The 144,179-nt window shown below is 45.9% G+C and overlaps 5 protein-coding genes and 1 pseudogene across 8 annotated transcripts in view; 4 read left to right on the forward strand and 2 right to left on the reverse strand.

Moving 5' to 3' along the window:
• LOC135908458 (CD151 antigen-like) overlaps positions 1-5,417 on the forward strand; it is a 138,361-nt gene extending 132,944 nt beyond the window's left edge. For both annotated transcript variants that reach the window (XM_065440225.2, XM_065440224.2), the window contains 3 exons: positions 1,945-2,100; positions 2,915-2,998; positions 4,774-5,417. In XM_065440225.2, the coding sequence (XP_065296297.1) occupies positions 1,945-2,100; positions 2,915-2,998; positions 4,774-4,848 (315 nt within the window). In that variant the 3' untranslated portion in view covers positions 4,849-5,417. The remainder of the gene's footprint in view (positions 1-1,944; positions 2,101-2,914; positions 2,999-4,773) is intronic.
• A 3,078-nt stretch (positions 5,418-8,495) lies between these two features.
• LOC135908499 (thymocyte nuclear protein 1-like) lies at positions 8,496-29,613 on the reverse strand. Of its 3 annotated transcripts, none has more exons than XM_065440308.2 (7): positions 29,385-29,613; positions 20,681-20,790; positions 19,186-19,254; positions 17,228-17,323; positions 15,224-15,285; positions 14,341-14,531; positions 8,496-8,695 (listed from the first exon to the last, which is right to left on the reverse strand). In XM_065440308.2, the coding sequence occupies exons 1-7, from the start codon at positions 29,431-29,433 to the stop codon at positions 8,649-8,651; spliced, it is 624 nt and encodes a 207-aa protein (XP_065296380.2). In that variant the 5' UTR covers positions 29,434-29,613; the 3' UTR covers positions 8,496-8,648. The 3 variants fall into 3 exon arrangements, with proteins under 3 accessions (XP_065296380.2, XP_065296379.2, XP_065296381.2); XM_065440307.2 differs by lacking the exon at positions 29,385-29,613 and adding an exon at positions 28,854-28,955; XM_065440309.2 differs by lacking the exon at positions 29,385-29,613 and adding an exon at positions 28,284-28,432.
• A 7,173-nt stretch (positions 29,614-36,786) lies between these two features.
• On the forward strand, positions 36,787-105,727 carry LOC135908501 (uncharacterized). Its single transcript, XM_065440311.2, has 5 exons — positions 36,787-36,811; positions 93,451-93,551; positions 95,844-95,934; positions 102,803-102,964; positions 105,557-105,727. Exons 2-5 carry the CDS (start codon positions 93,451-93,453, stop codon positions 105,725-105,727), a joined length of 525 nt encoding a protein of 174 aa, XP_065296383.2. The 5' UTR covers positions 36,787-36,811.
• Positions 41,845-42,015, reverse strand: LOC135908516 (U2 spliceosomal RNA; annotated as a pseudogene).
• Positions 105,728-110,922: 5,195 nt separating the features above from the next.
• LOC135908500 (uncharacterized) lies at positions 110,923-122,408 on the forward strand. The gene is made up of 3 exons (XM_065440310.2): positions 110,923-111,129; positions 112,873-113,162; positions 122,065-122,408. The coding sequence occupies exons 1-3, from the start codon at positions 110,950-110,952 to the stop codon at positions 122,336-122,338; spliced, it is 744 nt and encodes a 247-aa protein (XP_065296382.2). The 5' UTR covers positions 110,923-110,949; the 3' UTR covers positions 122,339-122,408.
• Positions 122,409-141,839: 19,431 nt separating this feature from the next.
• LOC139057740 (glutamate receptor ionotropic, kainate 5-like) overlaps positions 141,840-144,179 on the forward strand; it is an 8,178-nt gene continuing 5,838 nt past the window's right edge. The window contains exons 1-2 of the mRNA XM_070536491.1: positions 141,840-141,980; positions 142,596-142,734. Coding sequence (XP_070392592.1) covers positions 141,840-141,980; positions 142,596-142,734 — 280 coding nt within the window. The remainder of the gene's footprint in view (positions 141,981-142,595; positions 142,735-144,179) is intronic.

A 144,179-nucleotide genomic window follows, 5' to 3' on the forward strand; every position in this document is an offset into this window, starting at 1 on the left:
GAAGAAAATGCTGCCGGTTTGGAAGTGGCATAGATGGTGGCAAAAATGACGGCGGTCGATGCATAGGGAGCGGAAGAGCGTTCGTGGATGAGATCGGAAAACTGCTTCAATGTACGTGAGAGGTGCAGTGACTGGTGTCCGTTCACGGGCTGGAGGAACTGCTTGAGCAACTTGCTCTTGAATGAAGTCGCGGACCGTAGGTGGCAAAGGTGGTGGTGGTTCCGGGACACAAGACATCAAAGATAGCAGGCGAGATACCCCAGCGCGAATGAACTCCTAAATTTTTAGGAACAGAGTAGCATGGTTGTCGCCAACTCCAAGGCTTCACAGAGAGTTGGCGGGCGTATACTGGGACATCGTGTGGGAAGCTGTCCCCTGCACAACTCGTCACAATTCTGGCACAATTCTGTCTATTCGACGACAGCATGAGGACTCTTTGGTAATATAATTTGGGACGCGTCGTCCTCAATACCCTTCATTATATGTTTGATCTTCTCCTCCTCTGACATCGAGACGTTCACCCGTTTGCAAAGTCCTCAACATAGCTCGTGAAATTCTCTCCGATCTCTTGGGATCATGTACACAAACGTTGTTCTGCACGAAGCTTTCGTACTGCTGGCCGACCGAAAACTTGGGTAAAGCTGGTCTTGCAGACCAACCACAAAGTGAGGTTGGCTTCATGGTTTAGAAAGCATAGTTTCACAATGTCTGAGAAGTAGAATGAGACATTTTTCAACTTGGTAACATCGTCCCACTGGTTATGGCCGCTTACTCGCTCGTAAGAGGAGATTCAATCTTCAATGTCTTTGTCATGTGTGCCAAAGAAGATAGGGGGATCTCGCTGATGCATGGCACTGGCACTAAAGAGGGGGGGGGGATACATAACAAGGAATAGGTGGAAGTGCCAGTCGTGCTCTCATACCACTTAGTTACCACAGCATGATAGATTTTTACAGTGTCTGCCTGAAATTTGTTAATAGTTCATTCACGAAGAAGGTTTGCATTACATTAGAAGGTATGCAAAGGTGGAGCCTGTTAGCTTTCAAAAGCTTTTTCTGCACTACAATGGCTGAAATACCTGAAATTAAAGCAACATTTGTGACATCACATTGATGTTGTTACCTTCAAGGTTTGGGCATGAAGTGTAAGGATGAAAGGTCTGACACCTTTAATGACCCATTTCCCACTAAATAACATAGGAGTACAATATTGAAAGAAGACTCTATCTTCCTAATTTAATTCACCGTCAATCTGCAGTGTCTGTGTCAAGATTCCCACTAACTGAAATAGCAGGGTGCATAAAAAAATGCCAAGGGGCAAAAAGAAATAACTGAATTAAAATACAGTGTGCTCCCAAAACCACAGATGTTGCTGTGAGACAGTACTGTCTGATTACAAAAAAAATGTTATAAGTGCTTGCATAAAATAAGAAAATTTAGAACTTTGGCATATAATAATAGTTATTCCTCCTACGCATGGCCTTCTAAAATGTTTGGTTCTTATACTGTCATCTTACTATGTCAATCTAACTATGGCTCAATTTTTAACATCATGTATTACGTGTTGCAAGAAATATTGGCAGAAAATATAGGGAATGATAACCTGGTTTTGATCAAGGTCACCATGAAATCCTCATGAGGCAATCGCTCCTTAGCTGCAGGATACATGAGTGAAATTATTTTAAATTTTCTGTTCTCAAGACAGTCTTCTATACTGCGATATGCATGTTTCCATTAACCTGCGAGTTAGAACTGCCCTGCAAGGTAGACTTCCAGCATTGTTAAGAGTCTCATGCCCAGTGGCAGCTAGCAGTAAAAAAAAAGTGCAACGCAAATGGCTCTGTGCACATTAGATGCACCAGGTTTCTCAAGGAAAGTATCAGCCATTGAATTTCACATGAGGTGGATTTAAATTGGACCGTGCATTCTCATTCTCTACTTTCAGTTCAAGTGCTGTGGAGCCAATGGCTACGACGACTGGAAACTCAGCATGTGGCTTCGCAAGCACTCGCGTACCAACAACAAGGTTCCGGACTCCTGCTGCAAGACCATAGGCCCGGGCTGTGGCAAGTTGGCCCACCCATCAAACATCTACTATGACGTAAGCGCAAAAGTGAAATATGATCCTAGCATGACAAAAGCAGCTAATCACAATATCTCATGGCATTGTTAGTTCATTTCGTTGACTTAACCTAGTGTATGCAAGTTGCATCCTTACTTGAAATAATGTGATGCCTAAGTCTCTAAATTTAATGAAAAGTAAAACTTGCTGCTACTGCACGTGCATAGAAATGATTTGCAAAGCTAAAACTTTAGGCACAACAAGACCCAGTATAAGATGACCTTAGCAGAAATTGTGCCATTAAAGATTAACTCATGCCATGCAATTACTGTGTGCCTCAAGGTTCAACCAGCTAGGAGATGCGGTGAATATTAAAAAACATGGTTGACTTGTGTTCATTTAACACCAGCAACTTGTCCTGCTTTTTAACTTGACCACATTCAAAAGTTTCAAAAGTGCCGAAAGAGTAATGCCACAAAGCTGAGAAAAGGAAAAAAGACGGCAAGGCACACAAGTGCCAATTTTTACGAAATGCTTATTTGAAAAAGGACAGAGAATAGTTGTGGTCGCTATGATTAGGCATAAGTAGTGATGATGGTGATCGTTTGTTCAATGAGAAAATAACTTCCAATTGCTTTCTAAGCAATAGTGTATTACGCGTTGCAGAACTGATCTATAAGCTTGAGAATTTACAGATAACCATATGGTGTCGGCATGTCACTTGGTGCAACCTGATAGAACTGCATGTTTACTGCCAATGCTTTAGAGTCATTGCAATTTTATTCTGTTACATTAAAGAAAGAGCAGTGTTTCATTCTACAACAAAGACGATTTTATTTGATGTCTTTTACAGGGATGCATCAACGCACTTGATGAGCAGATTCGAGAGCATTTAATCATCATAGGTGCTGTCGGCCTCGGAATATGCCTTGTTCAGGTAATTATTATCTGCCTTCGGTCACTGCAGCCATCACAATAAACAGATCATTTCACAACATTCGGTCGCAGAACTGCTGTAAGGGGTAGATTAGCAGATTAAGCCTTTCTTTACCGCTAACAGGTATAGTGGAACTAGTATAGGTGATGACAAGTAATGTTGTCATGAGCAGAAATACCTTGCACTGTGAACCAATGACAAGTAGTATATCCATCAGCTTGCTTCTACTTGCATTTTTCTAGACTTGATGATGGTGCTTGTCAATGTTAGTGGCATCATGTGTAGTTTCTTTCTTTATTTATTGTGGGCTGCTTCATGCTTGCATTGGAATTATGGGTGCCCATGCATAGGATTTCTGGGAAATTGCTGGGAAAGTTGGTACAATTTCTGTCATTTCTTGTGGTAGGGAAAGTGTTAAGGCCACAGTGGTTGCTTATTTAAATAAAGTTTTTACTGCTCGGGCTAAAAGAAAATTCCAGCTAAAAGAAATCAACTGTACCAGATTATGTCAAGTTGTACGAAGAATTGGTTCACCTTGATAAAAAGTTAACGACATTTCAAGGTTATGTTATTATTATTTTGCCATATATGAAGCTATTATTATGGATTTTTATTTTCATTGAGGAAACCAGAAGTGAGCCACACGTAGTTGTGTGTACTAAGTGACAAAATATTCTTTGGACTTCTAAGTTTCGAGTATTTCAAAAGCCTGCAGACAGAGCCTGACAGAGGGAACATCTGAGATGCTTCTAAATGACTCAAGCATAGACCAGTACAAGAAAAAAGAAAGTATGCATACCTTCTAAGCATCAAGTTACATAGGAGAGGATCCTTGTTATTAGTGATGTCAGACATTCATAGCTCTAAAGCAAACAAATTCTTATACTCTTAACCCTTTGCGGTCTAATGACTCTTTGCAAGAAATACATGCAGAAGAATGAACATTAAAACTAATCTTAGGAATCTGAGTAACATGATTTGTCGGCTTGGTGCACTGATAAACACGGTTCTTCCCAGTACATATGTCACGAGCTCCCATGCATCGCATCATGCTGAGTTTAGGCCTCTGTGACATATTTTTGGAGCCTGCTGCCCCCGCCTTGGTGGGCAGAAAAACTTCAAACAATTTGTATTCATATTTGATGGGGTTAGGATCATGAATTAAGAAGTCTGAAAAGCGACACAGTCTCCAATTCCTTGAGTTGTTTGCAGTTCACGAGAAAAAGCCTTCGATGTGTTGCCGAAAACTCCATTGGGAATGTTTATTTTATTTTGGGCCGTCTCTTGTAATTCAGATGCATGAAACAGAAATTTTTCATTTAATTAATAAAATTTAATTGGACTAGAAAGGGTTTGTACAGAACAATAGTACAAGAAAATAATGCACTAGGACATGATAGCGCAGACTGCTGAATCGTGTTTAATGCACGTCACACTGGTTTTCTCTGTCAAGACGAACCAACACGTTTACATCACCACTTTGATACTTTGCAAGTCGAATGAATGTGAATAAAATAGAAATTGAAATACAATAACAGTCATATAGTGAAGTCACAATGCCTTAGCTCCCAGAAATGTACATTCATGACTCCTTTTTCAACCAAGTTTTCTAGGCGTTGATGGCTATGTCCACTCAGTATACTATACAGTTTCATAGCTTTCGAACAATAAAATATTTGATTTTATTATCATCAATTCAACTGGTGTCTAGGCATGCTTGGTGTTGTGGAACAACTGACATCCACTTTTGTTTCGTTTTTTCGTTCTTTTTCTAGGTTTTTGGCATGATATTCTCCTGCTGTCTGTACCTGAGGTTACGGGATTACAGGAGGCATCCGCAGTACTACTGATGTCGCATTTGTGGAGCTTCGAAAGGAGGGTAATTGCGGGAAATGAGAGAGGGGACTCGTGCAGCACAGAATGCAACATACCAAAGGTGCTGTGCCCATAGAAAGGAAGAACGGAGAATTCTCGGGCCTTTGTTCTGTACATAGCAGGACTTGCAGCTGTGTAGGTTATTTATTTGGTGCACTCTATGCCAAGGAAAGAATCTCGGTGTCATCTTGTGCTCGTTCGCATTATTATTATTTTTTTTTTGCTTGTACATATGTGTGGGCTGCAATGCCGTCAAATGCAATGTGTAATTTAGTGTTAATGCATTTCGTGAAGCTTTATGCCAAGGTTGTGCTAAGGCAACATCGATGGTCAACTCATTACAACTTCCAAGTGTGTGTGTATTTCTTTTCTTAGAGAATCATTAACTTAAAAAGTGCTTGAGAGTAGGCCTCAGTATACTGAGGTATTGGAGTCACATGTTGCTATTTCTGTACAGCATCTGTGCCGTTCTCTATTTATAAGCTGTGTAGCTTTGCTGTGAAGATAGTGGCTGTTGGTTGTAAATAAAGTCTGTTTCCTCAAAGTTGCAGTTAATGTCTTTTGTCCCGTTACATTGACATCTCACTATGAAGCCAAATTTGTGCCTGCTTTGTTAAAATTTATCCTTCTTTCGGTGTCATTATTTGTAAACATAGCGTTCATTTTCACTTATGAGGGTCCTTTTACAGGTACACGAATCTTAGAGAGGGGAGAAAAAAAGTTTTACCACTTTATGCTCACACTCCTGTGAGGCTTTAAATAAACATATATAAAAGCGGTACATAACATACCTAAAACACTGGCACAGCATTTCCCAGAACATGAAAGAGGAGGCCCCCCAGAAAAAGAAAAAAATCACTTTTGCTTATAATGCTCAAGATGTATTTTATGAAACCGAATTTCCTACTCATGCGGAAAGAAAAAAAGAAAGTTGTGCAACTACCCTGTGTATTGCATCTTTCTAACAGTTCTTGCATTGCCAACTGCATACCTGCCAACTTGTCAATTGTCCAATTTGCCAAAATACCCTAACATGAGAGTGAAAGGGTTGGAGAGCGGTAGATAGCAAGCTTCCTTTATAACGGGAGCCCTGAGATCACGACTTCTGAGGGACACATACATACTTTATTAACGATGAATTACCCATTAGACGTAAACTTGGAACAGCAAAGTCTGACACATGATACATGGCTTTTAGATCAGTGACTTGCTGTTGCTGATTTCACCTGCTTCAGGAACTTTTCTGCATAAACTTCCTCAAGTACACTCTGTCGTGCTTTCACCATCAGAACACTTCCAACGGAAGCTTAGGAGACTGACTAATGAAATCTTTTTGATGAACAGAACTTATCTTTAGTAAAACATGACACAAAATTTGTAATATTGCAAGACGAGCCCAAATTTATAAACTTTACAGAAAGTCTGGACGGGTTAGCACGTATCTATGTGGTAAGTGGATGTGAAAGTGCTTCAGAGATGTATGCTTTACCCAGCAGAACCTTGAAAAGCTATATGACAACAAAGTGACATCAAGGCAAAAAAATGTGCCTATGATTCTACAGATACTATGACTCTACAGATAGTAGTCATTCAGTTATTTGCAATAAGCAGGTGACTGTTTATGCTATCATCTTTAAGGCCACATGCCACAACCGTGGGGCATTAGCAATGATCTGGCATGTCCATCAAACTGATCTTTATATAAGTGTTGAGAACCAACAGGTTTGCAAGCAACTACAAAACCTTGGCTGCTCAATGTGGTGAACGAGAGGGTTCGCATTGTCTAGCACTTTGGAATGGTTTGAGGGGGAAAAAAAAAGGAAAACTTTTCGCTCCTTGCCTGTGCAAATGTGGAGTACCTGAAACATCACCTTTCAGCTCAACTTATCTCTTCCAGCTACATACCTAAAAGTTTCTGCAAAGACTGGCAAAAATTCAGCGCTGTTTAGATGAACACATTCCTCCAGCAGCACACAGTTTGCACCAGCGTACATCAGAAATTATATGATGGTGCAAAACACATTAATGACATGACATTCCCTAATTCAGCTTTCGGTCATGCCATGTAATTCGTCACTTATAGGCAGTAATTGAAAGCACGTTCATTGTCTAGGTACCCTGTGAAAGGCACCAGTTTCGAGATATCTGCAAAATCTGTGGCTAATGTTGTCCTGAAGCCCCTGACAATGGTGCTCTAGAATACTATGAAGTGTAATGCCTATATATTCTCTGCACATTTTGAAGATGAGTCTCTCGTATCTGATGCTATAACCAGGCTTCCTAGTATAAGTACAGTAGACGCTTTCCATTGTGGCTGTATTGAATTCCTGAACCACAATGTCCCAGTTCATGAGTTCACATATTACATGCCGATATTAAAACCTCTGCATTCTGCTCACATAGGTGAACCAGGCGCTGTGGTGCTGCTACAAAAATACTGGTGGACGCTCTGTTGACAAGTGATTGTTCAGAGGGGCCACGCAAATGCAATCCAGGTGGTTCTCCCATGCTGCTTGATGTTCAAACTGTGCTTGTACACTTGAAAGTACCGTGAAGGCAAATTTGACAAGCTAAAGAGACACATTAGTGTATCAAGGTGTACAGTGCTTCATTTTTATGGAGAAGAGAGCTTTGGTAAGTGAGAAAATGACACAAACATAGCAAAGAATTGGCGCTACCATTGTGAAGCTGCCAGAACCAGATCACATAACATAAAATGTCCAGTTTAACATTTCCAAACTAGTCAACCACTAATAATACGGAAAGTTAAGTCATGTTGCGTTTCAACATGCAAGGAAAGAAAAGTGTCACTTCGCCACTATCTACAACTTTTTTTTTTTTGCAGAAAAAACTCGCAAGTTCTGCCTTTTCACACAGTTCTGTCAACACTTTATCTTCCTCGGGCGTGAATTAATTCAGTACATTAAAAATTTAATTTCACTACATTTATCTGCAGAATGATAAAAAGCATACTGCACCAGAAAGAATTAACAGTGTTCAAGTCTTCAGTGAGTTTTGCCAAGTTTACAGAATGAGTACTTCATGCTTGAACGCTCTACACTGTAGGAATGTTGAGATATGAAAACACCAGCTATTTCATACCCAGCATACTTGGAAAGCACCTGTCCAGGCACATATGCATGTGCCTGACGTAAAACATTGTCAAAAACAACGAAAGAAGTGAACCTGCTGTGTGATGACACAGCGATACCGAGAGCAAGCACACAGCCGTCTATCTTCCAACTCGCTTTTCGAAAACACTTTACACATATTATGCAAGCTTACAGCAAAATTCCGATCAGAAGTGTTTCAAGATGCCTGCAACAAATTCCAAATATTCTTTTTGATCAATAATTTTGCTTTTCATGCACCATCTTGGCGTGCACAACTGTGCCTGTAGAGCCTGAAGAGGCTTTACAGGAACTTGGTATCCCCATGTGTTAGCAGTTTTTGATCCGTATATAAACCGACAAAATGAAACCCTTCACAGACATGTTTACTTGCCCAGTAGTTCTGGAGAGGCTGCCAAACGAGGTAAGGATAATGAGCAATTTTCAATGCAAATTTGGCATGCACTTTCACATCATTCCTCTACAGAAGCTTGTGTCGGTAAAACTGATAATGAGGCAAAAACGTCAACCATTTTTGAATATGTTTATTAAAACATTGTCATGCTGCTAAGATGTTGTAAGCAGAAACAACCACTGTCGGGTGGCAGCTACCACCCGCTATTTTGTGTGAAGGTGAGTGTTAACTTCATGTAATTTATCAAAGGCTACTCTGGTGAAAACTTCTCAAGGCTAAGGATGAAGTCCCATTCTTCTGTGGTAGGCCATAGAAGAGAATAAAAAGAAAGAAAAAAACGGTAAAAGAAAGGCACAGTGCATGGAAACGTATCTCTCTCTCTCTCTCTCTCACACACACACACACACACACACACACACACACACACACACACACACACACACACACACACACACACACACACACGCGCGCGCGCGCGTGCACGCACACACACACACACATTTAGCGTCGGCAAACAAGGACAGAAGACATTATGCTCGTTTCCTTGTGTCATCTCCCTTCTGTCCTTGTTTGCTGGCGATAAATATGCTTTCCAAGATAGAATTCTCCATGCATAAATATTCTATCACGGGTACATAAGTGACCTTTTACAACTGCAGTGAACTTGACTAGTGACAGAGGGCAGGTACAACAACACAAATACTTTATTAAAGGACAACTGTAGCAAAATATGACTGCAAAAAGCTTAGATTCAGACAGTGTAAACATAGAACAACCTCGCTGCAAAATTTGCCATTTGGAATACAAGTGTACGCATCATGAAAACCATGCAAAGATACCCATCTTTCACACCAAGGCAGAAATGCTACCGTTGCCGCTCATCGCCATCATAGCCGGAATATTGAAAACCAGTACAGTGTGGTGCCCATGCATGACCTCCAAGCTCAGGCACTGCCTGGGGCACACTGACAGTCTTGGAGGCCACATTCTGAGGTCTATGTCAAATACGCTAACCCCCAAATACGTGTGTCATCTGCTTAGGTGCCATTTAAAGGCTGTTAATAATAAATAATAATGCAGCGATGGCGTAGAGGTAGAGCATCCGACTAGCGTGCAAAAGGACCGGGGTTCGAATCCCGGTGCCGCGCAATTTTTCACAGGATATAAAAAAAATGAAGAAAAGATATCCGCGTGTTGATAAAAATTGCATAAACAGGCCTGGAGTGTGGCCTGATCCCAGTGACCAGAACTGGTAACGCACTCCCTCAGCAGAGCAGTATTGGCCACCCTGGTGCAGTACTTGGCCACAACCTCCTATATGAATACAACAATCAAACCGCGGCCCTCAGTCCCCAGCAGCTGTGAAACAACAGACCACGGTAGCGGTCAGACCTGTGACGCAGCATAGGGTGCTAAGAATCTCTGGATCAGGACAGGCCACCATTGGAATCTGAACCCGAAACGTTTACTCTAGAATGTTATCTAGTGAGGCGAGTCTAGCAGCGCTATTGGAAGAATTAGTGGGCATTAAATGAAATATCATAGGGCTCAGTGAGGTTAGGAGATAAATGAAGCATATACAGTGCTAAAAAGCAAGCACATCCTGTGCTACCGGGGCTTAGCGGAAAGACAAGACTAGGAGTCGGATTCCTGGTTAATAAGGATATAGCTGGTAACGTACAAGAACTCTATAGCATTAACGAGAGGGTGGCAGGTCTTGTTGTGAAACTTAACAAGAGGTACAAATTGAAGGCCGTACAGGTCTACGCACCTACATCCAGTCATGATGACCAGCAGGTCGAAAGCTTCTATGAAGACGTGGAATCGGCGATGGGTAAAGTCAAAACAAAATACACTGTACTGATGGGCGACTTCAATGTCAGGTTAGGCAAGAAGCAGGCTGGAGACAAGCCAGTGGGGCAATATGGCATAGGTTATAGGAATAGCAGGAGAGAGTTATTAGTAGAGTTTGCGAAACGGAATAATTTGTGGATAATAAATACCTTCTTCCACAAGCGGGATAACCAAAAGTGGATGTGGAGAAGCCCGAATGGCGAGACTAGAAATGAAATAGGCTTCATAGTCTGTGCTAGCCCTGGCATCATACAAGATGTGGATGTACTCGGCAAGGTGCGCTGCAGTGACCCTAGGATGGTAACATCTCGAATTAGCCTAGACTTGAGGAGGGTACAGAAGAAACTGGTACATAAGAACCCGATCAATGAGTTAGCAGTAAGAGGCAAAACAGAGGAATTCTGGATCAAGCTACAGAACAGGTATTTGGCTTTAACTCAGGAAGAGGACCTTAGGGTGCAAGCAATGAATAACAGTTTTATGGGTACCATTAAGAAGCGTGCAATTGAAGTCGGTGGTAACTTTGTTAGACAGGATACCAGTAAGCTATCGCAGGAGATGAAATGTCTGATTAAGAAACGCCAACGTATGAAAGCCTCTAACCCTACAGCAAGCATAGAATTGCCAGAACTTTCAAAGTTAATCAACAAGCGTAAGATAGCTGACATAAGGAAGTATAATATGGAAAGAATTGAGCATGCTCTCAGGAACAGAGGAAGCCTAAAAGCAGTGAAGAAGGAAATAGGAATAGGCAAGAATCAGACGTATGTGTTAAGAGACAAAGCCGGCAATATCATTGCTAATATGGATAAGATAGTTCAAGTGGCTGAGGAGTTCTATAGAGATTTATACAGTACCAGTGGCACCCATCACAACAAGGAAAGAGGGAATAGTCTAGAGGAATTTGACATCCCACAAGTAACGCCGGAAGAAGTAAAGAAAGCCTTGGGAGCTATGCAAAGGGGGAAGGCAGCTAGGGAGGATCAGGTAACAGCAGACTTGTTGAAGGATGGTGGGCAGATTGTTCTAGAAAAACTGGCCACCCTGTATACGCAATGCCTCATGAACTCGAGCGTATCGGAATCTTGGAAGAACGCCAACATAATCCTAATCTATAAGAAAGGAGACGCCAAAGACTTGAAAAATTATAGGCTGATCAGCTTACTGTCCGTTGCCTACAGAGTATTTACTAAGGTAATCGCAAATAGAATCAGGAACACCTTAAACTCCTGTCAACCAAAGGACCAGGCAGGATTCCGTAAAGGCTACTCAACAACAGACCATATTCACACTATCAATCAGGTGATAGAGAAATGTGCGGAATATAACCAACCCTTATATATAGCTTTCATTGATTACAAGAAAGCATTTGATTCAGTCGAAACCTCAGCAGTCACGGAGGCATTACGGAATCAGGGTGTAGACGAACCATATGTAAAAATACTGAAAGATATCTATAGCAGCTCCACAGCCACAATAGTCCTCCATAAAGAAAGCAACAAAATCCCAATAAAGAAGAGCGTCAGGCAGGGAGATACAATCTCTCCAATGCTATTCACAGCGTGTTTACAGGACGTATTCAGAGACCTGGAGTGGGAAGAATTGGGGACAAGAGTTAATGGAGAATACCTTAGTAACTTGCGATTTGCTGATGATATTGCCTTGCCTAGTAACTCAGGGGACCAATTGCAATGCATGCTCACCGACCTGGAGAGGCAAAGCAGAAGAGTGGGTCTAAAAATTAATCTGCAGAAAACTAAAGTAATGTTTACAGTCTCGGAAGAGAACAGCAGTTTACGATGGGTAGCGAGGCACAGGAAGTGGTAAGGAAATACATCAACTTAGGGCAGATAGTGACCGCGGATCCGGATCGTGAGACTGAAATAATCAGAAGAGTAAGAATGGGCTGGGGTGCGTTTGGCAGGCATTCTCAAATCATGAACAGCAGGTTGCCACTTTCCCTCAAGAGAAAAGTGTATAACAGCTGTGTCTTACCAGTACTCACGGATGGGGCAGAAACCTGGAGGCTTACGAAAAGGGTTCTGCTTAAATTGAGGACGACGCAACGAGCTATGGAAAGAAGAATGATGGGTGTAACGTTAAGGGATAAGAAAAGAGCAGATTGGGTGAGGGAACAAATGCTGGTTAATGACATCTTACTTGAAATCAAGAAAAAGAAATGGGCATGGGCAGGGCATGTAATGAGGAGGGAAGATAAACAATGGTCATTAAGGGCTACGGACTGGATTCCAAGAGAAGGGAAGCGTAGCAGGGGGCGGCAGAAAGTTAGCTGGGCAGAGAGATTAAGAAGTCTGCAGGGACAACATGGCCAGAATTAGCGCATGACCGGGGTAGTTGGAAAAGTATGGGAGAGGCCTTTACCCTGCAGTGGGTGTAGCAAGGCTGCTGCTGCTGATGATGATGAATAAGAAAATTAGACAATTACCAGCTTTGCAGTGCTACCGAGACTGGTTCGACAGTACTTACCATAGTAATTGTTAATAATCAATTTAGCCAAAATACAATTTTGTTGCAGTTAGCCTTTAAAGGGGCCCCGAACTACTTTTTATCGAAGTCGAGAAATGCATCTGATGTTAAATTACACTATTTCAGACATGCGTTGTCGCAAGAAGTTCTTCAATGTGTTGAGCAGAAGTGGAGCTATTGGCAATCAAACATACCGTTCGCAGTGATTATGCACCTTGTTGAATGATTTGCATTATGAAAGCTATGGTGGAGCAGGGTTTGCCCACAACGCTCTGCCTACAGAGTGTCACAGCAGCGCGCAGTTCAAATTTTATTTTGGGTGTTCACGTAGACATCACTATTTATGATTTGACGCCTACAACATGCCAAATGCGGTTGACCTCAACGAGCTGCGGTGCGCTCAGCGAGTGGACTCGTCGCGGCACCCAATGGCGGCCACAGTGTCTACGCTAGGTGGCAGACCGCATCTACATGCAACTGCAGCTTTTGCTTTGTGCCCGACAGGGCTAGAGTGTGCTCTTGCGTTCACATGCTCCTGCTTGGCTGTGTTACGTGTTTACGATGTGGTGTGGACCTGCTTTGTCCTGCACTAGCTTGACCGATGCATAGTAGCCACATCCAACTTGCACATCTTGAAGTTCGTTACGAGGCGAAGTCTGCCAAGGCGCCTAACCAGGAGTGGCCAGGAGTGAGTGTGGCCTGACCTTAAGTTTCGCGTGGTTTGAGGCTAGTTGATTGTTTGAAACTAGTTGAAATTATCAAGACCTGATGACTATGACACCGATAAGCAGAGCGGCTAAAGTTTTAATTCCTACGCGGGCAGCCGCAGTCGAGCATAAGCAGACGATAGTTGGTTTCTTCCGGAAGTACGTAATTATTAACGAAGTTAAAAACCAGATTTTTGCTTACTTTGGCCTGTTTATTAAATTGCATCAATAAATATACGCAGTAACAGTAGGAAGAAGTGTACTGATCCGAACACCCTTCTTAATTGATATCAGCGATTGACCAATAGCAGCCACGTAGGGGAACCTGCTATATTACGAAATAAGGCGTAGAGAAAAGAGTGAGGAGCAGGCTTGTGTTGAAAAAAGAGCATTTGAGAGAACCGTGACTTCGCGCTCCACTTGTAAGATCCATGTGCCACGCACGACTGCAAAATTTGGTTGAGATGTTCACAGCAGCGTATGCTATCTGCGAACTGTGTTTTTTTATCAAGCCTGAGGGGTAGTTCAGGGCCCTTTTAAGAAACAGCTTCGGTTAAAATCTATATACTATAATTTACCATTGCGTTTCAATGGGCGGAGGTGCTCTATGATCTCCCCATTGCCTGTCTCACCTCATTTCCTCCCAAAAGCTGAGTTCAAGACACCGCTTGTGTCAAGTGCTCATCAACATGCCACAAGACGAGCCCTTCACCACATGAAAAGCAACGGTCGTGCCAAAACTCTATTCCAAAAGCGAGCTGTGCACTGACGATGACGGTGCGATGATGATCATATAGGGATGAGGAAGATGAGGCTCATATAAATGCTCACAATACTTCTTTGTGATCAACATTTGCATTAGTTTGAAGGTTTATGAATTCAACATTGACATACCTTTCCTGACTGGCTGCACTGAAAGACGTGATCTCGCAACTAGAGCCATGTTTGCCAAAGGACCCTTGGGACTTTGAGACTTATGTTTCTCGTGAAGTGTCTTCAGTTCAGCCAAAGTGATCTGGCGGTCCAGTTTGCGGACAAACTTTACGTCGACCATGAACCACCTCGGTTTTTCAGTGGTGCTAAGTCTTGTATCAGAGAAAAAAAGGTACCACAATAATAACTTTGTTAAATAAAGAAAAGTAACAGACACAGCAGTAATGGACACATGCAGACACTCCTGAACGTTAAAAGAATGAATATTATCAAAGAGGTTCAACAATTAACATTGCCTTTATGTGAATATCATCAAGAATTAGTGCTAGAAGCATTTGATAAATGCACCAAATGAAAAAATAACATCACAGTGATAACCGATATGTAATATAAAAGCACAGGTTGGTATGACACCGATGATGCATTACTTTTCACCATAACTGCATTTCCTACCTTGTGCATTACAAAGTTAAATATGACTATATTACAATAACAGAAGGTATACATAAAAAAATTAGGTGCGGGTTTCCTGAATGGAACAAAGAAGAGTCCAAAGCTAATGCAATGACACCAAGCTGTCAGAAAGTTTCCTCAGAGTATCAATAGCCCTTCAGATAACTTGGGCAAGTTGACAGTTCATTGAAATAGTATCCACATCACACAAATGGGTTAAGAAAATTATGGACAGGCAGGGAGTTAAAATGTGACATGTTCCTGCTGATTTTGCTGACATGAAGCACTAAATAAAAGAAAGCATAAAAAAGCAACTCTAAGTGATCTGACATAGCTACACTCTCCTATCAGCAATTAATGAATCCAATGCACATATTCTAGCTCAGCTTACCTGTCATAGTGATTACCCTTCTTGTCAAATTGTGTGTGGTCGGGGTAACCCTCCTTGACAACCTAGCGTGCACGAATAAAGATATTCTGTTATTTCCATAAGCAGACACGTGCACCAGACAACCCGCAGTTGTTCTCAGTGACAGGTGTTAAAGGGACAACACAGCTGCAATTACAGCATTGTGATGTGTTGTTGCCTTCACCGCAGCCGCCCCACATAATGATTATGGTTACAGCCAGCTCTGCCATTATGACACATACATGAAGGGTGATACCAAGAGCAGTGATGGCTCATATACGGCAGCTCTTGTGGTGTGCACCTGGGCACACGATTCAATCATAAACCACCATCAAGCAGAACAAAGTTACATCATGCTGGTAGCACACAGGTAACCCACAAGCAGACTGTTAGTAGGTACACATCAAGAACACCACCAGCTCAGACAAAATCACAAAAGGACCACAAGGATCTCCAAATGCAATCATATGCTGATGCTGGAGTCCTTGCAGGGATCATATGAAGTCTGCAGAGTTTGATAGGAAGGTCGTTAGAAACTTTGAGAAGGCTCTCCATTGACTTCTGCTTGCTTTATGAAGGTTCATTGTACCTACCTTTGGTAATTTATTGTGGTCTTCGGGATTTTACTGTATGCTCTTTATGTGTGCAGGAATGGCACAGCAGGACGAGACTCCGAAACCTATCTGCCAGCCATATCATGCACGTGTGCATGCCACGAACTGCGCTTCTTTAATTTTCTTCTTACTCTTATGCTTGCTAATGCTGCAAGCACCCTTAAGCTGTCAGAAGAGGGTGCTACAGGACCCCCTGCCTAGATGGGACGTTGAAACAAACACAGCGGCGAGACTATGTTAAGTCTACTGTGCATGGGGAAGTGACCGTTGTGACATCGATGCCTATAGGTATGGTGTGATGACGTGTTTCCAGGTAGGCGGGTTTTATGCGCTCCTGACTGACGACCTTCTCACAACTACGCTAAAAAATTGCTGCAAATAGGCTTTTAACCGAAGGACGTAAAATGCCCCATCATAGGCAGGCATCAAAGGTGCCTTGAGGGCATTGCGCCGGAGAAAGACGTGAGGCATGAAGTTCTGCACAGTGAGGTATGAGCGCCTTTCACAAAACATTGTGAAAAACAATGAAAAGTTAACGTGCTACATGACAACACACTGACGCTGAGAGTCAACACCCAGCCAACCCACTACACAAAAAACACTTTACACATATCCAAACTTAGACACAGCTCCAATCAGCTTCAAGATATATGCAACAAATTTTAAATATAACCATTTTCATCAGTGTTCTTGCTTTTGATGCCCCATCCTGGTGTGTGTACCGTTGTGCACACTGCAACTGAAGAGGATGTTAGAACAACATAGTTTTACAGCTCTCCAATATTTTAATAACCCCACGGAAGCGTCGACCGGCACGTCGGTCAGTACCGTGTCATGCAGCACACTTTTGAAAGTAGTGAGGGAGGGCACACGGGCTGCAGAGTGTTCCAACGTTTCAGCATGGTCTGCTAGGCTATTTCAATGAATCTAGCATAGCAGTTGCTGTTTATCAGCACATCAATAGTTTGCAACCCCTTAATGTAACCATTGTGTGCACAGGAGCATGTGTGTACATTTCTGCTAGCGTTGGAAGTGGATGAGCAGCAGGGGCTAAAGCTTAGACGCAATGCTTGGACAAGAGTATGCTCTGTGCACACGCACCTGCCATCATTAATTTTTAGCTACATTCCACGACATGGTGCTGACCCATCACGTTGGTCGATGCTCTTGTGAGATAATTAACTTCTTGAAGGGCTGTACACTTTTACTGGCTATGGTTGCAAACTGCTAGGAAATATGATGCTTTCTCACAACCTGCTGTCCGTAAAGTGTTCATGATGTGAAACTGTGACTTCGTTCAAACCAAGCAAGATGGTAAGCATGACATGTGTGTTTTGCGTCGCACTCCTTGTTTGCACATGTGTGTCCATACCTCGACAATGCCAACTATTCCAGGAGTCTTGCAATTGCTGTGGTAGAAGAAGCACTGGTGGCCGACCTTCATCTGGTCCCGCAAGATGTTCCGTGCCTGGAAACAGGGCAGGAAGTCACGAAGGTAGAAGTGAAGTTCCTTAAAGGGACACTAAACAGCACTACTAAGTCAGTTTAGACTGAAAAAATATGCTTTCAGAATTTGCATTTACGGCGGAAATGGGTTGATTACTAGCGGAATATAATAGTTTTTTGCCATGTTTGATTAAGCTTTGGACGTTTAAATCAAATATCAGTGATTCTGAGGGCTTTAAACAAATGGTGCTGACAGCATTTTTCCCAAGCAATGTTCTATAACAAGCCCTCGCCTGCAACACCCTCAGATGCAAAATCACGGTCTTGGCTCATAGGACTTTTTGCAATATCTTGTGGTTTGAACGTAATGATTTCTCCGGGGTGCCTTGTTTGACAATCAGGCAATCCTGAGTCGAGATATCTTCCCCTGCAGATTAATGTTGCTCTGTATCTTGTTGTGCTTTTCATTGTTTATAGTGTTTTCCTGAAATCAGTAATATACATAAATGCAAGAAAAAATAAATTGCTTCAATAATCACTGAGGCCCAAATTCTGAAACCTTCCTTTCCTTGGGCCGCTTCCTAACCTTATTTGAGGAGCCTTTCATGCTTCCTTACCGCGAAGGATGCATGGAGGAAGCAAGTGTATTCTGAAAGCTCCCTTCACCCGCCCTCATGAAAGGAACCCTTTTGTTAGGTAAAGAACACATTACATGAGTCAGGGTTCAAGGCCATTTGTCATATGTGTCACCAAATGTCTTTATTCAGCAAAAAAAGTTATTTCCTCAAATACTTTGCCCTCTGTTGTATTGTTAATATATAAATGCATACGCGTTTTCCTGATCAACGTTCAATGCTAATGCACGTAAGGACACCTTGTGGAGGGCAACGTGGACACCTTGTGGCAGATACTGGCTGCTTTGTATATACTAAGTTGTCGTCCTGTGCTGTTTCGCCCTTTTGTTCTCAAGTGACAGTTGTGTTTGCTTGAGATTTCTGTCATGATGCTTTGACAACAAGGTACTGTTCCTCAGATAGGTTCCCAATTTTTCGTTGCTGTAGGCTTAACAATATACCGCATGCACTGTGGTATCTTGGAGGCCACGAAGATAAAGTTTGCTTGTACTTGCAAGCAAACTTTACTTAGCATAGCACTTAGCATATGCACTTAGCATAGAGCGCACTACCATCTGCTCAAACTTTTACTCAAACTTGCAGCAGTCGTTTTATTGTCACCAGCCAGCCGGCCACCGGAAGGCTCTTCTGCACATGCGCAGACGAGCATCACGTGGGCAAGCATTGCGAAGAAGCCCTCACTTAATGCATTAGTGAAATCAGTAGGAGAGGCATTGTCAAGAAGCCCGCTTAGGGCAACAGTGTGAGGAAAGGAAGCGTCAAGGTTCCTCCGTGGCTACCTTACAGTAAGGGAGTGCCAAGGAAGCCTCTACTAAGGACGCCTCAAAAAGGAAGATTTCAGAATTGATTTGGGGCAGTCTAACTGCAATGAAGGCTTCCTTACTAAAGTAATGAAGGTATGAAAATTTGGGCCTTGGTGCTGTTAGTTCCTGATGTTGCAGATAAGCAACCTTCTGTACCTCATAAACCACTTTTTTTATTAGCCATGTTAAACTCCAAACAGATATTATTGTACTGTAATGTAACCTAAACGTGGCCAAGAAGTATTTTTACGCTGCGGGCACATTTTCTTTTAATGAGAAATATTGCACTAGAAGACCCTATAAATTAAGTATTTCCCTGTAGAAGGCCTCTTAGATGTAAATACAGTAACACAAAGCATTCACATTCAGCACACACACCGAATTGCACAAGTACTGAACATGGTGTGGTGCCACTTATAGCACGTTAAATTCAAGCCAGGGCCTACCTGATAGTTTCTCACTCCATCCCAGCATGATGTCATGTCAGGGCACTCAACTAGGTCATCAATGCTGAACTGCAGTGAACAGAAACACAGGTGATTAGAAAACTTAAGTGTGAATAAGAGAGCCACACAAATGCAACCAATATATTAGTTAAGATAAGGAGGAACGGTAGTGGTCTTGGGCATGTATGTAGTGCACAGGATATAAGCACAACTTATGGTCTATTGTGAGTAACTGAATGAGTGACAAAAGGGAAATGTAGTCAAGGGTGGCAGAGAAATGGATAAAGTCAGCTGACAAAGGAGAAGGGCAAGTGGATATTCCTGGGAGAGGACTTTGTCTAGCAGTGTGACATATTTCTGCAGTAGAGAAATAAGAGCTTTAACATTCAAGCAAGATGCAGCCAAAATAAAACATCAGTGACAGTTCAGTGTAGTTGTTTAAAGACGAACCTGGAATAGGGGAATCAGATGTCTTAAATGTTGAACACATAGAACATATGATAAAGGAGTGTATGGCCTTTGATTAGATTGAATTGACTACAAATGTGGTCATGCTAGTCGAAGTACTATTTGCACTTTAGCACGTAATGTGGACATAAGGAACAAGTGGATACAACAATTATTAGCAGAATACCATGGCTCTCACTGTTATTTCTTAACATGAAAGCTCCCTCTGCACGAACTCTGATGCTTCTCTGTGATTTTGCTACCTATTTGTGCCCTGTCCCAATTAACATTATCAATGCTGCAAACCACACAATAGAGCTATAATCAAGACCGATGCAAAAGCAGAAACTATGATTCTACGATTAGAAAAGGATCAAGTTAATAATTATTGGCAATGCTTATTTTCGTGCCTAAACATTTTCTCAAAAAGGGAGGATATGAAAAAAGTAAACTTTGTAATGGTCTTATCACGATGTTAGGAATGAGAAACCTAGACCTTCACGTTTGTGTGCAGCTGTGCTCCACCTGTCAATTCCAGGCTTCACAACCAGACTGTGAGGAAAGTGTGGTGTTGTAACGCTTCCAGTTCCATGCTTACAGACGGGAGGGGGACGATAACAAATATAGAAAAAGTTGGTTGTATGTGGGTATACAGAATAATAATAAAAAAAGGAACAAGTTGTGATTGAAAACATGGATGTAATAAATACAAGTAACATAGTGCTCACGTAAGAACAGAATAACATAACTAGAGAATTAGCTGCAACTGAAACACCACTAAGAAGCACATTGAAACAGGAGAAGACAGAGGCTTATATTCAATTCTCATCCAACAGTAACAACCTGCCAATCCTGGTATGCCGAGCACCACTCATGAGGAGGAAGAGCATTGGAATAGAATCGATGTTATTAAGGCCCATACTTCAGTAACTTATCCGAGAAGCTGCACCTGCTGACACTGCTGGAAGATGGCAATGTTGAACATCAGACTGTACCTCTATCAGGGGAAAGGTTACGAAAAGAAAAGTCCGGATTAACATGACACTACCTTCATGTCTACACCATTTTCTATCCGACTTTCTGGTTCAGATTTCAGCAGCCAGTGAACCTCTTCATCTGTTTCTTGCGTATTCCTTGATGCTTGTTTATCTGGCTGACCTTAAAGAAAGAAAAGGAAACCAAAAGGTCAAGGTGTAGCATATGCACCATACACAAATGACTGCCAAAGAGGAGTGGTGAAAGCTACAGGCAGATGCAGCCTTGCAAAGATGTACGAGGGTATGCAGTGACATCCTCGAAGCCACCATATTGTTGTACAGTAAGCACAGTGCAAAGCCTATTCCGATCCCCTTACCTCCAGCAACACAGTGGAAGCTGTGAATAGGACAACAAAGTGGTATACATGGCGTCCCGTAAATGCTCCCTATTCCAGCTATTTCTCCACCCAAGTGTCTCATTTTAACGTCTGTGGGGCTAAGAATGCTACAGAGTGAATTGTGGCATCAGCTTGTCCCATATCCCTACCATTTCCAGGAGGAATAAGCAAGGCAACTAGATGAACGGAAGGTAAGATGCCTGCACTTCCCCAGGCTACCTATTTTGATACCTATTTGCTACCAGGCTATAGATTTTGCTACCTATTTGTGCACTGTCCCGATTAACATCTCAATGCTGCAAACCACACAATACAGCTATAATCAAGACCCCACGCTTGCTGGACAGTCCAGTCTTACTATATTAAGCAACTGAAGATGATTAGCAAGTAGTGTTAAATGTCCTCACTCATTTAACAAATCAGTGCCTCTTGAAGACTTCACTAGGAGGAGAAAAAACTTTATCTTGAAATCCAGTGTCACTGCAGAAAAATTAACTCCTCCATGGGCTTGAATGGAAGTGCTCTATGTTCCATATGTCGAGGACAGTTTTTTCACTCTTTGGTGAGCTCTTCGAAGAATGCAACCTCAGCTGTGGGAAGTGGTACGCAGATTGACAGATACATACATGGAAGGACAGATTGTTCTTGTCTGTACTTCTCTGTGTATGTGTGTCAATTTGTGCACCCCTTCTAGTAGTTATGTTTCACCAGCTCGACAAACAAGAAACCCTTGTCCAACCTCAGTGTGTTATTTTTTTAATGCATACCCGGCTGCCAAAACACTCATGGGGTTTCTTAGCTTTCATTCATACTCAACGTATTTAATGCCTGTGGGCTATTGTTGCAATGACAGATGAAAAGAGTTGCAAAATATTGCTTGTTTTATTATGAATCTGAAATTTCACCTTCACTTCTAAAGGCTGCCTGCCCTGTCCAATGTGGCCAACCAAAATGTTCTCCTCTTAAGCTTTCCAGGCCATTCACAATAGTGCTACAGAAACACATACGCTTTGCCACATAGCTCATTGTGTGCACAGAGTAGGGCAAAGGAGGTGCATTGATCTCTATAGTTTGCTTGTCAGGGACACAGATTTCCTTCATGGCTAAGGACTTTGATTTCTGTATAAGAAAATGGACACCCATTCAAGGCATTATCTGGAGACAGACTATCAGTTCTTTTTGGTGAACGTACTAAAAAGTTTAAATGAAATATTTCCACCATTTTTCTCTTTTAGCCAACTATTACTTTCACTTGACAGTTACAAGGATACTCAGATTACTTTGTTACATTATTTACATGAAGGTTTACCAATTTTTTCCATCAGCCCCAACAGTATTTCTAGGCAGGGAATGCCAACATTCTTCATCTGTGGGAAATTAATGGGATTGATGTGGTGCCATCATTAGGTACATGGAACTATTGCTAGCAACTGAATGAAAATTCTTAAACGAGCTGACAAGCATTACCAAGCAGCAATGAGGTGACCAAAGTATGAGATAACCACTGCTACACTAGAAGTTTACCACATGGAACAGATGTTAATGTTGGGTTTCTCGCTGTTGTGCCTTGTCATTACCAGAAGATCCCAATAATTTCCCATGGGGATATCACCTTGCTCACAGGCTTGTTACTGTTTATGCATATAAGTGGGTACCACATACCCTCTCTCTTCTTTTAATTCAAATAGCACTGATTTCCCTGAAATAATAAAAAAATAATGAGTTGTGAGTCAGTGTATCTGTTTGTGTGTTCCGTTTCTCTTGTGCCCTCTTCAAATGTGCATGCTGAATTCAACAAGAAAATGAATGAAACATTTAAGTTAGAATAAAGCTATAAAACAAGAGAAGAAAAAGAAAGATGCTCTATTCAAATGTTTTTCACTAACACAGGAAGCAAAATAGGTTGTAGCACTTGATCAAAAATGTTTTGTTTCTGTGTGAATATTGAACCCTGCACAGCACGTGGAAACAACAGGAATTCTGCCTGTGGCAGCTATCTCATGCTGCGCCACAACAAATTCTGCATGAGAGTCACGAAAACCGTGTGAATGGCTGTATTCAGTTAGATGTGGTGACAAGGATATCACATGAGAGTACGGAGTGATGGTAGGCCTTAATTTTTAAATTACGGTGCATTACATGCCAAAACGAAGACCTGACTATGAGGCACATCGTAGTGGGGGACTCCAGATTAATTTTGGCCACGTGGAGTTCTTTAATGTGCACCTACATCTAAATACACAAATGCTTTTGCACTTCGCCCCCATTAAAATGCAGCCACTGTGGCCAGGATTTGATCTTGCGACCTCGTGCTTAGCAGCACAACACCATGGCCACTAAACAATGTAGTTGGCCTGTACCTTAAAAATCTCGTGAGAAAAGTTATTGCGGGGTGTTCCTCCCTAGTAGTCCGCGCCAACAGGGAGGGCCATTTTTAACGTCTGCATCATTAGTCCATACCTTCTTGGGTACTTGTAAGCATGGCCAGACAGACAGGATCCTTCAGTGTTCATGCTCAATAGCCTTCTGTACAACATTGTGATGTTGAAAAAAGTGTGTCTAGCCTTCTTGAGTGGCAGGATTTTTAAGTGGTGGAGGCTGGGGCTTGTTATTTCCTTAAATATGTACAAAGATCTCGGTCTGCATGCTAAAAGTGGCCTGAAGAAATGAAGAAAGGTCTAAGGTGCAATTTCACGAACCAAAGTCCTGGTGCATGTGCAAAATGTAAAGCAATAATTATGGCAGACCTGTGTGCAATGGCTTCAGAGGACAGAGTTAATTTTACAACTCCCCGCAGGGAATCGGCAAATCAGTGGTGAATGTGAGCAGCGGGGTACCACCACGATGTTACACTGTAACCAATAATGCTGTCCCCACTTGCAACATTATTGATAATGTTCAATAGCTGCGTACTGTAGCTTTCAGCTCTCTACAACTAAAATTAATATGTGAACACTGCTGCTTCTTTATACGGCCGCATTAATAAAAAAATCTAGAAACCTTCGATCCTGTTTGTTGGTGATTCAATAGCTACCATCAGGCTGACTGGACTGCAATCACACGTCTTTCCAGCAGCACCACCAAGCACCAAGCACAGTTAAGAGCACAGGGATTTATTTGTACGTACCTTCACTTGATCTATTCCATCATTTCTAACTCCTCTTTATCATCTCTTAAGCCGTACCCCTCTACTCACTCATGCCTAAAACCAGCGACGCCCCTGAGGAAGAAGAGAAGTTTGCCTAAGATGGGCCCCCCCCTGAGGACAAGTGGCTGTGGTCACTTGAAGAGGTGGTCAGACAGAGGTGCTGATAATGGGAGGCACTTTGATCCTTGCGATAGCAACTGCATCTTCATGCCCATTGTACAAGATTGTGAATTGGTATTCAGGACATTTGATGACAGGGAAAGGACCATCATAGCAGGGCTGAAGAGGACGACAAGGTGTGCCAACACAGACAAAAATGTGTGAGGATGCTTGCAGGTTTGAGGGTAGGAAAATGTTGTGCTTATTTGTGTGAGCAGAGGTTGGCGATGGGCACAAGTTGTGCATGAAAATGAATAGACACTGGACGGAAAAAGATGGATCAGAAACATTCAGCATACATACACGGTTGATGAAGTCACCGGGAAAACGGAGGGTACAGCCGTAAACCATCTCAGCTACAGAGCAGGTGAGTTCTGGTCGGAGTGCTGACTGAAGGCTGAGCAGCATGACTGGAAGGTACGATATCTAATCCTCTGCGTGAGGCTGAGTGGCGAGTGTAACTTTCAAGTGTTGATGTAGCCTCTCGACGATGCTGTTGGATGCAGGATGGTAAGCAGTTGTGCGAATGCGCTCCCAACCCAGAAGGGATGTTACAGTCATGAAAAGTGTCGACTCAAACTGTCTGCCTCAATCAGCGGTCACCGCTGATGGCACACCAAAACAGCTCATCTAGGTAGACAGAAAAGTATCAGCAACTGTCTCCACCATTATGTCAGGCATTGGAGCTGCTTCAGGCCACCATGTGTACCTATCAATACACTTGAGCAAATACATATAACCACAGCATGGCAGCAAAGGTCCAACAATGTTGAAATGAATGGTGTCAAAACGTGCATCGGGGAGAGGGAATTTTTCCAATGGAGGCTTGGTGTGTCGTTGCACTTTGATACATTTACACGCTGTACAAGTGCGCATCCAGTTGCGCATATCAGCATATATGGGTGGCCAAACGTAACATTTGGTGATAAGCTGCTGCTTGGCATGTACACATGGATGGCAAATTGAGTGCAGTGTATCAAAAATAGCACGACGAAGAAGAACAGGAACATAAATGTGGGTACTGTCAGGCGAAACGTCGTGGTTGGGAAAGTTGACTTGCTCCCAGCGGAGGGATGTGGATGATCGGAGTCGTGGAGATTCATCGTCGGATGCTTGAGCCACTGCAAGTGAAAACAAGGAAAGGTGGACAGAACTTGTCATGGCGTTGATGGAAATACGACTGAGAGCCTGTAGTAATGTGAGTGACAGCAGCACATGCAGTAGGCGCAAGCCAAATAACAATTTATTGTAGACAGCGTGGCTGCTTTTATGCAGTGCACGTTTGGTCGAGCATGCGCACTTCGTGTGATGAACGGGCTTCCGATGACATGGCACTTGCTGACTTGTTGAGGGCGCCTTTGACGTAGCGTATGTCTGTCATGAATTCGGCAATAAAAGCAAGATGCCGGAGCTCTCTAGGAGTATGGGTGGCACTGCATGAACGTGAAGCTGAAACAAGTGGTTTGTGGTTGGGGAGAATAAAAAATTGTCGCCTTTCAAGGAAACAGTTGAAGTGCTTCACTGCAAAGCAGGCCGCAAGGAGCTCCTGTCTAAATGTACTCTATCGGCATTCATTGTCGCATAACTTGGAGGAAAAGAAGGAGATGGGGGCCCATGCGCCATTAATCCACTGATGAAGAGCGACTACCATGGCTTCCGAAGAAGCGTCCACCATAAGGCTAGTGGCAACGGCCTGTGAAGGGTGATGCTGGAAGACAGCTTGTACTAGTTTGGTCTTAATAATGGCAAAAGCTTGATCAACGACCGTGTCCCAAGGAAGTGCGGTAGACTCAGCTTTCGAAACGGAAAGAAATGCTCCAAGGGGCTGCACCAGCTTAGAGCATGTGAGGATGAAGCAGCAATAAAAATTGACGAGTCCAAGAAAACGTCGCAAACTATGTGTGGACTTTGGTGGCAGGTAGTCGATGAAGGCCTAAACCTTCTCAGGCAGTGGAGTGATGCCATGATTGGTGATGTGATGTCTGAGAAAATCGATCTCCAGAGCCCAAAGTGACATTTGTCAACATTGATGATGAGATCGTAAGCACAAGTCGAGCGAAAATTTGACACAGATGTGCTTTGTAGGTTTCAGCATTGCTGGTGGCGAAGAGAAGATCATCTATGTAGGCCAAACAAAACGGCAAGCCTCTGGCGACTTCGTCTATAAAATGCTGAAAGGTTTAAGCTGTGTTGCGCAAACTGAAAGGCATGCGTAAATACTCAAAATGGGCAAATGGGTGGTTATAGTAGTTTTTGGAATGTCAGCTGGCTCAATGAGGATCTGATGATATGCTTTTTCAAGATCGATATTCGAATATATTGTTGTGCCAGTTAAAAAGGCAGTGAAATGCTGAATATTGGATAGCAGATATCATTTGGAAACAGTTACCGCATTCAGTGTGCGATAATCACCACAGGGCCGCCAACCATCATTCCTCTTGGGAACAATGTGTAGTGCTGATGACCACAAGTTTTACGAAAGACGAATGAAATTTAGTTGAAGGATATGCTTGAATTCACTGCTGGCAACTCGAAGTTTATCAGGACCGAGTTGGTGGGGAGGGGGGGGGGGGGGGTCAGTGAACGGGCGGGCCTGCAGTAGTAATACGATGGGTTATAGTGTGTTTGGGAATTTCATCCATCAGAGACTGCGTAATAATCTCCAGAAATGTGTTGAGTAGAGCTGCATATGGTGAGGTAGACAGTTTGATGAAAGTAAGGTTGAGAGCAGTAGCGTGCAACAGAAAACTGTTGACTGACAGACCTGCGATGATATCCACCAGGCGACAGTGGCTCATGTCCACGAGCAGATGAAAACGACTCGAGAAACCAGTCGCTAAGATGGCATAGCGGACGTCTGCTATCTAAAATAGCCACAGCAACCTTCTCTTAAGACCGAGACCGAGGGCAAGAGTCTTCTGCCCATAATTTGCGATGATGGAAGATTTGATAGCTTGCAGGGGGGTTGACTTTGCGCAGAGACGCCGCTCAGCTTCAAACGCAGGAATTATGCTGGCTTCCACACCAGTGTGTACCAACAGGTGCAGTCCTGTGGTTCAGTCAGTTATATGGAAAAGGCGGCTTGACGTAAGGCCATGATCACCCGCTGCTGTTATTGACTGGTCTGAGCATTTTTCGAGTGCCACGAACAGGGTGACACACATTGATGAGCTGCGGCGCGAAAACATTGGTGGTGATAGCACAGGCCTTGTGATGAAAAACTGTGCTCAGGTTGTTGAAACAGCCATTGCATAGAAGGTGGCGTGAGAGGCTGATGAGTTGGATAGGGTTGGTCATTGAAGTTGCAAGTGCTGCACGATTCCTGACGCAAATCAGCGATTTGAGATGTGACTTTATTTTTACTGTTTCTCGCACGGAATCCACTTCAAGAAGTGGACAGCTACTGACAGCGTTTATGACTGCATGAGCTATGTCCATCACATCGTCGGCTAGTTCGGCAAGTTCCAACAAGGGCTTATGCTTAGCTGTGACGAGAGCCATGAGTACATTGGCTGGAAGACTTTGTAGAACAACTCACTAATACAGCTGTGTTCAAGAAGTCTAGTCGGTCATCAATGAGGTGTTGCAGGTGACATAGAAACTGAGTTGGACGTCAGTAACCAAGCTCTTCGTCATTCGGGAGCTGCTGAATACGCTGATGCGCAGGCGGAACAAGATGGCGAAGAAGAGCCTCTTCGATTGCCCTATATGGCATTTTCTCATGTGGCTGTACGAGGATGTCGTGTATCTCGGCCACATCCTGTAGTGGCAAAGCATCAAGCAGGAGCTCATATTTGCAAAACTATGACGTGACGTGATGACTGCGGAACTAGTTCTCAGCGTGTGTGAATGATAATGTGGGATTGGTGAGCCCTAGCTTTGGTAGCGTAATGGTAGCTGTAGCTCCTGTAACAGTGGTAGAAGATACCTGACTGGTTACAGAAGTAGTAGGTGCAGAGTTGAAGTCACCTGGAGTCTGGGTTTGACCCACTGAAGGTCGTGTTCGTAGTCCAGGCCGCCAGTAATTTTGGAACCACCAAGCACAGTTAAGAGCACAGGGGTTTTATTTGTACGTCCCTTTACTTGATCTACTCCATCATTTCTAGCTCCTCTTCCTCATCTCTTACACCGTGCCCCACTACTCGCTCATGTCTAAAACCAGCGATGCACCAGAAGAAGAAAAGTTTGCCACAAAAGCATGCAATTGTTTATGCAGCAGTGAAGTGATGCACTTGGTAAGTCTATTATTGATCACCTCTGCGTACGAGTACATGATTCACGGAAGGCAAAGCATAGATGCCTGCTAACATTCATTGACAGGGTTGTGAAGTGGTGCAGATAAAACTTACAGAACTAGACTACTTTATGCAGCCAAAAAAATCAGTGCTACTTTGCGTTAATTGAATTAACGTCATCTGAGCATTTTATTAAACAAATGATAATCGAACCTTGCGAGGATAATGCCTATGAGAGCCCCCTGATAGCATTCACACTTTAGTTGCAGCTGTTCTACGAGAAACAAAAAAAGTCGATAATTACGTTCTATTTTGTCTTTTGTTTGTGGCTCTAACCACTGGTTGTAACATATCATCCACATGAATACATAAGAAGCTCCACACAGAACATGCCGTTCCTGAAACAGGCAATAGTATGCGAGGCGAGAATGAGCTAATCTAATCTAAATACGGGCAAATCAACGACGATCAGTGTTGCTGAAGCGCGAAGGGTACGAGAGGACGTAGCGCAAGATTTGTTTCGCGAGTTCTATTCTCCTTCTGATCTGTGACTACGGGAAAAAAGCTGCGTATGAAACAGCACTACCTGAGGCTTTGCATCAACAAACTAAATTTGCACGTGTTGGACCGAAACGTGTTACAACAAACTAAATTTGCACGTGTTGGACCGAAACGTGTTACCAAGTAGCGAACGGGCAACTCGGGTGTCCCTTCGAGCTACAGGACATAAGAGTTCTTCGACAGTCAACGCGCTCCTGACACTTATTTTCGTTTTACAGCTACGTTAGTTCCTGTGTTGATATCAACCGCTCAAACAGAAGGCCAACGAACTTGCCTGCTTTCTCAGCAGCACTTTCAATCTTTGCTTTTTTCCGTGGAGGCATCTGGAAGCCGAAAGTACTGGGGGAAATTTCTTGAGACGAGTAAGAAGATGCTGATCTACCACGAGGAGAAATAGTTCAAAGCGCAGGAGATCAGTAAAAGATGGAATAATTCAAACGCGCGCTCATGCAATGTTTCGAGCGCGTCGTTGGACACTTGTGTCAACTGTGCTGCCATCTGTCGGTATCGTTATGTGTTATTGACCCTCTTTTTGCATAGCCTTTAAGATTACCTTTGGTTGCGGAGGTAATTTTGGAGGCAATGCTTTTTGCGGAGCAGTTTGTTTTAGAGAAACGAGATGACGCACGTAGCTTCAGCGACAGGCGCACGAATACGAAACCATTGCTACTTCATCCAGCCTTACTTCTGCGTGATCAGCTGTAGGAAATGCAATCAACGCTAATGAGTTAGCTAACGCAAGCGAATGCGCAAATTGGCTAACGCTCTGTGCTCCAATCATACTGGATTGAATCGTGTGAACTGAAGCTGGGACGCGAATTCCAGATCGTGTTAACCAAAACTCCTCAGGTTGAATCAGCGCTAAATATTCCATACTTCCTTTGTTAGCAAAAAACATTTGAATAGAGCATCTTCATAATTTTTCTTGTTTTGTAACATTGTTTTAACTGAAAAGGTTGATTCATTTTCTTGTTGAATTTAGCGTGCACAATAAGAAAAAGTACAAAATATGGTACGAGCGAATCATCGACCACGCTGCGCGAAGCATTACGAAAATAATACGACTTGTTTGTCTAGGATAAGCATAATAAGCACCCTGTCCCTCTTCATTTTCTTCTTTTTTTTTGAAACTTTCTTTGCCTATTTCTTCGGCTTTCCCACCGCTGCTGCTGCTGCTGTCTGGCACACCGTGTCGGGGGTTAGTTCAGAGCGTGTGTGTACATGACAGGAGCGCGGCAGAGAGAAAAGAAGACGCGAGAAACTCGATCGTTTGGACCTTTCACCTTTGCATCGCTACGAATGTGCACAATGCCCTCAGGAGCTCCCTGGGCGTCGCCAAGTTAGCCTTTTGACAGCTGTAATTATTCGTGACCTCTCCGCAAAAGCATTGCAGCAGCGCTTACTTTTCTACTAGTGTGCAGCCGTCCAGTGAGGAGGCCGGGAGGGGGCGAAGGCTACATGAGATGGCTAGGGCTCGCTACTGCTAAGGTTCCTGAATAAGATCGACTGAAAGGTAGCGACATAGTTTTATCCATAGAGTTACAGTTTATCTTGCCACCCTTGCCACCGTCGTCGCTGCGAGGAGGCAGGAGAGAAGGTCTGCGCCTACCAATTGGCTGAGCACCGTCACGTGGTATGTTTCGCGCCCTTAACTCTACTTTCCTTCACTTCTCTGCGCGCTTACGAACGTGCACGAACGGAGCTTTTTCTTTGTTGACGGGGCACGAAGCTCAGGCATGGGTAAGCTAACGCACGGGTGCTGATATTCTGGGTGCTCGTCAGATTTGTTGGTGTATGAAGCTATGGTGTGCATATATCGTGCTAGAAACGTACGTAACACGTGTTATTGTTGTAGTACTGCGTAGCTTTGTCAGTCCATGCTTTTGTTAGGCGCGGCAAATATATTTTGCGAGGACAAGCTGTTCACTACCAGTGCAAATGATGTTGACTGTTGTGAGTAGGCTTTCTTTGCTTTGCCGTCTCAGCCGGATAAAGTGGTGCGCGAGTTTGTTGGAACTGCGCGAAGGTGGAAAGTGCTCATTGATGGAAACCGTTTCTATGTGTAACTTTCGTCCTTGCATGCGCTTTGTTCACAAATAAAGTGCAGGTTCCACTGTGATGTTTGCGCTTCAGAGCCAACGGCGCCAGCTTCTCATAAAAGCGTAGGACCAGTTTCACTGCATGAGGTAATGCCAGCGTGATGACGAAACGACGAGAATAGCTTAGATGCTACGCGTTGATCGCGCACGTTTCTACATGACGCTCGCGTTATTCAGGCGAATATGTACGTCATATGCCTCGCGTTCGGTCATCATGGTACTAAGAGAATTACATTATGAAGCTGCACAAGTTGGACACACGGCAGTCGATTGAGTTTAGTTTTGTTCAGGAACATCAGGGGCAATGCTATGGAGGCTAGAGAAACCTTTTGCAGTGGCTGCGTTCACACTTAGAAACAGTGCGGTTTCCTTTGACCAATTTTCTTTATATAAGGTCAGTTCTGAATGAAAATAAGAATTTACCCTTAGAAGCCTTCGTCGTGCAGTGGACATAAAATAGGCTGGTGATGATAACGAGGACTTATTAGTGCTTGTGGCTGCTGGAAGGACCAATGAAAGCGCGGGGAAAAAAAGATGGACTAGTTGGTGTATTTACGATATTTGCAACAGCGCCTGTTAGCGCAAGTCAATGGGGAGATTTCGACTACCGTGCAGCGCACATCATGCATTACATGCCAGCTAAAGGGCAGGACAGGCATTGTGAGTACATATACATGAGATTTGGCAGGGTCACTATTTCTGTTCATGGGTCAGTGTGGAGGTTCTCTTGAAGTGTGCACACAGTGTGCCGATGGATGGATGGATGTTATGAGCGTCCCCTTTGGAACGGGGCGGTGGCTTGCGCCACCAAGCTCTTGCTACTATGCTGCCTAATATCCTACCTAGGTTAACCCATGAGAAAAAAAAAACACACTATGAACTACCACGTCCAAATTTTCTGATACCCTATTGCGAACTGTGCTTTTGTACGTCTCCGTCCTTTGTCGTTTCCCTACTTTTCTTCCACCAATCCTCCAATCGCCTCTTACTGATGTCTATTGCGGACCTGTTTGCTTTACCACTGCTCCCGCTGAACCCAAGGGCTTCAAGGAGGCCAGTGGTGCCTAAATCGACCGCTGGATAGATGTCTTCACATTCTAATAAAATATGCTCCGTCGTTTCCCTAGCTTTACCGCAGCAAGCACATGCTTCTTCTTCCTTCTTATATCTCGCTTTATACGTGCGTGTTCTAAGGCATCCCGATCTCGCTTCGAAAAGTAATGAGCTTCCCTTTGAGTTATCATAAATGGTTTCTTTCCTAATTTCGTTTTTTCCCCTTAAGTAGTTACTCATGGCAGGTTTCTTTTCCATTGCCGCCACCCATGAGATTAATTCAGCCTCTCTGACTTTCCGCTTGACCTTCTTTGTTGCTGTGTTGCCCACCCCACAGGCTGCATACTTGCTGGTAAGCTTCCTAGTTCTTTTCCTCCACTGCCCTCACCGCCACCCCCCTCCTCCTGGCGCGTGAAAAGCCAACCCTTTGTTTGTTGATGAACTTTATACATCGCTCCCGACGGCTCGTTTTTTTCACGTAGGAGATCACGATATGAGCTTGTCAGCAAAACGTTGGAAACCAGCATAACGTGCCTCCACACAACAGTTCACGGACCTCTTTCGGGCATTCAATACTTACATAAACGTATCCGTGAATACTTATTTGAACGTATCCGTGGGACGTTTGAATTTTGGTTATAACATGAAGATATCCCTCGCGCCATAATGTCTTTAATATCACAGCTAATTATCGTCAATAAACGCGAACAGCACAGAAAGTTTCGCTTACATCGATTCCCACAGTGCGTGGGATCCGCAGATTTTTCTGTGGCGATCCGGCATGTGCTGTAGTATTTCTATCACGAGCGCTCTACCAAACCGGTCATCAGGATACAAAAGTCTTATTTTAACTGAGAATTACGCGTTTTAGACGCACGATTTTTCGAGCGGGACTATTAGTTTAGTAGCGAAGGCGACCGGCAGCCTCGCTTCGCTCATCTGGGCGGGGCCTCGCCCGTGATGTAAAGTTGTACCCGACTATTGAAACGACACCGGTTGAGAGCAAACTATGTAAGTTCAAGGTACGGCACGCTTCTGCTATTTCTGAAAAAATATACGCCATGCAAATTCGTCAAGTGGACGACTGGCGCATGGCGTGCAGACTCAAAGCCGCTTTAAAACACCGTAGCGTCTATAAGCGGCATCGTAGCACCGTAGAGTTTAGGCGTCGCAGTTCAATTGAACACTTCTGTGCCCGCGGCTATCTTTGCGGCTATGGAATTGCTCGAGGTCGCCAGTTCGATCCGGACCGCGGCAGCCACATTTCGACGGGGCCGAAATACGAAAACGCTCGCGTACTTAGGTTTATAGGGGCTCGTCAAGGAATTCCAGCGGGTCAACATTTATCCTAGTCCGCCACCACAGCGTGCCTCATTATGCGATTGCGGTTTATGGTACCTACAGTACCATAATTCAAGTAAATGTGTTTAACCCTTCTGCCCCGATGTGATATGTGCCGTGTGAGGCAGTGACAACGCTAACCTTCTCGGTGGTTATGAACAATGGAGCACAACAACGTCTCGAGCAAACACATTTCGCTGTGTGTTCTATGTACTACGAAGACAAGCTGCAGTGGAGCATGCAAGGTATCATTTACCATCAACTCGCCACTCTCGTATTGCACTAAAAGCTGAAGAAATTACACATTCGCCGTCAACATCACCGCTAATTACCGTCAGTCAGAGCAAACAGCACATAAAGCGTCGCTTTTACGTCGGTTCCCACAGTGCAAGGGATTCGCACAATTTTTTAATACGTGGACCGTTCCTCTCACACCATAGTGCGGCGACTACAACGTAGCAGAGAGGTTTTATTTTCACTTCATTTTATGTGATCACAGCAAAAGCACAGCACAGCAGAAATCTGATGGGTCAATAGCCGAAGCTATTGGAGGCCCGTGATCACACATAACTGGCAGCACAGCACATAAAAATAATATTAAAAAATTAATCCTACTACAGGCCTCGTGGCCCAAGCAGGAGGGGCAAGGTGCACTGGTAAAATTAATATGCACGCAAGAGGCTAGAACGCTAATATAACATTGCAAGAAGAATAAGGAAACTTTAAGAAATCATTTTTTTTTGCACATGTGTGTCTGTACATACAGGATAAGCGCCACAGTGCGGATGCAGCGCGTTGAAGTGGTGATTAAAGCAAACAAGTTACGTTTAAGCAATCAGTCCAGTAACATCTGCGCAGAAGTGGACAAAGTTATAAAAACGTGTTTAAAGATCAAAACAATGAAAAATAAATAAAGTGACATCTAAAGAGCAGTACGTATATAGGAATTTACATATTGTATGACCGCCCTTGAAGCATAATTGAAGCAGAAAGAAATAGCGACAGGCGATGAAATAACATTAATGGTTTCACATGTTTGCGAAATACAACATTTCATTTGTTAGCGAAACGTTCTTAGGTGTTATAATTGCAAGTGGTATTGCATTTCGTATTTTTGCACCAGTTAATGAAGGGGCCCAACTTCTTGGCTAAAAGTCTAACCGGCCGTCCGTGCCGTTGCAGCGTGTTTCTCATTTCATATTCGCAATTCGCCAACAGCGTGTTTCGTTGCCTATGTTTTCTAATTATGTTCTTATCGTCTCTGCAACCGTACGCATTAATAATACGTGTATAATAGGGCTAGAGCATTCCGCTATGTCAGCGCACTTTTCGATGACTGGAAAAATTGCGATTATTACGATTTTACCCCTGCCTCACGCCGCGTTCAGGTGCTAGTTAAGCTTTGAAAAAGAGAAAAGGTGCACAAAAGTATATGTGAAGCGGGTTCCAGTAAGTAGTCGAATAATTTCTGAGCACACCTTTATGCAGCATGCCAGCGCAACCTGACGTAGCAGTCACGCACTCCCTGACCGCCTTCCTTCCGTTCCTTCTTTCCGGCACCACTAAGCAGTAAAGGTATGCGGGGAAGTCTACTTGCGGTATGAATATCGCACGAACATTCCTATGGTGTGTTTCACAGGATAAAGTTCCTATGAAACACACCCAGCCAAATTAATGCGCACCAGGGTCAATGCGAATCTTATGAACATTTCCTTTTAGCGCAGTGAAATAGTGTAGCGCTTTGCGGTCGACGAAAAGAAAAGCATCGATTGCCGCTGCAGAAATCCAGATGCTGCCTGTAAATGGCCTGGGGGCTGAGAAGCAATTTCGCCCCAGAATGGTGGAAGATCGCCGTTTTCGGGCTTCGCCGAGAGCAAAACCAGCTGGGTAGTGAGTCAGGAGGCGCTCTTTGGCGGCAAAGGGCTCGCGTGGCCACCTCGGGACGTTAACCTGTCGCACGGGCGGTCTGGAAACGCGGGAAAGGGTGCGGCGTTGGGGGCCCTTTGGCCCGTAAGCGCGGACGGAGGCGCCCTGCCTGGCACGGACCACGGGCAAAGCGTCGTTAGGGCGTCAATGGGCATGCTTGGGGGACAAAGGGGTTAACTTAAAGCCAGAGGGATCGGTGACCCGATGCGCGGTCTCTTGAAAGACAGGATGGCGCCGGAGACACAATCCATCCCCGCACTTAGTTCTATGGGCCCGCCGGAGGAGACGTACCCAGCACAAGACGGCATGGTAAATCGGCGGGTGCGCTTCGGCAGGGGTGCCCTTTGCGGCACGCAGTGCGCGATGGTTTTAATTAAGGTGCGAGGATGGGGCGACGCAGGTGTTCGTTTCCCGTAAGTGTTCTTCAAACTGTCGGGAGACTTTCCCCTACATGTCGCAGAGCAGGATGGATGGGATGTTATTTGTGTATTTGTTGTTTGGCGGTTCCTTTTCCTCCCTCTATCTCTGAATGTGCCGAGGAACGCAGGCAAAGGGTGAGAGAGAGAGAGAGCGACCAGTGAGTGACAGCCCAGTTGGCCCAGTCAGGTCACTATGGGGTGTCGTGATTTGCCGCGAGGGGTTTCGGGAGGAGCAACTGAAGGATTAAAACCTGGCTCCCGACCTCACGGAGGTTCCGCGGCGCAGGAAAGGTGCTTTGCACTTTCGGCTCTGCCGAGTTAAGGCGCCGGTCCCAGTGAAACCGAAGGGTCTTGACGTACGAACGGTGTTGTGCACTATCGGCTATGTCGAGTTGATGCGTCAAACTCACTGTAAACAGCTGTCGATGTAAATATTGTATACGTAAAATCTATTCTCCAAGTGCAAACGTCTATGGCGTCTCATCTCTGATGAAAGAGGAAAGGCGACGACGACGGCAGCTGAAGAGAAGTTTCTCTACCAAGTAAGCTGGTTCCGTCAGCTTGGAGCGCTCTGTGCAACGAGTGTAGGAAGGTAGAAAATTTAGTCCGCCACCTATAGTCCAAAAGATGGCGGCATGCGGCATGTCGGTAAGTGGAGGATGGCGATATAGCACGATCGCTCTGCTCCAAACGTTCTGTGAGCGGCAAGACGTTAGCTGTAAGCATTTTGTGTGTAAGCGTGTTCATGTTTCGACATCGTTCTGTTGCAGGGGAACCGAGCTGCGATAGCGGCAACGTCGACTACGTCACCAAGCAGAATTCTGGCCCAACGATGCCCTCAGAGCCTGCGGTCACTTCACAAGGTTCGTTTAGCTACGAGAAAACGTTTTACGTTGCGATCGCGTAGTGGTGTGGTAAAACGGTTTCCTTCTCTGTCTTTAGTCACAACCGTTACGATCGCATTGCATAGTCTTTTTGCTAAGACTTCAGCGACCTCAGCCACATAAGAAAGGTGCTGCCAAATACTGTGAAACACTATAAAAAATTGTGCAGATCCCACGCACTGTGGGAATCGATGTAAGCGTAGCTTTCCGTGCTGGATACTTTGATTGACGACAACTAGCGGTGATGTTGACGGCTAAAGCTTAATTTCTTCAACGTTTAGGCTAACACGAGAGTGGTGAGTTGATGTTAAACGTTACCTTGCGTGCACCATTGCTGCTTGTCTGCGGAGTACACAGAGAACACAGGGAGAGGTGTTTGCTTGAGGCGTTGCATGTTGTGCGCCATATTTTATATCTACTGAGAGGGTTGAGCGTTGTCATTTCCTCACATGGCACATCGCATTGTGGCAGAAGTATTAAACTTGAATTGGATTATGGGGCTGTACGTTCCAAAACCACGCTCGGATTAGGAGGCAAGCCGTAGTGGCGGACTGCGGATTAATTTTGACACCGTGATGTTCTTTAACGTGTCCCAAAATCAAAGTGCACGTGCGTTTTCTATTTCGCTCTCGTGGAAATGCGGCTGCCGCGATTGGGATCAAATCCACGACCTCTAGCAATGCCATAGCCGCAAAGCTAACGCGGCGGCTACAGAAGTGTTGATTTGACGGTCGACCGCTTCCGTGTGCCATAAACAGCTTCGCTGCAAAAAAAATTCAAGGCCATTCCGCCTTGCGGAGGTGGATGGCCAACGGAGCTGTAAACGCCGGCGTAAGAAAACTCCTCGTAAGTACTTTATTGACATCACCCATTGTCACTTAGTAACTACGGTGACACTGGCTTTGTGGTCGCTATGATATACACTGATCGACATACTCGCAACTGCAAACACTTTCTTTGAGAATGTCAAATCGATGCACGTACGCCGCTGGGTGGTCGGTTGGGCCTGATCGGGCTGGCGTCGCAAGTGAAATGTTTCCAACACGAAACGCGTAAGCCACTCTCTTTTCGGTCCCAACTTATCTACATCGAAATCACCGACAACGACCAGAGGGGGTAGCGTCATCGCTACTATAACCCCCGTGAAGTGAGTAGCCATATATATACCCATATATACCTTATGGGGCTATGAGCCACTGCAATTGTTTGCTTGCTTACGCGGATATGAGACATTGGTTACGGAGGTATGAGCCATTGATGATAACAATTTTCGACAGGCTGTTCTGTATGTTGTATGCTTGATTAGAAAGAATTTAAGCACTGTTCGCTTCACTTTGTTGAGTGCTTGTGGCATCTGCCTTACGGGGTGTTAGATCTTGCTTTGAGTGCGGAGTTGGGCGACGTCGAGGAGGATTTTGAGAACTGAGAGTATATTTACATTATTTACAGTAATAACACAAAGTAATGAACAGTCATAAAGTCGTCGACGGCCGGCAGCAAATCGGACGCTGCGGCCCCTGGCAAGAAGAACGAAAAAAAAAAGCTCTTCTCCCTGTCTCTCGCTTTTAATCGCTTCGGTCTCTCGGGATCACGTCATTTTTGGCCAATCGTCGAGCCAGCTCAGGTGTCGTCATTTTCCTCCAATGGCAGGCGCCCGTGCAAGTGCCGTCACATTAGGCCAATGGGGAACGCTCCAAGGGCTCCATTGTGCGAGGGTTGACTTGCCTCCGGCGTCGCCTCCTCGCCTGGAAGCGCTCAGCTGGAGGAGACGGGTTGTTCTCGAACGACCTTCCAGAGTCGCAAAACAGCTTGGCTGGGGACCAAGATCAACTACCTGGAACCGTGCCAGCCTTCCGTTGCACTTTCGGGAAGAGTCAAGCGGGGGGGGGGGGGGCGAATAGCTCGACGTGGGCGCATGAGGTGGGGGTCGCCAATCCGTCTGACGGGTCCGGTAACGTGGTAGATACGCCCCGGCGCACCATAATTGGAATGCGACGGCGATTGGATGTAGTCGGGGAACTTGAGTGATGCCAGGGAAAGGGTCCGTATCCAACAGGGGCTTAATGAGCCATTGCGTTTTTTGCTTGCTTACAGGGGTACAAGTGTTTACAGCGGTATGAGTCATTGATGATGATAACCTTTGCGTGTGGACACGAAAATTCTAAGGTAACCTAGCTATATACAGCTCCGCTGTAAAAAAGAATAGTAATATTTTGTTTTGTTTTACCGGCAGCCGTTTCCTATCACAGGCAGGGCTGCAAGCGGTGTGTTTCGCGGCGGTTGCATGATAGTCATCATATTCTGTGAGATGCAAGCACCACCTCGTGCATCGTGCTTACAGTTTGCTTGTATATCTAGTCTGCCGCCTCCGCGCGCCGCTCCTGCAAATCAGTATTTGCTGTATTCTCGAAGAATGAAGTAGTATTTGCCTTATTCTCGTTCCCTTGTAGTCCCACTAATAATAATGATAGGTTGTATGAGCATCATGTCAAGGTGTAGACGACAGTGTACAGGAGACCAGCAGAAAAAGCTGTAAGAACAGTTTGACAAGGCTGCGGGCCGCCGCATTGGCACTGTTGCAGCAAGAGGAAAGCAATGGACTAGACCCACCGAACAAAATTTCGGCGCTTCCAGCAAATACATGTCCAGTACACTGTGCTGGAATAATGTAGAAGGAAAGTAATTGTGAAATACAGAACACGGAGCTAAGGAACGTGAGTCCCATAACTGTAATAATGTGAAGTTTGCATGTGTGAGACAGCTTACACGGGTGGAACGTCGTAATAATAAACATAAACAAGAGCCTTTAGAAAGAATATCCGCATTTCCAGAAATTCTACAGCTGCTATATGACGAGCAGGACAACTGTATGTCCATGAACACCCGTTGAAATATCGATTATCTCTTGCCGACCTATCTATCACACCTCTCCTACCACTATGGACTGCCCTCCTGCACCCTCAATGAGAATAAGGAATCATGCTGTGCTCCCTCCTTCGGCGCCGCCTTTGTTCCGTCGATCTCGAAGAGGGACTTCGTCCACAAGTTTGGAACGCGCTCACGGAGTGGCATAAGTAATGGACGATTTCTTATTTCTTCGAACAGTCGATCACAATCGAAAGCTCGGAAATATCGTGCGTGGCTAATTGGAGATACGCTGAGCTTTCGGAGCGTGGCAGGGAGTGTCGCGCAGCTTGCTTAAAGAATTCAGAATCTAGTGACCGGGCTGTTCCGTTTTCCGAATTTCCTGTTTAACGGGTGCCGTTAGAACGAATGAGCGACAGGCGTCCGTTTCACAAGCTGCGTTTGGACAGTGAAGCCGTGCGGACACCAAATATCCCAGCTAATACCCTCAAAATTCGTACCCATTCCCATTCTATCAATCTGCCTGCGCCAGACGTAACGAATTACACGTAATTAATTATTGTAACCAATTACACGTAACCAGTTATACTTTATTCACAAAGAAGCTGTAACACGGGACACACCTTTGAGCTCCTAAATTTGGCGGCAAATTCAGTAAAATGCCCGAGGTCGGCATGTGACAATGTCCAAACAGATGGAAACAAACGCGCATGTTTTTGTTCGTTTGACACCTGGCTCATATACACCTTCTCTTGCAATTATAACATACTAATTCTTAGGATTGGATGATATGCAGCTTTATATTAAATTACATTAGGAATGTGGCTACCTTTTCGAGGGACGTGAGCATTTGCTGGCCTCTGTTAACATTATTCGTTTAAAAAGGGCGCCGGGAGGAGTTCCGCCAGATGTTGGCCGACTGAATGAAAAGGCGATTGTAGGCTCGATGACGATGGCCACTTCGGACGTTGATGCCAAAGACCTGTAAGATGAGTTTTAATATTTTTTTTGACTGGCCCGATTGGGAACGTGTTCACAACGCGAACATCGCTGCATTGGGTAACCACAGTCTTACGCGCAATGTGTTCGTTCGTTACAACACAGCTCTTCCCTCCAGCGCGTACATCGAGCGAGTTTCTAATGTCACTGCTGGCGCCTTCACACGTAAACGTGGGTAGGCAACAAATGAAAAAAAATTACATGCAATAGCTGGTGAAGATAAACAAATTGTGAAGGGTTGCAGCCAGGACAGCTTGTTCTATTTACTGTATTTGTGCAGTATCAATGAGCGTTGATATGAAAGTAGCGTAAAAGTAAGCAATTACTTTTTGGGAGCAGTAATTTGCCACTGTAATCAATTAAAATTTTGAATGAAGTAATTGTATTCGGATACTTTTTTTATGGTAACGTGACCAAGTATAGCTTGCCCCTCCTAAATTTGAATCTGGCTTTCCCCACATGACAGTCGTTCAGCGGCTAAGCCTTCAAAATATTACGGGGGGGCAATAAGGTCGGAAGCCGCGTCTATACTAAACTCCGTTCCATAGATAGCAGTCAACGTTGTGGAACCTAGAGAGACTTCTTGCAGTGGCTTCGTTTGCACTCGGATATATAGTTCGACGTTTTTTGACCGCAACTGTGCGTGAATAGTTTCTATGTAGGCTCAGTATTGAATGAAACAAGTATTATTCCTTAGAAAGAAGCACACTGTGGTACACGACTGCTAATGCGTTGTTTTAGATCAGTTTTTGTTGTCCTTTTCGGGTTTCTGCACCCCGACGCGGCAACCTCCCGTGCATGCTAGCGCGGGCGAACGCTGTTGGAGCGGTAACTTTTCTTGACCCAACTTCTTGCGTAGCTTCTGCAGCGGTGATTGCTATGCATGTTACGGTGTATAGCATGCTGGTCCCTTGCAAAGTAATTGAACTCAAGTTACTTTTTTTCCGATAACGTGCACATTCGCTCCTCAATTTGAAGGTGGGCTTTCCCGCATGACTTCCATGCCCGACGGCTGAGCTTCCCGAATATTGCGAGGGGGGGTAATTGAGTTCCGATGCCGCGTTTAAGCAACGTCGATGATACCTCTTAAGATGCAATGAGATGTTTCAATCTGATTTTGTATTGAATAAGGTTTCCCACCCCATGGGGGTGAGTGGGCCGATCCCGGAGGCAGTGCAATACCGGGCCAACCCGTGGCGGAGGTGAAGCAAGCTTCAAGCACTCCGCCCCATTCCAAAAATAAGTTTAATATCTTGGGTCCAAATAGGACCCGTATCAGATATTAAGCTGATAAGAACAGAGGTTTTTTGAAAAATGTTTGATACATTTTCCCCCGAGAAGGATGATTTGTTGACGTGACTATACTAGAATTTGCTGTACGTTTTTGGGCAGGCATGGAGGTGTGTGTTCGTTTAGTGTTTGTTGGGTATTTTGGAAGTTTTCGTGCTGGCATAGAAGTGTGTGTTAGTGTAGTGTGTGTTTACCTAGTGATGTTCTCCATTGGCTGCGATATGCGCTGCATAGATGTTTCGTGATGCAGCGATGGTTTCGCTCACGGCAAGTTTTTTGAACAGCCGCAGATATTTGCGGCTGCAGAAGCGTCGCATAACCCGGTCGTTCCTGGGATCCCATGATCCAAGTGCCCCGACGATGATGGCCTCCACGGTGACTTTCTGGAACTTGCGCAGCAGGTACTCCCGGACTGGTTCGTACTTCTCCTCCTTCCCTTGGCGGGCCGCGTTCAGGGCTGCAGGCCGGTTCTCGAACGGGCAGGTTACATCAATGATGATCGCCTCCTCGCCCCTGCAAAGCACAAGGTCCGGACGGAGATTAGTATTACCCACTGGTCGATTCTCGTGGGTGACAGTGAACTTGGCGGAGGCAGCGGCTTTCACTCGGTTCACGATCTGGTTGTGGCGGTTGGTGTATGCTTGACTGTGAGTCATGCAGTGACACAGGACATGTGGCAGGGTCTCTGGTTGACCGCCACAAATCCTACACCGTTGGTCCACGGCCGTTGCCCATGGCCTCGCTGCGTTCAGGGGAACGACGTTGAGTCGGGCCCGGTGAACGAAACGCCAGTCGGCAAACCTTGTGAATTGGCCGGTACGCACAAAGTGGGAACTGCTCCGGTCGGCGGCAACACACTCCATCACTTTCCCCTGACTGGGTTTTTGGTGGAGATCGTGATTTCGTGCGCTCGCCAGTGCCGTCCTGAGTGTCCTCACCACCTTTGTACGTTTCCTCGGGCCAAGCGTTATGTCACCCCTGGAGATGCGGGGGCCGTTTTCGTTGAATTCCCAGGTGATACCAAGTCGGCGAGATGCCTTGCGAGCCTCCGTCCACACGGACTGGAGTTGCGTGGCCGTGGCCCGGAAGTCGCCCTCCGTCTCGCCGCTCAGGTAGGCGGCCATGTCACCCGGTCCTGTGACGCGTCTCAATCTCCTGTATGTCACATTGATCAGTGCCGCCACTGCCAGGTCCTGTACCTCAAGGTCTGCAGAGGAGAGAAGTTTAAAGGCATTGTCAACTCTGCAGATGTCACTGATTTCTGCCGCCACAGGAATGCCAATGGCGCCCGCTGCGGAGCTACCGTAGAGGTAGTCGTTAGCAGCGTTGGCGGGCAGGTAGAGTGTCCGTTTGATGAGTGGGCGAAGCGCTGTGTCAAGTCGAGACCACTCTGCCTTACCAAGGGAGCCACACCTCATGGCAAAGTTGAGCGCCGGAAATACAAATGTTTTGACGGCGTCCAATCTCTGCCAAGGGGCGAGCATCGAGGTAAGCAGGCGGCGACCCACGTTGATGGCTTCGTCCACGGTTGCCCGGTCCGGTAGGATTGAAAACCCCACAGGTCGCCCGAGGAAGGTGTGCGCCTCGAAGTCATTGATTGATGGGATTGGGGTGCCGTCGACCGTGAAGGTCGTAGGTCGTGTCCCCACGGGTGTCTCTCCGGAGAGGTGCAGTGACTTGCACTTCGCGGGGTTCAGACGTAGCCCGAGCTGGCTCGACAGGGTTGCCACTACGTTAATGCGGCTCTGTAGCGTACCTGGCTCGTCAGCTAGCGGCGTTAGATCATCGGCGTAGGCAAGCACATTGTGCTGCCTGTCGCCTCCCTGAAGCGCACGCACGACTGGGTCGAGCACCAGGTTGAACAGGAGGCCGCTCAGTGGGCAACCCTGACGTATGCCGGCTGAGATTTCTATCGGTGATGTGATCCCGGCTTCTGCGATGACGCTGGTCCTGTTGTCTCTGTAAATATCAGCGATGATGGCACAAAAGTTATCACCCGCACCAGCGCCATGCAGAGCATCAATGAGAGCGTTGTGGGGAACAGATCCAAACGCGTTGGCGAAGTCGAGGAATGCCGCGCACAGGTTCCCACGGCCAGCCCTCGCCGCATCCAGGCGCTCCTGCAGCACGAAGTTGTGTTCGTACACACCATCATACGGCAGGAACCCCTTTTGGCAACGGGAGAGCACTTCTTGGGAGGCGATCCACTCCTGCAAGCGAGCCGCCAAGCAGCCCGCGTACAGTTTTGAGATCGTGCTCCCAAGGGTAATGGGGCGCCAGTTCGCAGCATCCCCGAGGTCTCCCTTCTTGTGGATGAGCACAGTCCGTGATTCCTTCCAGGCAGCAGGTATCCTCTGGTACTTCAGGCATACGTTGAACACTGCGGTGAGAAAAACAGCCTCGGGATCAGTGGAGCGCCAGTGTTGGTAAGTGAGGCGGTCACTTCCAGGGGCGGTGTTCTCGCTCTTTCGAAGACGGGAAACTACCTCGCCGTCAGTGAACTGCGCAAGGCTGACTTCAGCCATGTCGCTTCGCCTCACCTTGTTCAGAAGTATAGCGGTGTCGGCTTCACGCGGCTCCCAAGTCTTGCTGAAGTGTTCCTCCAGCTCGTCAAGGGGTAATGGGCAGAGTTGGGACTCACCCTCCACGATCAGCCTTACTGCACGTCGGCGGTTGCGTCGGTACAGCGTCTGAATCTGCTGAGCATTCTCAGGATTCAGAGTGCGGCGAGGCTTCCGGTTAGCAGAAACTACCGGAAGCTTCACCGCCTCGCATACTACTTGTATGGCGTCATCCAGGATTCCGATAAACTGCTCCCATCCAGCGTCCGATGTTGGCTCGTGTTGCAGCTGCCTCAGTTGTTGGGCGTGCTTGGCTAGCACGCCATCATCTTCGATCGGGCCTGCCAGAGAAACTGGGTCAATTTCCTGAGAGGCGTCGTCGTCGTTCTCGGCGGCAGCAGGCGACAGCGGTGCACCGGGAGAGGGGGTGGCCGCGCTGCTCGTCGTGTTGTTATGTTCTGCGTCATTGTTGACGTATGCCTGCTGAGAGGGAGAAGAGGAGGGCAGCGGCGGGACTGGTTCGCTGCTTTCTTCTGAAAGAAAGAGAGATGCGTCTGTTGTCGTAGTCGGTGGAGAGGACATAGCAGGGGGGCTGCTACTTGCTGACGTAGCTGGCGTCACTGCAGGTGTGGCCTCCCTCGAGGGGACCACATTCCGGGTCGAGTTCGGAAGTGCAGCGTCAGTGTCAGATTCGCCGCCTGTTGCTGAAACCGGCTGGGTCGTGAACGAGGCTTGCCGTGCTGCCGCTTTTTTCCTGTGTGCCTGCTGGTGGTTGTCAAGACCCTTCCTGGAAGGAAAGGAAGAGGGACATTCAGTGCACTTGTGCGGGTGTTGAACCCGCGCGGCGAGGTCATGCTGGCCGCCAGCGAGACATCCATGCGAGGTCGGCCGGGATCCTAGGATCTTTCTGCAAAGAGTGCAGAAGTGCGTAGTTGTTAGGATCCTGGTGCCATGCTGTTGCTCAAGGTGACGCTGAAGGGATTGCCGTCGAGATGTCCACACTGCTGGTGAGTATCCGATCGAGCAGCCTTCTTCTGTACACTTGAAGCAACTGGGGAGAGGAAAAAACAATATTAATTCCTGCTCGTGGCGTATTGGCTGTGTACCGGGACCGGCGCGGTTGAAGTCATGTTGCGGCAGTCTAGCGGGCGGCGAGCGAACTGGAATCCGGCTTTGTGGTCTGGCGTCTGGGTGGCCTAAAGGTGGCGCCATTTCGTCCGATGTCAGGAACGAGTAAAAAACAGGCGATATGCGAGTGTGCCGCTCACGGCAACTCACGAGGAGCCAGCAGGTTTAGTGCTTGCAAGAAATACACATAAAACCAATGAAGCAGGGTAGGAAAAAGAAAGAGAAAAAAGAAGGGAGAGAAGACATAACCCGCAGCACGAATGCCGCGGAGCAAGCAAGCGAAAAAAAAAAAAAAAAGAGAGAGAGCGCACGGAGTAGACAAGCAGGCCCGTGAGCCGCACGTGAGCGCATTGCTCACGGCGGCCCACGCGTTGCCCGCAGGTTCACCACATGCAAGAACGTGCACGCAGAATGGGGAAGAGGAGAGGAAACGCAAAAAGCAGACCGGCGGGGCTGTGAGCCAAACGTGAGCGAAGCGCTCACCGCGGCCCACGTGGGGCCAACCGGTTCGCTATATGCAAGGGCGTGCACAAAAAGACATGGTCAAAGGAGCGCGGCGCGAGTGCCGCGGAGGGAGAGAAAGGGAGCTACGACTGGACTATGAGTCAAGGCATGCAGAAATTTAGGAGAAGGCTATCGAATTGAAGTTTACAGACGAACAAGAGAAGGGAAAAGGGGGTAGAAGTTACAGTCAAAAGAAGGCGAGCAGCCTCTGCGGCGCGAGCGCCGCGGAGGTAGAGAAAGGAAAAAAAGGGAGCTACGATTGGGCTAGGAGTTATGGCATGCAGAAATTTAGGAAAAACGCTATCGAATTTAAGTAAGCAGATGACAGGAGAAAGAGAGGTTAGACAGGCAAAGGAGGGCGCACAGCCTTTACGGCGCGAGCGCCGCAGAGAAAGGGGAAAAAGGGAGTAACGAGTGGGTTAGGAGTTATGGCATGCAGAAATTTAGGGAGAGCGCTATCGAATTTAAGCTTACAGATAAACAAGGAGATGGATCAAGAGATAAAAGTTACACAGTCAAAAGAAGGCAAGCAGCAAAACAGGCAATGTAGACACTTACGCAAACAGCAGGCAGCAAGTCCATCCAAGGGTCCGGGGTATCCAAGGGCAGCAGGGATAATCAGGAACAAAGAGGTACAGGGGAGAGAAAGACGCTGCTGTAACCGGGCAGGTTCCGGCGCTTCCAGAAGTCAAGGTAGTAAGGGCCGGGCAAGCCAGCTGCGGTACTACACTTTGATCTTAGCCAAAAGGCCGAGAAGCGATAACGAAAATCCGGACCGAGGTCTGAACAAACCATTTAAGACCATAAAAGAAAGTCCAGTGCCCATTTCAGCGCGCGCCAATAAAACCCATCTTTTACGGCACAACTGCTGAGGCGCTCGCTTTGAGAAATGCTAGGTTTGTTTTCCCGTAGTGCTTCTAGTTTAAAATGTTGCAATATTACCTATTTTATTAGTAAATTGGAATAGGACACGCGAGGTTCAATAATATGTACGCTAAGATACTCTCGACCTCACGGTGGCGTAAGACAGACTAACGGTCGATACTGTGAAGTTTTGTAGAGAGAGGTCCAAGAGCTATCAATTTTCTTTCCTCAACTTTTAATTTTATCGACGAAACCTACAGATAGCCAAGTCGACAAAATAAACTAAAAGCATTATTGATCGCCAGTGACGACGTCACATTCAACATGGCTTCTCCCACGGCTTCCTCCTTCACATGCTCGTTCATGACTTCCCCTGTGCGCGACGGCCTTCAACACGTCAAGTTCGTATCGTTAACTTTATCGAGGATATTTTATCATATCTAGCAGAGCCAGCGCCGGGTGGGCGCAGGCGCTATCGCCAATGTGTATGATTGCAGTCAAAAAAAACATTCTTACGGAGCAAGCGAGCGCCATGAATCCGTCCGGCATCTCAACAGTGTATTCTACAATGCTAATTGTAGTGATACAGCTTGACGTAATAACGCTGCCGCTCTTTGCCAAACCCCCCAAAAAATTTTCTCGCAACAGTTATTTGAGCGCGAACATTAGCGTTAAGCTACGATGAAGTGACGTTGTTTCGAGGCGAGCGCCGAAGCCATGCAATATTTCCCTTTCGTTGCTCAGACCACGGCTCCTGTGTGTGCGTGTAGCTCATTTAAATAAACCCTATGAACTGCACCTAATCCCGAGAAGCATACTCTTTTCCAGTCATATCGTTTGCAAGGGAAGTGGAACCATCGCTACGAGTCTACGCATGGAATTTTAGGTGAGCGCCAGAGCCGTATAACGGGTCACGCCTCCAACTAGGACTTCACGCGTTTCAGAATAAATGTGGAATTCTCATAGCGCAGCAGCCGCTGAACCGGTAGGAACGAAATTTGTCGAGACCGAAAGTGAAAATCAAACAGTAGTGAAGTATACTGTCGAATAACTTCGATTTAGACCTGAAGCTATGACCACACACTGTTGCATAACAGAAGCGACGTTGTACAGTAACTCCAGACCCGCGCATATATTCTTACTCCAGCACGCGTGCTCTAGTTCACAATTTTTGCCGATAGGGACGGAACGTATGAGCAGAGTGGCGCTAATTATAACCTGTTTGCTGTCGTCTGCTCCTGCGATCTGTTCCAGCGCTCGTGCCGCTATTTCGGTGTCTTTAACCGTCTGTGTAGGCGATCGATCGATGATGATAAACGCCGTTTATCACATCGTACGTACGTAATTATGCGGACCCTCCACCACGAAGCAAAAAGCCCTCGGCAGTTCTGTCCGTGGCTTTATCAGTACGTTTGTTATGATACGCTCATATTTAGAGGTTAAATGTAGCTGGCAGTGCGTACCAGGCGATCAGTTTCTCGTATTGTGATATACGGATAACTGCAACAAGTTTTATGAGCGGAAGAGTCGGTAATCCACAACGACAGCGACTATAGGGCGTGTGTTTGTTCCTGCTATCCATATCTCGTCTGTTTCTGCCTGTAGTCGCTTTCTTTATGGAGAATCGCTACTTCGCCTATGATCGCGATCGTGGTCTAGATATTGCCTGTTAAGACGTTTACGTCATAGAAACATTGATTCTAAGCGACGCATCATTTATAAACCATCTTAAACAGCTTAGACTGCATATTTGGCGCGCCGAACGAGCACGTAAGCATCGGTTAATTCTTTTTCTTGCATGAAGCGGCGCGAAATTTCCGTATAATTTGTATACTGTTCTACACGTTATTACATAGCACTACATTGAGTACACAAACAATTTTCTTATACTAGTTGTTGTCTTCGTTTGAAAGTTTTACGTATGCAACCAGTCCGCCGCAGCAGACGAGCTGGCGAGCAAACGCCGCCCAGCAAAGCGCCGAGTAGCAGAGCAACAGATTGTAAAAGCGCCACCTACGGCCGCCGGTGCAAGCAGTCCGCCACAGCAGACAAGCTGGCGAGCGCATTTGTATGCCGCCCGGCATGGGCGCCCGGCAATCCTCCGAGTAGCGGGTCAACCAATTCTAGAAGGGCCACCTACGGCCACCGGTTCAACGAGAGTGGACGGATGCGGCTCCCATGAATGAGGTTGGGTGACACGAGCGGCTAGGGCGGCGCATGCTTTGCAGTTAGGAGGGCGAAGGACGAAAAATACTGTGGTGGCGCTGCGGTCGAAGTGCAGTGGGCCGCATCAAGTCGCGCCGTTGGAAACTGCTTGCGATACTTCTCGGAAGGGTCATTCGTACTACTTCGCGCGCTGGTATATGCGTATATGCGTTCAGACCGCTCAAACGGTGTTTGTAATTGGATATGAAATGTATGTATGCCTTAGGAATAGAAGCCTTTCCTTCTTTATTTCATTTATTTCTAGTGCCGCTCGGAGATTGCACGTGCGGCCGCAGTGTCGGTTCTCATTCTACCATATTGTACGGTTCCCTCTGAGAACAAATATTTTCTCTGTTTTTCAAGTAGCATGCATCTCTCGTGTGTATTTTTGCGCATATAGTTTTCCATTAGTAGGTCTTGCGAAACGCAGAAGGAACAACCTATGTAAAATTCCTGCTTGCGCCGCTTCAAACAAATAAAACATATCTGCCCCTTCTGGCGCACTGTGCTCAGATTTGCGGGAATTATTCTTATAGAAAAGGAAAAAAAAAGCTGTAGTGCAACAGTCCATTCATGTTTCCGTCTTCCTCGTATAACAGAATGCGGAGTAATTGGTACGGGTCCTTTTATTGCGGTCGGACCTCGGGAGCTGAAAACAGTTTTAGGTAACCATTATATATGCTAATCTTTGGCCCGTAAGCCATGTGAAACTTTTTGTTCAGTTCATGCTTAACAAGAAAAAAAAGAAAGAAAAACGTCGTGGTCGCCTAATTAGTGGCTACATAGTGGATATGGCCTTGCGCTGCTAAACTCGAGCTCACGGGTTCAAACGAGGTCGCCGAATTCGATAAGAACGAAATGAAAAACACACGTGTACGTATGTTTAAGTGCACGTTAAAAAAAGCCCAGATGTTGAAAACGGAACAGAGTCCCGCATAATCATATCGCCAGACGTAAAATGCCAGAATTTGTTTAATAAAAAAAAGAAACACACACAAACACACACACACACACACACAAACACACACACACACACACACACACAAAGAACGAAAGTAGCTGCGTCTTTCAGCTTTTTTCTAGGGACATGTAAACGAAACAAATTATTCTCGAGTCTGATTTCTGAGAAAAACATGTTACGCTTATCTTATATTTCATACCTGGCCGTATAGGCCAGTTCGTATTCCGTGCCCACTTGCAGCGCGAGTAATTCATATTTCCACTTAATATGCGTGTAATATAAGACTGCAAGCTGCTTGATGCGTTACCGTTAGGTATCTTGCGCGCAGGATTGTGCCTGTTCATAAGGCTGGAGACAGGCTAGACATTGGGAACTACCGTTCGATATCCATAACTTGTACGGGAAGCCAAGAACTTTGCATTGGGGGACAATAGGAATGGGAGAGCCGGAAAGGTGGAGGGAGATTAGGGCGTTGTGGGAGCGCTGGTATGAGGAGTAGTTAAGAAGGAGAAGCTCGGATTTCTCCGCAGCAGGTGACAAGCCAGCAGTGGAGAGAAACGAGTTGATGAGATCGAGGCCACGTTGCAAGGTGTCCTGTACGTGACCGGGGAGGATAGGAGAGAGAACAGCACCTTGAGGAGTGCCACGGGTGAGCGGGTGGGGATCGGACAGATGCGTGTCCACTCGGATACGAGCCACTCGGTTAGAGAGAAAGGAGCGGAGATAAGAGTACATGCGATGTTTGCAGTCCATGGAGGAGAGTTGAGACAGGATATGGTCGTGGCACACACTGTCGAAGGCCTTGCGGACATCAACAGTCACAAGAGCGTGGATCTGGCTGGGATTGGGTGAGAGAAAGGTGTGCTGGAGGATCAGGAACATGTCCTGTGCACAGACGCGCCGTCGAAAGCTGATACGAGAGTGGGGGAAGAACTCTTTCGCTTCAATAAAATCAGAGAGGCGAGTCAAGGCCATTCGCTCAAGGGTCTTGCCAACACACGACGTCAAGGAGATAGGGCGAAGGTTAGAAAGGGAGGGAGGTTTGCCCGGCTTCGGAATCATAGAAATAAGAGAGGATGTCCAAGCGCTCGGCAAGCAGCCGCTGTCCCAGGCATTGTTAAAAGTCTGAATGAGGAATTCCTTGGAGTGGTCGGGGAGGTTGCGGAGTGTAGTGTATGTGATGGTATCCTCACCGGGAGCCGAGCGAGAAGCATTAGCAGCCAGGGCAGCTTCGAGCTCCCGGAGAGTGAAAGGGCGGTCGAGGTCTGGGTTAGGATCGCCAGAGTAGGCTGGGTAGGAAGGTGTGAGAGGGGGTGGGAGATACAAAGAAGTGAGCTTGTCAAAGACATCGGAGGGAGTCCCCTGAGTGAGGGCTTTTGCTAGAGTGGGAGCAAGGGCAGGCTTCGTACCCAAGAAAGATTTAAAAAGGGACCACGTGGATCGCGAGTGTAATGCAGAATCGAGGCCGTCACAAAGCGCACTCCAACGAGAATGCTGGAGGGACGTGCCATGGGCGACTATCTCGGCCCGCAGAGCAGCAATCCGAGAGGAAAGTTGGGTATTTTGGGGTTGGGAGCGCAAGGAACGTTGGAGACGTTTCAGCCGACGCCATAAACGGATAAAGTGAGGATCCGGGTCTGGGATAGGGTGACGTGAGCGAACGCTACGGCTACTGGTCGAAAGCGCTGCGGTGATGCGCGACGTCCAGTCGTCGTAAGATTCAAAGGAAGCGGAAAGGAGATTACGCGAAATGCGTGCCAGTCAGTGTGAGTGGTTGAGTGCGATCGAGGGATGTGGGAAAGAGAAGCGCTAATATGAATGAGGAAATGGTCGCTGAGGAGCGTTTCAGCTGTGACCTGCCAGTGAAAGGAGAGGGAGCCCCGAGAGAAAGAGAGGTCGGGTGTCGTGGAGCGTTGTGAGACAGTGCCCACTCGAGAAGGGGAGCCAGAGGTATTAAGAAGGGTGAGGTGGCGTTCCTGGGCCAGACAGTGGAGAAGGCGGCCGGGCTTGAGGGTCTGGGGGTAGCCCCAGAGCGTGTGAGGGGCGTTAAAATCGCCCCCAAGGAGGAGATGGGTGGTGGCGGGAACAGAATGAAGGAATTTGCCCAAAGGCAGTGAACAAAGAGGATGTGGCAGGGGGATTATAGAAAGACATAAAGGCGAGTGAGATGCGCGATGAAGGTTGGTAATACACCACACCAACTAAATATTTATGGAGGCTGGAGGGGATATCAAGTGGCTCGACGAGGACGTCGCTGCGTACATAAATGGACGCAAGCGGCGTGCCCGTCGTGGCATGGTAGGCACGGTAACCTGGGACGGTGCGGGCCGTCCGCGTCTCCTGGAGAAGGAGAAAATGGGGCAGGGAAGGGCGGGTGAGGAGATACTGGTGGGGGGGGGGGGGGTCTTATTATGTCGAAGGTTTCGACAGTTCCACTGCACAATCTCGAGGTCCTCTCCACGCGCCATGTTTACGATAGATTAGAGGTAGAAGAGTTTGCGGGGACACGTTCCTTCTTTTTGGCCGGGGGCAGTGACTCCTGGAGGGAGCCCAGCATAGAAGCGAGTGATTCCAATTGCTTGGATTGGGTTTGGAGGGTGGGTGAGGATCTGGACAATCGAAGTTTCGAGCTGAAGCAAGCGAGTGTGGTGTGCGGTGGTGGTGGTTTCTACCAGGTCAGCCAATGGGGCGACCTGGGCGTTAGGGGACGGGGTGATGAACGTGGCAAGGTGCTCATTTAGCTTGGTAAGCTGGGATGTAAGAGAGGAGGTGGTCGTCTTTAGGGTTTGTGTCAATGTGTGGATTTGCTGTTGAAAGTCTTGGGAGATGCGCTGTTGTTCGTGCTGGTGACGCTCAAGCATTGTGAGCCGGAGATCGAAGGAGCGGTTCTCGTCAATCAGGGATGGCGAGGGTATAGTAGTGGAAGAAAGGGATGCTTGCACCGAGGGCCCTTTCACTGTAGCGGCGTAGGAGCCTGGAGGTGATGGAGCCTGAGTTGAAGAAGATGCATGATTAGCGAAAGAGGCGGAAGAAGGGGTGGACTGCGTGGCCCTGCGCAAAGCTGTGCGACGGAGAAACGCGGCTTTGGCACACTCGCGTTGTTTAGCGAGGAGGAAGGGGCAGGTGGGGTCGAGAGAGGGATGTGTGTTTACTTGGCAATGAATGCACCATGGTTGGGCACACGCGTGAGCGGTAAGATCTGCGGGTAGGGGAGCAGCACAGCGGCGGCACTTGGCCGGAACGTTGTGCTGAGGGCATTGGTGAGCACGGTGTCCCAGAGCAAGACAACGGGTGCATGTGGGGGGCTTAGGCTTATGAGGGCAGCATCGGAAAGCGACGCGTTTAAAATAAACGAAGTGGGGTATGACAGTGCCAGCGAAGGTTATGAGCACTGATTATGTGCTGCCCATCATACGAGCAGCGAGAATATCAGTCGTGTATGATTCAAGGTCATGCATGAGCTGAGCAGGAGTAAAGTGACCACCGACGTTATGAATGACGCCGAGGCAGGAAATGGGAGGATTGGGGGCATATGTTTTGACGGTGATTGGCTTACCGTGGAGCTGAAGATGCGTGAGAGAAAGTAGGAGTTGGGCGGTGAGAGGGGAGTGTGTTTTCAGAAATACAAGGCTCAGAGCTGGCTTGGCCTGAAGGGTGATCTCTGCGCTGGTTTTGGAGGAGAGATGTGCGGCGGAGATGATGGCGGCAAGCAAGTCGTAAAGAGGCAGCTTGGGAGTGAGGGTACCGGGCGGAAGTTGGATCCCAACTGAGATGAGCTCGGTGCGAGGGCGGGCAGCGGAGGCAGGTTTACGGCTGGTACTGACGGTGCTCCAGCCGCTTTCTAATGATGGCGTATTATGGTCGTTGTCTGGGGACGACGTGAAATCCATCTCCGCCGACGAGTCGTCAGCCGGATACACGGTGGTCAAGGAGGTAGGGGCGACAGAAACACATCTCGAAACATTGGGAATGACATCGGCGGGCATAGAGTTTGCACTGTCCAGCACGGCAGAAGTGGTGGATTCGGTGGGTGCGGCTGCAACAAGCGCGTTCAGCTGCGATTCTGATGTCTGATTGCAGCTCTTTACAACAGACGACAATGTGGCCGGAATAGACGCGGCGGCATCCGCGGCGGCGACGGTGAACGCTGCTGGCTGCGACATGTTTAGTGGTCCGAGACTCTTGGCGTCACTGACAGCGTGGAGCTTGGTCGTAGAAGACATTGAGGCGACGAACGCCGACTGCGACGCGGCGGTCGAGTCAGAGCTCTCAGCGTTGCTCACAGCGTTGAACGTGGCCGGAATATGCACGGTGGCGTGCGCGGAGTGCAGGAACGCAGCCGGTTGAGGCAGGGCTGCCGGCTTAGAATTAGTCACGTCGCTGGTAACATTCAGCGTTGACAGAGTAGGCACAGTGGCACCGGCAGCGGTAGAAGAGGGGGCCAGCGGGGCATTGGTGGCTGTCGGCTGCCGGGTCTTCGTGAGACGCTGCATTTCAGAGGTGCAGGCGCGGCGAGTTAGGGTTAGCGCGGCGCCGCGCCGCTTCGTAGATTTGGAGGGGCCTGGAGGGCCAGCCTGGCGTCGGACCGGCAGTCGTATGGTGTCCACTTGTGGCGGAAGTCTTCGTGAAAAGATGAAGAGTAGACCCAGGGGCGGACAAGGCCCTGGACCGGGCCAAGGACAGGTGAAAACGGAGCACGACATGCAGCCAGATAACCAGTGTGGCGCCACCTATCTTCTGCGGTTCCTAGGTTCCTGCGGCTACGCTATCTACCATCCCCACCTCCCAGCACCTGAAACTCACACGAGTGGGCCGTACCTACACGCTCCGGATGCACTCTCTCTCGAGGTCCTTGCCATTGTACATGCGCTACAATCATTTCCCTCCCTGCCCTCGCTCCCAGAGTACACGATATACACCGACTCCCAAGCCGCCTTTCGCCACATACAGAACCGCACCCTACCCGATCCACTCCTACAAGAGGTCGAACGAGTGGTCTCCGCACTGCAACCTTCCGCCGTTTTCCTCCGCTGGGTCCCTGGGCATTCGGGGATTGACGGCAATGAGCTGGCCCATCAGCTCGCCCGTGATGTTTTTAACCGGGCACCGTTGATCCCCTGGTCGGGGCCCTCGCAGGATCCTGGGGGACTCTCCCTGCGCCGCACTATCAAGGAAGTTTACCTCCAGCTCCGTCTCGACAAGCGCCTCTACCCTCCCCCTCATCCATCACTCACTGTGCCGGAGGCTCGCCTTCTGCGACACATCCGAATGAATGCACTGGTAACCCTTTCCCGCCTCTTTCTCTATCGCTATCGCTCCGACCCCTCCTGTCCCAACTGCCCCTCTACTTATGCAGACCTATCCCATTGCCTATTCTACTGTCCGGCTGCTCAGCAATCAAGTTCTTATCCTCCCCCTTCGCTTTCCATCACCACCTGGCTCGACTGGCTTGGCGCTGAAGGTGAAGAACAGCGTCGACTGGCCACCCAGGCGGTCGATATGCTCGGCCTGTAATTTTTGGCTGAATAAAAGTCTTATACTACTACTACTAATAACTTGTACGGCTTGCAAAATCCTAGAGCATATAATTAGTAAACAGTTGACAGAATATGTTGAAAACAATAACATTTTTTACAACAAACAACATGGTTTTCGAAAACGTCTGTCAGCTGTCACGCAATTATTTGAAACAATACACAGTTTTGCGGAAGCCCTCAATTGTCGCTGTCGCGAACAAGTTGATGTCATCGCTCTGGATTTATCAAAGGCATTTGATAGGGTTAGCCATAGCAAGCTAATTGAAAAGCTTTATGGGTATAATGTAAACAAAAAAATATTAAGTGGATTCAGGCTTACTTACACAACAGACAACAGTTTGTTGAAATAGACGGCGAGTGCTCCTCTTTCCTTCCTGTATCATCAGGTGTACCTAAGGGGTCGGTTTTGGGTCCATTTTGTTCCTACTGTATATTAATGATATCACAACTGATGTACATCCTATGATTCAAGTGCGGTTGTTTGCCGATGACTGCCTCTTGTTTTGCCGCGTTAAGAGAGTTTCTGATCAAGAACGACTAAATGATGCTTTATGTCGAATTTATAACTGGTGTGAAAAATGGCATATGCAAATCAATTTTGATAAATCTGTTAGCATGACAGTTACGAATAAGAAAACTCCATTGATGTTTTCGTACGCTGTAAATAATAATGTAATTAAGCATTCCACAAAGCTGAAATATCTTGGCGTAACAATCACTAGTTACCTCAACTGGAAAGAACACGTCGAAAACATATGTGGATCAGCCCAGCGAAAGCTTGGTTTGTTACGGCGTAAATTGAGAGATGCTGCACCAGATATCAAACTTAAGGCATACACTACCTTTGTTAGACCAAATTTAGAGTATGCTTGTGTAATTTGGGGCCCTCATCAACAATACATAACAGATAAATTAGAGTGCATTCAGCGAATAGCGGTTAGGTTTATTTTTTCTGAATAAGACAAAACACACTCGGTAACTTCCATGCTGGTCAGGGCTGGTCTCATTACGTTGGCTGTGCGCAGGAAAATCGCACGCCTTAAGTTTTTATATCAAATCTATAACAATAAGCTGAACCTGAATTACAGTTTGTATTTGAAGCCTCCTGGAAGGGTTTCACCACGAAATAATCACAATTATTTCGTAATGCCTTATGTACCAAGAGTTGATATCTTTAAGCACTCTTTCATTGTCAAGACAATTGTTGAGTGGAATAACTTGAATTCTTGTGTGTTTCCGAGCAATAACATGGTTGACTCTTTTGAAGAAAACTTGACTGCGTTCTTTGCGTGAACTTCGTGCTCTGTATTCCGACCGCGTAACAGCCCGGCAGGGCTCACAGTATTGGAAATAAATAAATAAAGATAAAATATTTTGTCTCGTGGCCGCGTCATATTGTAACCTGTGGAGTGGCCCGTTGCATCCCATCCAGGGCTGCTCATGTGAGTGTTAGCCTCTGTAAGGATTGTGAGTGCGTGCAAAGAACCATTCAGTAGTCTTATTCAGGGAGGGATGCGCGAAATAGCGAGGACGTAAAAAAACACTGCCATGGCCAGCGGTTCCGCCAGATGGTGGTGTCGCGCTTTTTTCGGTCAGTTCTACGTAGGGCAAACGGGACGGTGTACCAATCAGAGGCTAATGGAACATAAAAGGTCGTTAACCGGTGGATCACCTTCTAATCTTTCCCTACATTGCCAAGATTGTAACTGCACGCCAGAATTTGATGAATGCGCGATATTGTACAGGAGTAAGAATGAAGATACGCGTCTTATGGTAGAGGCATGGCATATGTATAATGGTGGAAGTGCGTGCGTGAGTCAGCCTTCGATTACTTTACATAAGGAAGAGGTTAAGTGCCTTAACAGTTATCTCTCACGTAGACCGGCACATGTAGCTGACTGACAGGTGGTGATACCATTCCTGATCTTGCGCAGGTGAGTATTGTGTCTTCTTTTTTCGCCTCAGTGCTCCCTTCAGTTGATAGTCGGCGTTCGTGTTGTCCAATTCTCCACTCTTGTGTCCTGTCTGCACGCCTCACATCTTTTTTGCATAATGAGACATCTTTTTGTGTGTTAAAAGGTGAAAGATACACAAAATTAGACAGAACACATGCACTTCCACCTTTTCTCTCTCTCACACACACAAAAGCCGGAGGATAAATATTTTTCCACTGTGCCATAGATACTGTATTCTTGCTCTCAAAGGTAATTCTGATTCGTTGGATTTGTTCTTGTGCGGCGGTAATTTTCTTGAGTCTGCTTTAATGTTTACACGTGAATGTTCGAGCCTCCTTTTTATTTTCGCAGACTGAACACCCCACGTCTTGGTTGATTTCCTGGTACAGGATACTTACACTCGGCATGGGGTGATGAACCCGAGTGGTGTACTTAAAAGCACAAATTTCAGCAGTTTAGCAGCAGTTCATCAACAAAAACATGTTTTCTGAAAATAAAATGTTCCTGCCCACATTGTTGGTTGTCTAATTATTCGTCTATCCCTGTATTCTCTTCAGCATATTGATTGTGATAACTGCTCGTGAACTTTTTCAGGAACAGCCTTGAACCCTTTCTGCTGTTGCACTGGTAAAATGCATACATGCAGTAAAATTGAAGCACAAGGCGAAATACCAAGCACCAATGCTTGATGTGGTATTTCTCCGACTTGTATGTCGGCAATTTCAGCATAAAACAATGTTCTCTAGGACAGGGCATACTACCACTACAAAACACTATCTTTCATGTGGGTGTACGTTGGTACAAGCTGTTTATGGTGGTCGCCAGAGAAATGCTGACTTTATTGAGGCACTAAAGATGTTAAAGGCAGCTGTGAAAATGTATTGAGAAATTATGCGATATGTAGCATTTACTCAGTTAAGAGAACATCCAAAGGTGCCATAGGTTCTCGATAGCTGTGCATGAGGGAACAGTTTTAGTTCTGTTTGGATCATAATAAATAAAATAGAAACATGAGTCTCAACTCGTAATGTAATTAAAGAATCTCGCTACAGCTTTGAAAACGACGCAGTGAATAAATGCAATTAGTGTCACAATTACTTTCTTTACTTTTTTGTGTTGAATATACGATTGTAATGAAACAAAAAGAGTGCCGGGACATTTGTAAAATGCTGGTCTATTTTTATATTCTGCCTTCTTTACATCCAAAGTTCAGTAAAATTAACTTTGAAAGCTATGGTGACGCCATTGCTTGAGCCTGTATATTTCTTCACAGTGGCAATCGCTAACTGGTTCAGTTTACAAACCTTTTGAAGCGCTGGGGTATTGTAAGGTTGATAAAGGTTATTTGCTGAGCAAGATATATGGAGAGGGGCTGAAAGATAGGACAGAGCACAGTGAGGAGAGAAGGGGTATTCTGTAAGTGTCCATCTAGTGGATGTACGCTTCGTCTGTTGCTGAAGTTCTGATTGACTCTATATGAAGTGTCTATCGACTTCAAGGGTCCCAGAAAACTGGAAGAATACAAACTTTACAACAATCCACAGAAAGGGAGATGTTAAAGAATTGAAAAATTGTAGGCCCATTAGCTTACTTCCAGTATTATTTAAAATATTGTTGTGTCCAAGCGCGTAAAAGGGACGCTGGGATCTAGAAGGGAAGAGGAGAACGAAGACTGTGCAGCGGCCATTCCTGCTGTTCGTAGCCTGCTGTTCCTGCTCTCGCACGTCTAAATAAACCCCTTTCCCCGTTGCTTGTAACAATATTCTCCAAGATAATCTACAGTAGAATAAGGGCAACACTGGACTTCAGTCAACCAAGGGAACAGGCAGGTTTCAAGAAGGGATACTCCACAATGGATCACATCGATGTCATCAATCAGGTAATCGAGAAATCTGCTGAGTCCAATCAGCCTATCTATATTGCTTTCATAGATTACGAAAGGCATTTGATTCAGTAGAGATAGCAGCAGTTATAGAAGCATTACGTAATCAATCAGTACAGGACGCTTACTTATATATCTTGGAGAATGTCTACAGACACTCCAGAGCTACCTTGATTCTCCTCAAGTAGGTAGATACCTATAAAGAAAGGGGTCATACAAGGAGACAATCTCTCCAATGCTATTCACTGCGTGCTTGGAAGAAGCATTCAAGCTAATAAACTGGGAAGGCTTAGGAGTAAGGATCAACGGCGAAAATCTCAGCAACCTTCAGTTTACAGATGACATTGTCGTGTTCAGCAACACTGGGGACGAGTTACAACAAATGATTGAGGACCTTAACAAAGAGATAGTAAGAGTGGGTTTGAAGATTAATATGCAGAAGACACAGGATACAATGATAATTATCAATAGCCGTGCAGGGAAACAAGAGCTCAGGATCGCCAGTCAGCCTTTGGGGTCTGCAAAGGAGGACATCTACCTAGGTCTATTACTCACAGGGAACCTTGATCATAAGAAGGAAATTTGCAGAAGAATAAAAATGGGTTGGACTACATACGGCAGACATTGTCAGCTCTTGATTGGAAGCTTACCATAATCATTGAAAAAGAAGGTGTACAATCAGTGCATTTGCCGGTGTTGACATATGGTGCAGAAACTTGTAGACCGACAAAGAAGCTTGAGAACAAGTTAAGGACCGCGCAAAGAGCGATGGAACGAAGAATGACAGACATAATGTTAAGAGACAGAAAGAGAGTGGTTTGGATCAGAGAGCAAACGGGTATAGCCGCTATCCTAATTGACATTAAGAGAAAAAAAAATGGAGTTGGGCAGGCCATGTAATGCGCAGGTTAGATAACCGGTGGACATTAGGGTGAGAAAGTGGGTGCCAAGAGAAGGGAAGCGCAGTCGAGGACGGCGGAAAACTAGGTGGGACGATGACATGAAGAAATTCGCGTGCGCTAGTTGGAATCAGTTGGCGCAGGACAGGGGTAACTGGAGATCGCAGGGAGAGGCCTTCGTCCTGCAGTTGATATAATATAGGCTGCTGCTGCTGCTGCTGCTGCTGCTGCTGATGATGATGATGGTTTCGACTCCTACATGAGAGCCTTGTTCACAATGATTGTGAACAAAGATCCAGTCAAACCATCTCTTATTTTTAATCTTGCGGTCGGCATCCAATCTTCAACTACTTACCACGCTTCCTTTTGATCAGGCCAGGCGGGCTTCCATCAAACTTGCTACTTCAATGTAAACAATTAGAGATTGGCAAATATCAAAATTTTCTAATACGAATCGAATACGAATAGTAAGTGTCGAATAGCCCAATGCGGACGCATTCAGCTGACATACTTATTCGTTATCGTGAACCACCAGGCTAGTACATTATAAGAATTTCTAGCGAAAAAGACTAGGAAAGGAAGCAAGTGGACAGAATGACGCTAGGCAAGCAAAATACATCTACAAAATACAGGTCAAAGTCTAGTGTCTTTCTGTCCATTTGCTTCCTTTCCTAGTTTTTTTCTTCAGCTGGAAATTCTCATAACGAACTTTACACTGAACCGACTAGCCCAACTTTCAGCTCTAAATTTACTGCCATGCTTGTGCTGACTAGTAAAAAAGAAGACTGCTATGTACCAGGTAAGATTTGAATTATTTTTAAACACAATATCACTAATTGTCATTTAAGAAGCTGCACATATAGCTTCTAAGAATGAATAGCTGCTGTGTGACTAGCTGTAAAAAATGTTTGCCGAAAAAAAATCAGAAGTAGGGAAAACGGAAAACAAAAGCTGCTGAAGGGCTTTTTTGCTGTAAAGACATGTAAACGGACATGTCGCAAGAAGAAAAATAACTTATTAAACATTTGCATGACTAGACTGCCAATAATATTAAATGATAGACTATAAGCGAAAATCAGAGGTTGTCTGTAGGCTTCCACCATGAAACCAAAATCAAAGCTTGTTTGTTTCTGCATTGCTTCGAAAAGATTTGTTGTTTACATTCTGGTAATTTGTTATACTTTGTTAGTAGATGGAGAACAGTATCAATTTTAGCACGTTTATTCCAACTATATGGCTAGTTATACGCAATCAAAAATACCGAATCATTATACTCGCTTTAGAATTTGAATAGTATAATAATGAATTCATATTCAAAACCTAGATTATTCGTCCGCCCCTGCCAATAGTACTTCCTTTACCAGTGTTCATGCCAAAGCCACCTCAGCCCCTCATTTGTACTCCTGGCATCCACATCTACAATCTTGAAGCATGATTATATTTGCATTACATGGTAAGTACCCCTCTGCAACAGCTTGAATATGCCTACTGTGTTGAGTAATTTTACGTCACACATTTGTAACATTCAAGTAGTTGTAAAGAATTGTGTACGAACGGCACACACTAAAGTATAAGCTTTGATATTCAAAAGTAGACGTTTTGCTCGCGAAATGACTTTTATTGTGCTCAATAAATGCAAAGTGTGCTATACAGTAGACTTTCGTGAATTCGACAACGGTTAATTCAATTTTTTGGTTAATTCGATCCCGATCGAAGGTTCCGGTCACCGCCGATACATTGATATAGGCCCAAACTTCCGTTATTTCTATATCAAAATTGGCCTTCGCCGGATAATTCAAACTTGACTTGTCAGCTTCGCCGCCATATGGTCATGTTATGCAGTGAAGCATATTAAGACTAAAAAAAGGACCACTGTCATGGGGCATAGTACACGTTTCTTAACTGTACAGGCGCGCACGCGCTATCTCCGCTCACAGTGCGAGCGCCTTGACGCCTAATGAGCATACTGCCAGCTATTAAGAGCTGTTTCTGACGTTGCTGTGGCGATTTGAGCGCTCGTTCTGCCCGCCATGCGTGTCTCGTATAGGAGATCGTCAACGGGGCCTAGTATCCATTCCTTAATTATACGCACTCGCATGCGCCGTCCACAGAAAATCAGGGAAAAATTGTCTGTGTTTTGGGAAAGGCAGCGAAAAGGAAGGCAGTAAGATGAAAAAAAAATACACACTCACAAGAAAGGCAAGGGGACGTTTAAAGACAACAAAAGAGCGGGGGTCCTTACAAGAGGTTTGAAGGCCTGCCAGTAAACTTATTAGGTGTCTTCGCGCTCGGCGCATGTGCGTTTGCAAATTAAGGAACACGTCCTCTGTCTCGTAAAAGTGATCTCTTTCCCTGCTTGGTACGCTTGACCGCATAACGCGATAACCTTATAGGCAAATACTGCCAGGTGAATCAATGACGTGTCTCGGCGTACTTTTCTGCCTTTAGTTTAATTCCCCCCAACCCCCCCTCCCCCAGATAATTCGACCAGTTCTGCCCGTCCCGTCAAGATGGAATTGACGGAAGTTAACTGTATATGATTGTGCAATTTGCTAATTCGAATAAGGAGCCGCAGGCGAAGCATTGATTGCGATAGCAAATTAGTAGACAGCTATACGAAGTAAGGATAGTAGTTTTATCGGCTGTATTAACACGTAATCATTTTCTTGCTAACTAAATTAACAAGCATTGTGTCACGCGCGCGGAGGCAAACAAACACATCTCACTCGATGAGCGCGGACACTCGCTGGCGTGAGGAAGAGGGCAGCAGCAGCGAGCGAATTAAACTTCGTGCTGGCTCTCGTTTCAGCGCGAGGTAAGTGGCAAAAACACAGCGCACACGTCCTCGGCGCGCCTAGTCTCTGTACTCACGGCAGATCGCTTTCAAGATAAGGCTTGCGCGGCCGCGCTCAGTCACGCCTTTTACGCAGCCGCCACCGAAGTAGAACCCCCTCCCCTCTCCTCGGTTCCTCGCGCGCAGTGGAAGACAGCGTGCTTCCTTCCCGCCTGCCTTCCTTGCGCGCATGAGATCAAGCCGCCATCACCGGCTCACCCTCCCACGCTTTCACTTGCACTTACAGCATACTGAGCGCGGTCACGACGTTATCGCGCTTCGTCTTTATACGGACTATCACGACGACGGCGGCGGCGGAGCTGCGCCTGGACTGTCCATATAATTGCTATCGCGATAAAAAAAGCCAGCATCTCTTGCTTCGTATATATGCGCTGAACTAAGAAAGTAATTATGGAAAAATAGCATCAGAAATGAACGGAAATTATTGTGAGCTTGCTGGCCGAAAATAATTCTCAATGCATTATTTGGTTGAGGCGCGCAGCTTGAATGAAAGCCACCTAACACGCTTTCCAAAGCATCTCTTAAATAAACTGGGCTGATTAGCATCATTCAAGAAGATTTCAGCAGATTAATTTTTCCTCTGAATAAATTAGAGAATTCAGTGTCATAATAGGCAATGTAGCTGACTTAATTTTTTAGAGCTACATCTCAAGAAATGTGTGCCAGAAGAGAGTATAGCTGTATGCACTGCATAACATAAAGGTGATTTATAAAAAAAACACACGTGATTCATGATCATTCACTACGTTAGCAACTGATTCCCACTGAAGAAGACTGAGAACATATATGGGCACTGCATTCAATAGATGCTGTAAAATGGGATTATTGCTGCTTGTAGGCTACGCATGAATGAGACAAGTAAGTAGGTAGGTAGGTAGGTAGGTAGGTAGGTAGGTAGGAAGTAAACTTTATTCAGATCCGGAAGAATCTTCACCCCGTTTTTATAGGGCAAGGCTGCGGACCGCACCCATGTTGGGAGTGAAAGGCCAAGCCTCACCATCGCATCGTGGGCCTTCTGGACAGCTCGCAGTTGATCATCCAGTCGTGGCTCTAGACCAATTAATAAAATGTTTCCGCCATAAATCCGTGATCTGTGTGGTGCTGTAAAGAGGGGCACTCCCCGAGCATGTGCTTAAAGTCGCTAACCCCACCGCAGTCGGGACATAGAGGGGATACGTCCGTGCACCTACTGACAACGGAGAGAGGGGGATACGAGTTCGTTTCGATTAGCCTGAGAGTCACGGCCTGAGGCCTTGTGAGATTTCGATGTGGCAAGGGGAAAGCGCTGCGTCTCGTCTGATAGTGGATAGTTATCTCGTTGAAGGTGGAGAGAATATCCCTGAAGCGGGGGGATCTGCCTCCGGAAAGGTTGGAGTAAGCCCACCACCGGCCGTCCCACCCGGCACACCAGCCTCGCGCCCGGACATGGGCCAAATCATGAACGTTGGCTAGCGCCCTATACACTTCGGCGCCCTCGTGCGCCGGAAACCATGTAATGACGTGATGAGTAAGCACCTTACCCTCAAGTGCCTTTGCAACCTCCTCACAAACATTCCCAGTTGAGAAAGCTCGAAGGGCTGATCTCGAGTCTATAAATCTCTTCCCTGTCCGACCCAAGGAGCGCCAGCGCAATGGCCAGCTGCTTCGCCTTGCAAGCCGACGACGTCCTAATTGACGCGGTCGATAATACTCGGCCCTTCATGTCCACGACGTTAGCAACAAAACGACTGGAGTTGCCTTCGTACTGGACAGTATCTAGAAACATGATTCTGCGTCGTGCACTTCTGCCAGTGTTCAAAGTCGCATGTGCGTTTCTCGGAAAAGGGAGACCTTAATAGCCAGCTTCACACTGCCTGAAAGCTGAACGTGTCTATACCTTAACGTCTTCGGATTGCTTCCGACCTTAGGCAGGGTCCTCCTTCCCGCCACCGTAGACGAGAGTCGGGCAATCTGTGCCGACTGGTGTGGATCGATCACTTTCTCTAACGAGTCGTAGACGCCTAGGCTTGCTATGTTGTCTGTGTATGCGCGCACTGGGAGTCCCAGGACTCTCTTAATACTCTTCCTTCTTCATTTTCAATGTTCCTTGTTCATTTTCTATTTTCTTCCATGTTTGTTCAAACTTGTTCATTTCTTGTTTCAGCCATCTGCACATAGGAGTAATATAATTCACATTGTTCATGAGGAACGCGTGAAAAAGCCAGCGGAGATTATTTTTCTTAAGCCCTCCTTGTCTGTTCGAAACCCTTAGAATAAGTCTGATTATTCCTTCAGCATGCCCTGTATATAATGTATAACATGCCCGTGCTGACCGTTAGCTTCGATGATCATGCGTAGCACCCGGACAGAACAAACACAGGGGATCTCGCACCCGAAAGACGTTCGCACCCCAATATCAATCTTCTCGGGAAGCCTCCACCCTTGAGGCTTAGATCCTCTTCTAGTAGGACGATATAGAAGTAACTCATTTAGAAGGTAAAAGCCGCAGACCCATACGAGTGACGTGTTTTTTTATGCAATGCACCGCTTCTTGCATTGTGTCTTCAACGTGGCCGTCCGACCCGCCAGAACATCAGAGGGCGATATCGTCCACATAGATGCCGGAGCCAATGCCCTCCATGTGGTCAGGCTCGCTGGCCAAGACGCGCAAGCCGTTAAACAAGAGAGGCGAGGTAAGCGACCCCTGTGGCGCACCCCTTTGCCCGGGATGGTAAGCCTCCGATCTCAGGTTACAGAATTCAATTGTGGCCCTCCTACTTCCGAGAAAGCACTGCACGAATCTGTAAAATCTCTCCCCCAAGTCTTGGCGATAGATCGAGTCTAGAATATGCCCATGCAACAGTCTGTCGAAGGCCCTTTCCAAATCAAGGTTGATAATGGCCCTCGAGTCCTTAGTCAATATACCGTGCTTGATGAGTAGCATGACGTCCTGCGTGGAGAGGTGAGGCCTGAAGCCTGTCATGTTGTTGGATAAGAGACCCTCGTCCTCAATGTGTTTAGATAACCGATCATTTATCATATGCTCCGCCACTTTGCCCAAACCAGACGTGAAGGAGATTGGAATGAGATTATCAGCCCCGAAGCTGCGCCCAGGCTTGGAAATGAGAACCACGGTCACGACATTGCACTCATACAGAAATACACCTGATTCCTAAATGCGAAATGCGGTTGATCTCTGCCGTTATGGCCTTAATCGACCTGTCATCTAAATTGCGCAGCATTTTGTCAGTTACGCCATCCGGTACCGGGGCTGACCTGCCATTGATTTACTGTAGTGTTTCGCGAACGTCCGCCCCTGAAGCAGCCTGTCTAGGCCCTCGGCGGATTCGCTCCGATATCGTGGGGCCTCCGGGCCCGGGGTCCCAGCCTCGTCCGCTAGGGGAAGATACCTCCGTGCAAAGCGCGTGGCGATTTCGTCATCCTCATGCTGCTGCCTTTCCGCATGGAGAATTTTATCCACCATGCACACAACCCTGATTGGTTTTGGTCTTATTCTCATGGAGCAGGTGCTTGAGTAGGTTCAATTTTCCACCTCTTCGCATCTGCCCATCCACCATGCTACAAATCTCATGACATTGCTGTATCTCGAGCGCTTGGCAATGTGCCATAATTTGCTTGTTTAGCTCGGCTAGCCTCTTTATAAGCCTCCGATTGAGCTTTTGTGCTTTCCACGTAGCAAGTAGAGATTCCTTGGCCTCTATTAAGTGTGCTAATCTGCTATTCATTTTATCTACCTCTAGCTCCGTGTGTATCGACTTGGTCGCTTCTTCTACGTCCCTTATGACTCTATCCAACCATTCTTGGAAGTTCTCCGGAGAATCACCCCCTCTTTGCTCCCTGATCTTACAGAAATGATCCCACTCTATGTATCTGAATGTCCTTGGAGACTTTATGCTTACCTGGAACACGGTGCTAACAATATATTGATATCTTCCCAATTCCACCCCCAGGTTAGCCCAGGATGATTCCGCTGGCGACCCCACGAATGTGAGGTCCGGAGTCGAATCCTGCGACATAGAGTTGCTAATCCTGGTGGAGGAGTTGGAATCGGTGATTAACGTGAGGCCAAGACCCGTCGCCACCTGCCAGAGGTTCTCGCCCTAGTGCGCCAGACGCTGGGCATTGAAATCCCCGGCCACAACAATAGAGGCCCTGGCCCTGCCTGCCATAGAAACCGCCTTAGTCAACAATGGAGTGAAGCAATCTGGCCCTCTCTAGGGGAACTGTACACGTTCAGTATGAACACGCTATTCCTGAGCTCGCCAGTCGGGATAATCTTGCCAAAAAAGGTACTCAATTTTGCACCTTCACATGGTTAAGTCGTGTTCGATAAAAGTGTGTTTGTTAAAGACTAGGGTGGAGACCTCCCTTACCCTCCGGCTCTTTACGAACGATCTGTAACCCAAAAGAGAAACACTATCCACCAGTACCTCTTGTAATAGGATAATCTGCGGTCTCGAATATCTCGGTCTGAGGAGCTGCTGAAGGGCCGTCCTCTTTTGAGAGAAGCCCCAACAGTTCCACTGCCAGATCGTAAAGTTCAATACACCGTTATTCACAGCCATAATTGGAGATATCGCTCAATTCAGCCTATGTATTACCATGGCGCTCCTTCGAGGAAGCAGCCGTACTCTTAACCAGTGGCTTGACGCCCTTCTTGGCTCTCAGTTTGCCTACCTCTGCCTCAAGCTTGGAAGTCTTTGTATTAAGAGAGGCCATAGCCTCCGCCATTTGCCTAAGAGTCTCCTTAATCTCTGCCAAGGAATCCGTGATTTGTACCAGAAAATTGAGGCACTCGTTCCGGCTTTGCTCAGTAGTTGCCTTTTTCTTTGCCGGCCTAACCTCAGAATGGGTATTCATTGGAACCTCAGCTGCTGGCGACTGCCCTAAATTCTCGACGAGCCTGTTCGGCCGCGAGCGAGGGGTAACCTTCGCCACCTTAGCTCCCTTCATTTCTGCTATCTCAGCCCTGAGCTGTTCAGCGATGCCTCTAAGAGCAGCGTTCGCCTTTTGGATTCGACTAACTAGCTGAAAGCTAACATGCTCTAAAGCAGCACCCCTCTTTACCTGTGGCTGTGCCGTTTGCATGATCTTGGTTGCCCAAGTTCCTCGGTCAACCCCTTGCGTTGCGGTGCGAACCGCAGGAATCCTGGAGCGGGATCTTGCTATGGAGGCTGATCTCCCCCTGGATCGGAATCGGCCGCCCCTGGATTGGGAGCGCCCACGCTGGTTCACGCTGGTAACCCCTGCTTGACCATGTGCAGTGGCGGGAAGTCTTCTTCCTCGTCATGGCCTCTTTGGAAATCCGGATTAGAGTCTTGCTTTTGCCTCTCCTTTCTTCTATGACGCACTACATACGGGATCTCGAAGCGCTGCTTGTAGTTCCTGTCTGCTGTGACGTGTGCGCCGCCGCACAGCTTGCACGTCGGCTTGCAATCGTGCTCCTCCGATGGGGACTACTTGCCGCATACCCTGCATATGAGGTCATCTGGCGTAGGGCATACATCAGCACGATGTCCTACCTTACCGCAAGCGTAGCAAATATCTGTTTGCGGAACAGTGTGCAGTGGAACATGCTCGCGCCGCAAATAACGTGATTTGGAAACTTGAGGCCGTCGAAAAGAATCACCACCGTTTTCTAGATCTTGATTCGCTTTGCTTGAAGATCTGCTGGGTTCTTGTCATGAACAATAAGCGCCTGAAGTCTCACTGGATCGATGTCGAAGTCTACCCCTCCTGTGACCCCCCTTGCACGTGTTGTCCGGGGCAGCCGTATATGCGTTGACTTCGTATTCCACACTGCCCAAGGCAATAATGGATATCCTGGCATACGCTGTGGCGTTCTTCTCCGGCTGGGCGCTCACCACCGCAATGTTCTGCATGACGTTAGGACAAACTACATCCTCGACGATGTCTTCCTCGCCCAGACCTGCCGACCTGGCCAGGGCGAAGACGAATATGATTTGGCTAACGCACCTCATGTCGAGGCCATTGCTAGGACGGACAATCATCCGCAGTTGACCTTTCGGAAGTTGTAGCACTATTGACGCAGCTGTGACTTGCTTTTTCACTTTCGTGAGCGACCGACGAGGCTGCGACAACGTCGCCACGCCGGGCTTCGCGCTCGGCGCCTCGACCGTGCCGTCGGGCACTGTTTTGACTTTCCGTCGATTTACAGCCATGGTCCAACCAGGAGATTCAAGTTCCTCAGGAGAGACACCCTCTTCGTCTACCGAAACTGGTACATACATGGCACACGTGGCTGCTGGACGGTGAAATGAGGGAACGCGCCGTGCACCTCCGCGGCTGTCGCGAACGCCTGCGCTCAAATGCTGAGCACCCAGGCTTAGCTCGGCCGCCGCATGACGCTGGCAGAAAAGTCCTCCAAAAATGATGAAAAAAGGTCGCCCACCTCGGAAAAGGGGATCCATGTGTTCACGGTGACTAGTCGGATACGGCGATGATTAAAGTTTGGTGGTTGGTATCCAAAAACTGCTGCAGAACATTGATTACGACGGAGCCGATAGGACGTCCGCACACCTAAGCGACCGCAGCACCTCCCTATGAAACAAGTGAATAAAAAAATATAGGTTTAAGAATTATAGAATTTAAGAAAAACATGTTGCAACTAAATATTGCAAAACATGTGATGGAATTACTGAAGTAGCTAGGGAGAGTTTGACCAATAAACAGGACCAATAAACCAATAAACAGGAACTGCAAACAGGAATGTTATGCCTCAGTCATAATGACTCCAGAAGTGTCATCCCATCGTCGATCATGTCATCGTTGTCATTCGGTCATCATCGTACTGTGGTCGGCATTGGACAGACCCATTACACAAATTAGCATTCCCTGTAAGCTTGCTGGAACAGGATGCATGTGGTGACGTACCGCACTAACATTGTAGGAGACACTCAGGCGGAGCAATTGCTGGCCTTGATCGCCGGATCAAACCTTCTTGAACCCTACAAACCACCACCGTATCATTTCTTTCAATCTCTGAATAATGCTTATCGAATCTCGCAATAATCCTCACAAATACAAAACCTTCCTCAACAAATGTCAGCATAGTTGCCATGATCACCTTCTCATGCGAAACACAACTATTGTCATGTTCACTAGCAGCTTGTTCTCCATTATCGACCATGGTTCTTGCAATGAATGTATCCTTTTAGCTTTTGAAGGGCTTTGATACTCTATGCCACGGCCTCCTGAAGTTAAGTGAATGTTGATCCGTATGCAATTACTAAAATGCACTGAATGCTTTCTTCGTGACCAAGCACAATTCGCATATCTTAATAGCTCCAATTCAGAAACCTGCCTTTTGTAAGCTCTCATGACACAATGCTGAGTGTTTAGGCTCTTTATATTCCTTACTTTAGATCATCCAAACAACTTAATCTCTAACATTAATCGTTCTGTTTGTGACCATGTGATTTATCGTGAAACAACCAAATGCTGGCGGTTCCCTTTCACTTCAAATAGGCTGATTTCTCTTCGGAATGTCCTCACTAGTTAAAAACGTAACATCAGTAAAGATAAAATGAAGAGGTTTTCACATTTTAGCTACTCCTCTTGGCACATTTGCCAAAAAATGATCAAATCTATTCTTTTTAAGCCGGCCACCTTGCACATAGGTACCCATATTCCTAATAATCTCTCAACATCAAATCTGTTTTCATGTTTTTAATTTAGTCTTGATAGAGCGACATCAATTACGTGACTAATGCTGATGACCGAAATCTTGGTGTTTTGTGTTGCAATTTTTCTTGGGCTTCCGCTTCCCTTAAACTTGTACTTCTAAGATGCAAGATCAAAAATGGAGTATACTTCTTCGATCTGGGATATATCTACAAAAAGCCCAACTCTCATATTTACTTCAAGCCATGCAAAACCAACGTTCGCATATTATTGTAGCTACTTGTTCCTGTACAGCAAACATCTGAGCAATTAAAACTTGCCTTGACAGACCAGACTTGTAAACAAGAATAAGACTTACCAGCTTATTTACTTTCCACAAACTTCACAAATTCTCAATTGAAACATGACCTCTTTTATTGAGACAACAATCGCATCGACTCTCCACGCGCATTTCTGCCATCGTTGCCGTGATGTTTTGTATAAAGTCCAAAGGAGATAACCCCGTCACCGCGCGCCGTGTGATGTATGTGCGAGTGAAAGCGTGAGAAGGTGAGCCGACGGTCGCGACTCAATCTCGCGTGCGCAAGGGAGGGAAGCGGGAAGGAAGCGCACCGCCTTCCGTCACTTTCTAAGCCATATGGCCGAGAACCTCACTTGCTAAGCCATATGGCTGACAATGGCGCCTTCTGATCCAGATGGCCGAGAACACCACTTCCTGGTTCAGATGGCATAGAACACCGCTTTCTAAGCCATATGGCCGAGAACCTCACTTGCTAAGCCATATGGCTGACAATGGCACCTTCTGATCCAGATGGCCGAGAACACCACTTCCTGGTTCAGATGGCCTAGAGCACCGCTTTCTAAGCCATATGGCCGAGAACTTCACTTGCTAAGCCATATGGCTGACAATGGCACCTTCTTATCCAGATGGCCGAGAACACCACTTCCTGGTTCAGATGGCCTAGAGCACCGCTTTCTAAGCCATATGGCCGAGAACCTCACTTGCTAAGCCATATGGCTGACAATGGCACCTTCTTATCCAGATGGCCGAGAACACCACTTCCTGGTTCAGATGGCCTAGAGCACCGCTTCCTAAGCCATATGGCCGAGAACCTCACTTGCTAAGCCATATGGCTGACTATGGCACCTTCGTATCCAGATGGCCGAGAACACCACTTCCTGGTTCAGATGGCCTAGAGCACCGCTTTCTAAGCCATATGGCCGAGAACCTCACTTGCTAAGCCATATGGCTGACAATGGCACCTTCGTATCCAGATGGCCGAGAACACCACTTCCTGGTTCAGATGGCCTAGAGCACCGCTTTCTAAGCCATATGGCCGAGAACCTCACTTGCTAAGCCATATGGCTGACAATGGCACCTTCGTATCCAGATGGCCGAGAACACCACTTCCTGGTTCAGATGGCCTAGAGCACCGCTTTCTAAGCCATATGGCCGAGAACCTCACTTGCTAAACCATATGGCTGACAATGGCACCTTCTGATCCAGATGGCCGAGAACACCACTTCCTGGTTCAGATGGCCTAGAGCACCGCTTTCTAAGCCATATGGCCGAGAACCTCACTTGCTAAGCCATATGGCTGACAATGGCACCTTCTTATCCAGATGGCCGAGAACCTCACTTGTTAAGCCATATGGCTGACAATGGCACCTTCTGATCCAGATGGCCGAGAACACCACTTCCTGGTTCAGATGGCCAAGAGCACCGCTTTCTAAGCCATATGGCCGAGAACATCACTTGCTAAGCCATATGGCTGACAATGGCACCTTCTGATCCAGATGGCCGAGAACACCACTTCCTGGTTCAGATGGCCTAGAGCACCGCTTTCTAAGCCATATGGCCGAGAACCTCCCTTACTAAGCCATATGGCTGACAATGGCACCTTCTGATCCAGATGGCCGAGAACACCACTTCCTGGTTCAGATGGCCTAGAGCACCGCTTTCTAAACCATATGGCCGAGAACCTCACTTGCTAAGCCATATGGCTGACAATGGCACATTCTGATCCAGATGGCCGAGAACACCACTTCCTGGTTCAGATGGCCTAGAGCACCGCTTTCTAAGCCATATGGCCGAGAACCTCACTTGCTAAGCCATATGGCTGACAATGGCACCTTCATATCCAGATGGCCGAGAACACCACTTCCTGGTTCAGATGGCCTAGAGCACCGCTTTCTAAGCCATATGGCCGAGAACCTCACTTGCTAAACCATATGGCTGACAATGGCACCTTCTGATCCAGATGGCCGAGAACACCACTTCCTGGTTCAGATGGCCTAGAGCACCGCTTTCTAAGCCATATGGCCGAGAACCTCACTTGCTAAGCCATATGGCTGACAATGGCACCTTCTTATCCAGATGGCCGAGAACCTCACTTGCTAAGCCATATGGCTGACAATGGCACCTTCTGATCCAGATGGCCGAGAACACCACTTCCTGGTTCAGATGGCCTAGAGCACCGCTTTCTAAGCCATATGGCCGAGAACCTCCCTTGCTAAGCCATATGGCTGACAATGGCACCTTCTGATCCAGATGGCCGAGAACACCACTTCCTGGTTCAGATGGCCTAGAGCACCGCTTTCTAAACCATATGGCCGAGAACCTCACTTGCTAAGCCATATGGCTGACAATGGCACATTCTGATCCAGATGGCCGAGAACACCACTTCCTGGTTCAGATGGCCTAGAGCACCGCTTTTTAAGCCATATGGCCGAGAACCTCACTTGCTAAGCCATATGGCTGACAATGGCACCTTCTGATCCAGATGGCCGAGAACACCACTTCCTGGTTCAGATGGCCTAGAGCACCGTTTTCTAAGCCATATGGCCGAGAACCTCACTTGCTAAGCCATATGGCTGACAATGGCACCTTCGTATCCAGATGGCCGAGAACACCACTTCCTGGTTCAGATGGCCTAGAGCACCGCTTTCTAAGCCATATGGCCGAGAACCTCACTTGCTAAGCCATATGGCTGACAATGGCACCTTCTGATCCAGATGGCCGAGAACACCACTTCCTGGTTCAGATGGCCTAGAGCACCGCTTTCTAAGCCATATGGCCGAGAACCTCACTTGCTAAGCCATATGGCTGACAATGGCACCTTCTGATCCAGATGGCCGAGAACACCACTTCCTGGTTCAGATGGCCAAGAGCAACGCTTTCTAAGCCATATGGACGAGAACCTTCTTGCTAAGCCATATGGCTGACAATGGCACCTTCTGATCCAGATGGCCGAGAACACCACTTCCTGGTTCAGATGGCCTAGAGCACCACTTTCTAAGCCATATGGCCGAGAACAACACTTTCATAACCAGATAGCTGAGAAACCTTTTTTTGTCAGGAATCTTATCCAGATGGCTGATAATGTATTCTTCGTCAATAACACTTTCTACTTCATATGGCTCTGAAAAGCACTTTCTAATGCAGATGGCCGAGAATACCACTTCCTGGTTCAGATGGCCTAGAACACCGCTTCCTAAGCCATATGGCCGAGAACACCACTTTCATAACCAGATAGCTGAGAAGCCATTTTCTGTCAGAAATCTTAGCCAGATGGCTGATAATGTAGTCTTCGTCAATAACACTTTCTACTACATAAGGCTCTGAAAAGCACTTTCTTATGCAGATGGCCGAGAACACCGTTTTCTTAACCAAATTGCTGATAACCCATTCTTAGCCATGATCCCGCGGTTATTATGCCGCGGATTTCGCGCGTTTCGAGGGATCGCTGCTGTTCGATGTCGTAGGTGAGAAAAAGTTAAAGAGACTTTGTGAACAAAAGTGGGTCTTTTCGATTTTCCGCTTCTGGCTGCCCGCAGGTTGCCAGAGCCAGCAAAAGCGCCTTCGTTTTTCTCTGATTGCTCCACCCACCGCAACGTACTTCCGCCGCGAGTTCGTTTCAGCCGTGCTGAAATGTTCTGGCTACTCGTGGGCTGCCAGAACCAGCCAGGACGATTTTGGTCTGGCTGCCCTCTGGACGTTATCTACCTAGCAAACTACAAAAAGAGGCGATGAGCCCTCGCCGCCATCTTTGTGGGGACTTGGATTGCAACGCGGGCGCCCGCCTGAGGACTCTTAAATCGCTCAGCCAACTGGATAGGGACACATCCAAACTGAATTATTTCTAGCATTATCTTTCTACGGTTCTAACGCACCGTTCTGCCTTGCGAGCCGGTGATATACAAGCGGCGGTGAACGATTTGAAGCTTTTTTTCTATGCGCGCGCGCGTTGTGTGTGTGTGTGTGTGTGTGTGTGTGTGTGTGTGTGTGTGTGTGTGTGTGTGTGTGTGTGTGTGTGCGCGCGCGCGCGCGCGCGCGTCCCTCGAAAGCTTCTTTCCGGCCGTGAACAGTGCGCCACGCTCTCGATTATGCGTGCATGCTGTCTGCTTCATGTCCTGGGCAAGTTGTAGTCCACGAAGTTGTAAACACTCATTCCTATACATTGCGGTACCTTTTCGGTTTTTCTTTCTCTGGTGGTATCGCTTTCCACATCTGTCGCGTATATTCGATGGTATCTCCTTTCCTACAGTTAGCGAAAGCGTCAGAGCTAGCTAGTGTCCGCTCCGTCTCTCCCTCGTACATTTGGGAGGCAGCTCGAAACCGATGGATTCTAACTAGGCCGTTGGTGTCTGAAGAATACACTGGTTTGGTAATGGCCGCACGTACATTAGCTTATTGCACTCATAATAGACTGATACTATTTTTCGTGTGAAACATTTCGCTGGTGACAGGCGGCGTGCATTTTCGTGTGTAAAGCACAGCCTCAGCTCCTTCATTCAGTACAAGGGTAGAAGACAAACACTATCCGCCGAAATAAACTTTCTGAAATCGAATTCAAGCATGTCTGCAGGAAATTTTGTGCTTATAAGACACACCCGATATCCTGCTTTTTCGTGTCTCGTCAAATGATCAGAAAACGGCAACTCATCGACGTCGCCGGTGGACGATGCGATCGCTTCGAACAGGCGTTCTCGAGGGATCACTTCGGCGATCACTTACGCGCGATATCGCGCCTTGGCATCGGGCGCGTCGGAGGCCGTTTGTTGCGCTGTTCAAAGTGATGCGCCCAGTGCGCGTCCTTTGCCGAGTTGTGCGAAATCTCGCTGAAGTCGCTGAAGTGATCGTGTTCCCGAATTCAACCACAGTGTGTCCGCAAAGTCATGGTGTGCTCTTGACCGGTCACAGGAAAGCAACAAAGCAAGACAGGAAAGTTTAATGTTCACCGAATAAAAAGAAAGCTTTCCAAGTTTCCGTAGTATGATGTGCAAGGGTGTGCGCACGCAGATGAAGGCTGCGCAGCAACGGATCAGCCCACGTCCATGCCAGTCAAGATCTGGACGGTACAGAGGAATGTTCAGCGTGTCCTGTGGCTTGCTAAATTCGAATCCGTGACAAGAGTGCAACATGAATATGGAGAGGTTTCCTTTTATTTGGTGAAGATTTCACATTTTCTATCTTGTTTCGTTGATTTCGTATGACCGGTCAAAAGTGCACCGTGGCTTTACGGGCACACTATAAATTTTCAAGCTTACAATGCATAAATGGGCTGACCACGCTGAGCGCGCGCCGGCCACCACGGCCGCTACTTTTCCAAACTTTGGAGATCTTCGGGTTGACTTGGGTTCCCAGTCCACGTGACTTCCTATCAGGACCGATACTAGCTGGCTGCCGTCTGGCTGCCAGAACTGCAAAAATCGAAGAGGCCCAAGGACGTGTCATGGTGCGCGCGAATTCTTTGGACGACATAAACAATAATTTGCACAGGAATGAAAAATATGTGGGGCTTGTGCTTTGAACATAGCAGTTAGCGAGACGCAATGCTTCTACCAGTTGTACAAAAGCAATTGTTTCTAATTCTGTGCTTCGAGGCGTGCGTTTTGGACGAAAATACCGCGTGCTCCAACTACAGCTGTCAGCTCCGACTTCAGCAGTCGAGTCCGTATATAACGTACACTTTCGCTGGACAAAATGTGTTCGCTGTATGGGGAGTTTGTTCGAAATTGTGGTACAGAACATCTTTATTCCCAAAAATAACGCGCACTGCGATTACACTGGCTAGTATCGACTAGTAATAGTATCGACTTGATAGCGGCGCTCTCTAAGTTTGACAGTCTGTGAACGTAGTCATCATACCTTGCTGGTGAAGCAGCACACTGACACGGACACTGAAGACAAACAGGAAAAGACGACACTCGCTGCACTGGAAACTCAGTGCAACTCACTCGCTGCAACTCAGTGCAACTCAGCGCAACTCACTCGCTGCACTCGCTGCACCCAGTGCAGCGAGTGTCGTCTTTTTCTGTTTGTCTTCACTGTGTCCGTGTCGGTGCGCTGCTTCACCAGCGAGGTATGATGATCACTCACCAACTAGCCCAACTTTCCACTTTACTGAACGTAGTCATACACTTTACTTACCACTTTACTGAACGTAGTCTTTTCCACATAGTATATATATGATATTTTCGACTCTTCTTGTTTTCTAGCGTTAGATGGAAATCCTAGACTTCTAATTCCCAAAGAAAATAATACTGACAATTATTAGAGCGCACTGAACAGGGAATAATGTAATACAACATTTTACGGTAAATTTAGGCTTCGTATCCATGGACTGCACAGTGAGGATATGGCGTAGAAGGTAATCAGGTGGCCGGGAGTAGGACATCAGGATGTTTTGACGCTCCGGTTCGCTCATTGTCTGCTATGAGGTAGCATCGGGCCCCACGACAGATTAGTGGGAGCATATAATGCGACCGAGCGACCTGCGCGAGTGTCAAAACATCCGGATATCCTGCTTCCACGTGACCATCTTCTGCGTCATGATGAAATGGGTTATATAAAACTTCTAGAGTGGCAGTCCCTGCCGCCGCCTACCGGAGCGAGTTAAGCAGCGGCGGCCATAGAGACACAAGAGGACGCGTCCCCCGCACAGGCGGCCACGGAATATGCGCGGAATTTGTCTGAATTTGTAGTTCCGCAACAAAAACTTGAAAAGAGATATCTTTAAGATGTATATCAGTGCACAATTCGTTGTTGTAGAAAAATATTCTTCATCTAGTTCTTGCCGCAGTCTCGATAAAAGTAACCGGGAGAACGCCTCGCAAATCGCACTTCGCTGTGTTAAATTAAGAACGGTCTCTAGTGGGATGCCATTGCTCATTATTCAATACTGATTGCCCACTAGTTTGCCAAAAAAAGGTCTTAAGCCACCTTTTATAGATACACAACACACTTTCCATCACTAACTTCTGATTATACGGCGAGACCACCATCTTCATTTACTGATTTATTGTACAGTATCTCTCGTGAGGGCTATCACATGGCTGTAGACATGTGGAGGAACTGCATTTAATATATTTTATCTGCTCCAGGTTGCTCCAGAAAGGCCCTCACGTCGTTGGAGACAATACTTTATGTCAATAATTTATTACGATCTCTTTAATTTTGCTACGAAACTGCGAAGCTGGTTTTCCCACGAAAGGCACTGGAAATCAGCCATTTAGCATCCTGAAACATTTGATATTTATATGCTGACTTCAGAGGTTGCATCATTGACATTTACTCTGGATGTTCTCTTATAATTCTTATGCACCCGAAGAAATTGATGCCACCCATCCATCGCGTCGAGAACATTTGCTAATTAAATCTACGCAATGCACTGGGCCCGTTGGAAATATTCAGACAGCATAAACATGGCAGCAATGCTACCCAAACAGGAACAATGGAAACATTTTTAGTGACGCTTGAAGTTCTCAAAATGTATATTCGTACTCTAGAAGTTCAATTTGAAGCTTACTTTCGGTGTCCATTGATTTTTAAATACTACAAGTCTCGAACGCAGTATTCCCGCTCTTCACAATGCGCCCGATCAGATTTCTGAGTGATGTGGTGTATCCGAAATATTATATTCCACTCTGCAATCTTCTGACTTGTGCAGGGCGCAACAGCTTTTGTGTTCAGGCCATAATACAGTTAGAATGCTTTGCTGGGCGAGTTTATGCGTATTTGTGAATAAACAGGAAGCCAGTGAGACATGCAGGCTCGTGTACGAGGTAAGAACTGGACTGGATTTCAATTTCAATTTACTGCTTTTATCACGTAGTTCGGGATGGATTAGCGTCGCATTTGCAACCCATCGCTTTTTTTTTTATCGGAAATAGAGAGCTCGTCTTTCTTGTGTACACGTCTCACTGGTTTCCCTATTACAGAACGGCTGGCATTGCGCTAGCCTCCATCAGCCTCCATCAGTCCACGTGCAGTCTGGTCATGGCTTCTGCCCAGAATCTTTATCTTTATGGAGGCATATCACATAAAAAAGAAAGGCCAAGACTGTGTTAGCGATACCTGCATTAGGTTCTTTAAATCGGAAATAGATTTTTTTAATAATTGGTTGCCACGCTAAGATGATGTGTATTCTTGTTTGCTGCGATCTGCACATGTTCTATTTGCCTATATATGCCCACGGGCTGCTGTGAATAAAACAGTTGAAAGTTACCGCCCGTGCTGTTTATGTGTTCTCTCTCTCTGTCCCCGTCTTTATTTGCGGTCAATATGATATGCAGTAAATACCAACTAGGCCAGAGTGAAGTTCTTCTAAAAAAGCACGCTTGCTGTAGCGTTACTATCAGGGTCACGCGTCAGAAGAATTGTAGCTGTGGTTTCTATCAAACGCTTTGTCCATGCCTAATAGTGTGTTGTGCCTTTGTCTTCGTGTATATGGCAAGCCGACAAATAATCGTCGCTCTTTAAATTGTCGATAGCGCGGAAGCAATTGCGATGTGGCATCCGCGCTCAATATCTATTGAGCCAACGCTGAAGCATACACGTAAGCTTATATAAATAAGTGAGATCGATGTCTGCAGACTCGAGGGAGTGAATAGGTCTGCCAAACGAACATTCAAGCGAAGGGGGTCGTAGCTGACCGCTGGAGAGCTACTGAGAGATAAGCAAGCAGATAACGTGAAATGGTTGATGAGAAAACATCGATTCAACGGCTCATTGCCACAGCCCGCAACTGATGCAGAACACGCGATAACTAGAGTAATGGTTTTCTCCGCATGTGCATCTTTAAACACTGCCCCTGTGCCTCCATTGCTCTCATCAATCCCTTTCACCCGATATAGAGTTTTCTATGTATCACTAGCTTTACTTATATCATATATCATTATTAGTATGCATTACTACATATTACTAGATTACCAGAGGTAGCTGTGGCGCTGCAGTCGTTCAGCTGCCACGATAACGACGGACGTAGCATATGGATTTCTCTAACTTTTGCGCCTGTGGCTTCAGAAATTCATTGGGCATTGCTTTTATGCCTTGTACTTCTTAGTTTTCAAGGAATCAATTTTCCAAACACGGAAATGCAGTGAGTCTCTGGGCACATGTGTAAGCATTGCGAACTGTTGCTTATACAACACAATATTTTGAAAATATTGCAATTGCGAAGTCACAAAATCGTTGGAAGCATTAAAGACGAAATATATACAGCCAAGTTACTGTTCTACCCGTCATTTCCGTACTGACTGGACCGGCGTACCTCCAGCTACTAGCGTCAGGGTTCCCTGCAGTAGCATTTTTGGGTAATTCTATGCCTTTTACTATGGTGCCTTGTGTAAGCATTCAAAAGCCTTGCCTTGCTTGAGTCCTCCGTATATTCCTCCGCAACGGGCTCTCCGGCTGGCATCGAGGCGAATGAAGACGCATCGCGCGAAGCGTATTACCGACGTCAGCATAGCGTCGGCGCGTGCATTTCGCGTTACACGTCGCAAAACGCGCTGTGGTCATTGACGTTAAATAAGTCTCGTAAGAATGGCGTTTCACTATCAATTCAGACTTAGCCTAATATCTGTTCATTCCTTCGACATAGCGAATGTTCCAGACGACAGAAAGGAAGCTCAGGTGATACCTATATCGTGAAACGAGGAAACCGCTCTGACGCTGATGATAAAACCAACTCTCTCACCAGCATCTCTTCAAAACTTGTGGAACGCATAATTGCTTCTAACGTAATGGCTGACATTGAATCAATAAATTTCTTGCGTTCCAAGCAACACGGTTTTAGAAAGCCGATCATGCTAAGCCCAAGTCGCCGAATGTACAAGTGGATTATTACTGCATATGAACGCGCACCTTCAAATCGACACCTAGATTCCTCAAAAACATTTCACCGTGTCCTCCATAGTCACCTTCTCGATGAATTGTCGTGTTTTGGGTTACCACATAATCTAGTGAAATGGATTGAACACTTCTTAAAATACCACTTTCAATACCGGCGCTCTAATAACCATAACTCTCCGCTCATTCATGTAACATCAGGTGTTCCTAAGGTGCCGGACTATCACCGTTCTTATTCATAATCTATACGCATAACTTACCGGCTAATATTACGTCAACTTTATACGATTCTTTGCTGACGACTGCGTCATTCACCGCGCAATAATTAATTAAACCAATGTGCCTGACCTCCAGCATGACCTCGACATCATAACCACGATACATATGGTTCTTGTCATTAAACCTTTCGAAGGGCAGAACAGTGACATTTTCTCGTTTACATAACATATCATGACATACATATCCCCTTAAATCAGTTCCATTCCGTCACCACGTCCACATACACATATTCCGGGGTGCATTTCACGTTATTGAAATAATTATGGATAAGACACATCGAAACAACTTTGCTCCGAGACATCGCGCAAGCTAGGCTGCTTGTACTGCAACCTGACAAATTCGTCACTACAGATGAAAAAAAAAAAGCTAGCTAACCTAACATTCGTCAAACGAACACTTAACTACGCTTCATTTCTTGGGCACCTTGTCCAAATATATCACGCCTCCTATTCTGACGCCATCCAAAACCGCACTACCAGACTGATCACCTCAAACTAATTAAGACAATCTCTAGCATATATCACTCGGTTAAAACTCGCGCTCGGTTTTCACAGCCGCTTGAATCCCGTCGTCTCATATCGGGCTTTTGTCTACTTCGCTCTTTCTTCGTGAAAGAAGGTAAGCCGTGCAGACACGGACACAATAAAAGAGAACCAGACAACACAAACCTCCCACCATCAAGACACACTGCTGAAACGATTAACGAAATGATTAACGTTTGCTCGAATTAGTGAAAGCCATCCCTTAGCGTGCATTTTCGGCCGTACTTCAGCAACGAACAGTTTCTTCTTCCCTCAAACAGTAACCCTATGCGACTCCCTCCCTCCCTCCCTCCCTCCCTCCCTCCCTCCCTCCCTCCCTCCCTCCCTCCCTCCCTCCGAGACACTGTTGTCAAATGTGCAGACCACCAGAAATTCTGGGAAATAATAACACGGCATTTCGCGTAAGCATGCGCATTACAAATAAAGCACGTACGCTTTCGAAATAGTTTAGAAGTTTAAGGTGCACAGGCCTCGAATCCTGTGCAAATTGTGGCAAGTGCTGCTTTTAGTACTTCCTAAAGCTGTTACTCAAATAAAGGTTCCGTAATATAATCTGCCGCTAGCGCTGTGTAGTTATTGCCCCAATGTAACAAAACTTTTTTTACTGGTAATGTGAAACTATTGATCAAGACAAGTTGCATTCTTCCATTGCTTATGTTGTTTGGTTATTGTTTTTTAATCGCTTGCGATGAATTTTTTTGAGCATTTGAAGAAGAATATGTCAATGCCTTCCCTTATGCATAAAGTGGCCATTTCGAGCCTTTAGGGTGGAAATAAATGAAATGAAAAATTCCGCAGCAGCGCAGTTTAGGTCTTAATTTCTAAACGACACATTTCGTAAGCAAGCATAATTCGGCCATTTCTACAGGCGCCATAACTTACTAAGACATTGGAAATATTCTAATATTATTTTGCTCAGAGGCCCCTTATGGTGTCGATACAAGCCACACTTTTCAAACATTATTCCGATAAAACTAGCGGGCAAAAAGAAATGACTTTCGCAGCTTGTATAACCCTGATAAGACTTCAAGGGGGCGGCACAAGCGTCCGCGTGTCCACTTCTCATGAAGCGTACAGTGGTCTTCGCATATTGGAGGGTTGTTTATAACGAAAGGGAGAGCGCGGTGACCTTATCTCTTTGGCCCCACCGTTAATGGAAGAAAGGGTTCTAAGCCTCCAGCGTTTAACGACAGGTCACGTGAATGGTTGCAGCGCCTATCTCGAAGTCACGGTTGAACTGTCGACGACTGTGTGTGCTGCGCACGTTGCCGCTCTGCAGTTGATACCGGTTGCCCGAGAGGAAAACTGGAGTACACCTTCCTAGTGTCACTTAGGTTGCGCAGTTGTTGTTCACTTATGTAAAGGTGTATTAGCCTCAACCACCTTCTCCACTCGAGGGAGAAAGCGCAGTCTAATTAGCCTCGACCACCTTCATATCCGCTCGAGGAAGGACGCACTAAAGATTCTCTGGCGAAGGTGGGTACGAAGCGCTTTTGTAGTTTAGCCGTGGCGGACGGCCATTCCGACGAGCCGATTCAAATATTGGTCATTCGTTGCAAAAATGAAAAGTACAGGGTTGTATATTATAGACACAGATTAGTCAAATTATTGCTTCTCCCAGGCACGGTTCCCCATTCCTTCTGCGTTTCTGTCCCCTTCGCTTACGTGTTGTCACGGACTGTCGACGAATGTGCAAAAGTTACATAATTTATTCCAAGGCGCTGGAGACTCCATTGCGAGGAAGTCAGGGTAGTAGATTTTTTACTTTTGCGCATTTCTTGTGCATCCTCGTGATTACGAAGTCCCTAATTATGGTCTATTTTCTTGCAGTTAGTCATGCTGGAGTTTTTCATAAAGGGAATTTAATCACCTGTTTCAAGAACACAAGAACACGAACACTTTGGTTGGCTGCTAGCGTTACGAGAAATAAACTTTTTTTTCGCCGCTGTTGACGTAACGTCGCACATTGAGCATCATGTCAACCATGTTACAGCGCCTTCAGCAGCACAGTGAATGCACAGCACAGTGATGTGAAATGGGGTGCGTTGAGTATGAACTATGGTTCAACTGACTCGCACAACCCGTGCCTTTTTTCTTTACTACCACTGGACAGAACTGGCAAAGACGAGTTGCATTCACGAATGAGTACACCTTGAGTGTAGAGGCTACTCATCTGTTCCTGTTTCTGTTCAGCTGTGATTGCAACTTAATTTGTCGGCTGGGGTACACTGGTTAGAATATCTTTCAAGCTCTCGAAGAAACGATACTTGGCTAAAACAGTAAGATATCTTCTTGTTGCGATACTTATATGTTCGCAACGCTTATCGCTGAAGCGCTCGCGCTGCACTGTATGTGAGCTTTACCGGGCAGATATAAGTTCAGGAAAGACATACGGCAACGTAGTGTCGTGAGAGATACTTCGTGCTTGTTAAAATTCCCCACATCGGGAATAGGAGCTAGCGTTATTACTTCTGAAAGTGCTGTGGCATTTCTTGATCAAATGGATTGGGCGCGTGTAATGGCCTTCCACGTATCACTTTCCTTGTGCGTTCCTGCACAAGAACCTTTTTATTACGACTTCGAAGTAAGCTTCTATAATACTTATTAGTCAACTTCGGTGTCTACCCATTTTTAGCACTTCACTAATAAATGACAGACACACATTCGCTGCAAATTATCTTTTTACTCCAGTACGCACTAATTCTCAAAAAAAAATATTTCTGTATCTAAGGCAATTAAATTGTAGAACAGTTTGTCAGATGCATTGAAATCCTTATCCTTTCCAGCAATGCAATCGTCTCTTATAGTTTTCCTTTTATATTATGCATAACCTTAATCTGTTCGGCATTGCTAGTTGTTTGTAATGTTTTTTATTCCTTACATTTCCATTGATGTGTACTTGCTTTTAATCGCTTGTATGCCATAATATAATATTTAAAAATTTCGTCGTTGAGTTGCCTCAAGGGGCTCAAATAAGAGAGAAAGAATTTTGAGCTGTATTAGTGATTACCTTCCTCAATGCAAAACAAAAAAGCCGCTCTTAACGTGAGAGGAGGCTTGGTACGCCTACACTGTAAAATGATTTACACCCTTAAAAGCGAAAAAGGGTGTAAATGTGTCTCTAACTCACACCCTTAGGGTGTTAGTTATATAACCGACACCCTAAGGGTGCCGGTTATAGGCACATTTACACCATTTGTTCACTTTTAAGGGTGCAAATTATTTTACAGTTTAGAAAGACGCAAGCACAATAGGCGGGTGGCGGCGCTGGCTTGGGGTCCCTGCACCAACCCGTCACGACGTCATAGACTTCGATGGCGTCTGGTCGGCAGTAGTAAACTTTCCATCGGTAAAGTTAGACTACACGGCATTCTAAAGAAGCCAAAGACATAATTTCACACGTTTCAAAAATTTTCACTGCGCTGCAAGTGCCCAAATTCGAGAGAATGGTTTGAAACTCGTGAGGTCACACCGACGTATCGGCAATGGTGTTTCAGCGCGAAATTCAAAATAGTGAACTTCGGCCGTCGTTGTCGCGTCTACAAATCGACTTATTACCGCGAAATTATTGAAAATGAAGACCCTGAAAGGAAACTTTATCAGAATGAACTGAGTTAGTGATTCTATTTAGTGTGCTATTTGAAGCTGTTCACATTTATTTTTTAAAATTAATTTTAAGTTGCTTGTTAGGTTTCAATTGTAGTTGCTGTTGAGGGTCACGGTGAAATTTGCGATTTTAGGACTCTCATTTGTGTATTACCTGCATGATTGCCTTTCTGTATGCTAATGCAATAATGAAATCAACAAATAAAAGTAAAATAAAATAAAATAACCTTTTCCTATCTTTTCTAAATCTTCATATTCCTTCTACCCCTGTTCCCATTATAGCGTAGACAGCCGGACTCTTTTCCGATTAGCCTTCCTGCTTTTTTCGAATTCACCTTTTCTTACTTCGCTTTCTTTATGTTTTTCCTTCGCAGATGTACGAATTACAAAACGTTACTCTGCGGTTCGTCGGCCTTACAGTGAGTACACTTGTAGCGGCATGTTGATAGGGCGTTATGTCACACTACCCGATTATCAGTAACCAATGGAGGATCTATCTATCTATCTATCTATCTATCTATCTATCTATCTATCTATCTATCTATCTATCTATCTATCTATCTATCTATCTATCTATCTATCTATCTATCTATCTATCTATCTATCTATCTATCTATCTATCTATCTATCTATCTATCTATCTATCTATCTATCTATCTATCTATCTATCTATCTATCTATCTATCTATCTATCTATCTATCTATCTATCTATCTATCTATCTATCTATCTATCTATCTATCTATCTATCTATCTATCTATCTATCTATCTATCTATCTATCTATCTATCTATCTATCTATCTATCTATCTATCTATCTATCTATCTATCTATCTATCTATCTATCTATCTATCTATCTATCTATCTATCTATCTATCTATCTATCTATCTATCTATCTATCTATCTATCTATCTATCTATCTATCTATCTATGTTCTCGGGGTCATGGTAGTTCCATCGCCATCATACAGTCCTGATCCTCCTGTTCAAGTCATGGCGTTCTCCTAACTCTGTCGTACCATCATCATTTTAGAAACGTCATCAACTGTCGTCATACCCTCATCGTCATACCGCCTTCGCAGTTCCATTGACGTCATTGCATCGTAATCACGCTGTCGTCACTGAATTGTGATTGTGTCGCGGTTGTCATGCTATCGTCGTCATTACGTGGTCGACATACGGTCATCGTCTAGCATTTGTTGTCATACCATGGTCGTGATACCGCCGTGGTCGTCCCATCGTCGGCATCTCAGCTTCGTAATTTGATTCCCGTCATACGTCGTCGTCCCACCATTTTCGTCATAAAGTTGTCGTAAGGCCATCCTCGTCGTACACTTGTCGTCATTTCATTGTCACCATGCCACCGTCGTCACGCTGTCGTCACAACGTCGTCATCATTTCAGAAATGTCACAGAATTGTTTGATGCCGTCGTCGTCATGCCGCCTACGTCCGTTGCATCAACATAATTTCTTCTTCATTCTGTTATAATAGTGCTATCGTCAATCAATAGTGATTGTGCCACCACCATCACGGTGTTGTAAATGATTCGTCATTATCGCCATCACTTCAGAATCATCCCATCGTCATCATGCCGTGGTCGTCATAATGCCTTCATCGTTCTATCGACGTCTTTCCTTCTTCATAATTCCATCGTCGTCACTACACGTGCCGTCGGCCTTCGGTCCTCCTCATAACGTCGTGAGACAACCTTGGCAAGCGATATAGTCATAACAAAGCAGGCCAATCACGAAGACAACGAATGTCGCATATAACCGAAGCACTTGAAATCTCGGGAGGGTCAGTACAGATTCAAAATAAAGGTGCCTTAGTGAATACGGTGTGTGGGGTAACTACATTGCGTGAATGCTAATGCGATTAACTTTAAAATTCTTATTAAGATGGGTTCTGCTGGAAATCGTTCGTCCTCGCGGCACCAAAATAATCTGGTCGACGTTTGTCCCAGGTTATTCAGACCTCGAATTCCTAGAGGTGTTCGTTCTAGAGCGGATGTTTCTAGAGCTGACGTTCGATGGGAGTAGCGTTTTGAGTTTATAAGGGTGAACAGTAAACAGTAATGCGAAACAGTAATGAACAGGATACAGAAACTCCTCCTATATCTAGCGATGAGGTCAGAAGTACCTTGTAAGACATGAAACTGGGAAGAGCGGCAGTAGAAGATGGAATAACAGTAAGTTTAATCAAAAATGGAGGAGACATAATACTTGGAAAAATGGCGGCTCTCTATACGAAGTGTCTATCGACTGCTAGGGTCCCAGAAAACCGGAAGAATGCAAACATTATACTAATCCATAAACAGAGAGACGTTAAATAATTGAAAAATTATAGACCCATTAGCTTGCTCCCAGTATTAAATAAAATATTCACCTGGATAATTTTCTATAGAATAAAGGCAACAGTGGACTTTTGCCAACTAAGGGAACAGGATATTGGCTTCTAGCGCGAAGTGAAACACGGACACAGAAAGGAGCAGACAGGACGAGCGCTAACTCTCAACTAAATTTTTATTGAAACGAAGAACATATATATAGGTGATTGCAAAAACCGTAGCATCAGAACATGACAATGTAAAAGCATCAGTTAAACATGTCAGTGGGTAAGGAAGTCAAAGAACAAAAAAAATTATTTCAGATTAGTACACGTATTGCGAAGGTACTGGAATTCGCAAACTAACAGAGACAACGAAGCATGACTGACACAAGTGTCTCCTAATCTTTTTATGTGGAAAGCCTCGATAATTTCCCTCGTGGTTTGGCATCTGTGTCTAGAAAGAATTTTTGTGTATTTAAAGAAAGGCTTGCATCCACAATCGGAACAATGTGCGGCTAAATGTGATGCGTTAGGGTTGTTTAGTGAATGTTTGTGTTCTTTTAGTCTAATGTTAATGCATCTACCACTCTGTCCAATGTAAGCTTTCCCACATTCGAGTGGAATCTGATAAACTATGCCCGTGCTGCAAGGCACTAAAGGGGACACATGTTTAACTCCGCAATCATCTTTTCTTTTTTGCCTTCCTGTTCAAGTCTCCTATTTATCAAAGGGCACATGCTAGCCAACTTTCGTGGGGCCGAGAAAACGGTACTGACGTCATACCTATTGGCCACATTCCTTAGACCATGTGATAATCTATGAACGTAGGGTACTACAGCAAACTTTGTATCTTTTTTCTGTTTTTCTTGTTTCTTACCAGGGCTTTTAACCCATTTTACAAGTTTTTCGCAGGTTAGTGATAATAGATATGCACGGGATAGCTAGCCTTTGCAAGCCTTTCTATCTGTTGTGAAAAACTTTGTTGCATATTGTGCGGACATGATTTAGTAATGGCAGACCTAAGAGTTGAATAAGCTATCCCCTGTTTTACAAGTTTAGAATGGCAAGAAGAAAATTCAAGCAGTGGCTTCTTGGCCCTAGGCGAATAATGCCAACAGACATGCTCATCCTGGAACGTTAAGCACAGATCTAGAAATTGTAATTTGTTTCCCTGGATAATTTCTAGCGTGAAACCTAGGCCCCCACCACATTCCCTAAAAACCTTTAAAATATCCGTTGCTTTCTTGGTATAGTTATCGCGAGAACAAAACACCAGATAGTCGTCTACGTATCTAAACACATGCACGGCCAATTCCTTAAGATTGTTTTGTAGTTTTCTATTAACGCGACTTAGGTAAATGTCACTCAAAACAGGCGCAACTTTAGAACCGATACAAACTCCCGATTTTTGTACGTATATAGAACTACCCATTTTACAACAGTATTCCTTATGTAAAACAACAACAGTTCTAAAAAAGATTCCACAGGCATCCCACAGTCCTGAGTAAACCGGAACTCATCATTGTTGAGCGTCAGTGCTTCTTCAACACAACACATTAGTTCCGATTGCGGAAGCGAATAAAAAAGGTCTTTAACATCAACACTGATCGCTGAGCATTTACCTGGATTATTTTCTGTTAGAAAGGCCACAATTTCTTCCGAATGTCTTATCAGGAAGGGGTCGTTAAGACGAACTGAAGATAATACATTAAGCAAAAAAGTTGAGACAGCGTACTGCCAAGTTCCCTTTTCAGAAATAATGGCTCGAAAGGGAACTTCCGGCTTATGTGTCTTGGCACTAAAAAATATTTCGAGGTGCAGACCCTTGGAACGTTTAACTCCCGACGCGAGGCGCTCCAGTCCAAATTTCTCAAGCAAATCAATTGCAGTTTTTTTCACTTTCTTTAAATTGGCAATTTTTGGAACGCCGGAGCGCCTCGCGTCGGGAGTTAAACGTTCCAAGGGTCTGCACCTCGAAATATTTTTTAGTGCCAAGACACATAAGCCGGAAGTTCCCTTTCGAGCCATTATTTCTGAAAAGGGAACTTGGCAGTACGCTGTCTCAACTTTTTTGCTTAATGTATTATCTTCAGTTCGTCTTAACGACCCCTTCCTGATAAGACATTCGGAAGAAATTGTGGCCTTTCTAACAGAAAATAATCCAGGTAAATGCTCAGCGATCAGTGTTGATGTTAAAGACCTTTTTTATTCGCTTCCGCAATCGGAACTAATGTGTTGTGTTGAAGAAGCACTGACGCTCAACAATGATGAGTTCCGGTTTACTCAGGACTGTGGGATGCCTGTGGAATCTTTTTTAGAACTGTTGTTGTTTTACATAAGGAATACTGTTGTAAAATGGGGTAGTTCTATATACGTACAAAAATCGGGAGTTTGTATCGGTTCTAAAGTTGCGCCTGTTTTGAGTGACATTTACCTAAGTCGCGTTAATAGAAAACTACAAAACAATCTTAAGGAATTGGCCGTGCATGTGTTTAGATACGTAGACGACTATCTGGTGTTTTGTTCTCGCGATAACTATACCAAGAAAGCAACGGATATTTTAAAGGTTTTTAGGGAATGTGGTGGGGGCCTAGGTTTCACGCTAGAAATTATCCAGGGAAACAAATTACAATTTCTAGATCTGTGCTTAACGTTCCAGGATGAGCATGTCTGTTGGCATTATTCGCCTAGGGCCAAGAAGCCACTGCTTGAATTTTCTTCTTGCCATTCTAAACTTGTAAAACAGGGGATAGCTTATTCAACTCTTAGGTCTGCCATTACTAAATCATGTCCGCACAATATGCAACAAAGTTTTTCACAACAGATAGAAAGGCTTGCAAAGGCTAGCTATCCCGTGCATCTATTATCACTAACCTGCGAAAAACTTGTAAAATGGGTTAAAAGCCCTGGTAAGAAACAAGAAAAACAGAAAAAAGATACAAAGTTTGCTGTAGTACCCTACGTTCATAGATTATCACATGGTCTAAGGAATGTGGCCAATAGGTATGACGTCAGTACCGTTTTCTCGGCCCCACGAAAGTTGGCTAGCATGTGCCCTTTGATAAATAGGAGACTTGAACAGGAAGGCAAAAAAAGAAAAGATGATTGCGGAGTTAAACATGTGTCCCCTTTAGTGCCTTGCAGCACGGGCATAGTTTATCAGATTCCACTCGAATGTGGGAAAGCTTACATTGGACAGAGTGGTAGATGCATTAACATTAGACTAAAAGAACACAAACATTCACTAAACAACCCTAACGCATCACATTTAGCCGCACATTGTTCCGATTGTGGATGCAAGCCTTTCTTTAAAGACACAAAAATTCTTTCTAGACACAGATGCCAAACCACGAGGGAAATTATCGAGGCTTTTCACATAAAAAGATTAGGAGACACTTGTGTCAGTCATGCTTCGTTGTCTCTGTTAGTTTGCGAATTCCAGTACCTTCGCAATACGTGTACTAATCTGAAATAATTTTTTTTTTGTTCTTTGACTTCCTTACCCACTGACATGTTTAACTGATGCTTTTACATTGTCATGTTCTGATGCTACGGTTTTTGCAATCACCTATATATATGTTCTTCGTTTCAATAAAAATTTAGTTGAGAGTTAGCGCTCGTCCTGTCTGCTCCTTTCTGTGTCCGTGTTTCACTTCGCGCTAGAAGCCAATATCATGTTACCGTACCAACTCGCCCAGCTGTCTATCCTTTTGTAAGGGAACAGGCTGGCTTCAAGAAGGGATACTCTATAATGGATCACATCCATGTCATTATTCAGGTAATCGAGAAATCCGCAGAGTGCAATCAGCCTATCTATATGGCTTTCATAGATTACGAAAAGGCATTTGATTCAGTAGAAATACCATCAATCATAGAGACATTACGTAATCAAGGAGTACAGACCGCTTACGTAAATATTTAGGAAAATATGCACAGATATTCGACAGCTACCTTAATTCTTCACAAGAAAAGTCGGACAATACCTATAAAGAAAGGGGTCAGACTAGGAGACACGATCTCTACAGGGCTGTTCACTGCGTGCTTGGAAGAAGTATACAAGCTATTAAACTGGGAAGGCTTAGGAGTAAGGATCGACGGCGAATATCTCAGCAACCTTCGGTTTGCCGATGATGTTGTTCTATTCAGCAACATTGCAGACGAGTTACAACAAATGATTGCGGACCTTAACAGAGAGCGTGTAAGAGTGAGGTGGAAGATTAATATGTAGAAGACAAAGATAATGATGAATAGCCGGGCAATGGAGCAAGAGTTCAAGATCGCCAGTCAGCCTCTAGAGTCTGTGGTGGAGTACGTTTACCTAGGTCAATTAATCACAGGGAACCGTGATCATGAGAAGGAAATTCACAGAAGAACAAAAATGGGTTGCATCGCATACGGCATAGATTGTCGGCTCCTGAATGGAAACTTGCCGTTATAATTGAAAAGGAAGGTGTACAATCATTGCATTTTACCGCTGCTGACATATGGCGCAGAAACTTGGAGACCGACAAAGAAGCTTGAGAACAGGTTAAAGGGACCCTGAAACGATTTTGACGATTTTCTACAAACGTACTCAGTCGTTAGAGTAGGTCCTTCTGATCATTAATTGACACATCTAAGTGCTCCGCGTAAAGCGTGTAATTTATTATAAGGTTTTAAAAATGCACATCGCTGCCGATCGCAGCACGCTGCTCGGCGGAATTTTAAGCCGCCCCTACCCATATGACAAAAATAACCCATATGACGTCAGTGGGGCGAGCTATCCGATTGGCTGACCAGGGCGCGTGATCAATAATTTTTCCTACTTTATGGTAAACAAATGATCTTCGTAATAGTTGGAATGTTAGTTCATTTGTTTTTATAAACAGAAAGTAACATAAAGAGAATACACAAGAACGATGGAACGAAGAATGCTAGGCATAACGTTAAGAGACAGAAAGAGAGCTGTTTGGATCAGAGAGCAAACGGGCATAGCCGACATTCTTTTTGACATTAAGATAAAGGAATGGAGCTGGGCAGGTCATGTGATGCGCAGGTTAGATAACCATTGAAACATTAGGTTTACAGAAGGGGTACCAAGAGAAGGGAAGCGCAGTCAAAGACGGCAGAAGACTAGGTGGGGTGATAAAATTAGGAAATTCGCGGGCGCTAGTTGGAATCGGTTGGCACAGGACAGGGGTAATTGGAGATCGCAGGGAGAGAGGCCTATGTCCTGCAGTGGACGTAAAATAGGCTGATAATGACGACGATGACGATGACGACGATGATGATGATGAAAAAATGGAAAACAGCTTGAATTAGAAAAGGAACGGCCGTTAAGAAATCTGCGTTCTTATGACACTTCGGTATAGTACGTGCGTCACAGGCAATGCGGTGAAGGCCGCTTTCACCACTAGGATGCAAGTACCTGCGGTACGGACTTCTGAAAATTTTGTGGCGTCTTTTTGTTTATAAAAATAAGTGTCAATGTCGGAAACGCTTTCGTGATTGTAGTTTACGGTCAACGCTGCAACCTCACAAGTATTCTTATTTTTTGTGCGCGAATGTACATCCAATAACGGTTCTGATAAATTATTTTCGAGATGAGGCCCATGCTGGGAGTGTCAGTGGTCGACGGCAAAGTCATCTTCGACGGTCTGGCTTGGTACATCATCCAATGTCTACAGCAGTCCCTCCGATTCAAGTAAGCATTCTCTATATTCATGCGTGCTCGCCTTTTCCTAGACACTTTTGATTTATGCGGAGTTAACTTTTGTCATACAATAACGTTATTGCAAGCTTTCACGTGACTGCAAAATGAGTAAATTGCTTGAGTTCCTCGAGAAAAGCAGAGACTTAAACTTCAACTCTCCGGCTTGCAATCATTAACTGTCAGCCTCTTTCTGTGAAAGCACAACAGGTATCGCTCATAGACCGTATTTTGTAAAATTATTCTGAGTTTCTGCTCTGTTAGCTTACGCCAGTGACTCGCACGAAACCGGACCTTCGATATTGTCATAATAGGTGACTTGTTGGGACAGAACGTATGAAATGAATATGTTCAGATGAATGGAATCAATCAATCAATCAATCAATCAATCAATCAATCAATCAATCAATCAATCAATCAATCAATCAATCAATCAATCAATCAATCAATCAATCAATCAATCAATCAATCAATCAATCAATCAATCAATCAATCAATCAATCAATCAATCTTCATAAATAACAAGAAGCATTTACATAACTATCTCCACCGACAGCCTACATTCGTAGCAGTCGGTTCAGTGAAAACGAAAATCAAGGAGATCAGCTGTAGCAACAAATAGCAATAAGTAATAGAAAGTAATGAAACACAACAAAGGCCTGTTCATATTCTCATAACTACAATATACAACAAGCAACATGACGAAGTTGCAATCAGAAAAAAAAGAGTGTTTATGAAACTTGCCAAGGTTGACGACTGGGCGTGTTGGTATAGCATATTAAAGGTTGGATTGCGCAGCATTTTGACAAGACACACAGAAGAGAAACACACCACAGAGCGTAGTGCTAAACACAGAGTGTTTAGCAGTACTGATTAGCCAAATGAAATATTTTAAAAGAATAGCTAAAGTTTCTGTCTGTCCTAATTCCAGTGGAAGTTTATCCCATTTTCCTGTTGTCCTTGGAATTTAATTAATTGTTTTCTCTATACACTGTTGGATGTAGAAATTAACTGTTAAAGGGAGGGGGAGCTTTTTCAAGCGTTTTCTCGCTTTTAGTCCTGCCTGCTCTGTGAATTTGTATATGTTCATGGGAATAAACGTTACTATAATGGAAATGTGGCTTCTGGTGGGTGCAGTAGCTTTAATGGTGCAGCTTATAAAGCTTCTGCGCCCGTTCACAGAGTCTTTGCATACGTTGACTCGATTATGAAACCGTGCCTGTTAATAAATTTTAGTTTACTCTTATCTTCAGAACAAAGCGCAAACAAACAGATAAGGGACGAAGTGAAGGAGACGGACACTCCTTTACTTCGTCCCCTCTTTGTGGATGCTTTGTTCTTAAGATACTAAGTTGCTGAGGTTTCCGTTATTTTACTGCGCGCTCTGCTGTGTCTTCATTGACTCGTATGCAAAACATTGCACGGGTTCGTGTTGTTAAATTGTTTTCAGTCATTACGTACCTCAAGGCTCACGTGTAATATCTACGACATATAGAGTGGCAGGGATTAGTGGCCGTCTGTGCATCCTGCGCTCCGAAGGCTCTCTTACCTTTTCTGAGAGTCACTCTTCTCGACGAGTTACTTTAACATTGTATGTTGTGTCATGTGTGTGTTAAGTGACGTATATGTCTTGTGAGTATCATGTTCGTTATCATCGCATTTATCTCGAGTACTTTACTAGGCGTACTGCCATGCAAACTTCCCCAGTGATCATTATAAACAGGCATCTCTTTCTAGCTCTTTCTATAAGGACTCTTGTGTTTTAATTATATTTCGTTTACCTTGCGACGAAGAGTGGGAGCACCAGAAGACGCAAACGTATCCTTTAAGTTTACGTCGTTAAAATAAAAGAAAAAAGAAATATAGAAAAGAAAAATAGGGGAGGGGGCGGCGCTCGCACGCATTGTCTGCACTCAAATATGTACCAGACCGAAAATCAAAGCAACTTTTAAGACGAACCTATGTCAGAGTTGGTGTCAGTAAGGCTAAGTGCTCGTGTCAATTGGTACATACTGAACAACGAATTAAACCAGTGAACTCGACTCATACACAGAGACAAGAAGTGCACAGGACGATGCTGGTATTAGGCAGCCTCACATGGAATTAAGGTAAAATTACGCGTAAAGGTCAAAGGTCCCAAAGAGGTACGGAGTTGCTAACATCAACACTCCGGTTATGATTTCTTATGTCTATTTCACACATGGAGCACAGCATCAGCTTCATCTCCGCCTGGACTCACGTAAACGTATGTCTTTCTTTGGTTGAATGGTTTGAAACTCACGACAGGACGCAGCTGCAAACGACGGACGAACAGATCTGGTCCAGCCGACGTTCGACCGGCGAATGGGGAGGTCCACTGGGAATGCTCGAGCGAAATGTGAGTGGCTGAGCGCACGTATTCGTCGATACGGTTGCCCTACCCACTGTAATCTGAAAGGAAACCATAGGGCAACACTTCACCAGTTTACACCTGTAAATTATTATTTCGAAAACAAATTAAAGCGTTAGCAATCTTGAGGTACTTCACGCCCTTTCTGGAGGCTATGTATGCACGTATGTATGTATGTATGTATGTATGTATGTATGTATGTATGTATGTATGTATGTATGTATGTATGTATGTATGTATGTATGTATGTATGTATGTATGTATGTATGTATGTATGTATGTATGTATGTATGTATGTATGTATGTATGTATGTATGTATGTATGTATGTATGTATGTATGTATGTATGTATGTATGTATGTATGTATGTATGTATGTATGTATGTATGTATGTATGTATGTATGTATGTATGTATGTATGTATGTATGTATGTATGTATGTATGTATGTATGTATGTATGTATGTATGTATGTATGTATGTATGTATGTATGTATGTATGTATGTATGTATGTATGTATGTATGTATGTATGTATGTATGTATGTATGTATGTATGTATGTATGTATGTATGTATGTATGTATGTATGTATGTATGTATGTATGTATGTATGTATGTATGTATGTATGTATGTATGTATGTATGTATGTATGTATGTATGTATGTATGTATGTATGTATGAATGTTAATGTCTTCCCGCCTACCTGGGTCACTGGGTAGACCATGGTCGGGCTGTTGTGCTGAGGGAACTGGGGAAACCAACCATCGGACCAACTTGGTCCACTGAGTATGTGGCAGTGTGCATATATGTGCCGCACTTCAACGAACCTCTTTCCCGGCGACATGTGTCACTGATATATGCAGGACCGGGTAGGTACCGCTGTTCAATGAAATACTTTGACGTCGACTTGGAGCGCTGAGTACGTGTCACTCGGTCTGCGCTGGTCTTCAATGAACGCCTTTGACGCCAACTTGGGCAACTAGGTACGTGTAGCCGCTGGGAACGGGCCGCTCTACAATGATGAAAAAGATCCCTTAAATTTCTCCGATGCTCCGCGTTATCGAACGAACGTCACAAGAAATCCTCAGTGAAAGACACCCAACGCTTTAGCAGGTTGTGCCACAAGTCCACTGGGTATGTGCCGCTTTTCAATTAACGTCTTTCGCGCCAACTTTTTAGCGGGCTGTGCTGGGTATGTGCCGTTCTTCAATGAATCTCTCGCTAACGCGTGGAGGCAGCTACAGACGGGCTCGTACCCGAACCTAAACGTACTCAGCAAAATGTATCCCGCACAATACAATGACAAATGCCCCTGGTGTCACGAAGCACCTACGCTGTGTCACATAACGTGGGCATGCGAGAAAGTAGACGTGATACCCGCTACACCAAACCCGAGTGCGGAGGGAGGGCTCTCCAGCGATCGCCAGGTCGACCAAAAAGGTCTGATTCGGCGAGCACAACTGGCAGCAGCATCCAGCGGAGCCCTGGAATAAGGGCAACCGAGCGTTGTGCTAGAAGAGGGATGAAGCCATCTGAAGACCGCAGAAGACCAGCGAATCTAGAGCTTATAAAGTTTTTCACTCACTCACTCACTCGCTAACTTGAGTCACTGAGTATGCGCCACTGGATGTGGGGAAAATGAAGGAAAAATTATCATTGTTTTCAGGCACCGGCACGCTACGCTTCTCGTCTCGGAAGTCACGCGCGGACTTCTCGACAGCGCCACTAGATAGCGCAGCGAGGCGAGAAAGAATAATGTCTCTTCATATGCTCCCGCAGGGAGCATATACAAGAACACTAATGGTATCTTCGACTGGTCGCCTGTATGCCCCGAAGCAGAGTCGGGTAGATCGGTCGTTTCCCGACCTCAAAGGTAGAGGACAAGCGCGCAAGCCGAACGTGCGACTCGCTCTCGGAGGAGGAAATTGCTGATGCGAAACCACGTGACTACTGCCAACGTCCGATGTTTCGCCTATCCAAAGCTCCCGGCGCTGCCGGCAAAACCAGCGGACGTGCCGGCGGGACGAACGTTCGTCGAGACGCCAGCATGCAGTGGCCTAGGTTGCCAAGGTTACGGTGGGTCGTCGCCAACAGCAGCGACGCGGCGCTGCGATGACGTTTCAGTCTCGATGACTGTTCCGACGACAGGGCTCGGAGCGCCTCAGAGCGCTCCAAGATAGAGGAGAGCAATCGAGAAGAACCAGCCGAACGCAGGGCGCGCGCTCTCTTTCAACCAGCCGAAGACAACGCCGCTCGCGAGAGCGCTCCAGAGTGCTCAGAAACGACCAGCCGAAGATAGCATAAGAAGCGCGAGAAAAGAGCTCGGTTGCCGCATGACGCGTTTCTAAGCGTTCGCACGCAGCGGTGCGTCATGCGCAGGTTTCACGGTGGCCGGGTGCCAGATGGTTCCAAGTGTTCTTAGGGAAGCGCGAAAGAAGAGTCCCACTACAGTAGACGCTTCATACATAACTCGTTTCGACGGTGGCAATACGTTGTGTTGCCATATGCGCACGGACCGAGTCAAGCCTTTTCAAGCATTTTGTCCGTGCTCCAAACATCTGACGGATGTTGAATAAAGCTGAACTGAATTGAATATTGGGACAGGCTGATGAAGAAGACGTTTAAAAGTAGTCCAAAGAAGACGATGCTCTTAACTTCGTGAGCTAACTACCATCTTCTAAGCCGCTACAGTAATTTTAAATATTCTGTAAATATATTTCCTACCTGTCTTTGCCCGGGAACATTTTTGGTGGAGGTTGCGGGCTCCAGAGCGAGACGGTTTTACCCCGTGGACGCTCACTGACTGCACCTGCAATGCCAGCTGAAGGCGACGATACTTCGGGAACGTCGGCACCCACGCGCACAGTCATTCTGGCATGACAGCGCGACCCAGGAATCTATTCCGGCATCGTCAACACTGATGTTTAAGACTGGCTTCAATTGTATGAGCGGGTGAGCGCAAGCAACGACTGGGACCAGACCATCATGCTAGCTAATTTGATATTTTACCTCGCAGGAACGGCATGCGTCTTGTTTGAGACCCACGAGGAGGAACTTAGCAGCTGGGACATTTGTTAGCAGAAGCTGAAATATTTGTTTGGAAAGCCTGTTGGACCTCAGTGCGCCGCCCAAAAAGACCTCGCTTCGCGAGTCCAGACGTGCACCGAGTTCTACCTCACGTACATCGAGGGTGTGGTCGCTAGCTCTGTGCTGCAAAGTAGATCCGAGGATGTCCGAACCTGATAAAGTCGCGCCTGCCATTGAGTTCATAGCAGATGAAAAACAGAACTGGCGTCGTGGACCACAAGGCCAACTTGTGCTTCAGAATAAAGCAGCTATATCACAAACTAGCAGAGAAAGGACACGACATCATTTTTCAGTGGCTCCCAGGCCACTGCGTCATCACGGGCAACGAACCAGCGATGAAGCTACTAGAAGGGCTCACGAAGATGCCATGGAGAAATGTATCCTACTATCAAGAACCGATGCAGCATCAAAGCTTCGCATACACGCGCGTGATGCCACGTGATCCATGTGGAACAGGCCATTGGCTTCCGGCAGACTCGACGGCACCGCCTTGACCCATCCCTTGCGACTACGTATTCCATCCAGTCTTCTGCCGACTGTGGCTTGGAGTGTCTTTTACGAATGCATTTGCTTGCTGCATCGCAATGGCTGACAGTGGCGCTGTGACGGTTGCGGCAGCGAGGAAACAATATGCTATGAAACCTCGGACCGACAGGTACAAACGCTCTCTTAGACATCTATAATAATTTATGGACAGAAGAAACTGTACCTGACTCTTGGAAAGTCGCTCGAATCATAACAATTTTAAAACCGGGTAAGACGCCCTTGTGCCTTCAATCCTACCAACCAGTTAGTTTGACAAGTTGTCTATGAGAAGCAATGGAGACAATGATTGACGCGCGACTTCAATGGTGGTGTAATGAAATGGATCTGTTGTCCAACTACTTAGTAGTTTTCAGAAAACATAGCTGCACAATGGATGCAATATTAAATATGGTAACCGGTGTGGGCACGAGCGTGCACGTGGAAGCATGACGATAGCTGTATTCCTAGAGATCAAGAGGGCACTTGACACTGTTAGTCACGTTCATGTTCTGCTAAGTGTGCTGGAACTTACACTGCCTGGCAGGTCCTTGCGATGTATTTCTGAACTTTTATCAGGTCGCAAAATATTTGTTCAGACGGGTGAAGGAAAGAGTGCTGAACATGTTGTAAAAGAGGGAGTATCACAGGGAAGCGTACTCAGCCCCTTTCTTTTTAATTGCGTCAGGGTTGATTTAAGAAGAAGACTGCCATGACAGTTAAAATTTTCACTGTATGCAGATGATGTGCGTATTTCGACATCTGAGTCTAATGTTAAACTACTTCAGATGGCATTGCAAGATGGCATAAATATTATTAACCAATTTTTGAGAGAGAGAGGAATGGTTCTATCACACGCAAAGACAGCTGTATAGCCCTTCACTCGGAGGCAGTTAAAAAATTTCACTCTTAACCTGGAAGGGCACCCGCTAATGATTGTCACACACCATCGATTTCTTGGCATAATGCTTGATAAGCAACTATCTTGGGCACCTCACATAAAAAAAAACTCGAAAACGAGGTCAATGCCATAGTGACTCTACTTCGCCGACTTGCAGGCACATCATGAGGCGGATCAGTTTCGTCCATGCTGACTGTTTACGTTGCATTATTACGACAAAAAATTGCGTATTCCGCGCCAATCTTACACGGACTTTCCCACACGTCAAAGAATGACTTCAAAGACTTTTAGCTAGCGGACTTCGCATATCTCTAGGAGTTCCACGAGCGACTTCTAGCTCTCTTGTAATAGCTGAGGCTTGCCAATCACCATTTCCAGTTATGCGAACTACAGAAACATGCTGACATTATTTCCGTCTTCAAACACAGCATAAAAGTCACCCATTGGCTCTAGACATAATAAAACGAGATAGAAATTATGTTCATGTAGAAATTCGAGGAAATCTTCACATATTGCCAAGAAATGAATTTTGGAACTGAGACGTCGAATATCCTCCATGGCTCCTCACACTTCCAAAAATCGAATTGTCAGTAGACGGGATATTCAGAAAAAGAGACATGTTCATTCAAGCTGCACAACAACTAGCCCTTTACCAGATATATATGCGGTATTCAGGATACACACACGTCTATACAGATGGCTCCAGTACAGCAACCTCTTCAACTTCGTCATTCATTATACCGCGCCTCAACAAACAAAAATCATTTAGGTTATCTCGTGCGACTTCTTCCACAACGGCTGAACTGTTCGCAATCCTCTGTGCGATAAAATTTATATTGTCAGTAAGAGATGCGCAAAAACGGGTAATTTTCAGCGATTCACAGGCGGCTCTAACATCACTCTGCAGCACAAGAGGGAAAACATTCAGTGATAGTATAATATACGCAACACTTAAACACCTCATAAAAACCAGCGAAGCGAAACGTACAATAGCATTCAAGTGTATACCAGGGCATTGTAACATTCCTGGCAACATAGCAGTCGATGAAGCAGCACGACAAGTACACCTCAAAGATGATGGGGTTCCGCTCCCAACATCAAAGAATGAATTACGCTGCATTATAAGGACAACATCTTTCAAAATGTGTAGAAACACTTGGTTTGACCAGAATTCTTAGAGCTTGGACTTATACTATTTGATCCGTTTATTGAATTCAAATTTTCATTGTCAATAGACAGAACTATGGAAACCCTTATTCATCGAATAAGGCTAGGCACTGCGTACAAAAAAGCATTTGTTACACAGAATTGGTCGTGCGGAAACCCCCGAATGTGATTGTGGATTTGTAGAAGAAGATATATATCATCTCTTTTTAGATTGCCCACATCACGACACACCAAGATGCCGACTTAAATCAACCCTAGTTAAATTAGACTGCAGACCTCTCAGTTTAAAGAAACTTTTGGTCATTGGCCAACAACGTCCTTGCAGAAGGGCGCTTAAAAGCACTGAAGACTTTTCTTGCCGACAGCGACAATGTTGGACGTTATTAACGGTTTTATTGTTCCTTTCATTTCAATGTCGCTTCATATCTGCATGTGCTTGTGAATTATGTTATGTTGACTGTTCTGTTGTGACTATATGTGATAATGGATGTACCCGATGTATGTACCACCCGCTGACTAGAGACTGTGTTATTAGGCGATAGCATCGTTTGTATTTTTGGGACTTTTATCTACATAACTGTGGAGACATTTACCTTGTGTATTGTATGTACCATGTATTTCTTACATCATAGTCTTCCTGTGAAAACGTTGCGTGACAAGTACGGGTGCTTGTGTGAACAGGTTATATGTAATGTAATCTTGAACCCTGTATGTTGTATGATGGAAGAATTCAAGAGATCAGGAGTAGCCGGCGCCTTAAATTGTACGTCAACATGTCCTTATATCATATCAATAAAAAAGGGTGTATGGCAAAAATTAGCCCGTAAGCCTAAGTCTCCATAGTTCGGGCTATATCGCACATGCGTTTTCATTTGTTGAAATCAATCAATCAATCAATCAATCAATCAATCAATCAATCAATCAATCAATCAATCAATCAATCAATCAATCAATCAATCAATCAATCAATCAATCAATCAATTACTTAATTAATTAATTACTTGGCCTTTATTATTTAATCTCTGAGTAGCCGAATCTCAGCGCCAAGGTAGGATAAATAAAATAAAGAAAAGGTTCTACGTAGTTAAGATCCGGCGCCACTGTCCCGTACCTCCGGGCGCAGAGAAATTCTGGCTGGTTCAGTCGGATGCGCTCAAGCTAAATGCACTCGCTCGCAGGAGTCCGACATCACGGCGCACCCAGTGATACCGACGGCTGACCGTCTGACAGTCGGCACACCGCTGCCAGCCTCCATGTATTCCAACCCGCGATACTACGCCGGCACCCCCAACGCCTACATGACCAGCGTGTTCGGATACCTGATGAGCTTCGACCTGGAGGCGAGTGGTGGTGCGCGAGCGTGCATGCATATGCCGCCGCTGCGGCTTGCGATCGCGCCCGCGCTTTTGAGCGCTACCGACGTTGGTAGCGCAATATGGAACGGACACGCATGTTAGACGTTACCTGCCCTCACAAGAGTGCCATTGGGTTGTGGTGTACGGCATGTCTGTATGAAATGGTGCTGACGGGAGAAAGTCTGTGGGAACCGGCGATGTCGCATTTCAATTGCTTTGTATTTCACTGCTATCCCATCATTAGTCGCGTTATAAGCACAGGTCAAAACATTCTGCTGAGACATCCACTTCGATGTAGCCAATCAGTTTTTACAGCAGCCATGCTTCTCCCCTCCGAATTTACATGGAAAAGTGCGGGGAGCACCGCTCCGCGAATATGTGTCACAAATGTCTCGCTAGGTGGCCCGTTAGATAAAATTCGGAAGATGACTGTCATCGGATAGGGGTGTCCACATTGGTCACTTGAAGACCTCTTAAATAAAAAAAAAAAACTACCGGGGTACATGTTGAGAAGCGCCGCTTTATAAAATAATTCATCGCGTAGAAGATGGCGCAACTATACTTTCGACACTTTCTGTAGATAATTTTGTGAGATATCTACCAGAGTGTCGAACTGAATGCGAACTGAATCAGAAACAGGAGCGAATTCCCATTACTTTAAGCTGAATCGGAATTGAACCGATACTTCTGCAACCTTGAAACCCTACCCTAGTTTAACATAATCTAACCTAAAATAACCTGACATAACCTATCACATTGTATGGAAATTGCGTCTGGACGGTCTGCAGGCTTCACAGAAAAATGTGATTCTATAGAAAGAGCAAAATAGCTAGGTTATTTGCTATTGTGGTTTTCAAGGTATAGAAACGTATCGTGTGTTTTGTGCTTGAGGTTCTACACTGAATGCGCTCCTCACAGTCCGACAATGTTAACGTTAGTTCTTGAAGTTGCAGTTGCCGCATTGTTAGAAGCAAAATATGTTTGTTCCCTTCCATTTTAAGAAAGAATAGGTAATGCTGAATACTAAAATATTGTCAATAAAAGCAGCAATTGGTGTTTGTTGTTGTTTTCCTAATATATCTCGAACATCCCTACTGAAAGAACCCCGTATTTCCCTTAACTCCTACATCCAATAACATCATATGACATATAGGAAACACGGGTTTTTGCATAGGATCCTATATGTTTCATATCTGATTATTGGATATCGGATTTATGGGGCATATTGATTTTTCAGTAGAGACATAGTACGTAACAATTTCTAAATTGTTCCATAAAGAGGCATGTAATAGTGGTCAGATAGTCAAGATAACGCAACATCATGTTCGCTTTGCACTTGACTCTACCCGAATTTCTATTTCGGCGGAAGTATGAAGGCAGTGGTGCTGATGTATGATACTTAATTGCTCCTCCACAAACAAAACTAATATAAAGTTAATATAGCGCTAATATAGTTTCCATAGAAACTGGTAAAGAAAGTTCCGAATTTATAATCCTTGTGTACATCTGTAGAACAAGTCCGGCCTAGTAATCTGTAGCTGCTATGCACGATCTCTTTGCAAGTGTCATCATCCTTGAGTTTTTCATGCCCGCCACTTGACACCAGATAATGGCGCTTCGCTGCGACAAATGTTTGTTCCCAGGTGTGGTTGGGATTGCTGCTGTGCTGGCCTCTGGTGAGCGCTTTCATATCCTTAATCGAAGCGGTGCGGTCTCCACTGAGCTTCAGGGACACCATCACTGACAACCTCTTTGACATCCTCGGGATCATAATGTTTGAAGGCAAGCGTTCTTGCATAGCGTTATTTCTGCCTGCGAGATATTGCCTTAGTTTGCACCAGAATACAGTTGTTTTTCTGGCATCACTAGTAATGCATTTTTTTGAAGGTTGGATTAAGGAATGTGCCGTCCTGGTGCTGATGAACTTCGTGAAAACCGTCCCCGTCTTAGCTACCCGTGACTGCAAGGAAATCCAAGAAAAACACTGTAACTTTTTTATAGCGAAGGTCTTTTTTTTACCATCACTCCCGCAGTTTGGTATCCGTTCCTGTTTAGAAAAAAAATATTCCAACAAACGACAATATGAACACGGCGACGATGACGACACAATAACACTCGCCGGTAAAATATTAGCGAATGGGAACTATGCACGCGACAAGAGTTCATAGAAAAGTTGCAGTCCATTGGCGCGGTTTGCTATACATTGCTGCTTAGAACAATAAAAACACGAACACAGTTTCATATAAACAAAAAGATGGTGAGGAGAACAAGGTTGGCCGGAATAAAAGCCGTACGCACCGATCAGCCACCGACAAGAAGCGGCACGACCACTTTTGGAGAAATTCTTCTACTCCAAAGAAGAACAGTTCGGCAGACAAAACGATAGTATATTTCTGAGTACACCCGCTCCAAAATTGAAAGCACAGCGATGTGCCGGTGTCCTGCAGCAACTGCCTCACATCGGTTGCGCCACAGCTATTAGAAGTCGCGCGAAGCGACCACGAGAGCAGTGACCAGATGCATGATTAAACGGGTAATTCCAAGGCCACAGAAACCAACATGCACGGCACTCCGTAGGACCTTAACTACGACACTCTGTTGCTGCGCATGCTGGCTGGATTCTTCGAATGGGCAGTTTGGGCACGCCGAATTTGGGACTATGCCCCGCCACTCGAGTCTATTGTGCGTGGGGAGCACACCTCACCCCAAACGCCACATGAAATCGCGGGTGTGGCCAGGCAAGAATGACGCCGTTAGCGCTGCCCACGGCACACGACTGGAGCGCGCCAGGCTTGCTGGGCGAACCAGGCTGAAGCAGTAAGGCTGCCATTGTATCCACCACGTGGTTATCGAGAACATCTACGTCAGGTCAGACCTGCTGCATGTGGCGATGAAGTGCCACTGCGGTATAGCGTAAAATGGAGGTGCGTTGGAAGCCTGTGGCCTCCAATTTAGGCTTACGCCAGGTAACACTTGGTGAAGCTGAGTAACGAGAATATGGCAGATGAGATCACGTTCAGGGCATTGATCTCAACGCAAGAGCTGGAGTACGAATCGCTGAGCATGCAGCCGGCACTGAAGGAAACCAGAACACACGGCGAGAGCGCGGTTGCCCGAGCGCCGCGCGACAGATCAATTCTGAACCACCGAACTGGAAGAACGAGCAGAGAGACTGCAAGAACCTAGCGACTCGTGATGGAGGCTGTAGAATGGGACAAAAGTACCATGCCCGGCCACCAAATACCGACTATGCTAGGTAGCTTCTCTCTAGCAGAGGTAAGTCCTGCGCATACTGAATACTTCGCCGTACATCCCCAAGGATTGAAAACCACATAGAATCTAACATACCATGGTAATTCTAGTACAGGCCCAAAATACGAATTCTGTCGCTTTTTCTGAAGGCGAAACAATGAATTGAGCCGGGATGGTGGGGAATCAATGAACAAGCAACGACTTTTTGAAAAATTCAGTGCAGCACCTGAGATATGGTCGCTGAAAAGACAAATGCTGCGAGATAAGCTTTCTTCCTGTGCTAGATGAAATGTATTGTCGCCGGAAAAAGCTGTAGCTTTTACGACACCGCTAACCGACAATCGGAGACCCCGTACATGACAATCTTTCAGCACTGCGCGTAAAAATGGCTCAAGGCTAAGCAAGAACAATACAGACGATAAAGAGCACCGTGGCGTACACCGAGTGCGACGTGAATTGGTAAGCTTTCATGTGCATCCATGAACAATGCGCTTTGGATATATTTGTGGGCATTCCTAATAAGGTCAACAAAATACATAAAAACGCTAATAACTCTCAGTGCGTCAAATATGTAAATATGCTCAAGGCGATCGAATAATTTTTTTCTGGTGTAACGAAACCAACAGCCCACGTACCGATCTTGCCTTTGTGTGCGCCTAATGTCAAGCTTAACAAACGACAGACTGTGCCTGTCTTCCAGGAATCGAACACGCCTGAAGGCATCAGGCTCCCCAGGCGCCGTCGGACAATAGTTGCAAATATTTTGTAGTCAACGTTGAGAAGAATGATTGGCCTCCATCCATCAGTATGAACTTATGATGGCTTACATTTGGGTATCAGTACAATGCGACCGTCGCGAAAGGTCGCCGGAAAATCAAGGTCCTCACAGTGGTGAGAAATAACAGGGGTGAATGCGGCACCCAGAAGGTTAAATAAAACTGAACGAGCAACCCGTATAGCCTTAAAGCCGACCCTCGTTTCATAAAAGATAACACTGTTTTCCCCTCATCAGCTGATGGACATGCGCAAAGACGGTTAGCTCCTTCATTTGGAACCTGGCGTAGCCCAGTAAGCGTAGAATGTAGGTGCGTGAGAATATTCGAAACTTTATAATATAGGAATTTAATAGCGTCCTATTCGATTCGGTATTCGAATCGTATAGTCGCTATTCGTAAATGCGAATATATTGCGCATACTTTTCGGATATCTCAAAATGTCAAGTGCAACCAAATAAAAAAAAATTTCGAGCAACAGTGCGGTAAGTTTTCACCCCCGCGTGCATAGTATAGACATAAAACATGACAACTTGTGTAGTGAAACAGGCTACGTCACTTAGGTAGCCATACTTTAGAGCTGGTACAGTGATCATTCTCACTTTCTGAAGTGCTCTATGCATGCGAAGAAACTACTTCTTAGCTCGTAATGCTCCCTGCCTGCCTCTTATAAACAACGATTCATAACGTACTATGTAACGACAGAAACTGCCTAACATTAAGAATGCTGAGATGTGAACATCGCTTTACATTATTGTGATAAAGCCAAATTATTATTTGAAAGCTATTCCAAAAGCATTCGATATTAGATTCGTTTCACTTCTGGCACTATTCGATTGTTATTCGATTCGGTCTCAACAAACACTATGCGCACTACGCCTAATGGAATGTGATCGAGAACCTCCACGATCTATTGTCATATAGTCGTACGCGCCATGGTCTCAAAATGCGCCAGAGAGGCCAATGAATGCCGCGCAGGAGGCGACGTGAAAGGAAGCGTGCTCGTGTTTGCGGAACCACAGGCACTCAACTTTCCGAGAAGCGAGTTCCCTGAAAAACGCGAAACCTCAGGTTGCGCACACGGATTACGTCTGCGCCTCCAGGCCGCGGCTGATAACGATGACGCGGCGATGAGGTGTACGAAACGTTTTCGTAAATCCCGCTCCCATGTCCGCATAGATGAGGCGACTCGTTCAACTCGAAGATCAATACAGTGTTCTCGGCAGTGTCAGCCAGCTTCTCTGACATACGCCGTCTTAAAGGGCTCGTCCATCAATGGAACAGAGTAAACGCCGGGGCACCTAAGTGCGGCCTATGACTCTGCGCCAGGTCCATTGAGCGAGGCGCATAAGAATTTTGATAAGCCGAACATTAAGTGAGCGCATGTCACACTGAACGCTGATGGCTTGACGCCAAAGCTTTAGTGACGAGTAACCAGGGAAGGAATCTTGAAGCGTAACTGGCCGATGATCAAAAGTATAACAGGGGACGATGGTAGAGTCAAATTGTCAGACGCTGATACGTACGGAGCTTAAGTACTCGGTTAATAGACACGATCCAACCTGCTAGACGATGAGTACCGACGCTCGTCCAATGAAACTGAGATGCTTGAACACGGAATATTCTATAAGTGCATCCGGCAAGGAAAATTTTGTGTTGGACGAGACGACGTGACTCCCGCGCATACCAGTCAGGTCGATTCCAGCCTGCACCTAGCACATCAGCTTGGGTATCTAACACGCAATATGCCCGGTAAGTACCATGTGACGGCCGTCTAGGGAATGCACAGCTAGGTCGCGAAAAAGCTAATTCGACAACTGATTGTGAGGCACGCCGTATTGGTGGACACAGGAAATTTGGACCACCTGGGGTCCTTTAACGTGCACCTAAATCTAAGTACACGGGTGCTTTCGCATCTCTCCTCCATCGAAATGCGGCCGCCGTGGCCGGGATTCGATCCCGCGACCTCGTGCTTAGCAGTGCATAATTATTTTCCCAAAATATTCTCGTACATTGCAATGCCCTCAATCATTTTCCTTTGTTAATTCGCCAGTGCTCAGCTGCATACGGAACTGTATGGACGCGATTTATTGATTTTGTTGTCGTCAGCTGGTCGAGCAAATTGACAAAGTTAAGGTTGACCGTTATATCTGCATAGAAGACAACGCATCCACAATGTACGCTTTCCAATATCGCGAGACGACATGAAAATACAGGATGCAGTATGAAAATGCTAGCCACCCCGTCGTGTTAAACCGAATTTGTTTGAGTGTTTAGGGAAAGGAGAATTTTTTAGCATGACATAGAAAAGAGGGAAAGACAATGTTTTTTATTGAAATGCAGATAATTTTATGGCTTATATGTAGGCGCCCACAAGAGATATTCTGCATAGGGAACTGTATCGTGGACAGAAAGGCCCTAGGAGGAAGAAGGAGGGTAGGAAAAGGAAGAACGACACCACAAAACAAAACAAGAAAATACTGATCATGGCAAGTACAGGTGAAAAAATGTGATGGTGTTGATGTCAACAGGTTAGACTTCGTCAGTTATGCCAATATGTTCACAGAATATGAAAATAAATTTTATAGCATGGCGTTGCTTCGAAGGAGAAGGCATATAGCCTAGTATTTTTCCTAGATCTAGTGATTCCTGCTAAGCAGAGCCCATTCTACTGAAATGACAAAGTCTCTCGTGTCTGTAACCTGGACATTCACAGTTTTCAACGCACTAGACTTATTCCAATAGTGATTGGTGGTCACCCCAAGGCGTTATAGACGAAGTTGACGATACATTGCCTCAAGGTGACGTGGAATCTGATGCGGACGTCTATACTTTAAGACGGGGCCTTCTGAGTGGAGAAAATGATCTTGAGGTGAATGACTCCACAGGCGATATTCCTTTCCGCATGGGCTTATTCTTTTGCTTTGCTGATGCGTAAAATATATTCGTCGAAAATTTCTTAAACGTAAGCCTCTGGACGCACACACAAAGAGACGGTTACTGTTACTGTGTAATGCCGCTTTTGGCATCTAACTGTGAGACCTGTAAAAGGAAAGAGGCTTTTTGACATTCATTACATAGCAGTAGGTGAAACGAACCGAGTCAAAAAGTTATGTTTCTGATGTGTCCTTTGGCCCTATGAGGATTTCAGTGCATAATCCATTTGTATCTTTCACTCCTCTAACTAAATTAAAAAAAAATAACCCCGTTTATCAGGTTACAACTTTTACGCAGTTTTACTCGACAGGAAGAAACGTTACTCGTACTTTGCCTCCTCCAAGCAGAATTTCGCTTTACGAACTCCTATTCATTCCTAATTGGAATGACGCACAGTGCCAATTGTAACGTACGTGACGCAGAATATACCTTAGAATACCTCCTGTGTTACTGCAGCCCACCGTATATAGATGAAAGGCTTGCTCCTAAGACAGCTTTAGACTTGGAGGCTTTTCACAGAAGGAAAGCTCCCGGGACTGTGGCCTCGTGCGTCCGTGATATACAGGGCCCCAAAGGCACTCCCGCGCTTCATAACGTGTGCCAGCCTATACGACCGCTTGTGATTAACTGCACGATGAACGCTTCATTGCATGTGTCCGCGCTTACTTCTCATCTCAAGGGTATCTCCCTTTGCAAGTTGCTCAACGCAGGGTAGCCAACCGGGTCCTGCCTGTTTAAACTCCCTGCCTTTCCCTTATCACCTCTTATTTGCTTTCTCTCTCTCTCTCCGAAATCTCCTCCAAACGAAAATGACCCTTTATGACCCGCGTGATGATTAGCGGTGATGAGGTTCACCGTCACGACGACTAACGGTTCGCGGTTCTCCTTCTCGTAACATCGTCTGTAACGCAGCTGCCGACGAGGTTCCTCGTCCTTTTCGCTGTGTCATCGAGTCCTTCCGTATACGCAGGCACTGTTCGACCCGTGCGTGACGCGGTTGGCCGCGTAATGTTCGCCGTCTGGTGGCTGGCCGTTCTGGTGCTGATGAACTCGTTCCAGGGCACAATGAAGGCCAGCATGAGCGTCAAGACGCCAACCGAACGCCTGGAGACGTTCCATGACGTTGCCGAGAGGCCGCACATCAAACCGATCATCGTACGAGGAACTACATTCGAGCACCAGTTCAAGGTCAGGGAGAAGAAAGCTACGTTCCCTGGTCAAGGATACGCCCCCGCGTTAAAGAGACAGTAACAAATCGCCAGTTTGGCAGTTCTTTAGTTCCCCTCAAACGCCCCTCCTAGGGGGCCTTTGAGGTACTAGGAATAAACAAAAAAGGTGAAGCACTGACAGTGTTAGCAATTCTTGCGTTGGGCGTGAACTCTTTGGACAGTGTTCTAACTATACGTGGGAGGAGGATTAGGAAGTAATTTTAATAAAGAATGGTCCGGCAGTTCTTGTTGTGGTGTACGCAAAAATTTATCGCACCCTTGACATCTCTAACACGCCGTGAAAGAGAGAAAAAAAAATACCACGGAAGGATCACAATATGTAGGTGCTTAAGGTGCGTGCTCGGGAGGCTGGTGAATTATTTATTTTGTGACGGACATGAAAACCACGGTTCTAGAATGCGGTTTGTGCAAAGAAATAGCCTCTCGACGAGAATTCGTTGTACAAGCTTTCGCAAGCAGTTGCCCGTCTTGAGTAACGAGGTTTGTTACATCGGACCGTCAAGTTTCTTCGTAATATTTTGTATGCAGCTAGCGTCACTTTTACAGTGACTTCATCTTTATAATACGTGATAGAGACGGTACCATTTGCTAGACAGAGGAGCAAATATGACCTCCGTCTCATCATTTTTTTTAGTCGAAGTGGGCTTTATTTTGGCACTTCGGGCACTCTTAAAAGACCCCTCGCCAGACCACATAGCAAATTTTCGTTACACGCTGGAAGTTGTTACTTGCCCTCCAAGGAGGTGTTCTACCGCATTTTTGTCCCGGACTATTTGAATAATAGCAGAGATAGAAATATTTGAAGGCGAGAAAGATTAGAAGGCGAGAATCACCACCAGCGTGGACATTCTCTCCATTTTCCCCGTCTAGCCTTCGAAAGTGAAATGCCTTCCATGCGTTCTCCCACTCCGGAGTCGGAAGATGGTGTGATGCACACGCCACGGGTGCCACGGGCCCCACCTCATTCCTTTTCTTTTTTCTTCCTCTGGTGTTTTTTCTGAGTGGCGCACTTCCGGTGACGGTCTCGTGCGCGCGCAGTTGCGCTTGTCTCGTTTCGCGCTGCGGACGATGTTGAAGAGCGCCCGTTTAATGGTATAAGTCAGTGTCACAGTCACGAGCACTGAGCCAGACGATCAAGAGCATGATCGTCGCGCTGCAACACGGTAGAAAATGACATAGTTTAGTTCTCTGCGCGCATGCGTGGGAACAAGAGACAAAACGGAACTGCGTTTCTCTTGCTGAGGTACGAAGCAAAACAAACACGTGCAGACGTTCTTCTATGTTTTATTATTTCAGCCTAAACAATAGTTGGTCGATTGAAGCTACATGTATTAAACAAATAGCTGATGTTGCCTTGAATAATTTTAGAAGTCGCGTGCCACTGCGAGGGACGTCACAGCACGGTCATGTACGTGGACGCACCTGTGCGATTGACGTCGACGACTCTCCAACTGGGAGCGCGGAGTCCGTGAGCAGAAGTGCCAACGGCGTTTCGTTTGAAATGAAAGCTCTCTCTGCGGCGCGTAGGGATGTAATAATTAGCAGACACGACCGTTAGCGCACATTGTATGAAGTTGCTAGACCTGGTGAGGGGCCCTTGAAGAAAGAAAAAAAATGTTTCGCTTCCATTAGCCACAAGTTACTGTATTCAGCTATTCGAGTTAGTTAAATATCTATGTGCACCAAACGGGCGTTTGCGCAGGTGTCTCCAGAGCCGGATCTACAGAAGATTCTGGCAACGGCCCGCCGTCGGGGGTCGATCCTGCCTGCATCGGTTGCGCTCACGCGCGCAACGTTCGACGAGGTGATCGCTCAGCGCGCGGTCATCTTCTTGGAGGACAACGCTATGCACAGCCTGGTCGCGGCCCTGTATCCGCGGAAACCGGGACTCGGCATCATCTATCCGGCCGTGCAGCACACCATATCGGCTCAGTTCGCCATGTTCATGCGCAAAAGTTTGGATCCGAAAACCGCGGAACTTCTGCACACCAGGTAACACCTACTTGAGCACCAGGGTGACATCCAATGCGTTACTTTTCCGAATGAGTAACCCTGTTTATTTTCCTCCTGAGAATTTTCTTCCTGTGTCCTCCGAACAGACGCGGACACAGGAAAGAACACGGGACGAGCGTTGTCTGTCAGCTGAAGTTTTCTAATAAAAAAGAAGGTAAAATGAAGCATGCTTGACAGACACACACACACGCACGCACGCACACACACGCGCACACACACACACACACACACACACACACACACACACACACACACACAAACACACACAAAATCCTGAAGTTCATAGGAGCAGCAGTAGCAAGGACCACCAATAAAAGCTATTTCGCCTCCTGGTAGGTGTACCGACACCTCGTTGATACACATGCCCTCATGTTTGACGGTGCGAAAAACTTGATGTATTTCTCACGTGCACGCCGATCGCAATGCCTCATTAATTACGGGTGCCGCGAGTGTGGTTGCGTGTGTTTGTTTCATTGCACGCCGTTGATTTATTCCTAGCTTCTCTGTCTTTATTTATATCGTTCTCATTTTCCCGTCATGTCAGACACACCTGCATTAGCGATCCCTCCTTATAGCAGGGCTGACATCTTCCGTTACCATTAAACACAATATTAGTATCCGTTTTGAAACGAGATAGGGGCACATGCTCCCACGCCCGTTCATTTTACACTTTTGGTCAGTCGTAATTTCAAATTTTTATGAATTAGCTTAAGTTATTCAACACAGAAAGTTCGTCTCAGTACGTGTTTTTCTTGTGATTGCGACACCAGTTCTTTAGCCGTCTTACCAGTCACATCGGCAGATTCATTAGCAGTTCCTTACGTTGCCCCTAAAGTAGAATGATTCGGGTAGACTACAACTGAATTGCTGGGTGCGTACTGGGTTATTTACCACGACTGATATAATAATGGTGAACTATATCTGATGAAGTCTGAAGGGTGCAATATGCCAAACTATATATATATGCCAAACTCCTCCAAATATGGAGGAGCCCTGTAAGACTACCTTGTATGTGTTGCGGTAAGCTGATAACGCGCCCAATGCCTGACGCATTTGTGATTTCATGCACCACACATCAGTTCTAGTTTGTTTTATAAATTGGCGTGACACTTGCCTGCATCAATACTTCAACGTTAACGAATTTTTCACTGCAGATGTAGTGGATTTTGGACTTGTTTAGCGGTGAAAATGCACTCGTGATGGATAGCGAGCCTTCTTTCTTTCGTGCTGGTTTGTGGATTAATTATTTCATGCAAAAGTTTCTCGAGATTAACGAATATATTTGGCTCATTCTAGAAAATTTTGGGTGCTGTTATCTCGAGCTCTTTGTATGCATAAAAATGCAAGCAGTCTCTTGTGGTGTCCTGTCTGTATGGTAAACATTTCTGTTTATACACTGTTTCTGCACATTTTATTTCAGAAATGGTCTGATTTTCTTACCAGTAACGTATTGCGTAAAATACTTTTAGGATTTCATCGACTCACACTGTATAAATATTAACAGATATTTATGCACATTTCTGCTTTACCAATTACTTCATTATATGTGTTTCCTATGTCTTATAATCTCTTGTTGAAAATATTAACAAACTTTTCTCGTGTAACAAAAGCAATTAGTGTGTTCAAAAAAAATTTCAAGGTTGTCTTAGTGGCACCTGCTAAAGTGATCGGTGATGTCGGTGATTGTGGTGGCCGATAGCCCTCTGCGCTTTCGGTGTTTCAAGATGGTGAAACTGGGAACCCCCTTGCATCTCCACAAAATGTAAACTAAGCGTCTGCATAGTACTTGACAAAGGGCCACTCCGGCGAGTGGTCCTTATAGCTGATACCGAGGAAGCGCAAATCGTGAATACGTTTTTACAACGTATATGGTTCCTGCTTGCGCTGATAATTCTGTACACAAGTAACGTCGTGATGACATTCTTGGGTCAGTGACGCTTTGTGTGCCTTGACGTGACGTTCTTTCTTTGATCTCAATGTCGTTATAACTTCTTTTACTCTTCCGCGTTTGTGACTTTTGTGATATACTGTGAACATGACTAATTCAGGATAAGCAGAGATTACTCATGCATTTCACAGGTCATGCGTTGAGTCTGCACTCGCCTTCTATGCTAGTTTGCATATTTATGCCGAGCTCATGTTATATGGTGTGTTTAATTTGCTAAACGAATGTGCAATCTCCTGACATTTTATTTCTTTCTTCTACTTACGAGGGTAAATAAAGAAGTAAAATAAATTTTTGCATCTTGGCGAGAATACGCGAAATCTGGGTGGGTTAGATGCACGGAGCAAGAAAAATTTAGGAGTGGAAACTCCGCTGTTTGCGGCGACCAGAAAAGGTCACAAGCCCGTGGAGCCACTATCATGCTGGCGGCGCCTGGCGGCCGTTTCGGTTGCCAGGGCAACCGGTCGAGCGTGTTGCTCCCGTTCGGCCGCGCGCGCCTGACTTCTATTGAGGGCACGGAGGAAGTGGACAGAGAGCGCGCCGGAGCCGTCTACCTGGGCGCTGCATTTTTTTTTTCGCTGCGGCTTCTACGACGCGCCGCATATGGCGCCGCCATTGCATACAGCCCCGTCGGCGCATACAATTGTGGCCTTATCTGGTCGCCCGCGCTCGCTCGCGCTGACGGGAGTTTCACCTCCTACATGTCTTCCTCCGTGGTTAGATGTCACCACGTGTATACTTGGAGTGACGTGGAAGTAGGAGTACACAAAATCCAGTGTCGCGGAGGAAAAAGATCACCCGTGTGGATGCACCACTCCAGGAATGCACCAACGAATAACGGCGTGCCGTAGTACGCTTGTCGTGGTCGGAGGTACAACCACCGTCAGCTCTTAGCGCTTCCACATTCTCCTTACAGCCCTGAAACCAACAAACGAAAACTAAAACGAAGGTCTGTGAGCCAGGACGCTATTTCTCTAGCTCAATTTTTTTCTCCTGATTTTTGCGTACAACTTTGGAGAGCCGCCATGGTTCGCGGCGCGGATGCAAGTTGACGTCTTCATGCCTGTGCCGGGAATGACGACTTCAGCGGTAGCTGCGTCTAGGAAGCGGACCAGTCTTCAGAGCGAGACCGACGACGATGACACCAGTGTCTACTCGCTCAGCACTGAGGACTTCCCCGATGACGCCTTCAAGCTTGTGCGAAGTAGCAAGGCGAAACGAAGGCACACCACCAGGACGTCCATGTTTTCGAGCACGCCAGCTGTAAGACCACGTCGGAATACCGCATGCAGTACGATTCTATTTGTACGAGAACTCGCTACCGACAACCTTAGGCGATTCAACAGACAGTTTCTCTCGGTGGAACTTGAAGCAGTAGCGCCAGATCAAATCACAGACGTTAGAGTCAACCCATGAAAATATGTGTTGGCTATTGACGGCACACATGAGTCTGCGCTGACAAACTTGAGGAAAGTTACAGAACTTGGTGGCATAAAGCTCCACTCGTACATCCCACTGGACAGTGGTTCCACTACTGGTGTCATCTACGATGTGGACTCCTTCGTCTCCAGCGCTGACTTGCCGATTCTAGTGAAGCCTGCCATTTCTGACGTTGCAATAACCCATGTGTATCACCTCGGCACATCCCGCTGTGTCAAAATAATTTTCAAGGGCGAGGCTCTCCCTTCACACGTCAGGGTGGGCCACTTTAGGCACCCTATGCGACCATTTATCCCAAGGCCACTCCAATTTCGCAATTTTATGTGGCTGGGACTCGTGGGCGCCATGTGCGAGAACACAAGAGTTTGCTCACGATGCAGTGAGCCCCACGCTGCAGAGTCTTTCTTGCGCATCGATTGCCTTGGGTCGCATGATGCTTCCTCGTAGGAGTGCCCCAAAATGAAGGATGAAAAGGTGGTCTTGAAGCAGATGGCGAGAGACCGTTCGTCTCGTCGGAAAGGTGTTGCGGCCGTTAGAAAGGGACGCTCCCAACGCCGTCCGACTTGAAAGAACGGTGATGCCTCTGTGAAGAGTACGCCCCACCAGACAACACCTCCTCCTTTGCCCCCGAGGCTTGGCGGAATCGAACATAAGTTTGACAAGGTCATGGCGGAGACCAATGCAACTCGGTCCGCACTACTAAAGCCACAGCGAAAGCCAGAGCCACAGCGAAAGTTACAACCAAAGCCGCAGCCGACGCCACAGTCGATGCCACAGCCGGAGCCGGAGCCACGCCAAGTGATAAAGCTGCGTACCGCTGTAGAGTGCACAGCGCGGGTTCCTGACAAATTGCCCGAAGAAGACGACAAGTGATTATGATTCTCGGTCTCTGATGAATACTTTTCGAATGCTCTTGAATAACCTGCACACTCCGTCAGCGCGAAGTGCAATGCAAGTGCTGGATGCTGTGAATTCAGTGCTTGCAAGTCTTGAGTAGGCATCATGGCTCACCCGCAGCATTCTATTCGCACTGAAGTAAGAAATGCTGGGTTTTACTTTAACGATATATTGACACGTACTGTCATACTGACACGTACTAATGAAAAGAAGAATGATGCGTGTAACGTTAAGGGATAAGAAAAGAGCAGATTGGGTGAGGGAACGAACGCGAGTTAATGACATCTTAGTTGAAATAAAAAAAAGAAGTGGGCATATGCAGGACATGTAATGAGGAGGGAAGATAACCGATGGTCATTAAGGGTTACGGACTGGATTACAAGGGAAGGGAAGCGTAGCAGGGGGTGGCAGAAAGTTAGGTAGGCGGGTGAGATTAAGAAGTTTGCAGGGACAACATGGCCACAATTAGTACATGACCCGGGTATTTGGAAAAGTATGGGAGAGGCCTTTGCCCTGCAGTGGGCGTAACCAGGCTGATGATGATGATTATGATGACACGAACTGCAACGTACTGCTGACGACCAGTGGCTCCTTGGTCTTCGCAGGTTACTTCAACGTGCACCACCAGCTATGAGGAAGCACCCAGATTAGCTTCAGGCAGCAGAATGCCGGCAGCCTAATGTATCGGGGGGGGGGGGGACACTTGCTTGGGCCTGACTGATTTCAAAGCGCTTTGATGCATGCACAGACAGTGTTCCCTCTATACCGCTTTCCTCTTTCTGTTCACCCTTTCCCTTCCCCCAGTAACGGGTAGCAAACCAGACGGTCGTCAGCTTGACATCCCTGCCTTTCCTCTTTTTGCTATATCTCTGTCTCTCTCCTTACAGACCTGATCCAGTGCCATCGGATTATACCATCTTCGGTCTCTCGAAGGAGGCGCTGCATGGTCGTGTAGGTTAAGGTCAGGTGACGAGGTTCAGCAAGCGATGCAGACATTGCTTCGAGAGCAACTGAGACCTTAATTATTTGCGGAAGGGCCACGGAAGCTGACTGAATTTTCCAAAAGTGTATCGTCATGCAGGAAGCATACGTGGATAACTGATATGTGCAGTTTTAAATCGCAACTTTTAGGCGCCCATTCCTGCGTTTCGCGTCGGCGTCGCCCCTCTGTGGAACCGAACGAACGAACACAGAAAAGGATGAAAGCACGAACCCGGAGCGCAGCGGGGGATGGAAGACTGCGATAGCGAAAAGAGCGCGAGAAGGAAAGAGCAGGAGGGGGTATTGCGAAGCTTAGAACGACAGAAAGCTGAGCTAGTTGGTAAGGATTCATTATGCAAACTAGAAGTGAGGCGTGCAGACAGGACACAAGAGTAAAGAAGTGGACAACACGAACGCCGACTATCAACTGGAGAGAGCACTGAGGCGAAAAATGAAAGAAGACACAAAACTCATCTGCGCATGCTCAGGAATGGTAACACCACGTGTCAATCGGGTACACGTGCTGGTCTACGTGAGAGATAACTGTTAAGACACTTAATCTCTTCCTTATGTAAAGTAATCGAAGGCTGACTCACGCACGCACTTCCACCATTATAGATATGCCATGCCTCTACCATAAGACGCGTATCTTCATTCTTATGCCTGTACAGTATCGCGCAATCATCTAACTTTGGCTTGCAGTTACAATCTCGGCAATGTAGCGAAAGATTAGAAGGCGATCCACCGGTTAACGACCTTTTATGCTCCATTAGCCTCTGATTGATACACCGTCCCGTTTGCCCTACGTAGAACTGGCCACAGCTAAGGGGAATTTGATATACCACACCCATACGACATTCTGTAAAACTGTTGTTCTTATTGTGCTTCACTGGACAAATATCTGTTCGTTTTTTACCTTTAACCCGCTCCTTTTTATTCTGTACTGCAGCGCATATCTTACCTAGCCTATTGGGAGCAGTGAAAGCAACATTAACATCATATCTACTAGCAACTTTTTTAAGCCTGTGCGACACTGAATGAATATACGGAATAGCCACTACTCTTTTTTTGCGATTACTGCTTTCTGTGATTACGTCCGTCCCCCTGGAAACCGACTTCTTTAGGCGCTCAGCTACAGTGGCCACCGCTACATTAGGATAACCTGCTTCTAATAGGCGCCGGACCTGCGCATTAAAACTGGCGCTCATTTTGTGCGTGCAGGATCTTGTGAGGGAAGACTTAAGGCACGACATGGCGATTCCGTTTTTTACTAATTTAGAATGCTTGAATTGAAAGTTTAGCAACGGCTTCGAAGATCTTGGGGAATACTGCCAACAAACATGATTTTGTTCGAAGATTAAGGAAATGTCAAGAAACTGAATTACGCGTCGCTGAGGTAATTCCTTGGTAAACTTTAATCCTCCTCCATAAAGTTTAAATTGCTCACTTACTGAGGTAGCAGCCGAGTCTAATTCTTCCCTATTGCAGAAAATCAGGTAATCATCAACGTAACGAAATATCTTGATAACGCTATCACCTAAGGCTTTCTCTAAGCAGTTGTCAACCTTACTCAGGTAAATGTTGCTAAGAATAGGGGCAACCTTTGAGCCGATGCAAATGCCTGATTTCTGCAGAAAAACGCCATCTCTCCACCCAATCAGCGTCGACTTCAAGTACATTGAAAGAATTTCTAGAAAAGCTCCCGTGGAAACACCGCATCTGTCAATAAAAGCCGACTCTTGCACTTGTTCTTTAATGCACTCATTTACGGAATTTAGCAACCCGTCATGCGGCAAGGAATAATACAAGTCTTCGATATCCATACTAAAAGCTGTACAATCACCCGGATTCTCCTCTCTTAAATAGTGAATTAGCGCCTGAGAATTACGTAGGCAAAAGGGATCTGAAAAAATTAGTGAAGCTAGGCAGTTCTGTAGGTAACTAGCGACACAGACCTGCCACGTCCCTTTCTCTGACACTATAGCACGAAAAGGAATTTCTTGTTTATGGGTCTTGGCCGAGAAAAACAGTTCTAATGTGAGGGATTTAGCTTTCTTGACATTACAAACAAGCCTATCAAGATTATGTCTTGACAAGAGGTCAACCGCACGTTGCTTAACTACCGAAGGCTTGAGTTTGACTGGTTGCAAATTCTTGCAACAAAAAGAATTTGCAACCAGTCAAACTCAAGCCTTCGGTAGTTAAGCAACGTGCGGTTGACCTCTTGTCAAGACATAATCTTGATAGGCTTGTTTGTAATGTCAAGAAAGCTAAATCCCTCACATTAGAACTGTTTTTCTTGGCCAAGACCCATAAACAAGAAATTCCTTTTCGTGCTATAGTGTCAGAGAAAGGGACGTGGCAGGTCTGTGTCGCTAGTTACCTACAGAACTGCCTAGCTTCACTAATTTTTTCAGATCCCTTTTGCCTACGTAATTCTCAGGCGCTAGTTCACTATTTAAGAGAGGAGAATCCGGGTGATTGTACAGCTTTTAGTATGGATATCGAAGACTTGTATTATTCCTTGCCGCATGACGGGTTGCTAAATTCCGTAAATGAGTGCATTAAAGAACAAGTGCAAGAGTCGGCTTTTATTGACAGATGCGGTGTTTCCACGGGAGCTTTTCTAGAAATTCTTTCAATGTACTTGAAGTCGACGCTGATTGGGTGGAGAGATGGCGTTTTTCTGCAGAAATCAGGCATTTGCATCGGCTCAAAGGTTGCCCCTATTCTTAGCAACATTTACCTGAGTAAGGTTGACAACTGCTTAGAGAAAGCCTTAGGTGATAGCGTTATCAAGATATTTCGTTACGTTGATGATTACCTGATTTTCTGCAATAGGGAAGAATTAGACTCGGCTGCTACCTCAGTAAGTGAGCAATTTAAACTTTATGGGGGAGGATTAAAGTTTACCAAGGAATTACCTCAGCGACGCGTAATTCAGTTTCTTGACATTTCCTTAATCTTCGAACAAAATCATGGTATTGCGAAAGCGTGAGAAGAAAAGCGTAGTGCTGCGCAAGACGGGCTCTGGCGCGACGACCACTACGATATGGCGCCAGAGTAGCGCGCCATCGTCGCTTCATAGATGGCATGCGGCGAGCGCGTCCACCGATACCATATACGGAAAAAAAGCACTGCATGAGCAGAGGTCTGTCTTCGACAGCTGCTGTGAATTGCGGCCACGTGTCAAGCGCGCGCTGCCTCTCGCAATCTCCCGATTAGCGAGGCAGCCGCAACCCACCTTCGCTCCGTTTGCAATGTGCCGCGCGAGTCAGATTCTCAGTGCTAGCCAATATATCGCGAAATGAAAACAAGTATAGAGTTGCGCTCTAATTTCGCATTAGGGAGTATCGTAATACTTGGCGAATTATTTTTCTACATGCGTAGAAATAAAGATATGTGAAAATTACATTTACCTTTTCGTTTACCTATACGCATACCGTTCTATCTTTTAATTGTCTTTATTTGTTGTTATGCGTATTTATTGATAGTTCCTACACTGGGGCAGAAAATAAGAACTGCATAAATATTCTGAGAATTTACCTGAACGTGTCATAAAGCGGAAAGCGTCAGCGTGCTTTCTTGTGCAACCTGTGCGCACCCTTTATCCCACAGGTGCCGTTGGATGCACGAGTCAGGACTGACGGAGAGGAAACGGCTGCAGCTGCTGCCCCGCTCCTGGTACCTCACGCGGCCTTCCTCGTCTCAGGTTCACTCCCTCTCGGCAGAGGATACCGCGGCCCTGTTCTACATGGCGTTACTGGGGCTAAGCGCGGCACTGTCTGCGCTCGCCGGCGAATTGCTCCTTCACCGCTTGATCGAAACGCATAGAGCGATTCGTGGTCTCCGCGTGAGACGCCTCGTCAGAGAACGACCTCCTTTGTGCTAAAATGGGCGGAAGAAGGATCGCGTGCTTATGTATACTTCCGCGAAACGTGACGTTACTGGTTTGGTTGATCGGGAACGTTCATAAAATGCTGCTGTTATTTATACGAGATTGTAATTTGAATGGCACGCGAAGCATTGAAGCAGATTCGGGAGTCGACGTCCAGTGGAGCAAACACGGCGCCTCACCGGAAGATGATGTATAATGCGCACATTTTAGCGAGATTTGATGTTTCGCGCACATAGTGTTATTGATTAGCATGGCATAACAGAGTGTGTGATATGGCACTGAATAAAGTACCTACAGAAACAGCATTTTGTTCTCTGCCTTTATGTGCTAGTTAGTGTGTGTGAAGAAACGCGAGACTTGTGCTCGCTGCTCTGCCGTGCTTGAACTGCGTTTGTTGGCCTAGTACCTAATCAATATACGCCTTTGCAAAATAAGTAAACAATAAAGTACCTAGTTTGATTTCAATTGGTAGACTTTACATTATTTATCCTTTTAATAACAAACTACAGCGAAAACATTGCAGTTTCTAATTAAAGGGAAGCCGGTATCTGCAAAGAAAGTGTACACTTGGTAGATAGATAAGTGTCAACATTGGTTCCTTCCGAATTCTTGCGCACCTGAGGTCGTGCCACTTCAGTGGCTCGGATGCATATATCGGCGGAGAGAGAGATGTTATCCTACTGGTGGTAGCGATTCAGCAATCCCTACAAGAGCCAGATTGAAAAGAGTCGAGCTCGAATAGCCGCCTTTGGATTACCACGCCGCGAAAGATACTTAGTTGTCGGGCAAGCTTTCGTAAGCACGAACATAGATCTTTTGGAAAAGTAGCTTCTAACCTATGTAAAGACGTGGCTTTCAAATTCAGCAGACTTTAGAGGTCAGATTGTAGTACGAGCTTTTTACGTAGGAATATCGTGACCTAGAGACGCTCCTTCACAGATTTTTGTTGCTGCAGAAAGGTCACGAGATCTACGACATTGTAAATTGTCTGACGCCTTCTAAACCCTTGGATGCATAACACGGCGGCGCTAAACGGGATGACTCTGCTAATGGTGCGAACGTGCTGCGAATGTCGATGTAATTGTTGTCGCAATAAAAATCCATCAGCCACGTGAAGCTATCAATTGGTTGATGTAAATCCAGACCAGTCAAAGGTCGCCGTTGTTGTGGGAGTAAGTGAAGACCACGCAGAGTTCCCCACACAAGAGATAAAGGCTTGCTAGTGTCCCGCCATTCGAAAAAGATCTTCAATCACTGATATTTAATTGACCTGCCATGATTTTCTGAGTTTTCTACGTACCTGTCTTCCCTGGTGTATAATATATAGATTTTGAGCATCTCTACCATCTGTCCGCTCTCAGACGTGTAGAAGCATCCCCAATTCTCAGTCAAACTCCGTGCATACTGTAGATGTTGTAAACGGACGTGTAGAAGCTCGTATTGATTGCGGCATCACGTCCTTAAAGAAGCAATTGTTATCCACGTAAATTTGATAGCCTTACCAGTTAATCTTTCTTGACATCATTGGGGAGAATCAACCATCGAGGCACCTTACTGTAGTAAGGTAGGTATGATCACTTTAGGGAGTTTCGATGTCATAATCGTTGATAAACATAGCTTGAATGTATTTACTGAAAAAGAGATATTAATAGCATTTATGCGGGTTACCCCGTTGTGAAACATCTTTAGTGTGCTACATATGGTAGGGCATCGCTTGTGATGAACGCTTATTCATTCCTCACCGGAATAGCCAGCAGCACTACAAGCCATTCTCGTGGATGTGATGAAACTATAGAACACATTCTTTGGCCTCTGTCCATCCTTCGACTCTCAAGATATACTCTGCGTACTAGCCTCAGCCACTAGACGACAGACCTTTTTCAGAAGCAAAGGTCTTGGGATCTTTGCTGAAGAACTATAGCGTGCACAAGGCCACAAAAGCGCAAGCGCGGGTCTTGAACTGGGCTATACGAACGCTTGTGGCAAATATGCACGAGTCAACATGAATCCACGTGTTTGCGCGCATTTACTCTCCTTCCTTCGCATCTTTCTTTCCTCCTTCCCCCTTCCCTACCTGCAGGGTAGCCATGCTGCTTTAGCTGCTTTGCGTTACTTTGACTTGATTTGAGTGAACCAACACAACTATCGCGGTGCCGACCCACGTGTTTGAGACATCGTGGGGCACGCGAAGTAGCAGCGCAATTCAAGTCGCAGGCCTTTGAAACCTCTTAGGTTAATAATCGAGTAAAAGGCATGCGAAAGTCGCCATGTGAACAATTTCAAGTTACGTCGCAATCGGTAATTGTTCTAGTTATCGTTTACAGCTTCGCTGTTTAACCGCCTTCACAGCGTGTATTGGAAATCTTTTCTTTTTGTTGATTTGTTGATTTCTTTTGCAGACTTTAAGATCCGTTCCGCCGTTTGTTCCTTTCTATGGTTTGGGCAACTTAGTATGTTCGCGCTGTCTGTAATCTTCGCATTTCAATTTTTTTTTTCAGTTTACACTGAGTTTTCATTGTCAGCCTGCCTTGCAACTTATTGTTGCGTCCCACAACTTTGCGCTTTTGGTGTTTCTGGTCGTTTATGGGAGAAGGTTCAAATTCGGCCCCTTCGTGTGTGCTGCCTGTTGTCTTTCCTAGCAGACGACATGGCCACTGACTATGCGCCCGAATAGACAGCTTGCTGCTGGCTGCTCTCTGGCGTAGTAGACAACTTGGGTCCCTGCAGGTATCTGCCAATGGGTATGGGCTCGAACAGAGAACTTCGGCACTGCACATTATATATTGGTATGTGCTCATTCTCGGTCAATCGTCCGTAATGTATGTGCGAGAACTTTGGCACTGCACATTATATATTGGTATGTGCTCATTCTCGGTCAATTGTCCGTGATTGTATGTGCCGAGCTTACACAAGGTATATGTACAGCCTTAAATCTATTAAATCGACAACACCCCGTCTGCAACAGATACTTCCACGTCAGCCGCAGCCGCTTGATGGATTGGAAGCAGAAAGAAAGAGCGATAAAAGGAAAACAGGGATGTTAACCAGTCAACAGTCTGGTTGGCTACCCTACGATGCAGAAAGGGAGAATGGGAATAGAAAGGAGAGAGAGAAAGAACGAAGTTGCCGCCAGAATACTAGGGATAGTAAGGGTTGCTATGTGGTTTCAGCTGTGGTGCTGTGATTACAAGATACGTACTATGACGTCGTACCCATTGGGCATTCTGGATGGAAATGAGATTACCACCCCGTGTGTCCGCTGCTGTGCCCATCAGTTTTCGTGATGCGCGGATAGCATGGGGCTATACAACAGGTGACACAAAAAAGCTATCGCTGTCATTGACGACCATCTTCGATGGATTCCGTAGCAATTTTTTCTTGCGTACATGATCGCGCGGGGTCACATATAGAGGTTGAAAATACGGCATGCCATTTTCGTGGCCGCTGAGCAGCGCAACTTCGGGATTTCATCAATCACACGTTTTGCCATAGGAGATATTATTTAATAAATGAGTGCAGTCTTTATTCCTGCAGAAGCGTCGTAAGTAATCTGTGAAGTTTATTGTCCGTAATTAACGGTTCGTAGTCGTTGGGTTGGTCTGTCCGTATCTCGGCACCTCTGAGCACTTTTTCTCTTGTGGCACTTGCTGGCGTGAACTTTAGAAAACCGGCAATTAATAGCATAACAGGACAGAGGTAAAGAAACAAGTACACTATGCAGAGGGCCGTGTTTGGTGCATTTGTTTCTTTACTTCTGCCCTTTTCGTAGCCTGCTCTTACAAGTTTGCACGGTCTTGCAAACTTCTAGTTACTCCACATCAATTCTATATATGGGACAAGGCGCTATGAGCGTTGAAAATGACCTCAGGCCTGTGTGCTAAGTGTGCTTTTCTTCGAGAACGAAGCTACTATATCGATTTCAACCAAGCTTTGTCAACCTATATTCGGTTTTTATGAAACAATTGTTTTTGTTGCAGCGCTAATGAAATAGAGTATTCTTATCGCTTACAATGTGGTACGCCTCTTGTTTTCCCAACGCCGGCCGTATTCGCATGAACATCAAATAGAGGACTAAATGAGATGTCCTGTTCTTGTATAGAAACCTGCGTGACAATAAACTGTAGGCGTTGCGACGAGTCCCTATACGTTCGATCAACATAAGCTATGGTATCGACAGGACAAGCAAGCAAACGTATGATCATGGATGCAGACAGAGTTGCTGTTTTGTTCGCAGATACACTTTGCGATTGAAGAGCTCAGCAGATTGAAAAAAAAAAAACGGAATCTAGGGTTCTCCTGTCATTGTTAGACAGACGTGTCTTTTAACATTGGTCCATGAAAACGACTGCATCGCAGGCTTCGTCATCCAATAACGAAATAACTGTCTAGAATTAACGAGGTGTGATACCACAAAGCTAATCGGAGACGCTGGCATGACTTCTTGTCGTTTCTTGCACATTGCGAGTGATTATAGACCACGTATACTGTCACGCTACTGAGTCAACATGAGACGTTCTTTCGCAAACGTTAACGATGATATATCTTTTCGAGACAGGTATAAAATCTACCGCTAAGTGCCAGCTGCGACTAAAGCCAGAGCGACAGTTTATATTTAGGCTCATGTAACTGCTTCCGCTATGGCTTTTGAAGCCACACCTCGTAAATTACTTCTCGCAGCCACCACCGGTTAAAATTTGGGGCACTTAATTATCGTACTAATATATGCATTTAAATTCTTCCATCGCAACCACTAGCAAGGACTCGAACCACCTACCCTCCGACATCGACTCTGTGATCGATGCCAAAAATGTAAAGAGTGCCATTTGCGCTCACTTCATGCAAACATGCTACGCTGTTATTTAATTATCGTCTCCTGTGTAATAAGATCACGTATATAGAGAGTAAATAGCTGAAATCAAATGACTGAACAGGTGTGCCCAGTCTACATGCCTAATTTTCATAAAGATTACGCATGATACGCGTTCTGACAGTGGAAACAATATTTTATACTTAGTATTCAAAAATCAGTCATTATCATTGCCAGACCCGTCAATTCCACTGTAGTAGAAGTTTACAGTTTTGGACTTCACCATGCTTAGCTAAAACAAAACAAAATTATAACAGCACAATTTATAATCTCAGCATTCCACATAATTCTGTGTTGCCCACGGCTGCGTTTCGCTTCCCTTGATTCCTTGGATGCTATTTGTTACACTAACGACTGGCTCAACTGCAGTCATACTCCTTAATCGAATATCTTCTCCTGCTATTATTTCAACGCGAAAGCCACATTGCTGTTACTGTATCATCATTAGCCTATTTTACGTTCACTGTAATACCAGGGCATCTGCTAAGAACCTCCAATTAAACCAGTGAATAAATTTGGAAAAAGAAAGATGATACCTTGAAGTTAGATATACGCGCTGTATAGATACGGCGGTCACTCAGTCAATAGCCTGCCTTAAGAGGAATAGAAAAATATAACATTTACACGCTACTTGCACACAATATAAAACACAGAGTTGATGAGCTCCTTATTACCAGATCTCAGCACATAATGTTGTTGGAACCCACACTCTAGGCGAGCTCACAGCCTTCGGAGTATAAGCGTGTATATAAGAGCAAACTTTTCCAGTAAATGAGCTTCCGTTGTCACTCAGCACGTTTGTAGATAAGGCAGGCTTGCCGCCTGCTTACTCACATCACCGAATCTCGGAAAGTATCCTAATTTCCTCAATAGCAAAGATACGTGCCGCCTAATGGCTGTATAGCTATCGCAAAGTCACGGCTGAATGGTTTAAGACGGCATTGTTTCCGAACACTGACGTCATCTTTCTGCAAAAAAAAAAGATAAAGAAAACTGGATTGGGAAAAAGTGCGAGGAGAGCTCGACTTTGCCAGGAGCGGAGAGCAGAGTGCAGTCTACCTAGCCTATACGGTCGACGACGAATCCGCCTTATAAAGAAAGCGTATCGCTGAGCGAGCGCATCTTTTGTTCAGTCAGGCGGAGAACATTGAACATTCAAAGGTGGGTTCAAAGTATTGCACCGTCCAAGTTAGCACGTGTTTTCGCACTTTAAACTAAGCTGATAAGCTAGACAAACTATTTGCGATGGAGTTGGTCGCTTCCCCTGTGCATTTTCTTGTGTTTTCTTTTTCGCTTTTTGTCTAGCCGCTCACTGACACTGTCGATGAGAAGGGTTGCAGGGGCTCTGCATCGAAGCTACTTGTCGAGCTTGTTCTTCTTTCTTGCCAGTTTCACTCCTTTTTCGCTATAAGTATTTTAACGTTTTTTTTTCCTCGGTGACTTGAACCTTGACGGCTACTATTAGATTGGCCATGATTTTACTGTGTACCCATCAAAAGTATACTGCGTTACGGCTGATCTCGCGCAGTGGAAATGCCAAGTGGAAATGAGAAATTAATTTGTTCAGTGTAAGTGCCTTAGCCTTCTTTTACTGAGATGAGAATTAGATCGCGCACACACACGCACAAATAATCACTGAAAAAATAGGATAGCAACTTGTATTAATGAGCTCATTGGTGCATATTCATAGTGAAGATTAGCTCAAACAAAGAGCAGAGGGGACATATGGGACCGTTTTTTTAGACACCAACATATGGAGCCAAGAGACAATGAAACGAAGGAAAGCATAAGGTGAATTACTCGTTTCAATTAAAATGTAGAACTGGTACGCTTAAAGCAAATGAAACCGGACGAAAAAAGAACTTGCTACAGGGGGAATCCGAACCCATGACTTGGCATTATGCGTGCGATGCTCTTACCAAGTGAGGTTCCGTTTCGCCAGTTTCCCATCCACTTTCTTCGGTATTAGGTATGTGCACTAGAGCTAGCTGTTCGATGTGCTATGCAGCGCTACTTTCATTTTCTTTAATTTACGATTTCTACACTTCAATTAAAGTAATTTTCCCTGTCTTTCCCTAGTCTCAACTGACATCTTTATTGTGCTCGAAGGGACGCGATGTAGTGAACGCTTGAAAGCACTCGCATAGGAGATATTTATCGATCGGGACTGGCTCGCACCTATAGCCCAGCATTGCTACATGTGCACCTGTCAAGCTCTTCTCAAAGCGACATTGATATTGAAAAGGAGGCGGGATATTATTGGCCAAGAATCATCAAAAACGTTTCTATAAAATCACTCGGATTAAGATGTGCCAGTGTTGCTTCCGTTGTGCTCTACAATACTGGCTTTTACATTTGAGAATCGTTCACCTGACCTCGATCTATTGTTCTTTCTGATGTCATGACGGCTTCTCTGCAAAAGGTGCTCAAGTCTGATTCCTTATTACGCAGTTGTGGGATGCAATGAGGGTGCTAATTGAAAGTAGCATCTTGTCCTGTCATCACCTCACAACACTGTCGAAGCTCTTTGATACTGGGGACTGACAGCGGCTTCAACGCAAATGGTCGCTTCGGCCGAAAAGTGACTATTTTTGACTCAGTCGCTCACGGCTCGATTTTCAGTCGTGCGACTGTAGTCGTCAAGCTTCTGAACCAATGAGGTGCTCAGAAACAGCACCTCTGTGTATACGCTGGCGCTTACTTTACGTGGAGATGACACTGAACGACATCCATCGCGAGACATTTCGGCATAGAAATGGGCCGGTCGCACTTGCCGGCATGAACATCGGCCGCTATTAGTTTCGCTAGTCGTAATTGGCCACGCGACCGCAAGTCGCCGCTGTGACCAAGCGCTTATACAAAAAAAAAACAAGAAAAATTAACCCAGTCTTCTGCCCTAGCTTTAAAGCATTTAATTGATTTAGTCTAATACTTCATTTGTTACCTGGTTTATTTTCAGATGCGCGAACTCCAAAACGTCACATTGCGGTTCGTAGGACTTTCAGTAAGTGTTTATCCGGTGTCTTATAGAAAGCATTAGCGCAATGCCATCGATGCAGTAATGGGTGCAGGAGTGAACCGAGACTGTTAATTGGCTACAGAAATAGCACGTCTTTTTTGCCAGAACATCAGTTTTCTTATTTTCTGAACACTTCTAACACGCTGTGCAAGCCACCAATTATTGGCCTATCCCACACGGTGAGTATGTGCCACTTGCGCAAAGGAAATAACAACGTATGCCAACCATCTTCTGGATAGGCCTAACCTCGTCTGCCTTTCTTTGTGTGTTTATGCGGTAAGCCGAGCGAGATGATAATGACGCCTTGATGAGGACGGGTCCACTTATTAATACGCCTACCAGCGTTTCTGGGGTGCTTCAGCTTCTCCTTGCAGTGATAGTGAGCATGAGATGAGATAATATTTCAGCGCAGGCTTCGCCCGCAAAAGCCCACTTCCTTTGCCCTTCGTGCTTCCGCGCTGCAAACACTACCCGAAACATGCTGGCAGTGAAAGGAATTCCATCTTGACCTCACGGAAACGAGTGAATGTAATGTACTGACGCATCTAATTTTTTGTTAGTTGGACGGTGGTGTCTCTGACATGTCATCATTAGGTTGTCGCCCACTATAGTAGAGAATGCAACCGATTCGCGAATGTGCCTGCATCTGAAACGGCAGAAGTTCAATAATTTTATGTTTTGAGGCCATTTCATTTATCTGAAAGTAATAACAACAAGAACTTGGTCAACAAGGTAAAAAAAAAAAACAAACCGACTGGCAAATATAATTCCGTTAGACGATCTCTGGCACAAAGCGCAAATAAAAAAAATGTAACTGACGGAACACCGTGCGCTCTTGAGTACTCGTACTATCAGTGAATTAATAAGCCCGTTGCAACGGAAGATGGATCTATCAAAACGGCCAACCGCGGATTTCATTTTATGGCCTACGAGATGGCGCACAGGTAAGCATGAGTCACTTCGGAGGCCATGGCTAGTCGCAGTACAATCGAGATCGAGCACAACAGAAAAAAAGAAACAGTGTTTAGAAAGCTACGCTAATCAAAATAGTCAGACGAACAAAGAGCTTATATTGCATGATCATAAATATTGTGAACAGTACAAGGACAAGGATGAAAGAAGACGACACACACAGCCTTTACTTCCAACAGCTTTTTTATTATGAAGAAGCACGTACATATAGATGAAACAACAGAAAAAAAAGCCTTGCAGTCACTGCGGCGGTGAGGAGACTATAGAACACGTACTTTGCCACTGTCCTCGATACAGCGCGCACCGGCTACCGGTAGCGGCCGTGTTGGTACGCCTTGACGACAGGTCACTTTCAGAACAGACAGGCTTGGAATGCCGACATAAACTGTCGTCGTAACGAAAGTCGGTCAAGGCTTTACTAATATTTTTACGTGGCAGTGACCTATTAAAAAGACTCTAATGATCCCGTCCTTCTTTTCACGCCTTTCTTATTGCTCTCGCTCTTCCTACAGTATTTACTTCCCCTTTTCCTTCCCCTAGTACAGGGTAGCAAACCGGAGGCTTTAACTCTTGTTAACCTCCCTGCCTTTCTCTCATTTACATCGCACTCTCTCTCTCTCTCTCTCTCTCGCTGTTTTTGTTAAGAGTAATATAAGCATATCTATTGTTATAGTCTTATAGTGTTATGTAGTGTTACCTTCACGGCATCACAAAACTTCGCCGAACACGGCTTCCCAACCACAGGCAGTTTTGCCTAACCGAAACTGCAGAATTGCGTTTGAGCAGATATGGTTATATCAAGAAAGCAAGTGCATCATTCATATTAAGATGCATGATTAGATAAATCCTAAAAACATTAACAAGTACTTTTGGTAGCTCTCTCTGGTGTAGTAAATGTATTTTACATGAATTACGATGTACGTTTATATGCGTCATTAAGGAAACACATCTTGAGCATGGTTATGATGGAGGAAGGGGGGTATGGTCATGTTAGGCTCGGTACTACTAAAACAGGTCGCACAGTGAAACATATTAAGAAACACTGTCCAAGGAGCTCCCAGTTGATCCGCGGTAGGGATGCATGTAGCTGTGTGATGATAGTTTGGCGCATATATGGGTGGGAATAACCAAGAGCAGTTCAGATCCATCAGGATGCATGCTGGAACAGTACAAGGCACCATACTGCAGCACAAGCATAGACTGATAAGGGGGAGATGTCTGAGAAGACAGCCTGAGAATGACGTCTCGCAAGTAGAGGTCACGGCGTAGCTAGTCTCCAAGGAAGTTAAAGAAAAACTGCTGGAGTGGAAACTATGTGCCGGAGGTGAAGCCACGCAGGAAGGTTTGTGACGATATAGCTATAAACGATAAAAATGATGAATAAGCGCTTTTCGCACTCTTCCCACGACAGGCAGACACTTATCTACGTGTATCTCTGTATTACTGGTTCTAGAGTGAAATTTGAATATCCTGGCATATTGTATTGGGAAGAACGTCATCAATATTCACAAGAAATTACTGTTTTCATTGGAAAGAACCAGCTTTCATTTTCTACTTAGCCTAGCATTACAATAACAGAGCCAAAACACTTGAACTTGACCTCACCCGTCAAGGCTCTATTTCAGGTGAAGGAGGGACAAGCAGTGGCTTCACCTTTCCTGGTAGGAAACTACGGAAGTTTCCACTCCAGCAGTTTTTCTTTAACCTCCTTGCTCATCTTCAATGTTTCGAAACGTAGTAAGCGCCTACACGCAGGTAGACTCACAGCTGTCGGGTAGCTACGATGGGTCCACTGGAGGGCGCGACAAGCAATAGGTGTCATCATGTAATCTACTCGTCTTACGCACAACTGTATATGAGTAATCTCGGAGTCGTAAAGCCCACAGACAGATACGTTCAGCAGGATATTTTATGGATAAAAGTCAGCATGAGGCGTGATGGCCAGCGTGAATGTCCAGCCGTAGAAGTAGGGGCGAAATTCGTCATCCCAAACGAAGGCAAGGCACTCGCTTTCAGTAGTGGTTAATTGCGCTCCGCTTGGGACAGAAGGTGGCTAGCATACGCAATAACCGGTAGCAACCTTGCTGGCGCTGAGCCAAAACAGCGCCGATTCCATGACCACTGGCATCTGTGCGAACTTCCGTCGGAGCGGTCACGTCAAAGTAGGCGAGAACTGGGCGTACAGTAAGCTGCACAATAAGCTCAGCGAACGTAGTACCCCTTTCCGGACCCCAGACAAAAGCCGCGTCTTTCTTGAGAGGTTCTGTGAGAGGGTGTGCAACGTTAGCGAAATTGCGTACGAACCGGTGGAACTATGAGCACAGGCTCACAAAACTTCGAACTTCGTTGTCACAAGTGAGCAGGGGAGTATTCTTGACGGCGCGAACTTTTTCGGGATCCGGACGGACACAGGAAGAATCGACAAAATTAAAGATTAAATTCTGGGGTTCTACGTGCCGAATTCACGATTTGATTATGAGGCTCACCATAGTGAGGGATTTCGAAAAGTTCGACCTCCTGGGGATCTTTAACGTGCCCCCAATGCACCGGACACGGGCGTTTTTGTGTTTCGCCCCCATCGAAATGTGGCCGCAACCGAAATTTGATCTCGCAACCTCGTGCTTAGCAGCGCACCACCATAGCCGCTAAGCCACCACGGTAGTCAATCGACGAGGTCTCCGAGCACAATAAGTTACAAGTGGCCGAAGCGACATTTCTATGAACTGAGCTGAAGCGCTGCTTTGTGGAAAACAAGGAATTGTCAAAAGGCGCTCGAGGTGCGCGGCAAAAGTCGATGAAAAGACAATAACGTCATCGAGGTTGCTCAGGCACATTGACCACTTAAAACCGTCAAGGAGAGCGTCCATAATACGTTCAAATGTAGCCAGGGCATTACATAACCCAAACGGCTAATGTAGACATTCAGGCGTAAAAAAGCAGTTTTCTTCCCGGTCCAATGTCATCAACTGCAATCTGACGGCACTTGGAGTGAAGGTCTATAGAAGAAAAATATTTTGCAGTGTGTGAACAACCGAGGGCGTCATCTATCCGCCGCAGCGTATACACGACATTTTGGTTGCTTCGTTGAGATGGCGATAGTCGACACTGAAAAGCCAGCCCTCATTCTTCTTTCTAAAGAGCATGACCAGGGAATCCTAAGGGCAACAAAAAGGCTCAATGATATCTCGGGCAAGCATCTCGTCGACTTCCTTCTGTATGATTTCGCGCTCAGTAGGGGAGATGCTGTTGGTATTTGGGGTTGCGGTTGGGGAGGTGCAGTATAGGCGAGGGCCATCAGTGTATCGGGCTGGTGTCGCGAGCGTGTATCCGATATTTCACAACGGACGTCTGACCCAAGTGGTCGATCACTGAGATAGAAAATGTGCCGGCACGATGTGAAAAGGCAATGAAGTGTGTCCGCATGCTAGGCTGGAAGGTCAGGAGCGATCATTGTCATGAAAAGTTTTAACACTTGGAGTGTAGGGCTCGAAGCAACAGTGGTAGCCGACGCAGTGTATCAGTAGTTAAGGCAGAAATATGGCAGTCATAGGTCGGGGCAAGTATTGCAAGAGATATGCCTTAGGTCACACTTGAGGACAGCCGCCGTAATTCACCACAGAAAGACAGGTGGTGCCTTCTGTACTGACAACCGTGTGTGGGAGGCGACGTTCTGTGACAGGAGGACGGCAGTTTTGGGCGACACGATGTAATCGCTGTCTGCGGCAGGCGTATGACAAATTTCTTAAGGAATTTGGTGACAGTTGCGTCAGTCAACCATTAGTGGCCTCACACGATAAAGAATTCGCTCTATTGAGCCTACGCCAACCCTAACTTTGTCTGATTTTACTGCTGGTTAACCTACCGATGTGACTAACGTCTCTGTCGCTGTGCTTGATAACCAAATGAACTTGTGTTTATATATGTGTGTTTTGGGACCAATAAAGTCAGTTGGTAGTCAGCGCTCGTGTTTGTTGTCATGCATTCCTTCTTCCTTCATCCTTTGTTACCTTTCTTTCAGCAACACAGTGCTTCGTGGTGCAGAAATTCACACCATGGACTTAAACCAACAATCATCACGCATACAATCATAATACAATCATCCGACTATCGTCAGGCCCTTTTCGTCATGCCATCGTCGTCACACTGTACGCTGCCGTTTCGTCATCATAGCACCTTCGTCAGTTCATTCACGTCATTCCCGCTTCGTTATCTTATTTATGGTATCGTAGTACAATCGTGATTATCTTTTTTCCACTTGAATGGCCACGCGGTGAAATGTCAGAATGAAATTAAATTATGGGGTTTTACGTGCCAAAACCACTTTCTGATTATGAGGCACGCCGTAGTGGAGGACGCCGGAAATTTCGACCACCTAGGGATCTTTTAACGCGCACCTAAATCTAAGTACACGGGTGTTTTCGCCTTTCGCCCCCATCGAAATGCGGCCGCCGTGGCCGGGATTCGATCCCGCGACCTCGTGATCAGCAGCCCAACACCATAGCCACTGAGCAACCACGGCGGGTATCAGAATGAAATGAATATAGGAGCAGTGATGCCATCGTCGCGACATTCCATCATCGGGATTCCAACTTTGTTATATTGTTGTTGTCATACCGTTGTCGTAATGCCATCGTGCTCACACACTCATCGTCATTTGTCGTCATCACGGGGAAATGTCGTCATCGTCATGCTGCCACCGTTACAACATTCTGATCATTCATAAATTGTCATCATGTTGTCATCATGGCATGTTCCTTATACCGCCTTTGTCGGTCTGTGGACGTCATTCTTTCTTGTCATTCAATCGCCGTCACTGCGTCAGCGTCATACAGTCGTTGTCGGGCCGCCGTCCTCATGGGCGACCTTGGCAAGCGAGTGCCATAGCAGAGTAGGACGGTATCGGAGTATGTCGCATACAACGGTGTATCACATACAGAAAAATACTTCCTCAAATGCTAATCAACGTATCGTCGACATCATCGTGAAAAAAGCTTTGTCGTATTTTTTCTTCTTTAAAACGAAGCTTTCTTTAGAGTTTCATTTCTCACGACAAATCCGGCTATGCAAGTGGCCGTGAGCCGTCTGTATATAGCCGCCACCTGCATTAAAACGACACTGATTGCCTGTACGCTGATGTCCCGTATATAGTACATTCAGGAGAGAAAGTCAAGTGCCATTAGTGATAAATTTAGGCAGTCGCTGCAACCCTGTAGACAAATAAGTAGTTGCCAATGCGCTTGAGTTTACTATCAGTCAATTCCTTGCGGTAATGGCAACTTCCGGAAGTATGTCCAAATTTCGCAGCAGTTCCCACACAAAATTGCGTAAAGGTAAACCATTACATGGCTTCAGTGGTATTCAGTCTCAGTTTCTGCTTTTGGTTTCTCGATCTTTGCAAGATGAAGCCCATGCTGGAAGTGTCGGTTGTGGACGGTGAAGTTGTCTTCGGTGGCCTGGGCTGGTATATCATCCAGAGTTTGCAGAAGGCCCTCCGATTCAAGTAAGCTTCCATGATTTCGCACTATGGCCGGCTGTTAGTTTTTTCATAGGTGCGGTGGAACTGTTAGTGGTGCCACCAGGTAAACACACCTGCCGATAAGATATCTCTTCAGCGTGAAGGAGCGACCCGAAATTGACGGTGGAAACGAGGCTACAGCTTACAGGTGACGTCATTGGCGTTTCGATAAAGCGCCATTGATTAGCTGCACCACCTCGCCTAAGACGAGCTGCTAGGCGCAGGTTCTTGCCGCTCAGCTGATCCAACAATAGGGAGGCCAATGAAAAGTTGAGAGCACACTATTTATTCTTGAATACATTGCTCCGGCGCAGCTGTTTTGCATACTGAATAAGAAAGTGTTTCAACAGTACTGTATAAAGCAGGATGCCGGCGTATAGTCATACGCTAGTTGATACTATAGGCTAAATAATATACGGCGCGCAAGGCCCAGGACGCAAATACCACACACGACACCAGCGGTGACTTACAGCCACGTTCCAACGTTGTCGTCAACCTTTCAGCAGCATGATAATTGTTCGCAGTGTCGCTATCACTCAAGTGAGTCAGAACCAAAGTTGGACTGCTGCTCGTGCATACCAACCTTAGTTAATGCGGTCTGCGCTGCGGATGACTATTTCGAGGGATATTCTTGCGTGAATTGTGGGAGGAACACTTAGGTCACCGCAATTAACTAGAACTGCTGAAAATTAGAACGGCGATATTGGTCTTTGTCACTATCGCACGAACTGGCAGAAATAGTACCAAAATGGAAACACCTGTCCTTGTTGCCTTGCTTGCCGTAGTTCTGCCTGCGCCGTATTTCTTTTTTCAAACATGCACTAGCTGCAGCCCAGCAATGAAATCTACTAAAATAACGAGGCGCGCTATTAAGAAAGCCTTGACTTCGAGCAATCCCGTTTGCTGTATTTTTTTTGTGCCAGCCAGAAAAGTGCCATCCAGAAAAAAAAAAGAAACTGTCGGGTACGACTGCATCGGGCCGGGCGAGGGCACATGTCCAAGGCGACGTCGCGGCCACTTCCGACGGCGCGAACCCCCACGCAACCACTCCAAAAGCGCGCACCGCTCGTTTCCCTAGTTCCACATCTCGAACACCACTTTTTAGCCGGATCTCCCGCATCGAGGAAGACCGCGCATGCAGTCACACACACGCACTCGACCGCCCCCCTTCCCCCCCCCCCCCCTAAACAAGAAAGCTCGCGGCATACTTTCAACCCGACAATATGAAATAGCCTTTATTGTAAAGCTTCCTAACAAGTTCACACGCACGAAAAAGTGTCGGCCCAGCTATTCTTCGTGTGTTACGAAGGTAACCGCTTTTACCTTGGAGCGTAAAAAGATTTTAACAACGCGCAGTTTTCGGCGGATTTTCTGATTATATTCAGTTCGGTGGAGAGGTATCCCGATGAGGATACTTTCCCTGTTTCTATAAAATCGTAAAAAAAATAATATAGAATTTACGCATGCTCTTCATCGTACTAACTGTTTCGCTCGTGTGACGTGTGTGACGTGTGTGACAGCGTGCAGCTGCAGACGACAGACGAGCAGATTTGGTCGAGTCGACGTCCTACGGGAGAATGGGGTGGTCCACTGGGCATGCTGGAACGAAACGTGAGTGCTGTACATTGCCAAATTTTATATGGATGTTATCGATATTACCGTTATGCAAAATATTACGCAAGAAATATTAAGTTGCGTGAATGTTAGTTCCTGTGTTAGACGAATCAAAAGTAGCTGTAGCGTGGCTGCGTCATGATCGTAAATCTTTGCGGCAACAAATAAGGACTTCGAAATGGTGAATTTTGCCGATATGTCGCACGTGGGCGTAAACACACCCGAGACACACGCGCACTAATTGTAGTGAATGTCAGAGCCATCTTACCAGTGGCTAGATTTCACCAACGCGTAAGCACTGCCGTACGCTTCAACAACTTACTCCACCTCCTCCTCTTCTTCCTCAAAAAAGTTGATCTCAGGTGGCGAAGTGGAGAAGCATGGAGCTTACAAAAACCTCGTTACTTACTATAGGTGTTCATTGCAACATGGAGTGCTATGTAGGAAGGCCTTACTTTGGCGAAATTTGGTATCTCCGCGAGCTCTGGCAACGCGCTCAGATTTATGAGCTAATGATATCAAGACATGAAATTCAACGCTCGGTACGCCTCCAGGTTTATTGCCTCATCTAGATTCACTCTTGAGTTATCACAATTATGTGTTACCTCATGGGCGGCAAATGGCGGCGTTGACGCGTAACATTGCCCAGGGGCGGAATCTTATAACGATTCGGAAAGCTAGTGGTTCACTTGGCCTCATGTGATGGGTCAGAATTGGGTTTGCGTCACCGGCTGTCAGAGACCGCTGGTCGGCACCGCAAATTATGAACATGCCATGCATCTGTCAATCATTTTCAAAGCGAAACCATGGCCGGGTAAGAGCGGAAACGGCGGAGAGGTAACTCGCTTTGGGTTCGGTTGCTGTGGCTTGGCTGTTGGTTTGCGACCCTGGCCGCACGCGCCGGCCGCGCGACCCCGAAGACACGCGGGCGTCGCGCGCGCGTGCGTTGGTTGCTTCGTAGGCTACTTGCCCTTGTCGTCTGCTTGGCGTTTCTCTTTCGGTGAACGACCACGGCTGGAAGTACGATACGCTTTCGAAGGGACGACGGAAAATTATTGGCACCACCCCGGTCGGCTATGTCAGCAGACCTCCTCAGCAGGAGACACGGGTGAAAGTGTACCAATGGTCATTCCACGCAGAGAAAGGAATTTCGCGCTGCGGTTGATCGCCACCGGCCTGCGGGTCTGTCGGAAGTATTAATCGGAATGGCCTAGATCTCTGTTGCCGACACTGTCCACGAAGTCACTCTCACCATTACTGTGTTGGCCGGTAGAAGGGCTGGGTTAGCTCTCCTGTGACCCAGCTGCTGATGGCGAGATTGAATTCCCTGTGCTATCGCCAGCATCCATAGCTCGCAGATCGCATTCAGCAGACAGAAGAGTGCAGCACAGACAGCTGTAGCGTTTCCTTTGTTCGGCTGATAAAACTGCAGAGTAAGGACGGGAAGATTGTGGAGATCGCTTATTTGGCTGCCCTTTTTGATCTAGTTCGGGAGTGCCGCACTTTCGTCTTAATGTTAGATGTCGTGTTCCATTGCTTCTATCACGCGACGCAGCGTGAGGCAGATCGCAGCGATAGCAGCAGCAGCACGACGTAAAGTGAGTCATGTCCGAGCCTATGACGAAGGCCGAAAAAAGAAGGAAAATTGATATAGTCTGTTAGTAAAGGCAGCCCTAAGAACCAATTCACGGTTTTGTTGCCCTCGCTACTTAGGGAGTGCTGGCCGTGCATTTCTGGTGATTGCAACGTGCAAGCTCCTGGTAGCGCACGACCTATAGCGCTGCGCTCTACCAACTCATTTATGCTTGCGATATCACCTGTCGGCTGAGAATGAAAAAGAATGATATTCATAAATTACTTGAAACATTGCGTAAACGCCCGCCACCACACGTTTATAGTCTATAACCTGAAAGATAATATTTATGTTTTATATTTAATTAGCAAGGAGAAACAGTGCGCAGTTCTTTGAGTAGCACGCAGTGATGACGCGCTCTTCGGAGTTGGCCCCCTCTCGTCTATTGGCCACGTCCTCCCCTTCTACGTTTGGCTTGGGAGCGGCCTATTTGGTGACGTAAGCGGCCAAGTGAACCGTTCGCTTTCCGAACTGTTGTAAGATCCCCGCCCAGTATTCTGCGTTCAAAACTAGGAAGCAGCGTGCACATGCAGGGTGCACTCGTGTTCAGATAGGTGGCTTTATCTCGACATTTCATCGTCCGCTGCTTTCGGGCGTTACGCGCTACCATTGTTCGCTTACCACCACGAGCAAACTCAGGCGAACGAGAAACTGGGCGCATCCTACTTAGCACCCATGGTCCTTCTCCAGTTCACGCAGAGCCACGCGTTGCTGTTCGGCGATCTTAATGGCATACACTGGATTGTTATGCGCCCGCTGCGGGCTGTCCGCGGCGACTTTCCGGAACGCAGGAGTCGGACATATCGGCGCATCCTGTGATACCGACAGCGGACCGCATCACGGTGGGCACACCGTTGCCAGCCTACGTGTACGCCAACCCACGGTACTACGCGGGCACGCCCAACGAATATTTGACCAGCGTGTTCGGCTACTTGATGAGCTTCGACCTCGAGGCAAGTGCTATGAGGAGCGCACTGCTCCACTGATTTTTCCGGTATGAGCGTGGTCTTATTCATGGCTGTGTAACCAGTGCTAAAGTACGCTATGCGGTCATGAGCCTTCGTTGTAGACGCTCAAGTATGCGGATGCATTGACATGATAATTTGTCAGGTAACCTGGTAACAACAACTGTGCTGTTGGCCATGTGGTCTATGTGTCCGACCATAATGACCGAACAGCCAGTTGAAATACAAAACAAGACCGGTGTAGTGTAATGATTCTGTTTAAATGTCATTCCTTTACGCGTTTCGTCATTGCTGCGAGTGGCACTCAACTCACATTATTATCGGAATCGCCCGGCCGTGAGCGGTGGATGACAAAAGACAGAGAGAGGGATGGCAAGGAAGTTAACCGCAGGCGAGGTTCCGGTTTGCTGCTCTGCCTTGGGGGTAGGGGGGTACTCAGGGGTTGGATAGAGGGTAAACAAAGAGAACAAAAAAAAAAAGAAGAATGTCCGGATGACAAGAGAGGAATTGAATCAACTTTGGAAGAATGCTTGCGCTATACCGGCCCAAGCCTGGTGACCATGAAGAATGCTGCGCTTTACTTCAAGTGTTGAGTCAGAATTTGTGTTCATGCGTACACTGATTTCACCACACGCTGGCGATGACATCCCTGAGCAACCTCCCATGTTGCTTCGTGATCCCTTCGCTTCTGCAACCAGCTGATGGGTCATTACAAATGCACAGAACGAAGCGAGAATTAAAGTGCTAATGTAAGAGCGTCACGACGGCTGACATAAAAAAAAAATAAGGCAGTGCCTACGGAGTTTTCGAGGCGGGATGCCTAGATTAAGTTCACAGTTTTTCTTCTGGGAAGGTACCCAGTCACCTGGAGTAAAAGGCTTTACAGTGGACAGGTGTCCATCTAGGAAAGATGCAGTCATTGAAAGTAACTGCTGAGATCCGTAGCTCAGTAAGGCGGCTGTGCGGATGGGCCAGAATATGCCCAAAGCAGGTGCTGCGCTTTGGCTGGCTCATCAGTGTCACAAGTGCCACCTATTACATGCGGTACAGGGTAGAGACCCTGTCCGTGGAAGGAAATACGCATCGTCTGATGACTGAGTAAACAGTGCTTTAATTCTCCACAAGAATCGCTAGCGAGCGCAGTTGCTTACGTAGCCTTGCGCAGTAGGAAGCAAATAAACATTCGCCACCCTGTCAGCCGGATCTTGCTGGTGGCGAATGCTTCTAGAAATTCGACTATGTCGCCACCGATTACCGGTCCGGCGATGCTTTCTAACCTAAGCAGGGGTGGTGTGTCGCGTGTGCAGAACACCACCAGTCGAATTCAACGACTCGTTAGTATATCGGGCTGTGAACACAGGCTTGACTGTAATCGATGTACTATGCAGTGTTTTGCAATTGTAATTTGAGCTTTCCATTTGCGATGCACTAAGAAAACCTAAGTTTGCGCCGATTCATCTTTTCACCTTAATTTGTTTGACCTTAGCAGACGTCTCAAAGTACGGAATAGGCTGTTCTGCTATCCACGTTACATAAGTCTAATGGCTGCTGGAAGGGCACTTCGAGCAGCAGTTCTCACAGCACTAAATCACTACGTTAATGTAATAATGGGTGTACATACGAAAATGACGCCGTGCTTTTGCTGACCATGAATGGCTTCTTGCAGGTGTGGCTGGGCCTGTTGCTATGCTGGCCTTTGGTGAGCGCCCTAATTTCCTTCATCGAAGCTGTCCGGTCTCCAGTGCGCTTCAAGGACACCATCACCGAGAATCTATTCGACATCCTTGGGGTCATGATGTTCGAAGGCGAGTTAACAAACACAACTGTCGGTTTCGTTTCCAAAAAAAAAATAAGAAAAAGAAAAGAAATATGCCATATGAGGGTGTAATATCTGTTTTTTGCTTTCTTCAAGAAGTCACATGCCGGGATATCTACTTCGGCAAAATTTGGCATCGGGGTACTGTAAGCGTGACTAATAAATTCACTGATTGTGAGGGTGTAAAGTCCCACGGCATCCCTGCGGCCTGTGAAGCTTAATTAACGCGCACACATATCTAGACGTACGAGGGTGTCTCTAACCCGCCTCCATCGGGGCACCATAACGCGACTGCGTGCTCGTGGGAGTAGAACGCCATGAGCCATATGCTTGCAGTAGACGGCAAAGTACACGGCCGACCCGCTGCGGTGGCTAGCGGCTATGGTGCTGCGCTGCTAAGCACGAGGTCGCGGTGTCAAATTTTGGCCGTGGCGGCTGCATTTCGATGGAAACCAAATGCAAGAATGCCCGTGTCCCGTGCACTGGGGGCAAGTTAAAGATCCCCTAGTGGTCAAAATTGATCCCGGAGCCCACACTAAGGCGTGCCTCATAATCAAATCGTGGTTTTGGTGCATAAAACCCCAGAATACATTAAAAGTACGCGGCTTAACGGACATCTTAAATCTCGTTCCAATACTAGCGAAGCCGCTAAAGAAGACAGCTTCACAATGACAGCGTCGATGTAAAAAAACAAAAAAAAACGACTTAGGCTGCTTTGCTGCTCAAACAATGGCGGCTGGTGTAGGAAGCTTGGAACCCAGTTAGTCGTTTTGCCGTTGAGCTGCCAAGAACGAGTTTGAAAGATCAAATCCAGGCAGGCGCAAATTAATCCGGAGGGCCTCACAACGGCATGCCTCATAATCATATCGGCTGCCGTGGGTGCGTGGACGTGAGCGCCGTCTGGTGGGGCTTTATAATGGCCTTTTCCATTTTCCTCCTCGCGCTCTCTTCGCTCTCGCCGTCTCTCATCCGCCGCTGCGCTCCGCGTTCGCTCTTTCATCCTTCGCTGCCCTCGTTGGCATGGTTACCCCGAGGTACGACGCCGAGTCACGCCAGCGTTCAACGCTAGAGTTGGCGCCTTAGAGCTGCGCTCTAAAGAAAAAAGGAGCTTATAGCTCTCTTTGCCATATTGCAATTTAATAACGGTGTTTCACTCATGCTCTTGTAGTAGTTGCTTATTGCATGCCTTCAAGTTTGCATAAACTGTCAAAAGGAAATGTTGCAGATAATTCAGAGTGCAGGAGAGGCACGGCGCTTTTCAATAATGCGTCGACATTATAGGAAATGTAGATCACGCGCGTGCCGTTGAGAGGGGTCATTATACGGACGTCCTCATTTGTTTCTGGAACTTTCTAGTACTTCGCTACATAGCGAACAAAACCATAGCAGCTTTGCGGTACGTGGATGCATGTTATATGGCCTCCATGTCACTGT

This window comes from Dermacentor albipictus, chromosome 3, assembly GCF_038994185.2.
Source record: "Dermacentor albipictus isolate Rhodes 1998 colony chromosome 3, USDA_Dalb.pri_finalv2, whole genome shotgun sequence".
Lineage (NCBI taxonomy): Eukaryota > Metazoa > Arthropoda > Arachnida > Ixodida > Ixodidae > Dermacentor > Dermacentor albipictus.

What these genes read in the sequence shown, in the direction of transcription:
- LOC135908500 (XM_065440310.2), top strand. Translation starts at nt 110,950, where the DNA reads ATGTTCGCCGTCTGGTGGCTGGCCGTTCTGGTGCTGATGAACTCGTTC. An exon ending in CATTCGAGCACCAGTTCAAG is followed by an intron (nt 111,130 to 112,872) that starts GTCAGGGAGAAG and finishes GCGTTTGCGCAG; the next exon opens with GTGTCTCCAGAGCCGGATCT. An exon ending in GCGGAACTTCTGCACACCAG is followed by an intron (nt 113,163 to 122,064) that starts GTAACACCTACT and finishes TTTATCCCACAG; the next exon opens with GTGCCGTTGGATGCACGAGT.
- LOC135908501 (XM_065440311.2), top strand. Translation starts at nt 93,451, where the DNA reads ATGAGGCCCATGCTGGGAGTGTCAGTGGTCGACGGCAAAGTCATCTTC. An exon ending in TGGGAATGCTCGAGCGAAAT is followed by an intron (nt 95,935 to 102,802) that starts GTGAGTGGCTGA and finishes ACTCGCTCGCAG; the next exon opens with GAGTCCGACATCACGGCGCA. An exon ending in TGATGAGCTTCGACCTGGAG is followed by an intron (nt 102,965 to 105,556) that starts GCGAGTGGTGGT and finishes GGCACTCCGTAG; the next exon opens with GACCTTAACTACGACACTCT.
- LOC135908499 (XM_065440307.2), bottom strand. Translation starts at nt 28,911, where the DNA reads ATGTGGATGATATGTTACAACCAGTGGTTAGAGCCACAAACAAAAGAC. An exon ending in AACAAAAGACAAAATAGAAC is followed by an intron (nt 20,791 to 28,853) that starts GTAATTATCGAC and finishes TCTTTCTTTAAG; the next exon opens with GTCAGCCAGATAAACAAGCA. An exon ending in AAAATGGTGTAGACATGAAG is followed by an intron (nt 19,255 to 20,680) that starts GTAGTGTCATGT and finishes TGTTCACTGCAG; the next exon opens with TTCAGCATTGATGACCTAGT.